Source organism: Festucalex cinctus, chromosome 2 (assembly GCF_051991245.1).
Source record: "Festucalex cinctus isolate MCC-2025b chromosome 2, RoL_Fcin_1.0, whole genome shotgun sequence".
Taxonomy (NCBI): Eukaryota; Metazoa; Chordata; class Actinopteri; order Syngnathiformes; family Syngnathidae; genus Festucalex; species Festucalex cinctus.
This window is the reverse complement of record NC_135412.1, coordinates 28,018,401-28,125,090: the sequence shown is the minus strand read 5'-3', so window position 1 is coordinate 28,125,090 and position 106,690 is coordinate 28,018,401. Positions and strand designations below refer to the sequence as shown.

The 106,690-nt window shown below is 38.6% G+C and overlaps 4 protein-coding genes across 4 annotated transcripts; 1 reads left to right on the top strand and 3 right to left on the bottom strand.

Moving 5' to 3' along the window:
• Window positions 1-2,317: 2,317 nt before the first annotated feature.
• Window positions 2,318-22,982, bottom strand: alx3 (ALX homeobox 3). The gene is made up of 7 exons (XM_077515377.1): window positions 22,831-22,982; window positions 21,898-22,151; window positions 17,510-17,690; window positions 15,565-15,857; window positions 10,161-10,438; window positions 2,915-3,040; window positions 2,318-2,800 (listed from the first exon to the last, which is right to left on the bottom strand). Exons 3-7 carry the CDS (start codon window positions 17,551-17,553, stop codon window positions 2,477-2,479), a joined length of 1,065 nt encoding a protein of 354 aa, XP_077371503.1. The 5' UTR covers window positions 17,554-17,690; window positions 21,898-22,151; window positions 22,831-22,982; the 3' UTR covers window positions 2,318-2,476.
• A 10,691-nt stretch (window positions 22,983-33,673) lies between these two features.
• On the top strand, window positions 33,674-63,588 carry slc6a17 (solute carrier family 6 member 17). Its single transcript, XM_077514181.1, has 12 exons — window positions 33,674-33,968; window positions 41,152-41,559; window positions 41,831-41,988; window positions 43,581-43,707; window positions 44,480-44,655; window positions 48,212-48,322; window positions 50,274-50,515; window positions 50,656-50,848; window positions 52,813-53,005; window positions 53,080-53,239; window positions 55,573-55,735; window positions 55,867-63,588. The coding sequence occupies exons 2-12, from the start codon at window positions 41,259-41,261 to the stop codon at window positions 56,224-56,226; spliced, it is 2,184 nt and encodes a 727-aa protein (XP_077370307.1). The 5' UTR covers window positions 33,674-33,968; window positions 41,152-41,258; the 3' UTR covers window positions 56,227-63,588.
• An 11,698-nt stretch (window positions 63,589-75,286) lies between these two features.
• Window positions 75,287-90,647, bottom strand: kcnc4 (potassium voltage-gated channel, Shaw-related subfamily, member 4). The gene is made up of 4 exons (XM_077514180.1): window positions 89,631-90,647; window positions 84,255-85,179; window positions 81,010-81,186; window positions 75,287-77,478 (listed from the first exon to the last, which is right to left on the bottom strand). The coding sequence occupies exons 1-4, from the start codon at window positions 90,261-90,263 to the stop codon at window positions 77,405-77,407; spliced, it is 1,809 nt and encodes a 602-aa protein (XP_077370306.1). The 5' UTR covers window positions 90,264-90,647; the 3' UTR covers window positions 75,287-77,404.
• A 2,818-nt stretch (window positions 90,648-93,465) lies between these two features.
• Window positions 93,466-102,751, bottom strand: mmp9 (matrix metallopeptidase 9). The gene is made up of 13 exons (XM_077514179.1): window positions 102,091-102,751; window positions 100,117-100,355; window positions 99,834-99,982; window positions 99,496-99,624; window positions 99,246-99,419; window positions 98,961-99,134; window positions 98,565-98,738; window positions 97,309-97,464; window positions 97,037-97,220; window positions 96,823-96,956; window positions 95,796-95,946; window positions 95,610-95,713; window positions 93,466-94,047 (listed from the first exon to the last, which is right to left on the bottom strand). The coding sequence occupies exons 1-13, from the start codon at window positions 102,229-102,231 to the stop codon at window positions 93,938-93,940; spliced, it is 2,019 nt and encodes a 672-aa protein (XP_077370305.1). The 5' UTR covers window positions 102,232-102,751; the 3' UTR covers window positions 93,466-93,937.
• Window positions 102,752-106,690: the final 3,939 nt, after the last annotated feature.

Here is a 106,690-nt window from a genome sequence, read left to right as displayed (position 1 = left end):
CACACTGAGCACAAAGTCAGTTTAATAAACAAACAGCAAAGTCATTTGAAAAGCATGTTTAATACAAGATCAAAACACAACCTAAAAAATAATAGCATGCACAGTAGGCCCAAAATCCACTTAGGAGCACCTAATGGAAAGTCTTAAAAATTCATTTGGAATTATTATTGACAAATTGTATGTGTCACAAGCTAATTGGCTGCATGCTGTGCTCTGCTACACATGATGTTTTCTCAGTTCTTGCTTGTAATCCCGAATGTTTTTTTGAAAGTCTTTATTTAAAAGTTGCATACCGTTTATCTATTGCAACGTTTCCTCAACCCCTTTCCCTGTCACATCCTCAAAAACAGAAATTGCCATTTATATCCAGATGTCTTTTTCCAGTCAGGCAAATACACAAATTATTAAAACACACCACACCACTATAAGGTTAAAGAGTTACTCAGCAGTAGTGGAAATTAAGTTGATCATTTATTGTTATTTAAAAGACACACATCATGCTGGCATTTCCGAGAATCCCATGTAAAAATAAATCTGACTCTAGCCACCACTCACTGTTTCTTCAGCTTTTCCTCAGATGACCATCTCCTCAATCCCTTATCCCTACTGACAAGTCTTCTTATCTCCTGCACTCAATCTGGGATTTAATCAGAAGGGGCTGAGGGGCCGTGGGGGCTAACGTAGCTGCCGTGCCGTCCCCCAGCCAGGGCCCAGCGGCTGCAATTTGAAGCGGCGTGTATGCGGAAGAGCATTTCTATTGGAAACACATGTCTGTGTTGGTGTAACTGGGGAAAGCACTGCTAATGCACCCTGGCATCGCGGCCGCGATCAAGTCTTCACCAGCCAATAACAGCCGTCTAATAAGGAAATACGTGACCGCAAGTTTAGTTTCTAAAGCAGGTTATGCAGAAGTGGTATACAATTAGGGACAGGAAGGCCTTCCCAGCTGGAACTAAACATTATTAGACTGACCTACATTTACAACTTGCATGAAATTCTATTTTATTTCCAACAGTTAATTCATGTCTTGGCTGCTCAACTTGCAGTAGTGTGGACGTTAGATGCTTTTTGTCCAATCAGATTTCAGCTTTTTTGTGTTGCCATGTCAATCTAATATTGCAATCTACCCAGGGGCTTCAGAATCTAGTGTTAGTCCATGGCACATATACACACTATTAGCAAAGGCAGTATAATTTATTAATTTAAGATTCAATCAGATTTCATATTCTTAACTTCTGCCTTTAAGTTTAGAGTGATGTTGTTTTTTTTCCATCCGCTAATTGGTTGAGATAAATTGTCTGAGGACGAAAGTCGGACACTACTTAAAAAAAAATAAAAAAATCTTCAAGGCAGACTTTAAGAAAAACTGCAAACAATGTTGTGGGCTAGCTGGCTTGTTGCAAGTTCAACCTGCAACTAAGGACTTATTAGCATGTCCAGAGTTGCGCATGAGTGCAACAACTAGCTTACTGACTACACAGTTAAGAAAAGAACCATTTGCATGTTGATTACACATATTAAAACAGGCAAAAATAAATTCCATACTGTTAAAACTGCTTTTGACAACTGAAAAATGTTACGACTTGATGACTGTGTCAGTCAAGTTGGAGATGCAGCATGAAAGGGAGGCTAAAAACTCCAAAATTTCAAACTTATCGTGGGCCTCAAGTTACCGCTTAGCAGATTCCATTATTTATGTTCTATTCAACACAAGACAGCTGGTATAGACAGAAAGGCCTTTATTTTGGGTCATGCTATAATGCACCACAGACATCAAACAATGAATAAAACAATAATTAAAGCTCTTGCTACCATGTCATTTGGGCTCATTAAATGTGATAACTGCAAAGAATTTGAAGAATGTTTGCAATTTCTTTTTTTTTTTTTTGGTCTAAGTCCAGTACATACTGCACTTTTCAATTGAGATATTTCCAAGGTGGCTAAGTGAAATGTTCAGAGGAGCACATACATTGGACCTAGCATATTTTCAGTGCATCTTTCATTTTTTTCCCCCTTTGGGACCTTAGTAATGTCTCTTCACTGAAAATGGCCACTAGAATATTTTTGTTTGTGCAAAGCCGTTTAAACTTGGTTCCACACGTGGTATGCAAATTTCCTCTAGTGGCACAAGATGTTGAATTTTTTTTCTAAATTAAATCATGTTTTAATGTAAGATGAGTGGAATGATATAAAAGTGTTTTGGGTTTATATTGATTGACATATATATATATATATATATATATATATATATATATATATATATATATATATATATATATATATATATATATATATATATATATATATATATGCCAATTACTGTTGGTGTTCCACGATTTTCTGGGGGGCTTGGTTCCGACCCTGGCGAATAGTGACGGTTCTCTCTAAACACGGCAGGAATGTAATTATGTTTTGGTTCTGTCAGTGGATGCCGCAGGGAGGACGTGGGGGGAGAAGTTGCCAGACAGCATGGCCGTCATGTCGGCCACGAGAGAATGCTGCCCGGCTCTTTGGCTTTCATCCGCAGCGCCATCAGGCCCGTCGGCTTGTAGTCGTTCTCTGGAGCCTCCACTCCGGGGAAGCTGTGGAGGGAGTACAGGCCATTGATGGCCGGATGGTGCGGCGGGTGGTGGTGGTGGTGGGTGTGGCTGGGGGATGAGGGGATGCCCATGAAGCCCTGCAGATTGCTGTGAGGATGCGTGTAAGCACCCATGCAGGAGGAGGGCAAGGATTCGGGTCCGAGGACACAGCCGGTAGTCGATGCGACTCCTGAAGCCCCCGGCCACAGATTGCCCTGCATCTGGGAGACACACACGCACAAACAACTTCAAGATCATTATTTTCCAACTATATTTTGTTCACGATGGCCTGAAATGGGGCTGCCAAGGTAAGAAACGGATGATTTGAGTTGTACCTGGTAGGTGTCATGGCGAGGAAGGAGGGAAATATCGTAGGTAGTGGTGAAGTGGTTGCGGACCTCCTGGATTTTTCCGTAGCGTTCTCGCTTCCTCCACTTGGCTCTCCGGTTCTGAAACCAAACCTATATGTACAATCAATATTATGAATATTAACAGACATCCTACACTGTTATATAAAATAACAGTGTCCATATTTATACATCTCAATTTGCAGTCATTGTTCAAATTTGTCAAATCCGCAACTATATTATTAGCACAGTTACATTTCAGTCTCTCAATCCCTTTAATTCCTTCAAGTAAATGTGCAATTGAAATCTTATGCATACATATTATACATAAACAGATGCTTTGTATATTGTACATGTTGTGCGCATTGTATTTCATCAATGTATATATCACTGCTAGGGGTGCGAATTGCCTAGTACCTGACGATTCGATTCGTATCCCGATTCACAGGTCACGATTCGATTCGATACCGATTAATCCCGATACGAATTTATAAGTCGATTGTTGCGATTTTTTTTCATTCAAATTTAGAAAATACTAATCAGTAAGCTTGTAGAGTGTAAGATTTATATGAAAATGTATTATTTATTTATCTGAAATTTCAGTCTTATAGAGGTTGTAATCTGTTTCATGTTTGAACAGCATTAAAATAAAATATTAAGGCTTAATGTTCCGTTCATATAACATTCTTCCATGCTCAAGGTGTGAATCCTAAAAAAAAAATAAAATAAAAAAATAAAAATCGATTCTGCCGATTATTGAATCGATTCGAGAATCGCGCGATGTAGTATCGCGATATATCGCCGAATCGATTTTTTTTAACACCCCTAATCACTGCCAATATTATACTGCCCGCTTTGCGTTCATTAAGCAACTACTACAGTAGCATAATTCGACTATATTTATTTCTTAGGCCAATTAAAAAATTGCAGCATTTTATTTTTCTAATCAGAATATATATTTTTTTAATCTAGCTTTCTATCAATCACGTATAGCAGGGCTCCTCAAGTGGGCAAACAGATTACACTTCATGTAATCAAATCATGCTGTCAGTGTTGGGCAATTTACATCCAATATGTAACATATTTCATGTTACTAGTTACTTACATTTGAATGTAATCAGTTTCTTTACAATATTACTATCTGTGTGGAGTAATGAGTTACTCAACTTTAAGTTACATTTAAGTTACTTTACAAAAAAAAAAAATTGATTTAATTATGATTTCTACATTTTAAAGGGAAAATGCAACGCAGATGCTGGCTGGCAAAGTTAACTTGGGTCTTTAAATTGTGTGACGTATAATGTTAAATGTGCCGATTCTATGGTGGGAGATCACTGCCTTTGTTTAATATTTGTATCAGTAACAAGATACACAATCTTTTTTTCCAATATATTGGTACGGGTATTTGATCCAGTAAATTAAAATCTATCCCAGACTGTAGTTAAACCAAATATAAATGTATCAACATACTCAAAATAACATGTTACTATTATCAATAGCACTTTTTTTTTTTTTTTTTGGGGGGGGGGGGGGGGGGTAGTATACTGGATCATTTGTCATACAAATAATAGTGATAGATCAAATATAATTGAAATTGGCTGAACAAAATGGATGGATGGATGGATGGATGGATGGATGGATGGATGGGGAATGTGTAATAACATAAAACATCTATTTATAAATAGCGCTCCTGCCTGAGTATATCTTTTTTTTCCATTCCAAAAAAACATTAAAATTAAAGTTCAGTTAATTGTAATTATCTTTTCTATATGGAGATAAAGGTTCCAGGTGAATTCAACAAACAAATGGAACTAACAAACGAGCATATCACTAATCAGTGATATCCATTTCGAACACTGCAATTGATGGCACATTAATCAAAACCATGTTTAAAAGCACAATGACTCTTCTTCACAATTATAAATGCTGTATTTTACTTAGTTACTGTTTGTACTTTTAACATGTTTGGCATTTTATTTCATGAAACCATGACAGTAACTGGTCTCACAAACAATGACTTCTCAGCCATGGACAACACCGTGTAGAGTTCGGAAGAGTGGGTCGTCCCTACTTCATGTACTAACGTCTGATAAGCAACTTATGTGCACAAGTAGGATTTCTCACTTGTGATGGTTGTTTCAGCTAATAATTTATTTGTATATAATGGAATGTACTGCTTCTCCTTTATGGAACTCAATAAATGTAATCATATATTGGGTAACTGGTTATATTACTACGTTACTGCTTAATTGTAAATTACTGTAAATTGTTACTTTTGTCATGCAATACGCCCAACACTGCATGTTCGCACCTTGAGTTGCATTTTTATGTATGAAAGTATAAAGTTTGAATGATTGATTGCAGTTATTAATGTATGCTTTTACAAAATACAATATTAAATCTGAGTTGCAATATGTGAATTCTGAGTTGTGAGAGTGACCATGGAATTACTCAAAAGTCAAATCCTCATTGTATTACATATTTATTCGATCAATACTTTTTAACTAAGCCAACGGTGACGTAGTGGCATGGAAGACCAAAAGTGTCAAAATTTTATAAATAAAAAGGTCATTTTGAAATAACTATCCTGTCGATAAATAACAATTATGTCATATGGCCATCAAATTTTAAAATGAGGTGTTAGTGTTACTATGAAAAGTGTTATACTATTCTTTAATATGTTACAAATATTTTATTTTGATTAAATATGTCATGATTATTTTAACAACGGCATACTTTTTAAAAATAATGACATTTAATTTATTTTTCAAGGTTTTATAAGATCAGAAAACTTTTTTTTTTTTTACAAAGTCAGATTTTATTTCATAATGTCCTTTTCCACAATGGTCGTCTTTTACATAATGGCGTTTTACAGCCGAATGTCTTGGTCTGTCAATCAAATGACATGAGGCGGAGCCAGTTACGTGATTGGCCGAGTCCCTAAAGACACTAATTCACACCTGCACAAAACCATAATTTGTAGTATGATTGAGTGTTTAAAAGTACTGATTTACTGCACTAAAGGCCATAAAAAGCACAAAAGTTAGATAATTAGGATTCGTCATGGCAATGTGGAGTGCAATGGTCCATTGTTCACTGTTTAGCATTAATTTGCTTTCTTTTTACATTGTAAGTGACTTTGTGACTTTACCATTGACTAGTTTTTCAATGTGCCAAAGTCAGGAACATTCTGGAAACAAAATTCGGCCCAGGATGGGGGTTGCCACCGGCCCGGAAATTTTCTCAGGCAGCCTATGTGTATGGAAGCCCAAAAGTGTCAAAATTCAATAAATAAAAAGGTCATTTTGAAATAACTATCCTGTCGATAAATAACAGACAATTATGTAATATGGCCATTACACTTTAAAATGAGGTGTTAGTATTATTATGAAAAGTGTTATGCTATTCTTTAATATGTAACAAATATTTTATTTTTATTAAATATTTCATAATGATTATTTTAACAACGTCATACTTTTTAAAAATAATGACATTTAATTTATTTTCAAGGTTTCATAAGATAAGAAACTTTTTTTTTTTTTTACAAAGTAAGATTTTATTTCATAATGTCCTTTTCCACAATGGTCTTCTTTTACATAATGGTGTTTTACAGCTGAATGACTTGGTCTGTCAATCAAATGACATGAGGCGGAGCCAGCTACGTGATTGGCTGAGTCCCTTATACAGACATGAGCAGCAGCACTTGCAGTATCGATTCACGCGTGGAGAGTTTAGCGCCTGATGAGGAGCCACGGCGGTCACAGGCTTGCTAAAGCATGGACACGGAAGATAAGTCACTTTCAGAAGTACGCCAAGAAGTAGCAAATCGTTTAGAATCGGATCATAACGTAAAGGCCTTGTTGAACTTCTGCGTCAGGCTACGGGGGGCGTCACGGCGATCTCGGCTCACACAGGTGGTCCCACCCACTGACTTTGTTTGACAGACCAACTCATTCGGCTGTAAAACGCCATTATGTAAAAGAAGACCATTGTAGAAAAGGACATTATGAAATAAAAACTGACTTTGTAAAACAATGTTTACTTATCTTATAAAACCTTGAAAAATACATTAAATGTCATTATTTTTTAAAAAGTATGACGTTGTTAAAATAATCATTATGAAATATTTAATGAAAATAAAATATTAAAGAACAGTATGAACACTTTTCATAATAATACAAATGCCTCATTTGACAATTAATGGCCATATTAAATATTGTTATTTATCAAAAGGATAGTTATTTCAAAAATGCCTTTTTATTTATTGAATTTTGACACTTTTGGGCTTCCATATAGTGGTTCCTTCGATTGACTTTTGGTGTGGGCAGCGAGGATTCAGCTCCCACTCAGTGATGGTGTGAATGGGAGTCTGACTGGTTGTCTGTTTTTATATGAGCCCTGCAACTGACTGACCGACAACCCGTTGAGTCTGTCGTCCGCCTTTTGCCCAAAGTCAGCTGGGTAGGGTCGGGCCCAGCACCACGTGACTACAAACAGGATAAGCGGTGCAGTGAATGGATGAATTACTTTTTCACCAAAGCAAAGCAACATCAGCACATGTGCAAGATGTAAAGAGTTGTAAAGTTACCCATTTTACTAGTTAGCATGTGACCATGTTCAACCATGGTATAAGAGGCTTAGCATATAAATGGCTTAGCATATAAATGGATAAAAAGTTATTTGGATGATAGATATCAGTATGTGCAGTTTAAAAATACAAATTCAAAACAATTGAAGATTATTCATGGAGTTCCTCAGGGGTCTGTGCTGGGCCCTAAATTATTTATATTGTATATGAATGATATCTGTTGTGTCTCGAAAATACTCAAGAGTGTCTTGTTTGCGGATGATACAACTTTCTACTGTTCTGGAGACAACTTGAAGCAGCTTCTGACTACTGTGGAGTATGAATTAAGTACAATAAAAAATTGGTTTGATATGAATAAATTATCATTAAATTTAAATAAAACCAAGTTCATAGTTTTCGGTACTAGACCAATCACTCATCAAGTTAAAATTATGGTGAATTTAATTGAAATAGAAAGGGTGTATGAAAATAAATTCCTTGGAGTAGTTATTGATGATAAATTATGTTGGAAACCACACATAGAAAATGTTAAAAGGAAAATGTCAAAAATCATAGGGATACTCTATAAAACCAAGGAGGTCCTGAACATGAATTCACTATATACATTATATAATACATTATTATTACCATATTTGACCTATTGTGTGGAAATTTGGGGAAACACATATAAAACAAATACCGACACTGTTTTTAAATTGCAAAAAAGAGCCATAAGGATTATTAATAGATCAAAATATACAGAATCAACACATCCACTATTTATTAAATTAAATACAATGAAATTTTATGACTTGGTTGAGTTTAAAATAGCACAAATAATGTATAAAGTATACAATAATCTACTCTGCCACAGTACTCAAAAGTTGTTTGAAATTAGAAACTGTCCTTATGAGATAAGGGGTACAAGTGTCTCCAAAAAAACAAAAACAAAACAAGAACAAATATTAAGCAAAGGTGTGTCTCCGTTAAAGGAGTTAATTTGTGGAATAACTTGGGAACCGACCTGAAAAGATGTAATTCACTTGTTGAATTTAAAAGAATGTTTAAAAGTAAAGTTCAATATTATTATTTAAATCAGATATGAGTTAAGAAGATTGTAGAAATGATTTATTCATTTACTTATTTTTCTTTGATGTATTAATATGAGTGTAATGAAATTTGTATATATGTGTGTTACTATTGTGTATTTTTATTTTTCTATTTATTTTATTTTTTTATACGAGTAGCATTATATTTTCTTTTATTAAAAATGTAATTTATTATAAATAAGTGATAGGATATGAAGAATAAGGGGTAGGACTGGATAAGTTTTCAACTTCTTCCTACTCCCTTGAACATATACATAGATATTTATTGGATGTTTCTTTTATTTTATTTTTTTATTTTTAACTTTATGTGTTTATATAATTATACGTGTATATATGCATATGTTCAATAAACTTCAAACTTCAAACTTCAAACCACAATCCAACATTAAATTTAAGTCAGTGCATAAAATGGCTCTGCGAGAAAAGGGGGACAGACCAAACAATGTGTGTAACCTGACTACTTTATGTAGTCCTGTCATGTGGTTTGCCTATTTCCTGTTTGCTAGGGCTCGGCAACTAATCAATTTGAAAGCCATTATTCCATTATTGCATGTATTAGCACAATTTTCTTTCTTTTTCATAGTTTCTTTATAAAGTGGTTCAAAGTGTGTTTTGCTGACTTTCAGTGGCTTTAATTCCTGCAAAGAACAGACATAATGAGCGGAATCATTTCCACATTGTTTTCTGTAAAGCTAGAAAGGAGCCCAGTGGATGGCAATCAACTATACTGAACATTGTGAAAGATAAAGGTGTTTGTGCTGTCAAGTTGTCATTATGTTGCAAAAGGACTCATTGATCCATGTTAGAAACTTTTCACCCGAGGGTCTGGCGTCACTGACAGAGAAAAGGGGGCGAAGGCGCAATGTTACGCTTGTGCAACAAGTATATTGACCAGCCGAGGCATGCAGTTTGAAGAGTTCATTTAAAATGTTAAATTGTTAAAAATTTTAAAGTTCATTTATTGAGGAATGATAATATTTTAACTCTTTCACTCCCACCCATTTTGACTGAAACAATCGTGGCTGTTTGACTGGATTGGAATTGATTTTGCAAGGCCCACAGAATATTATGTTCTAGTGCTATAAAAACATGGACACCTAGAAAGAAAGATTAGACTCTCTTGTCATCAGGAGAAAAAAAAAAAACACTGGGGAAAAAAAAGCTTGTTGGAACATGGCTGATCTCTTATACTCTTCTGCCACTTGATGGCCGTTTTTTTGTAATACTTCCATTGCTTTAAGCGACTTCTTCAGGTCAGAAGCTATATTAAAGCCTTCTGTTTGCTATAGCATTAAAAAACATTAAAAAAACAACAACAAAAAAACGTATAAATATGTTTTTGGTTGTGAATGAGAAAGTACTGTATTAAAAACGTATTTATACGTTTGAATGAGTTAAAGAGGAAGCACTTATTTACTATTTCTGAAAACAAAAATAATATTTTTGTTTGTTATCAGGAGAAACAAATATCAGAAAAACGTCCCAGGCTATTTTATCGATAAAAATCGAATTACATGTATGAAAAACAAGCCCCCCCCCCCACTAAAATGGTACACACCTGCACTCGGGCCTCTGTGAGTTCAGTCCTCAGCGCCAGCTGCTCGCGAGCGTAGACGTCCGGGTAGTGCGTCTTCTGGAAGACCTTCTCCAGCTCCTCCAGCTGGAATGTGCTGAAGGTGGTGCGATTGCGCCGCTTCTTGTTCTTGCCCGACAGGTCGATGGAGTCGGCGATGGAGTCGCCGCCCGGTAAGTCGCCACTCGCCTCCTTCATCTTGCCGAAGCAGTCGGCGGCCATGCCGGAGTAGCCCAGGCTTTTGAGAGCGCTTTTCTCACGGACTGAGGTGTGCAGAAAAAAACAAAGGCAGCATTGCACAACTTAAATAACATTGTTATGCCAACTATTATCACAATTTGCATTATTTCTTTTAGTAGGGATGTCCGATACCACATTTTTTCAGACCGATACTGATACTCAACTCGAGTAGTCACCAATACCAGTTACCGATAGCACTAGTACATATAATTCTCCCCCCAAAAATGACAGATAAATTTAAAGAAAGACCTATAAATCCAAATGCAGTATTTTTCCTTAAAATTGCCTTACATTAATGGCAATTTTCCAATCCCCAAATTTGTAATTCCTAGTTCCCGATTGTAAAACGGCACTAGAGGGCAGCGTCACGAGTACCAATACCTTAAAACAAGGCTCGTATCGGCCATTCCTATTTTTCAATCATCATTATTATATTCTCAATAGTTATAACATTTCAGAACAAATGTTTCTTAGAACATGATAAAGCTCCGATCCTGTCTCTCGTCTCCCTTGTGATTGACATGATGTCCGATTTTGTAAGCACTGTAACTTTCTCTGTGTAATCAAAATCAATACGTTGTATGCTTCTTCCTCCCACTGCTCGCTGAATGAGTGGAGGCTGGTGTCTGTGGATCTCACTCTGCTTCATCTATCCTTCCCTCCTTTCTCTCTTTAGTTTTTCCTCTGGTCTCTTGGGATCTCCCTAATCTGTTGGAATTAAGAGATTTCTGGGGTTGGTGTAAGATTCTGGTTTTGTAACCATGTGGGTGACAGGTGGTATTTGATTGGTACTGGATTTCACTTTGATTTATATTTCTTTCCTTTGATCTTTCCTCTGGTCTCCTGACCTTCTGAACTTCACGACTCTGGCGAGACTGAAGTATCCGGTTAAGGTGAAGGGTAATGGGATTTTTTTAATTAGGTTTCAGGTGAACTAATGAGCACACGTACACAAATGCGCACATACGCACATTAAAAGAGAGAGAGAGCAATGATTATATGTTGAATCGGCAAGACTGCCGAATGAACAATTCTGTGCTCTAAAACAAAAAAACAAACAAAAAAACACCAAAAAAAAATATACTGTGTTGGGGTGCCTCTGTGTTCAACAAAAACATTCTATCTCATGTTTTTTCTTGAAATAGGCTGTTCTTGTTATGATTTGGGTTTTTGGTCACGTTTTCTTGTGTCTCTTGTTCTGTCAAGTCTTATCATGTCCACCTGTGCTCGTTTTCCTGTTCCCTTGTGTTATCCAATCAGCTCCCCAAGCCACTTGTGTCTTGTCCAGGTGTCTCTCGTTACTATGTGTATTTAGTTCCCTCCTTTCGTTCAGTCCTTGTTGAGTCTTTGTCGTCGCCACACCTTGTTTCCCTGCGCCTCTGAGTCCTGCCTGTTTAGTTTACAATTAGTAAGTTTATTCCCAGCCTTGTTTTGTTTTGCACTTTGTACTTTGTGTCGCACTGTAAGTTAAAATGAAAAACATGTTTAAGAGCACCCCTGCGACGCCTTTCTTTGCCTCCTTCCACTTGGGTCCACAATCCCCCGCAAACCCTAACAGTTCTTGCCACCGAGCTCTCTTCCCATAAGGTTTTGAAAAAGGCATGACTGCGAATAGGTGACAGGATCTTTTCCTCCCACTTGACTGCCATCAGTAATAATGAAAAAGCAAAACGCCCATTTGTACTGTACTGTACATTGAGAAAGTCATCATTCTTCCAAATGTTGGATTGCCAAGGTCGCTTTGCCTCGCCTGTACAACTCGGCATGAGAAAATGCCGTGAAATAGCTGGAGAGGGTGTAGCCATGAAGTTTGACGGCTCATTTTATGATGGTAAAATGTTGAACATTTAAAACGTTTCATTATGAAGGGTCGTCTTTGGAGACATGTTTGGAGAAAAGAGACTTCTTTGAGGAAGCACTTATTTTCACACATCTTTAAAGTAAGAAAAAAAATCCATTTATGTCTGTGGAAATTGACAATAGTTGCTGGGAATGCTGGGGGGAAAGCAAAAATATATTTTTTTGGTCAATTTCTTGTATTATTTCCACATGAAACTGTTGTCCAAATTCATTTCCCTGAGCCGCAGAACAAAACTTGTCTGCATTTATCTGCAGGCTGTCCTCAACTCAAGCTTGTCTCGTAATTCAATTTGGTCGCAGCCTTCATTTCCAACCTCACGTTGCACTTCACGACAAAAATATTCTCCTTTCGTCGAGGTCATGTGTTTTTCCTCAAACATTTAGCTGGGCCCTCCTGTTTTTCTTGAAATAGGCTGTTCGTATCACCAATCTCTCGTCACATGAAGTTTTGAAAAAGACATGACTGCGAATAGGTGGCAGGCTCTTTTCCTTCCACTTGACAGCCATCAGTAATTATGAAAAAACAAAACGCTCCTAGGCAACGTTATGGCAAAAATAAAAAAAAAATAAAAATAGCTATCAAGTAGGGAGCTGCAAAATATCATCACATGGGCTACAAATGGCCCCGGGGGCACAAGTTTGAGACACCTTAATTGACAGTATATCACATTGTATGGCATCGCTATATCACAGGCTGACCACATCATTCCATTTGGCCCGTCAACAAATCGCGTGCATCTACCTCAAGTTTCTTGCTAAAATTTATACCAAAATCGCAAAGCATCTGAGCAAACCATATGGACAATGTGGTGTGTGTGAAACTATTGCTATGTCATTTTTCTGAAACTAAAAAAATGCTTAGAGAGTTTTTTTTTTTTTTTTTTTTAAATGAGATCTCAGGCAACAGCTATAACAATAATTGGACAAATCTTTACTAAACTTCTCAGGAATTACTTTTATTTGGAAGACAAAGTCTGACAATGTATACAAAGCGAAAAAAAAAGGTCATTTTTGGTTGATGCATTAAACTGGAGACATGTAAAAAACAAAAAACCTCTCGTGAAATTAGATTTTCAGTTTTCTTCAATAAGTGGCCAACTGACAGCAGCTAAAATGCTAATAGCAAACTACTGTAATCTAATTCATTAAAAAAAAAGAAAAGTTTTTATCATGGCTAAAGTTAATAACATAGCAGACAAAACAGGAAGACAAATGAACTCTTGTCAAAACAGTGCAGTTCATGCTCTTGTACACATAGAAAGTGCCAACGTCTGGGCAATAAAATCTCATGCCCTCTCTTTTTTTTTTTTTTCCTTCACAAAAATCTGATTCTTGATTTGAATCAATTTCCTCCCTTTACGTATAAAAAAATGACACTAAGGATTTTTTTTGTCTTTTACAGACAATATGAAAATAAGTGTTTTGTTTTTTTTGTCTAAACATGTACAGTATGTAAACACAATCCTAAATAAATAAATACCGGTAACCATGTAAATCGCAAAACATTCAACCTAAAAATGAGCTGTCAAATTTTGTTTCTCGACAGGTCCATATCTTTATCAGCTCACATTCTCATGCGCTACTTTCCTCGTGTATAGGTGAGGCAAGACAAATTTGGCAAAATATTTTCCGCTATGAGCACATACCTCGGGTCAAAAGTTCCTAATGTATTTAAATGACTGTTGTTGCAACGTATAAATGGACAAATACACAATGTCTAAAACACTGCGATAAGACAATTATTTTAACTAAATGCGGGTTGGTGCGGGGTTGTGAGAGGCATTCATGGGCTTTCATTGTCAGTGAATTGGATGACGCTTTTCTGTATATTTATTGTGACCTTAGCACAAACAACAACGCAGGAGAACATCATTTCCTCAGGGCACATCCACTGACTAAATGTTATCAAATTATAGCTGCATTTCCATAAACAAGATGACTTTTTTTTTTTTTTTTTTTTTTAAATTAGGAAGGGGTGGGAGAAAACAGCTTGTACAGTATCAATACACCAGCATCAATTTTTTTTGTAACCGATGTAACAGGGCATGAATGATTTTGTCGTAATTGCAAAAATAAGCAGTTTAATCAATAGAGAAATGTGTATTTTTCTTAAATGTAATATTTATTGTCTTTATTTTGGAGAGGAGGGTGGGTTGGTTTATGCTGCATATTTTAGTTTAGTCCCCCCCACAGTTGCATATCGGGACAACATGGAGATAAGAAGGAAAACAATTAAGTATATATTACGAGAATAGGGGGTCAAAAATAATGGGGGAGTAAAATTTGAAAATTCATATTACAATATTCAAGTTTAAACAAGTAAACAAGAGAAAAATTATCATACTTTTAATTATTTAATTTGCAGAAACATTTTATCCATATTTGCAATGGTTTTGAATTGATACACGTTTTAAAATGTGCATTTTTTACATGATGATAAAACGGTAAAAAACCTCAGTATGTCAAGACATTTTTATCATTTCTGACATGTTGTCTTGTGCCCCCTCAGTTTATTCAATGAAGTGAAATTTGTTCAAAGAAAATTCTTTTATACAAGTTGGCCTGTTCCACTTCCAAAATAATCAGACATAGAATGGATCTCTGTGTGGCTTTAAAAAATTACATTTCTAGTTTTTATTCAATGGAGACGTACAAGTGTCAAGTTGTCAATTTAGATGAATTAATTAATTTGACTTTTGCACAAGTTGTCCTGTTCATCCCCAGTTTTTGCTCAATGAAGACATATTGTGAAATTCCATTTTGTGGCCTTATTGAAATGAATTGTCTTTCATGCAAGTTGTCTTATTCCTCCCCAATCTTTGCTCGATGCAGACACTGAATAAAAGTCTTATTTTGTGTCATTATTAATTTGGTTTCATTTATTTGACTTTTATACATTTTGTCTCGTTCATCCACAATTTGTGCCTGGAGACAGAGAAGTGAAATGTGCCATTTTGCAGCGTTTTTTTTTTTTGTGAAACTTTTGACTTTCACATGCAGGTTGCATCACTTTCTGCTCATAATACAAAATAAGTACAATTTCAGATCCTATTGCCTACTTTATTTAACTTTACCCATGTTCAAAATTCACTACTTAAAAATTTATGCTGCCTCTTGGCCAGGTGATTTTTTTTTTTTTTTTTTTTTTTTAAAGAGATATCTTATCTCAATCTTTTACCTGCATGGTTCAATAATGATTTAAACAAGCGCACAAGCGCCATTTCAAAGATGCGATGACAGTAAAATAACTAACTAACTAAATAAATAAATAAAAAGAAAGCCAACTTACTTTCGTCGTAGAAGGGGGCCTTGCCGCTTCGAACGGCGGCCTTGTGCTCCTGGTTTAAACTCTCCAAGAATTTACTGCTGTGTTTCCCTGACGCTGACTCGGGAGGATCCGACGAGAAGTCCCCGAAGTTGCGGTGCAGTGCGGCGGTGGCGTCGTACGCGTCCCCGCCGCCGCGCATCGCAGCACCGAGGCGGTGCACCGCACCGGCTTTGCGCAACTCGTCGCACGGCAGGAAGGAGCCCGGTGAAGTGGAGCTGCTGGCGGTTGGTGCCACAGAAGTTGGTGGCGTCCGCCTGAAAGACAAACACGGCTCTGTCTCCATCTTGCAACGACTGGTCGCTCGCAGGGAGGCTGAGGACGCCACAGCGAGTTCGTTTTTTTTTTTTTCCTTCCAAAACTTTGAGTGAGTGAGTGGGTGGGTGGGATTTAACTTGATCACACACTAAAAGCCATGAAACTGCTGTGTGTATGTGTGTTGTGTGTATGATATAATCCACCAAATATTCAATCACACGTGCACGCGTCCCTCCAATTTAGCATTTAATTCCCACTTCAGATGACGTTATGGCCTCCAAAATGAAACAGGGCAACATTGCACGGACCGTTTTTGAAACATAGAAAAAAAAAAGAGTTTTATTATTTAATGTTGTGAATGCTGCCAAGCATCACGTTAGCTGCCACCAGAATCTTTTTTGACATTGATCCCTGCAGTGCACGTTTCTTGACCTTTGAAACCACTCAAGATTCACAAAATTTAGGTAATGCAACAACCATTTTCTATAATTCCACATTTCCGCCAAAGCACAATTCAAGTGAACGAGACGTTCAACAAATAAGTTCTTCATCTTTTAGGACATCTCCTCCAACAGACTATTTTTCTTATTCCACATCCCCATATTGCCACATATTTTTATTTTCCACAGCATGTTGCATGCATGACAACATTCCCAAATCACTGCAGACATTTATACACTGACCCCCTCCCTCCAATATTTACAATTCACATCATGACAACTTGTTTACCATGTTGAGAAAACTCCCACATTTCAATAACAGAATTCAAGATACATTTCCAACATTGAACTCCTTCCACAATTCTCAGCTTCAAGTGTTCAACAATTAAAATAATTAATCCAGTCACTACAAAAATTCATGTAGCTTTTCAAGGAACCAATTTAAGATGCTTAAGGTGTGTGCAAGTTATTGTAATGCTTCATGTTGTAGCTGTTTATTTTCATTTCAATAAATCATTGCAGAGTCTTTGCTATAGTGCAAGTGTGCTCGGTTTTGTTTGTCAAAGAACCTGGTAAGTTTAAAACTTACTATATTATTAATATAATTCATTCCCCCTGCATCAGATCAGCATGTTTTAAGCCCATGTCACCAATCACTTATGACACAAAAAGAGGCAACTCTTTTCCCTTACAGTTGAGAAAAAAAAGCATTCCTGAAAACAAAACACAATAAACACTATTTTGGAAATGTACTTAAAAACAAAACCTTTGGACTTTGAGTTAAGGAGAAATGACACTCGAACTAGTTCAAATGATTGTGAATATTAGCAACAATAATGACAACAGTAAAATTCACCTTTTGATCTCCTATAGAAATAACATTTTAAAAAGTTGAAATGCAAAACAACTGAAGGAAACATTTTACAACTAAACATATTTTCTTTTATTTATAAAGTATTCCTGTTCCTGATGGATATTTCTTGGTCCATAAACTTTTGCTCACGTTGAAGATTTCAATTAAGTTAGGAGGCAGTTTTAAATAGTTGACTCTCGTCAAAATAATAATAATAATAATAAAATGAGTTTTATTCCCTTTAGCTTGCATCTCGGGCTGAAAGATGCTCAGCATGCTTCCCACAGAAAAAGCCGATTGATTTCCTGACACATTATCTGCAATCTGGACAAAGTTTGTCCAAACACGGCGCACTTACCGAGCTGGGCCTCGGCGCGGTTGCGCTCGGAGACGTCTCGACATCTCGCCGGATACGTGAGGCGGCACGCCGCCACTCACCTGATGGACAAGTGTGTAAACATTAGGTCCATTTGGTCTGAGAAGTCAAGTAAGCCCCATTTGATTCAATTTGGGAGTCCTTCGGCGTTCATGGCAAAGATCTGCAGGCAAAAGGGCAACAAAGCGATTTGGAGTTAATGAATGCCGGATTCAAATAAGAACCTTAAAAGTAGGACGTAAATATTACAGAACTATTTAAACGTGGTGGCAGTATAGGGCTTTAAAATAACCCCCCCCCCTCCCCCCACAAAAATCCTATTTCAAATTTTAATCATTTTTCCCACTTCCAATGACAATGACATTATTCAAAACAAGTGTTGCTTTGTTTTACTTCTATGATGGAATTTTCTTAAATAATTTAATAGCAAGTTTTTCCCACAAGTTGCATCGAGTAGTGAGTAGAAATAGTAGCGATCATGTGAAAATGAGTGCTTCCTCTTGGAAAAATGTCCTTCAGTCAAAACATGTTACGTAAACATGATCTTTAGTATGTTAATATGTTAAATGTTCAACAAATTACCTGGCTCAGCTGGTCCATATGTCTTACACAACACTTCCCTGCATGACGCCCTTTTCTCATGAGCACTTGTACAGATAGAAATAGGGGGAGATAGAAATACATCTTCAACTGGAATAAAACACTAAACTGGATGCATCTGCCAGCCCCAACTGGTCAACATTCCCTGCGTCCCCCCGTCCTTGCCGTGACCCCGGACAGGAAATCAGTTCAGCCTGTTGAGCGTCCCAGTGTGGACACCCCCCTCACTCTGGGCACAAAGCAGCATGGCTAAAGGTGACCCTCCAGCACCTCACATGCGGACCCTTTTTGACTACATCCTCTACAAGGTCGCCTGTCCATCTGGGGGGCATCCTCTCTTCAAAAACAAGCATTTTCTTATCCGGAATGTAGCAATTACATGAAAGACGAAATATGACTATCAAGATGTATCATAGTTACATTTTACCAGTGTTGCCACAGTTACCTTGAAAAAGTAACTTAGTTACTTTACTGATTACTTGGTTTTAAAAGTAACTAAATTGCGTTACTGATTACTTTATTTTAAAAGTAACTAAGTTAGATTAAAAGTTACTTTTTTAGTTACTTTCAGCAGCTGCCGATAACACCATCTCAACATAAAAATAATGCAGTAGAAACGGAGTTCCAAATACTTTATTGAAAGTGCATTTTTAACATGAAAATAAAGGTTTTTTTATGAAAAACAAAATAGGCAGTCTCTCTTGACTTCTTGTAACGTAAATACTTTTTATAAAACAAAAAATAAAAATCTATCCAGGTTGAAAATGAAAATCCCCTTAATTCCTCTATTGTTTGTTCCGCTATTCCAGTGTGTACACTTGAGTCGACTCGTGCATGCTGAAAACTAGGGGTGGGAATCTCTGAAATGAGGCCGATTCGATATGTATCTCGATACACAGGTTGCGATTCGATTGAAAAACGATTATCTTTCAGAACAGAACGGTTCGATACGGTTCGATTAAGTATGTCTTCTATATTTTTATATTTTGAATCAATTATTTAAATATACCGCAACAAAGGGCTGGGCGATATGACTGAAAAATGTATCACTTTAAATATTTATTAGTAGTTATTGACAGTTATAATTGTTTTTTTTTTTTGTGTTTTTTTTTCTCTTCAAAATAAGGATCAGGAAAACAAAAGGTTGATAATTTAATGTTAAATATAAATATTTAACCTTTAGACAGACACCAACACAATTAAACAGAATATGTGCACATTGTGAAGTATTTCAGAAACATAAATTTAAGACATGAAATAAACCTACCGTCCAGCCAAAAGAAATATGAAGCCACCTTATGGAACAATAAATCTATCAAACACATTTTAACCACTTAATATATGCAAAAATATGTCGCGAGCACGGCGTTGACGGTAGGCTCCCCCCCAAGGTGCGTAACGTCTTTGCATTATGTTTACAACATCCGGGGAATGAAGCGTCTCTGAGCGCTACTTTGCTAGCTCTCTGTAAACACGAAAGTAGCTTGAATAGTGATGCTACTGAAATGTAAACAAAACAAGTAGAGCACGGCGCAGAACTCTTGCTATTGTTATGAAAACCATAAAGCCTCACTCACAACCGATTCACAGCCACGCGATATCCGGTCCACTACTGAAAACGTGACTTGTCTGACGTCACTCCCCCTAGCGAGAGGGCGGAGACGACCTCATCCCATAATGCTTCACGGATCAGGATGGAAATAAATTATTATTTTTTTACCACTTTTATGGTCCATAATGCACACTTTTTTTGTTGTGTTGTGTGCCTGTTGGTTAATAAAACTAGTAGTAAAAGTATCATCACTTTTGTTTTGAATGTGCAAACCATTCATGACCAGACCATGGCTGAATTCAGTGTGGTGATCAATGACTTCCGCCTCATCTTCATAGTTAGCAGCAGTTTGTTACAACAGTGAAATATTTTGCCTTCTTCATGAAAATGTGGAGTAACCATTGAATCTCTGGACAGTAACTTTAATCAGACTACTTTGTAGAATAAAGTAACGCGTTAGACTAATAGTTACTTTGGAAAGCAAATTAATAGTTACTTTGGAAAGCAAATTTTTTGAGTAACGCGACCAGCAACACTGCATTTTAGTATCCTACATCGAGACAGCCACCAACCATTTTCCTATCCTCACTAGGGTCGTGTGTTTGCCTGAGCCAAATACTGTTATCAATATATAGTTACAGTTGTATCTTAAAACATTTGACTTCAATCCCACGTCATTGGGAAAAAGGTACAATCCTGGTGGATTCGTGAGCCTTTTCGAACCTTGTTGTTGCAAGTGAAAGCAACTTTCCATGACTACCATTCTTTTTCGTTGTTGTTTTTAAATGAAGATGAAAAACGTTTCTACTGTTCTTCTTTGTCATCATCTTCTTATTTGTTTTAAAATGAAGATGAGAAATGTTCTACCATCCTTCTCCTTCATCATCATCTTCTTCATTTTAAAATGAAGAAGACAACGAAGAAGAACGGCATAGTCATGGTTAGCTGCCTCCTTGTGGTACGCACAATTCCTGTTGAATTAATGTATAAAATCCTGATGTGCAAATTATTTCACTCTTTATGCTGTATTTAATCACATTATCCCTGTATGTTTTAATAAAGTAGAGTACTGGCAAGTTCTATTTTTCTTATTAAACTAACAGATGAGAAATATGTTTGTTGGTGTATTGAGGGGGGGGGGGGGGGGCATGTCCATTCATTTGAAGGGGACATAGATGGAAAGATGATTTGAGAAACGAGTGTTTTGAGTTTCCTGCGAATGAATTAATCTTGTAAATAAAAGCTCTAGTGTATTTAAAAATCTATATATTTTAGGGCTAAATCGTTTTGAAAAACAATTTGATTGTGATTTTTCCTCTTAATATCGTGGTTGCGATTTAATATTCAATTATTTTTTTCAGGGTCCTCTTTCCATGTATACATATTTTTGCAAACACAAGCAATAAAATAATCTGTATTACAATAAACAATATCATATTGTTTTGGTAAGGTTGGTAAGGCTTATGCTATAAAATAAAGACAAACTACGAATTAATATGGTGGTTATATAATAATAATAATAATAATAATAATAATAATAATATGATGGTTTATTTATCTATTTCAATTAAGAGTTGTTAAATGAATCAACACTTTGACTTGTCTTTTAAGCACTACAACAACTTCAAAAGATATTCCGAAGAAGAATGGCGTAAACATACATTCGTAAGTTATAAGTAATTTTGCAACAATGCAAACAAATCTGTGGCTTTATCACTTTTCACATTTAATAAAACGCGGATATGGTATTCATGCGGACTGCACTTCTTATGAACTCCATGATAAAACCTACCGACCGAAATGAAGCAAAAGTTGTCCCTCCTCCCCGAATTGCAGCCTTTGTAATTTGAAAACTGCGTTCTATGACATCGGAATGTCGATTTGAATTTGATTAATTGTTCAGCCCTAAAATATTGTCACAATTGTACCATGAAAACAATAGTGTACACTAAGAAACAGTGATATGACATGTCCTAATATCCATATCGGCCTATTTTATCTCGAGTTCCTCTGCGATTCCCACCCCAAGCAACAGTGAGTACAACCTGCCAGATAAATGCAGCTGTAAGATAGTATGAACAACATCTCTATACTTGGTACAAGCTGACCCGTCTTTGTCCGGCCAACGTGGCCTGGGGCCTTTCCTTTCACGTATACAGGGTGGCGATTCAACCTGAGGTTTGCATTAGAATAGGAGAAGGATGTCTAATTGAATTACCCGCCATGAATGCACAGAGATGATCCCATACGCAGATGCGGGGGATTCTCTCAAGAGGCTGTCCTCACATCTTCTACGCCGTATCCAGAAGCCGCACAAGCAGCCGAGACGCTGATTGACAGCTGACGACCCCGGGGTTAGCTGGATGGAGGGGTGCATTCTGGGAAGCTTAGGCCTGTTTTCTGGGGGAAGCAGGACGGGCGACTGCCCTCTGTGTCACCTCGCGTGTGAGCAGGCGGGTCCGGGGAACCTGTCTTGACGCAAAGTCAAACTCGCTTAGAATTGGATCAAAATGCCACCTTGCCGTTCCTTTTATACATTAGGACATTGGATCGTCAAACAAAATTACTTTGTTGTGTGGAGATGCAGACTAACAAAATTTTAAATTTGGGGAATGGTTTTCTGGAGCTGTATCAGCTTAGAATACTGTCTACAGATTGACATGGGAAAATTTGTATCAATTTAAAATACTGCAGTAATATTTAAAATAAATTAATTTATAAATGTTTAATACAATTGACAAAATAAATTTAAATGATGATGGTGATAATAATAATAATAATAATAATACATAAATGAACTGATATTTCAGTGAGAAAAATAAAAAAATATAAAGTACTTACAATGAATGAATACATTTTAATCAACCAATTAAAACTAAAATGAATGCAACACATATTGCAGGACTCTTGATAATGTAAAAGCTCTGTGGGCAATAATTTCCCCACCACTGCCCTAAACTTTCATTATTCCGTTTTGACCATAATAATTTGACCTAGTTTTACATGAACCTTTTATGTGTCTGAACAGACATTAATGATGAAAATAAGCAGAGGTACATTGTGATGTATAAAGGCAACAAGTGTGCTGATAGGGAAGCCGTTTTAAATCGATTCCCGGGACATGATCGCAGGAGCTCTGGTCGATTAGTACCTGCAGAGACGTTAACAGCGGCTAGAACGGTACGCCGTCTTAACGAATGAAGTTCACGTGCCCGCAGTTGCTCTTCTTCGGCAGCCTCGCTGCCTCGCTCCTGAAGCGCGCCGGAAACTGGAACCCTGCATCTCAATTGTTCGCTTTGGAAGCCCAGCAGCGGGCACGCGCCGGATTTCAAAACAAACAAAACCAAGCGGCGCAAAGTGGTCCTACTTGATGGAATATAGTTGACCAAAAATAGCCTGTTTATTTCGTCAAATTTAAGTTTTGGTTTCATGTCAAATATTTTATTTGTTTCCATATCAAAGGCAAATTCGGGTTATATAAAACACTGTCAATCACTCTGGGATAATTTTGGTCATGGTAGAATATTGCCTTGAAGAAATAAATTAGCTGGCATGTAGTCGGGTCGACTAAAATTAACTAAATTACGCGAACTATTTGTAGATAAATCGTTTCCTTTAGGTTCAAATTAACTACCATTGCAAGAACAAATTTGTCATTAAATTGTATTTCCTGTTGTTAAAAGCACACATACCAACTGTTTGTTCACTAGTTTAGGAAATTAAAACGAGTGTTGATACATTTAATTTCCAAATTCTCAGTAACATTTATCAAAACCATGACTACTACAAACAAATTGTATTTAAACTGTATGGTGTAAATACATTTGAAACACATAGGCTATCCCTGACAAAAGAAGCATGAAATAAATAATATCAATAAATTAGTTGTGTCTAAACTTGGTCATTCGTTTTCACTTAGGTTTTTATATCAGAGCAAGGCCGTATTATTGGGATAAATTAGTTTGGTTGTATATTTTGCAGTAATGAAATGGAAGGACAGTTCAATGTTTTCAAATTATTTAATGAAATTATTTATTTTGGTGCCCATGGAGGACAAGGGCCATAGCGATGGGACACTGATAGATAGATAGATAGATAGATAGATAGATAGATAGATAGATAGATAGACAGACAGACAGACAGACAGACAGACAGACAGACAGACAGCAGTGCAGAAATGTGTAACGCTCCATGTGATACAGCTGTGCAAGCCGAAACCCATGGGAGGTAGATATCTGGGGTCATCCTCCCAACGGATGCTCAAGCTCATCCTGCTACTGGTGGGTGCCCCGAGGGCCCGGGCATGCATCATGTGACCCCAGTTCGCCTCCCAACAGCCACCCAGACATTGGTCATAATGTCTCCGTTCACCCAGAGTGAGAGTGAATGACACACAGTGGATCTTTTCCAGTTCATAATGCCGGACGGATGACTGTGACTTATTTGTTTTATTCGTCTGTCACTTGAAGTCACTTCCACATGCTTGAAGCCGGTCACCTAACTCCTTAACACATTTGAGTGCGAGTGACATGCCTCCGCCGGGGACTAACAGAGCAGCATAACGAATTAGACGGTGTGCAGTTCCACCAAAAAAGAACATATGAGAATTGCGGCTGTTTATAAAGAGGAAAAAGCAAACGACCTTGGGGCTAAAGTGGATGGATAGAAAATAAACTGTTTGGAAGGACTCTGCACATTGAGCAATAAAAAGCAGCTGCGGAAATGTGAATGTACTTTGTTGGTTTCTTGAGAAAAACTTCCATCAGACACATCGGTCTTATACTTTACTGCTAACTTTTTAAAAGGCTCGCAGTTTTGAGGTATACAGTTCTACTTTTTGGTCCTGACCTTCTTGGGTGGAGTTTGCATGTTCTCTCTGTTTGCTTGGGTTGTGTAGATACAGAATGCTGCAGTTATAATTTACATTTCAACGGGTTTGTTGAGTTGAGTGTGCTTCAATCACCCTGATTTTAATGGGAATGAGGGGAGCCTCTTCCTCTGTCTGGAAGTCGACTGCATTCCATCCCACAACAGTGTATAATATGCAAAACACCCTATTCGATCTGATCTTGTCAAGCAAAATAACAAAAGAAAGAAAACTCCATCTAGGCACATTTAAAATGTGCTTTGCGCTAAACTTGTGCTGTCCCAAAACTTTGTGTCATTGTGTACAGATGTACAAGATATTGTGCAGAAAAGAAAAGATAGCCTTGCATAAGAAAACAAACAAACAAACAAACAAACAAACAAACAAACAAACAAACAAACAAACAAACAAACAAACAAACAAACAAACATACATACAAACCAACCAACCAACCAACTAACCAACCAACCAAACAAACAAACAAACAAGTAGTCGGAATGTGAACATGGGACAATCTCCTTAGGAAAAACTGTACATATTTCAGATTCGGAATTACAGTACAGTCTTCCTACTTCCTTTGGGCGACAAATTCCCATCCACATTACAACAATTATCTTCACTTGCTATGAGCTATTTAGAAAACTGGTTGGCCATTGGTTGCACATTTCCCTTCATTAGAACAAGTCAAGATACGCCTGGGGAAATAAGTCTAATGGAAATGTCTCGATGCTTGACATATTATGACAACTTGTTCAACCAAAATACTTACATGAAGTGATGCCAACATTTTGTGGGGTGTGAAACAATTCAACAGAGACCCATTCTAATACATTTTGATCGATATGACACAAGCAATTGACAATGTCGGAAGGAGCCGAGAATTGTACATAATCACTTACATTGGTGTTGCCAATGCTTTTCTAGGTTGTTCAAATAAATTATTATTATTATTATTTTTATGTGCACAAGTGGAACTTATTATGTGACTATTGAACAAGTAGTTTTGAGAGTATCAATTCTGATCTGAGAAATGCGCCAAACTGAGAAAAACTGTAATGATATAATAATAACATAATAATCTGTGAAGACACTGATCATGTTAATTATTGATTTATCAATAAAGATTTTACAAGGGGAGGGCACGGTGGGTGACTGGTTAGCACATTCGCCTCCCAGTGCTGAGGACGCAAGATCGAGTCCAGGCTCCGGCCTTCCTGGGTGGAGGTTTGCATGTTCTCCCCGTGCCCGCGTGGGTCTTCTCCGGGTACTCCGGTCTCCTCCCACATTCCAAAGACATGCATGGAAGGTTAATTGGGCGCTCTGGATTGTCCCTAGGTGCGCTTGTGAGTGTGGATGGTTGTTCGTCTCTATGTGGCCTGCGATTGGCTGGCAACCAGTTCAGGGTGTATCCCGCCTGAAGCCAGCTGGGTTAGGCTCCAGAAACCCCGCGACCCTTATGAGGAAAAGCGACTCAGAAAATTGATGGATTGATGGATTTTACAAGGTAGGAAACATATCAATATGCGACATTTAATGACTGTCTGAACATGTTTCCATCTTCAAATAATTAACAAACATTAGAAAAAAAACATTTGAGGCTCAGTATTATTATTTTGATTGTTGTTTTCTTGAGATGTCAGATGACAGTACTCTACACAGTTCACACCATATGAAATAGATGCATTGTGCAGGCAATCCACTAGGCGGCAGTATTTCCTTCACCAGACGGCCTCTGTTCTTTATTTTATTTTTCAGAAGCACCAACAAAGAATCCAGTTTTAAAGATTTAAAATTTTATGTCAATTATTTAATGTTTCAGACTGCAGACTAGGGATGAAGCCAACAGAAATAGATGCATACACATATTAATTTTTAAATCCATCTTAAATCCATTTTAAATCCATTCAAGTCATCTTATAACGCTATTGTGCACATGGAAAGGTAATTGTCAATGCTGCTTTGTTGGGTGGAAGTGACCAACTTGCCCTTGATTTCAAGACCTGACAGTGAACTCTTGAAGGCAAACTAGCTCCACCCCCACCCATAGACAGGCACCATTATCCAGCCATAGCCTGAGGACCAATCACCCCAGTTGCCCTCACCGTCTCTCCTTTTCCTTTCCTCCTTGGCTTTCCCCCGTCTGCCTCCTCCGAGCATCACATTCGGGTTCTCTTCTCCGGGCCTTCTTGTGGACTTGATGCTTTAAAGCTCTCCCTGTGTCACCAGACTGATTAAAACAAATACCCGGCCTATTTGGATATCTAATTCAATTGTGCTCTTTTTCTTCTCGCTAGCCCTGGAGCGCGCAGAGTATTAGGTGTCCTGGGAGACACTGCTACATCCCCAGACCCCACAGATTTTCTTCTTCTTCTTCATGTCCTCCAGGTCATATTTAGTTTGAGTCAAATGGGCTTGCGCACATTGAAAACGACAGCACATGAGTGCCACCATGGCGTTACTGTACATGGGCTCTGGGTGGTGGAATGGTTCCTGCCGCTTGCCTCTGATGCAGGACGTGTGGGTTCGCTTCCCCACTTGGGAAATCGTGTTTCTATGTGTGAGTGAATGCACTTTTAAAACAAATGTACTGTATCTGTAATTAAAGGCTGTACCATACTGTTGGGCTTTGAGTGAGTGTTTACAATTTGGAAGTTTGAAGGTCAACACTGGTTTCAGAAAGCAGTCTTTGATATGATATTGATTAATTACAGCTTTAGATTGTGTATGCCTGTTACCAATGTGTTTGTCCGGCTCATTTGCTTGTTAGAATATCTGTTTTGTTGTTGTTGTCTGACATCTTTTGAAAGACTGACCATATTATAAATGGGATGTTCTGCCATCTCCATCATCTTCTTTTTCTTCTTCTCTCTCCATCCTCACCTCATCTCTAGTTGATATGTTGCATATTTTAAGATGTTTTAATATATATATATATATATATATATATATATATATATATATATATATATATATATATATATATATATATATATATATATATATATACACACAAACATACAGTCTGAGTGTACTCTGTTGGCCAAGTGTCTTTGTAGCTTTGAGATGGGCAATACATTATCTATCTATCTATCTATCTATCTATCTATCTATCTATCTATCTATCTATCTATCTATCTATCTAGCCAGCTAGCTAGCTAGCTATCCATCTATCTATCTATCTATCTATCTATCTATCTATCTATCTATCTATCTATCTATCTATCTATCTATCTATCTATCTAGCCAGCTAGCTAGCTAGCTATCCATCTATCTATCTATCTATCTATCTATCTATCTATCTATCTATCTATCTATCTATCTATCTATCTATCTATCTATCTATCTATCTATCTATCCATCCATCCATCCAACTTTTAATATATTTTATTATTTATTTATTTTTTGTCAAGTAAACAAAGCCGGCTCAGTGGACTAGTGGTAGAGTGTCCACCCTGTGCCAGGAAGATTGTGGGTTCAATCCCTTCCTTGGTCATACTGAAAGACTTTAAAAATGGAACCTGTTTGCCTCCCTGCTTGACACAATGAGTTACGGGTTGGAATTGGAGGGTTAAATGACCAAATGTTCCCTGAGTAACTGCTGCTGCTCACTGACAATCAGTGGCTCATTATAAAATGCAGGATGTCAAACTGAATATGTTAATTCAGTTAAAACTAAATGAATTAATTAAAATGTTAAGAAAATATTTTGGATCAAGGCAAAAAAAACTAAGGTTGGTTCAAGTGAAGAATTATTGTTTACATCAACATGAAATAATCAGGTCATACGAAGTCACTTAATGTAGTTTCTGTGAAGTCAAATATTTTAGATGTGATATCTGGACATCATTTTTTTTTTGGTTATGGGGAGGGATTTACAGGTTGGATATCTTGTTGTGCTGTGGTAACTCCAAGATGGGCTGCAATTGTCCTAAATTGGATTTCATAATAAAACTTTTCATTCACTGTAACAGACAATGTTAACTTAACTAACTAACTTAACTATTACTCTTGATTTTATGCGTCCTAGTTTAGTATGGGGGCGGGAATTTATAAGCTTTATGCTTCTTCCTGCCAGCCCTTTTTTTTTTTTTTTTTTTCGGTTATCATATGTTAAAATTGTATGTTGAAATGTTTGTTTGTTTGTCACAATGCTGTCCGAAAGGAAAAATGAACAAATAAATCAAATCAAATCAAATCAAATGTTAGCAGAGAGGCAAACTTTGTGGAGGCTAAACTGCTAACCACTCAGCTGCTATGACGCTAAGGGAAAAAATATGCCTATAAAATAAAAAATAAAAAAGTAAAACTTTGATATCAAAATTACTGATAATGTGAATGTTTATTTATTCTTTGGTTAACTAGTTAAAGCAATTGAGAACATTTGCTCACTTACAATGCCGAACCGGAGGAAACTTTACGCAGGGATCAATTTAATTGCTTAACTGGAGTTCAAACCGACGACCCAACAGGGTTGAACGCGTCTGAAAACATAAAAATATGAGAAATCAAAGAAGGCCGACTCACTGTGAGGGACATTGATGATGTCATTTCTGCGGAGTGATGTGGCTCACTTGTTTTTCTCTTCCTCTAGTCTAGACGATTAAAAGGTTTTAGTAACATGTGCATGTAAACAACTTGAGATCAAAATGACTGCAATTTTTACTACAATTTAAATTTTTTTTGTGATAAAACAAAAAACAATTCCAAGAAAGACCAAAACAAAATCATACCAAGAAATGCTGATGAAAGACTCATTTATTCTGTTAACGTATTGGTCATAAAGGGTTAGGGACAAGAGAATAAAAAAATAAATAAAATAAATCTTAAGGGGTTCTTAAAAGATATTTGGCATTTTACAAAATAAGCACGGATTATGTTTTCTACAGTATGTCACAAGATAAGTCTCCCCGACTGCCTGAAGGCCCCACAGCCTACTAATGTTTTTAAACGGGCTCTTAATACTTTTCTTTTTGCAAAAGCATTTTGCTAGGTTTTTTACGTTTTACTTTGTAGCACTTTGAGATTGCTGAAATACAGTGCATTACAAAATGAATGTATTATTATTATTATTATTATTATTATTATTATTATTATTATTATTATTATTATTATTATTATTATTATTATTATACTTTATGGCCATCTTGACTGGAAAGCCATCTGATGAACGATTTACTGCTCCCTGGTGGAATTTCCACACAATGCATGTCTTTCACCACAGTATTAATCTGGATTTCAGAAAAAAATCACACTTATCAACAGCAGAAAAATACATGTCAAGAAATGGTGAGTCCAAGGCGATCTATGGTGGAGGTGCAATAACAACGCGCACAGAAAGTGGCACCACGCTTGCATCACAGCAGCTGACAACTAACAAGTGAGGTGATAATAATCTGATTCCTGCCGACAGGACATATTGTCTAATCTATTTCAAGCAGGCTCCCCAGACTCCACATGCAGCTTACATGCAGTAGTTGTTTACATGTAGTTTACCATAAACAAATTCAGCGAAAAAAATTCTTTCCGTGAAAGCTGATCCTTGGCTATTTGATGAAAATCTCACCTACTTGCGCCGGTCCGCATATTTTTTTGTTCTTTCTGTAAAGCCCCAGGATGCTACAAGATGCCACAAAACCACCCTGACAGTGTTATGTAAAAATATGCAACCTGCGGCTGTGGAGCCACATTTCGTGCCTCTCCTGTGGCCCCCTGTGGATCTCTGACAAATTAGTTGAAATTAGAATTTTTTACATATTTATTTATTTACTTTTTGATAAAATATTCTTTGAATGAATTAAGGATTTAGATTAAAAAAAAAAAAAGATCAATTACATATTTAAACTATATCATAGTCCAAATTTGTAAGTTATCAGAAAAAGAGATAAAAGGTAGATGAAAAGTTTTTAAAAATACCTAAAAATGCCCCACAAGTGACCATAAAATGTCCAAAAAGATCCAAAAAGAGCAGAAAATTACCATATAATGTGCACAAAATTGCAAAAAAAAAAAAAAACCTCAGAAAATTCTTTTTAAAAAAGGCAGCAAAGAAAACATTCAAATGTAACCATAAAATGTCCAAAACAAAAGAAGAAAAGCCACAAATGATCACAAAATGTCTTTGAAATTTCAAAAATGTCAGAAAAATCACTATAAAACAGGCAGAAAAAAAATATTCAAAAAGTAGCTATAAAATGCCAAAAACAAAAGAAAAAAAATCCTGAAAATTATCTTATACACAAAATTGCCAGAAAAGTCAGAAATTTCATTTTCAAAAAGTCAGAAAAAAAGTTTTAAAAGTAACTATAAAATGTCCAAAAACAAAAGAAGAAATCCCCCCCAAAAAATCATAAAATGGTCACAAAATTGCCAGAAATATCAGAAAATTGATAGTAAAAAAAAGGCAGAAAAATTAGCCATAAAATTAGCCATAAAATGTCTAATAAAGGAAGAAGAAAAGCAATCCTCCGCCAAAAACATATGTCCATACTGTTTTGTTCATTTAATGTTTAAAGGTTTTTTATTGTCAAGGGGTGACTAAAATCTTGGTATGTCAGGGAGGGAGGAGCTAATTTTAGCCTGTGCTGTGAGTTGAAGTTATGGATTGTTCACCACATGCACTTACGGTGCTAAAAAAAAAAAAAGGGGAAAATCTGCTGTAAGCCATTTATTTTTTAAGGCTAATCTGGTAAAATGGGTTTGAAATTCTATGAATGTTTTTTGTGATCACGTTCTGTAATGAGAAGATGAGGCCCAGACGCGCTCAGCTGCATTCAGACGCCCCTCAGGAAGTGGATCGGTTTTTGGCCCGCCGGTGCTCATCAGCTTGCTTAATTTATGACCTGACAACCTGTCTATGCAGAGGGAGACTGTACGCCATCATGAGAGTAGAGAAAACACAGCACACATATTAGTGGAAACAATGGAGTATAAAATTACAATGTTTCGTTGTTGTACTTAACAAGATTTTTCAAGTATGTTTGAGTTATATGAGTATTTTTCTGATAACATTTTTGCCACGGAAAACTCAGGCATCTGTACTTTTTATTCCCTAGTTTGTCAAAATACACTCATTCTTTTTTTTCCAACCACCACTAATAATGACAATCAGGACACAATTTTAAAAAGACAGAGAGAATTGAGGTCTCCCAATTGACTGCAATCTTGGGGTCTTATTAGGTGGGGGGTGGGCAAGCACAGAAGATCCTGAGAGGCAAGATACTCCATCGCCTTATTTCAAAAATTGCTTAATTAAAAAATTCTCTGTCTTCGAATAAACACATTTTTTTTCCAATTAGTTATCATGAGCCTAATTTAATATTTTTTAATTGTGTTATTTTGTTTTGCTCATGCAAGACCTTTAACTGTATCCATCTACATTATCTGCCCGTCTGTCTGTTTGGCTAGCTAGCTAGCTACTCTATGTACAGTGCTGTAAAACATAATAAAAAAAACAAAAAAAAACAAAAAACGCTGGACTTCTTTGGTATTTTAACAATTTTTCATTTGTACATTGTTGTCGTTTATAGAAAACAGGGGAAAAAAAGTTGGTCACAAAGTCCGCTGTACTGTACATTGGTACAGCTTAGCTGTGCTGTGCTGTTTCTTGCTGAAGATCATTTGATACAACCTGACATTTTGATTGGCCGTAACGTCTCCGTGGCCATACATGGCGTGCAGCTTATTTTATTGTTGATTGCATCATCAGAAACAAGAAAATAAAAAAAATTCAGAAAATGACCTGGTAAACCGACCCATTCACAACCATGAGGTGTGAGTGTGAGAGGGGGGGGGGGCTGAACAATAAGAAGCGCACACATACACATACAAAGGGCAAATAACCATCATATGATCTGTGGTTGCCATGGAAACTGATCCCAGCAGTCAGCCCTTGGAAAGTGAGTCACATGAGTGGATTGAAGGAGACAGGAACCACACTGCGCATACTTGTTGTAGGATGACGCAGTACGCCGTGCGTGTGCGTGTGAAAGCAAATGTAACACAATGTCCTTGCTATTTGCTTGATGGAATTTGAGCTCATGTCACTGAAAACCAGAAAAAAACCCCAAATAAATCAAGATTGTAGATGGACGTCATCTTTGACAAGCAGCAAATGTGCATCTTTAAATGCTCCAATTATGCCGTCAATGCAAATAATTACACCTTCAGAGTTTCTACTACTGCAACAAGTCTTGTAATAGACCTGATTTCAGCCAGCATCAAAGGATTAATGTCTGATGTTTGCGTTAAGCGAGAAGCATGAATAGACTCTTTGTTACAGTTAAAAGTCTTTGATCATTTTTAACTGCTTGATTGTACACTTTTACATGGAGGACAAGTAATAATGTTAAATTGTCACATAAAGCAGGTAGTCAAGGTGAAATGTTGCCTATTTTATTGCCATCACAATTGTAGCGCAACCGTGCAACGTTTCATTTGCTATTTTCACAGATACGCGCTAGTAGAAATTTGTGTTTGCACCATTGTGGGTGTGAACATAGATTCCATTTTGATTTGAAACAGTTATTCTGGGTGCTTGCGATACTGTAGATTGACTGACTCTAAATTGTCCATAAATGTGAACGAGGTGTAAGAATCCAGCATAGTGATTCATATTTCCTCAGGTGACAGGTGAGCTGGAGCCTATCCCAGCTGATTTTGGGTGAAAAGAAGGCAATGCAAGGCAAGTTTATTTGTATAGCACATTTCATACACAAGGCAACTCAATGTGCTTTACACAAGGAAAGACAACACATAAGCATCAAGAAACGTTACTGAACATTCAGAGGAAGAAAAATAAATGAAAATAGGTTACAAAATTTACTACTGGAGTATAAAATTACAATGTTTCATTAGTAGGGTACACCTTGAATTTTTTTTGCGAATGCAGGGCATGTAGACAAACCGACCATTCACACTTGAGTCTTCAGTGAACCCAGGAAAACATGTTTTGAAAAAGTGGAAGGAAGATAGAGTGCCCGTCTATCTATCTATCTATCTATCTATCTATCTATCTATCTATCTATCTATCTATCATGCTCATGTTTACCTGCAACCTTTTTTTGAGTGTGTATTTGTTGTGCACTTCGCCTGCTGACGCGAGCACACTGGCGGATGAGTCAAACCTGCGTCACACATGGTCGTGACTTGCCATAGTAATGTTTCGCCCCCTTTTCTTCTTCTGGGTGCATCCTTCGGATGAGCGTTGCGCACCATCCCAAGCACGTGGAAAAGCAAAGAGCTCGGCAGCAGCCACCGCGTCGCAACTCCTCCTCTTCGATGTTCTTGTAGATGATCCACGCGCACTTTTCGAGTGTCGCGCGCCCACCCGTGAGCGTGGCCGGGATGCTGCACACGGACGCCGCCGCGCCTCATCCATGAAGAGCCTCCGCGTCGCTTCGTAACACCCCTAAAACCCGCCCGAGGTACGTGCGTCACCCTTACCTTCCATTTTTATGTGCTCGTCGTCGTCGTGTGGCGCACCACGCTCTTCCTCCCCCCCACCTTCACACCTGGCGCGCGTCTCGAAACGTCATCTGGGATTGCTTCAATGTCTCTTCCTTGCCGGGGAAAATGGAGCACCTTTTGATGAACCTTTTGATTACTCGTGCATGCATGTGACCTTGACACGTTAGTAGAGGTCATATTGACAAGAGATGGCCATGCGTGTATGTTGAGGTTGTCTCTCGTTAGATGCTGCGCTGTGCGTGTCTTTTTACGTCCAAGCTGTCATCAATCAATCAATCAATCAATCAATCAATCAATCAATCAATCAATCAATCAATCAATCAATCAATCAATCAATCAATCAATCAATCAATCAATCAAGCTCCTATTAATATTAAAATAAATTATAATTCCATAAATCTGTTCTAAACACTTAAAACTACCAGAATCATTTTGGTGAGCATATGTATCTCACAGTAAGGTTCAGGGGTCAAATCTTTGCTCTGCTCATGTGGAGTTTGTAGGCTTGATTTTCGTAGACAGGTGCGCATGCCCTCGATGTAAAGCGGATCTCAATTTTCTTGCTGAGGAAAGTATTCTGGCCTATTTGGGGCCGTGTTGCGCCTGTGTGGGGGTTCTGGTGGATGCAGCTGCCAAGCCCCCCTGCGCATCGCTAATTATTTGGTCACATGAAGTCAATAAGATTTTAGACTCGGTAAAACCTGGTCTAACTAGTAGCGCAAATTGCATAACCCAATTTTTGGTTGATTGAGGTGCAGGCATTCGGCGCTCCGCCAGATGTGCATGGAGGATTTTAGTATGACAGTAGTGTGGGACAGCATGAGATAATGCAGAGATGCATTCTTTGTGGATCAGTGGTAGTGCGGTTGTTCCGCAAACCTAGAGGTTGTAGATACGATCCCATGCCATTGTGACTAAGTCAGAGTATCTTTGAGCAAAATACTGAACCCCCAATTGCTCCTCATGCTGTGTCAGAGTAGTCAACTGTAAAGTGCTTTGAGGGTCTTGTAAGGTAGAAAAGTGCTATATAAATGAAGTGAATTACTGTATATCGGCTTGCAAAGTAAATATTCACATTTGCATTCATTTTCACTATATTATCCTACAGATATGGGTACAGAGTGTGGTACAGAGGTACATCCGCAATAAATATTTACCAATATAATAATAAAAAATGCAAATAAAAATGAGTGGAGTGGACACTATTTTCTGTCTGTTAAATCTGGAGTCAGCTGGTTCTTGGTAAGTTAATTTGAGTTTCTACTCGATATATTCTGACCTTTACGGGTCACCAGGCCGTTGTTTGTCAATATGTGCCATGACTAGGAGTGTCAGGTGATTCAAATTTTTAATTGTAATTAATCGCATGATAGTTAACTCACGATTTAAATGTACAATCAAATGTACAATGAAATTATTAGTTTCTAAGTTTATTATTATTTTTATTGTTAACAAGTGCAAAAAAAGTTAAACTAATAGAAATAAGGCTGCATCTTTTAGTCATTGATACAATGATTTAACCATTCATAAAATTGAATTCAAATTTAAAAGATGTACTGTACTGTAAAAAAAAAAAAGAAAAAAAAAGAGTGTGCTATTGATTTTTGTCAATGTAATTTTCTGCCACTAGATGGCATAATTTCATTTGCAAGTCAGCGACAGCGCAGTGCATTTTTCTAATCGTATTAAGAGCTATCTAATCTTTAACTTGAAGTCATTTGTGAAATTCTGCACATTTTTTAAAATTGTAAAATACAACTGGACCCCAGTTTCCACAAATATAGGCATTATTATTACATTTATTACTGCTTAATTTTGACGTGGCTGTGTCTGCTGCATTGCGACTGGAATTCTCCCAGTACAGGCTTTCCAAGTCAGGAGCGGTCATTTAATTGTGCGTAAAAAAATAAAAAATAAAATAAAAAATAGTGGCATTAAATGAACTTTAAATGAACTCAAAATTAATGCACTAATTTTGACACCCCTAGCCATGACATCGACTAGCGACCACTCTGTTTTTGTGTCTATATGCCAAGCCATGAGAGAAGTTGAGTGAGCCTCAATCTTACATTTAGCTGTAAAACAATTAATTCAGTTGTAAACTCTTCATTCCTGTTCAAAATGGTAAAACATATAGCAAGCCTGCCAAAACCGGAAGAGTCTGCTTTAAAAGAGACATTTATATTGTACTGTACTGAAAAATCAGAGTAGGTGAGTTTGACTGCGTTTGCGAAACCAGCAGAGCATCCCTTGAAATGTGACCCAAGGGAATGTGTCACTTTCCCTTTGCTGGCCGCTTTGCACGAGTGTCATCACGGCATGCAGGCAGCACAACAATCACCTCCGCCTCTGCCACAGAGCGCGCCCTCCCCCCGGCCAGATTTGCGGCCATCCCCTCAAGTGGATGTCTTGTCTGTTTGCGATGGCGAGAGGAGAAACAGGCGACCGGTGAGGCTGCTTCTCCATTTTGCAAGATGAGCCATTGCCTAGCAACCGCACTAAAAGAAAGTCTAGCAGATACGGACTGTGAGAGAAACATGTGAACCTGTGCTCTGTTGCTTATGGAGGACGCAGTTGCTATGCCGTTTTCATGTTATATGTTCCTCTGCGGTCGTGCGGTTGAACATTTTTTTTTAAACCATATGACAGCATTTTTAAGATCGTTTTAATTATGCCAAAGCCATTCTGTGTTAGCGCACCCTTGAAAACCTGTGGGTGCTTTTGTCACATGGTTTTATGATACAAAATAAATAACTACACAAATGCTTTATGCTTTATGTTAACAAAATATTCAGTGTGTCCCTACAAATTTAACATCAGAATATCACATGTATGTGGCAAGTGTGATTAATTAAGGAAGATTTAAGTTCAAATGTGAACACATTCAAACAAAGCTCGACAAAAAAACTAATCTCTCATCGCAAGATTCAGTGCATGTATTATGCAAATTGGACTTTTAATATTTACATACAAAATGTTGTGTCTGCCCACCTATCATGTGTGAAATTAAACAACCAAGTCAGTCTTTAGTCATAAGACTTTTTTTGTGTCTGTAAGGGAGCCCTGCTGTTTCCAAAATGTAGGGCAGTTATCATAGTTAACACTCAGCCAATGACTTGGCAGCGAGGCTAGAGTGAAAGGATGGCTTTGGCTGAAGCACCATCATGTTCAAGACAAACAAAGAAAAGCTGCACTGATAGCACCTATTAGCATTAGCTAACCAGAATATTTTTAGAATTATTTAGAATTATTCTACCCATAATACCATTGATTTATCGGATACAAATTCATTAATAAACAATCAAACTTTGGACATTATCTCTCTTTTATGTACCATTTCCTCCTGGCTCATTGTCTATCATTATGCTGACTTATTTTTACAGCGCATGGCTTTAAAAATTGTGGTAGCTTTGGGCTAGCACATTGCATAAGACCGATCCACCACTAAAACGAGCCATTATAAAACAAATAAAAAAAAAAAAAAAAATAGGATATTTTAACCAAAGATCAAAACAGACATATTAGTGAGACACATAGAAACGCTTCCAAATTCTCTACTTTCTTTTATAAAAGCATGCCTTTCATTCATGTCCATCTGTTCGTCAGCTCAGTCTTCTATGGAGCTACTTTAGTTTGGAGCATTGCGCATTGGCAGCCGTCTGTCTGTGATTACTCGTCCCCAATCAAGTTGCATTATGCATTGTGACTTGTGATATTTATCGGAGCCTTTTGCACAGTAGATTCATTGTCTCACAATGTTTTCATGTATGTTTAAGCAGCACATTGATAGCAGCCATGCTGAGTGTTTCTGATGACTCAAATCCTTTCATGGCGACTTTTAGGTGGCAACAATGAGGAGCCACTAGTTCAATAACAGATTTTTTTTTCTTCCTTTTTTAATACCACTTACCCTTCGTATCATATTGGATGCCATTTCAACCAATATCAAAGGATTTACTCTATTGTGTGCATTACCCCTCTTTTTTAAGAGAAGAACAATATCCAAGAAGTTAGAAAGTAGAAAGGATTGTAATACTGTCCAAATATATATATATATATATATATATATATATATATATATATATATATATATATATATATATATATATATATATATATATATATATATAATTTTTTTTTTACTGTTACGCCAGTTGGAGATGATGGCCAGTTTTATTTGTTTGCTTACCATGAAGAAAAGGTTGTAATTTTTGCTTGAAAGTGATTTTTTTTTCCCCTAGACAAAAATGACCATAAATTTCCTTTTAATTCCCATTAATTGCAATAATTGTCATGTATTGTTTCCAATTTGAGGTATTTCCAAACTTCCCACTGCTAGGTTAGTTGCAGATTGCCACTTATGATGAAAATATTTAATGTTTTATGCGTGCAATTGGTTTACATTGTTCTGTTGCAGTTGGCTTGATGTGGCTCTCATTCAGCAGGCATATGGAGCAGGTTTTTGTGAACAAAGGACTTTTGTTTGGATCGTCAGACAAGCAGTGCAGACACATTGACTCTGTTAGCCTCTCAAGCTAGCCACCAACTGGCTAGCTGCAGTGTGCTTGTTTTGTTTTTTGTTTTTTGTTTTAAAACCAAAACATTAACATGACAATAGTGGTTGTCTGGTTGATTGAATTTCATACTTATGTAACCATGTGTCATTCAATTAGGTGGTATAGTCTTCATTTGGGGGGAGGATTACGTAATGTTGAAGTTTCACAAAATTGTGACATTGTTTATGAAATAAGAGCAAATATAATAGCAGCATAAAGTCTTCTGATAGGTGTTTGTGTTACTCAATGAGGTGGTCCTGTTCATTTTGGGGGCTTATTTTATGGTGGTTCTGAGTGTTTGAGAGATGACGGCTGCTTGACGTGGGGAACTGAGCTGGCTAAGGTCAAAAATCTCTTATCTCAGCAGCACTTCGAAATGGTAATCCATGTCTTTGTTACATCTCGGCTGGATTACTGTAATGCACTTTATTTTGGATCAGCCAGTCCTTTCTGCAGCATCTCCAGCTTGTCCAAAATGCTGCTTCTCGTCTCCTTACTGGTGCCCGTAAGAGGGAACACATAAACCCTATTCTGGCCTCTCTTCACTGGCTGCCAGTGAAATTTAGAATCCACTTTGAGATTCTTCTATTTGTTTTCAAATCTCTCAATGGTCTTGCCCCACCTTATCTCGCTGGGCTCTTGCACCCCTACACACCTGCCCGGTGCCTCTGGTCAGCAGACCAGACTCAACTGGAGGTACCGAGGGCTAAGCGGAGACTTAGAGGGAATCGTGCATTTGCTGTTGCCAGTCCCTCCCTTTGGAACGACTTTCCACTAAATATTAGGCAATCCCCCTCTTTATCCTTTTAAAACACGTCTTAAAACACATCTGTATTCTTTGGCTTTGGTGCACCATGAGACTTGATCCTGGTGTTTTGTGGTGTGTGTGGTATGAGTTTTAGTCTACCTATTTATTTATTTATTTATTTATTTATTTACTCACTTGCCGTATTTATTTACTGATGTAAAATGCAAATGTAAAATTTACCGTATTTTCCGCACTATAAGGCGCACCGCATTATAAGGCGCACCTTCAATGAATGACATATTTTAAAACCTTTTCCATATATAAGGCGCTACAGTAGAGGCTGGGGTTACGTTATGCATCCATTAGATGGTGCTGCGCTAAAGGGAATGTCAACAAAACAGTCAGATAGGTCAGTCAAACTTTATTAATAGATTACAAACCAGTTTTCTGACAACTCCATTCACTCCCAAAATGAATAAATAGCCGTTTTATTATTTTCTCTGACGTAAAGTATTAGTATTAGCTAGTGAACCAAGATGGCGGGATCTTCTGCGCATGCGCGTCACCGATCGTGCAGGGTCACCGATAGCGTCTTGACAGCGAGACCTGCTGCGGCTCAATATTGATCCATATATAAGGCGCACTGGATTATAAGGCGCGTGGTCAGCTTTTGAAAAAATTGAAGGCTTTTAGGTGCGCCTTATAGTGCGGAAAATACGGTACTTGAAAAAAAAAAACTTGTATTGCACTTCAAAATGTTTGCTTTGTTCTTGCTTACTGCAAAACTGATATTTATGTTTATGTACAGCACTTTATATACAGCAAAGTCTGCTCTTAAAGCGCTTTATAAATAAAGTTGAGTTGAGTTCATAGGTTTACTATCTGTTTTTGTTTTCATATCTCTTGGCTTGATTGTACTCGCATTACTTTTGTATCATGTCTGACTACTATGTGGTGCATTTGAGTTAGTTTGTGATGACAAAAACGAGTCAACATGTATTAGCTTCTTGCGTTAGCATCACTTTTGATGCAAATGTAGAGTGTTTCATGATTATGTTTAATGGTTTTCGTAACTTTAGGGATTGATTTAATGTTACACTTACACTGCTCAAAAAGTTGCATTCAGGTTTGGAGAAAGTGTAAGCCATTCCATTTGAGGTCCACCACCACCAGTCTCCAACAGCCGTTCCCTGATGATGCCACCTCCATGAGCTGAAGCATTGTCGTTTGTGAATTTTGCTGTTACGCTCCAGTTTTTGTTAGAGAACAGCAACTTGTGCAAAAAGTACTGAAACATTTAACAGTTGGACATGTGCATTCAAAAGCTTAAAGGAGGTCACATTAAGTTCACCTGTAAAGCTTGGAATTAATTTTAGATTCGTCCTGAAATTTCACCTTGAAAGCTAATAAAAACTTTAAAGTTACATTTTTTTTTTGCAGGATATGTAGCAGCTCCTAGAATTAGTTTGATCCCGTCTTCACATTCCAACATTAGTTTTCTCGGACGGGTCGACACACAAATTAAATGCTGTCCTGCTGCCCATGATTATCACATGACACAACTTTGCAGTAAAAACCTCCAGTAAGGAGGGAATTTGCTGCTGTAATGAATTGGATTAGTGATTGGATTAGCTTCACTTAGAGCTGCAGTGGTACTACTGTTTTTGTTTTGCATGATAGAGGACAACACTGGCATTTCCATCCTTTTAGATTGGAAAAAAGTATGTAAAAGTTCACAGACACCATGATTTTCTCTCATGATATAAAATTCAATAATATATATTTTTTGCTCATGTTTTTTTTTTTGTTTGCTCTCCAACCATTTTGTCTTTGCAGAAGCACAACTTACTTCCACCGCCTGTGACTCTCCCAATCCAAAACTTCCCTGCCTCCTCCGCTTGCTTCACCCTTCTTGGCTCGAGCTCCCACGCGTGTGCCCAGCCATGCCAAACAACACGCGAGTAACCCAGCTGGAGCACAGCAGTGAGCCGGTCACCGAGTCGGTGGCCGACCTGCTGTCTCTGGAACACGCCATGGACTACAAGAGCAGTCAGATGAGTATGGGGCTCAGTCCGGGCTCCACCGCCCCAGTAAGAGCCCTGCTGCCCTCCCCGGACCCCGACGCTGAGGATGGGAGGCCGGCTTGGAACAATAAGCTGGAGTACATCCTGGCTCAGGTGGGCTTCTCGGTGGGCCTGGGGAACGTGTGGAGGTTTCCATACCTGTGCCAAAAGAACGGTGGAGGTAGGTGAACCCATTGAATGGGATTTTGCTGAATATTCTGTAGTCCAACTCCCATTTGGTAGACTTTCAAAACATAATTTTCCCATTTGTTTTAATTTGTTCCAGTCTAGTGTCATCACTGAGTAAAAGCACACTGTCGTTGGTGCACAATTAACTCATTCACTGCCAGCCCAGTAAAAATGAATCTTTGACGTCTAGAACCGTCTATGGCAGTGAATGTGTTAAACAGGGAATGAAAGTAAACCACCCTACATACTTCTTTGTTTCATAGGTGCCTACCTGGTGCCCTACTTCATCCTCCTCCTCCTCATCGGCATCCCACTGTTCTTCCTGGAGCTGGCGGTGGGTCAGAGGATCCGACGCGGCAGTATTGGCGTGTGGAATTATGTGTACCCACGGCTGGGAGGCATTGGAGTTTCTAGTCTGATGGTAACTGTGACTTTGTCCATTGAATGTAGTAGCGGTACAATTATTGTGTCTTAATATTTCCAAGTAATATTAATGCTATTCGAAATAATTCACCCAGAACGTGTTTTAGGCAACTAGACTCTTGGTTGTTGAAGACATTTCACCTTTAATCCAAATGGCTTCTTCAGGTCTATATGTTCGCAGTGGGGTATCCAAATGTATGTTTCTCGTTGTGTAAGGCAAAAATCTCAATATTGAGGTCTTTCAGAAAACTTCTTAGATTACATGAGAATTGTTTTCAAATCCAATATTAGTGCAGTTGCCTAGACCTGGATGATGACGACACAGTCATGTGGGCAAGATGTGGCACTTTCTTGTGATGGTAGTGGTACCACATGTAAACAAACTGTTATTAGCTGACCAAAATAGATTGATTGAGAAAAGAGGGTAAATGGCTTGAATGATGACGCCTGGTTTGACTATATGAATTACCAGTCGGAAAGATGTGAAACATAAGCCAAATTCCTTGGAATTTCAGCTGGTATTTATATTTCAGATTGCTAAATGCATAGTGAAAATTCAAAAATAGTTGTGAGTCTGAAGTCCCACATTGTGGAGTTAATAAGGAAGGAAATAATTGGCCTCCTCTCATTGGTCATCATTTTTGACTTCCTGCTGGGCTCTCAGTTGGAGTTGGACAATCACGAGGATCTCATGAATGAAGTCGGTTGCCTTGGTGAGAAGTAAAAGTTGCAGCCTGCGGCATTAACACGTCCAGTGGCTTCCTCGCAGCTCCATTGTTCCCTTTGCTTCCTCTCTGATATTAACAGTTTTGTTTTAGACATGAAATCATGCTTATCTCATTAGTCTGTCCAATTTCTCTCTCTCTCTCTCTCTCTCTCTCTCTCTCTCTCTCTCTCTCTCTCTCTCTCTCTCTCTCTCTCTCTCTCTCTCTCTCTCTCTCTCTCTGTATGTGCCCCTAATAACTCTCACACATCAAAATCCTCACACTCACAACAAAAAAAACCTATCATGTGTATAAAGAAAATCTTGTTCCACAAAATGTCTCATAATGGCAAGAAAGACCTAACAGTAAAATCAAGGTTGCTTGTTTTCCATGTATGATTTATTTATTTTTTATTAATAACATTCTTTTGTTGTTGTTTTTGCATGAGGTTTTTCAATTCATGTCAACTTTTTCAAGTTGTGCCCATTGCGACGAGAGACTCCATCTATCTTGGCTATCAGAGAGGAGACAGAGCTGACAGCGGTGGGGGGCTGAGGGGGGCGCACGTGTGTCGTTGGGCAGCTATAAATAGCGCCTCATGCAGGACTGCTGAGAGCATACAGCTCAATAATTCATTGGCGCTCAGAGTTAATCTGACGTAGGCTCAGCAACTTCTGCCCCTGGAGATTTACAGTAATTGGACATGTCTGACGAAGCTAACTGGACAAAACGCACACACCTTCCCACTCACGTACATGCTGTAACACATGTGCCTATTTTTGTTTCTTCTTTTGCTCACTTTCATTTTGTATCTACGCTGTATGGAGGAGTGCGTGTGTGCTGCACTACACTTGATACAAGCACGCTGCTGTTTCCTTCACGGCAGGTTTGTGGCTTTGTGGGGCTTTACTACAACGTGATCATCGGATGGAGCATCTTCTACTTCTTCCAGTCCTTCCAGTACCCGCTCCCATGGGCCGAATGCCCGGTCAACATCAACGGAACCCAAGCCGGTAAGTGCACAAAAACATGTTTTAGTTTGAATGCATTTAAAGCACGAATAGGCATTTACAATGAACCCCATTTTATACTGTGAAATACCAGACCCACCCACGATGTATAAATTCATGATAGAGAGATACCACATATTTTTTTTTTTTGTACGATGCTCTTTAACTCATTAGCTCCCCAAAACATATAAATACGTCATATTTTAAATGTTTTAAGTGTCCCAAAGACGTATTTATACGTTTTTTGTTTTGTTTTTTTATGCCAGAGCATAGAGAAGGCTTTGATGCAGTCTCTCTACTGCAGAAAACGGTTGAGTGGCAGCAGAGTATAAGAGATCAACCAGGCCATGTTAAAACAAGCTGATTTCCCCACAGTTCTAAGCAGAATTGTGAAACGATGAAACTTAGCTATGTTCTATTGCTAATTGCTGCACAGCGGAAACAGATAGGAATATACTTTTTTTTTCCCTGATAAAAGAAGAGACTCTAATCTCTCTTTTGGTTTGTTCCATATTTTTATAGCAATAGAACATCATATTTCGCGGGCCTTGAAAAATCAGTCAAAATCCAGGAAAATACTTAAGTGAAAATGGTTGGGAGTGAATGAGTTAAAGATATGTTTAAGCTAATAAAAATGTGCTTTTTAAGTATTGCCTAGCAGTTGTTCTCACAGCCGAAATGGCTCTTCAGGTTGCTGATTCCTGCCCTAGACAAATGGCGAATATATCGACACAAGTCACTCATAGCCATGTTTGTTTGGTCGTTGCTGTCGTAGAGCCAGAGTGCGAGAAGAGTTCGGCCACGACTTACTTTTGGTACCGTCAGACGCTCAACATCACCAGCAGCATCGATGACACGGGAGGCCTGAACTGGAAGATGACGCTCTCCCTGCTGGTGGCTTGGATTTTGGTGTGCTTGGCTGTCATCAAGGGCATCCAATCATCCGGCAAGGTGTCGTACTTCTCACTTTCTTCTGTCTTTTGGTTGGCTCGTATGGCACTTTTGCACAGGAATTATTTTTAATTACTTTTGGATGAGGTGGTTTGTTTAAGTTGAGTGTCTAAGTTGGATATCTTAGTCGCATGCTCCCATCATGCTTTCCCATCACATTTCACAAAAAGGCAAAAAATAAAAACAAAACAATCCTGCAGCATGACTACCGGTACTTGAATGCGTACTCTCTCATTTTAGCTTTTAACGTTTTATAATTTTACAAAGGAATGAGCAAATGCAACGTGAATGAATCGTTTTATTCACAAGCTTAAGCCAGCTCACTGGATTTATAAGAATTTTTTATGTCAAAATCTTACTCTAAATGTTCTGAACGCTTGCTTCCGTTTGTTGGTTGTATGATGGTAATTATTCACACATGCACTTATCAATCAGTTTGGTTATTTCAAGTGTGTGTGTGTGTGTGTGTGTGTGTGTGTGTGTGTGTGTGTGTGTGTGTGTGTGTGTATAGGTGTGTGTGTGTGTGTGTATTTATATTAAAGCAAAACGGAATCAAGCAAATGCAAATTGATGACATGGAGGGAAAATGCGACTATGTGGTCATGTCCATCCAGGGAGCGAATCATCCACCTCAGTCCAGCATCCAGAGAGCCCATTATAAATGTCATAAACACGCTTGAAAAACCACAATCTAATAATCCCCTGAAGACAGGAGGCATGTTTGACTAATGTCTTCCAACCGTCAACCGCACTTCCTCTATGACGAGGATGGGCAAAATTTTGTGTTCATGTGGTCACATTTGACTTTGAAAACCTAATGGGCCAGCTCATTTGGGGAAAAAAAGGTGAACAAAATAATGGTAAAAATGTGGATGTGAATATGTGAAATAATTTTATTTTAATAATAAAATAATAATTAATGCTAATTTGTATGACTATTTATGCTGCATTTAAGTATAAAGGATTAGACAATTATTTAATGAAATAAAATAAAATTTTAATCAAATATTTTTTCATGCTTGACTTTTATTATTTCTAAACACAAAATACAATAAAAAAATAATTGTAAATTGCTTAATTAGTAATTTTTTGTCATCACCACAACATTCACAGAAAAGGAGAATTTTACAAATAAATTGGTTGCCTCCTCCAGTGGTATGCAAAAAAAAAAAAAAGTCATTGAATTAAATGTTGACACACTAGGTAGTGAATTTTTTTTCCCCGGCCATACAGATGGTACATTTGTATGATTCAGTTCAGTTGTATTTAACTTTTAAATACAATGCATTTGCATTGAAAGCTACTGAACGCAGAAAATTGAATTTCGAATCGCTACTGCCACCCGTGGCCGGAAAAATGAAACAGTCTGTTCCCTTCTTCACGAACACAATGCGCACATGTCGCCATATCCATAGACAGAGGTCAGAAAATTCGACCCCAAATCCAGTCTGATACTATTGGTCAGAGGCCTGCAGAAGTTCCCATTATGAAGAGTTAAAGTGTTCATCTACTAATTAAAACATATATCCGTCATAAATGGTCAAATAAAAAGGCTATTGTAAAGATATTTTTGGAAAAATTATTACAAAGTGCAGCTTTAAACTAACTTTAAAGGCAGGGTCTTCCGTTTTCACTCAGGAAATGCACTTCATAAATACAGGATGTATAGCCATGAATTTTTTCTCAATCGACACCTCTGGGCTTCTGTTAATGTGTGGTGGTGATTTTTTTTCCTAAACCCCCACCCCCCAGCCTGTATTTTGCCATTTTGTGTTTGTTTTGTCAACAGCGGGACGTTTCTGTGGACAGAAAGTTGTTTACCCCTTCAGCCAATCGCAGAGCAGGGGATGGCGGGGGGCGTGTCACTCACTGTCGCCAGACAGGGCCAGGCGAATTTGTCAGCTGCATGACATCACTCCCGCGGCAACTTAACAGCACGTACTGGTTCTTTTTTTCTTTTTTGTTTCACTCACACACTCACTCACTCACTCACTCACTCACTCACTCACTCACTCACTCACTCACTCACTCACTCACTCACTCACTCACTCACTCACTCACTCACTCACTCACACAAGCTTGAGTGCGTGCGTGCTGTCAAGTTGCCGCAGGAGTGACGTCATGCAGCCGACAAATTCGGCCGGCCCTATCGCCCGACAGTGAGTGACACAACACCCGCTCTGGGATTGGCTGGAGGGGTGTAAACTGTCTTTCCACAGAAACGTCCCGCTGTTGACAAAACAAATACAAAATGGCAAAATACAGGCTGGGAGGGTGGGGGTTTCGGAAAAAATCACCACCACACATTAACAGAAGCCCAGAGGTGTCGATTGAGAAGGAATTCATGGGTATACATCCTGTATTTATAAAGTTAATTTTCCCAAGTGAAAACGGAAGACCCTGCCTTTAATAATTGTTTGTTTTCAAACATTTATTTAGATACAATTTTCTATTTATCTTTGAAGTGCACTAGATTTTAAATGACTGTCTAATTAGTTTTTTTATTTTTTATTTTTTATTTTTTATTTTTTATTTTTTATTTTTTATTTTTTATTTTTTATTTTTTAATTAATTGTGAATTTTATTAAAGGCCCTGTCTGCCGGTTTCACTCTGGAAAAGGCACTTTTTAAATACAGGATTTAAACAAACAAACTACTTCTCAATTTACAGTTCAGGGCTTGTCTTAATTTCTGGTGGTGATTTTGTCCTAAACCCGCACCCCCCCAGCCTGTATTCACACATGTAAGCGTCCGTGAGTGAGTGAGTGAGTGAGTGAGTGAGTGAGTGAGTGAGTGAGTGAGTGAGTGAGTGAGTGAGTGAGTGAGTGAAAAAAAAAAAAAAATCCGTGCGTGCTTTCAAATTGGAGTGACGTCACGCAGCCGGCAAATTCGCCCGGCCCCGTTTGCGACACGCCACCCCCCGCTCTGCGATTGGCTGGAGGGGTGGAAACACTGTCTTTCCACAGAAAGGGCCCGCTGTTTACAAAACAAACACAAAATGGCAAAATACAGGCTGGGGGGGTTAGGACAAAATCACCACCAGAAATGAAGACAAGGCCTGAACTGTAAATTGAGAACTAGTTTGTTTGTTTAAATCCTGTATTTAAAAAGCGCCTTTTCCAGAGTGAAACCGGCAGACAGGGCCTTTAATGTTGAAACTATACATATTATTATGGTTGCTTAAAATAACATTAAAATGCTTTTTAGGAATTAAACCTCATCCAAGTTTTTGATGAATACTTTGGCTCCCTGCTACTGTATTTAAAGTATCTCAGTATTGTGCTAACTTCGACAGCCCGAGCACTTGATGTCTAAATAAATGCAACAAATGAAAAAAATAAATAAACAGAAAATTGAATGAATCTTGGTCTTGATAATGCAAATGTTTCTTGGGCTGGATTCCACAAAGGAGTGGGCCTATGTGGTGCGTGTCATGCTTTCTCAACCCTGATTCATGACAACATTCAGTCAATGTGTGTGTATTTGTGTGTGTGTGCGGGCCTTGTGCATCCATAGCAACACGTACCATGCAATATGACCTCTGTGTCTCCTTCAGGTAATGTACTTCAGCTCGCTCTTCCCTTACGTGGTGCTCTTCTGCTTCCTGGTGAGAGGTTTGCTGCTGAGGGGCGCGGTGGACGGCATCGCACACATGTTCACGCCAAAGGTGAGGTGCCACCGTGGGCCAGTAAAAGTCAATCAATCCGTCAAAATAACGCAGCATGTTTCTTGCCATGGTAAAATTGGCTTGTTTTAGGAGCGGATTTCTGTCATGTCATGTCATCAGCCTCCACACCCACGTTGATTTAGCTGAAAATGATCACAACATTACTAGCAGAAGCTAATGCTGTAACACTATTAAGCTAACTATAATGTTTGCTATTGCTAGAAGCAATAGCAAGCTTTTCGCTTTGACATGATGGCTTTGGACAGCGTAGCTGAATGTGTCAGATAACTAAAGATTGACTTGGTTGTTTCATTTCCTACTTGATTGGAGGGGCAGGCACTCTAGACACGTTTGTATGCAACATCTTGAAAAGTCAATTTTACGTAATATGTAACCATTAGGCAACGTGACGTTCCAATGATTAGCGCTTACTGCTTTGCATTTGTGTTTGCATAGAGGCTTCCTTCCTCATTCCGAAAACATGATGTTGATTGAGGAGTCAAAAATATCCTTTAGTGTAAATATCACCGTGAATGATTGTTTGGCGACCAGTCCATTGTTTGTCCTTATGTGTACATTAACTGGAGACTAGACCGATTACCGGCCAAGGTTTCAAAAGCTGCACAGAGATCGCATAAAAAGCCGCCTCTTTGAAGTTCATGATGATAGGCTAGCATCTTTTTTTGTTTCCTTCTAGCTTGATCAGGAATGGAAGGGATGAGCAGTTACACACACAGGAAGCACAGGGAAAGACAAGAGAATGTCAATAATGTGTATGGTCTGGTGAACTCCACAAGTACAGTCTTCCTAAGAACAAACTTGAGAACGTATTCAACAAAATATTTGCTAAGAATGATAATTTCTTTGGAATTGGGGCGGCTGTGTACTTGTAAAGTCCCCCCAGCTCCGATGTATATACGTAAAATAATAACATAGGGAAAATAACAACTTACAGAAGTGAGTCCTCACCTTGGCTACCTTTAGTAGCAGCATAAAATGCATGTTGGGATATTTTCCCAACCAATACTTCATAAGTCACCAACCGATGCATCCTTGGTTTAAGCTAGCAGACAAGAACAACAACCGGATAGTCAATGCGTTCTTGGTTTACGCGTACTTTAAATTGGTACAGTACTTGGGTCATGACTGATGACATCTCACGAGATCACAAGAACGGACAAGAACGTGAACTTAGAAACAGCTAGCAACTTCACTAGCTCCAGAAGCTTACACGGATGCCTTTCTGCTCTGTCGAGTAATGCGTTATCTTGTCCTTAAAAAAATTAAAATAAACATGGTGCCAGCAGGTGGTCTTCCTCGGGTACTCCGGTCACCTCCCACATTCCAAAGACATGCATGGCAGGTTAATTGGGCACTCCGAATTGTCCCTAGGTGTGCTTATGAGTGTGGATGGTTGTTGGTCTCTGTGTGCCCTGCGATTGGCTGGCAACCAGTTTAGGGTGTACCCCTCCTACTGCCTGAAGCCAGCTAGGATAGGCTCCACCACCCCCGTGACCCTTGTGAGAAGCAAGCGGTTAAGAAAATGGATGGAAGGTGCCAGCAGGTCCGAGTTAGCCTCAAGTACAACATGAGTAGCCTCCAGGGCTGTTCTAAAACTAGCTGACCAGTGATGAGACTGACTAAGAAGAATGAAAACAATTACATTTATTATTTATTTTAACTTACCATAGAACATGTTACTTAATGTGCCAAATATACTGTATTTTGTTTAAAACTAAAACATTTTGTGTTTAATGGGGAAAAAAATGCAGTGTTTATTTATAATTTAGAGCTGTGTTTTTACTACCATGATATGTCGGTCATCATAGAAAATGAATGAAGGTCCCCCTTCATGTAGCACTGCAATTTTGTAAGGGTTTCATATAGTCTGAACTGATGTGGAGGTTGAATGCTGTGAAACAATGTCACAAATATGGCGTGTGATCGTCAGCTGGAGAAGATGCTGGAGCCGCAGGTGTGGCGGGAGGCGGCCACGCAGGTGTTTTTCGCGCTGGGTCTCGGCTTCGGCGGCGTTATCGCCTTCTCCAGCTACAACAAGCGGGACAACAACTGCCACTTTGACGCCGCGCTGGTCTCCATCATCAACTTCATCACATCTATCCTGGCCACGCTGGTGGTGTTTGCCGTCCTGGGCTTCAAGGCCAACATCATGAACGAGAAGTGTGTCGTGGAGTGAGTATGTCGGACCCAGTTTTGTTAAGTTTCACTTTCAGCCTTTATTTTCACACAGACATTCATGCGCAGCATATTCTTTATGGACTTATACATGTTTGGACATGGTATTAAAACTCCAAACTCATATAATTGTGCAGGAATGCGGAGAAGATCTTGGGGTACCTCAACACTAGCGTACTGAGCAAAGAGCTCATCCCTCCTCACATCAACTTCTCGCACATGACCACGGAAGACTACGCGGAAATGTACGGTGTCATTAAGACGGTCAAGGAAGACAACTTTGCCCAGCTCGGTCTCGATCCTTGTGTGCTAGAGGACGAACTCAACAAGGTGAGTGGCGTTTCTGTTGAAGGGGACACTCATCCCACCATCTTTGAGAGCAGGGGTCTACAACCTGTGGCTCTGGAGCCACATGCCCTCTCCTGTGGCTCTCTATGGATCTAACAAAAGAAGAAAGGCAGAAAATGACCTCAAAATGTCACTGGAATTGGCAGAAAAGAAAACATTCAACAAAATGTCTAAATTACCATAAAATGTCTACAAACTGTCAAAAATGTAATAAAACTGATAGCACAAAAGGCAGACAAAATGTAAAAAAAATAAAAAATAAATAAAAAATAAAAAATAAAAAAATAGCCATAAAATTTCAAAAAAGGAAGGAGAGGAAGAAAATGATTACCCACTGCGCAAAGAAACGTTGACAGGACGTCTTTTTAAGGTAATTCTTGTACGTCCAATCTCGGTCCGCTGAAGGTGCAGACTGGGACGCCAGATGACGTCTTTTTTTCAACGTCTTCTGGACGTTCCGTATTTACGTCTTCTGGACCATCCGTATTTACGTTTTCAGGACATCCAAATGAGGGCTAATGCAAGTCCAAGTTAGATCATTAAAATACACTAAATTAAAAATAATTTTAGACTGTTCTTGAAGGCTCATTTATTGCATGGCTTTATGTGTGTGACACAAACATCATCTCCTTAACGGGGAAGCGAACCCACACCACCTGCATTGAAGGCAAGTGACGTAACCACTCCACCACCCGGAAGCACCTAAAGCTAAAAAAATAAATAATACATTAGTTTTATCACAGAAAAAATAATACTAACTTGATTAAATAATATTGATAACAATAACATTGATATTTAAATCCCTGTGACGTCCCAAAAAAGTCACGTACAACATGGTCCAAATGGGGTCATAATTAGACGTCCAAATAATGGACTTAATTTGCACGTCGCTTAGTAGTCCAGCACTGGTCTTCGACCAACCGACGTAATACAGACATGATCTGCACGTCCACAGGACGTCCAATGTTTAGTGGGTATGTTTATAAAATTGCCAAAAATGTCAGCGAACTGAGTGAAAAGGCAAGAAAAAAAAAATTCCAAACGTAACCAGAAAATGTCCAAAAACAAAAGAAGAAAGGCAGAAAATGACCTGAAAATGTCATTGGAATTGCAAAAAAAAGGCAGAAAAGAAAACATTCAAAAGTATTTATAAAATGTCTAAATTACCGTAAAATGTCCACAAACTGTCAAAAATGTAATAAAACTGATAGCACAAAAGGCAGAAAAATGTAAAAAAATAAAATAAAATAGCCATAAAATGTCAAAAAAGGAAGGAGAGGCAGAAAATGATTATGTTTATAAAATTACCAAAAATGTCTGAAATTTGATAGAAAAGCAGAAAAGTCTAAAAATGTATGTAAAAAAAAAAAATATATATAAAATACCATTCAGTAAATTTGTATGAAAATGTATTATTTATTGATCTGAAACTTCAGTTTTATAACTGTGAGCCTCTGTATTTAACAAACAGGTTGTAACCTTTTTCATGTTAGAACAGCATTGAAATAAAATATTAAGGCTTAATGTTCCATTAATATAACATTCTTCCATGCTTAAGGTGTGAAAGTTAGACGTTTCGTTGAATATTTTTTCATCAAAAATGGATGTTAAAAAATCGATTCGGCTGCCTATTGAATCGATTCGAGAATTGCGTGCTGTAGTATCGCGATATATTGCCGAATCGATTTTTTTTAACACCCCTAGTGAATCCACACAGATTTTCTGTTATCTATTAGCTTGAAATGGCTCTTTTGACAAGTGAATGTTGCTGACCCCTGCATTCGAGTATTTTCCCCCATTTGGGTCACAGGTTTGCTGAAATCCATCTCAGCTGAACTACAACGAATTATACAGTATAATAATCTTAAAAAAGTAATATAGTCCTTGAACACAAATACATAAGAGTAGTAGAAGTTGACAACTTGATTGCCATCGTCACCATGCAGGCGGTGCAGGGGACCGGTCTGGCCTTCATCGCCTTCACAGAAGCCATGACGCACTTCCCGGCAAGTCCCATCTGGTCGGTCATGTTTTTCTTCATGCTCATTAATTTGGGCCTGGGAAGCATGATCGGGACCATGACGGGCATCACCACGCCCATCCTTGATGCCTTCAAGATACGCAAAGAGATCCTGTGCGGTGAGCTTTTTCTGCTGATCCCTTTAACAACTGGAAGTTGCTCAAAGTTCTGACCGCACGATTGTGTCCCCCAGTGGTTTGCTGTATCATTGCCTTCCTGTTGGGTCTGCTGTTTGTGCAGCGCTCAGGGAATTACTTTGTCACCATGTTTGACGACTACTCGGCGGGCTTGCCGCTCACGGTGGTGGTGATCCTGGAGAACATCTCTGTGGCCTGGATATACGGAACCAAAAGGTGCCGTTGAAAAAACAGTCAACCAGTTTTGGATAAAATACTTGAAAGCAGTAGCAAACATACAAGTATCTTAACAGAAAATGATTTTGGCAGATGTTAAAGTCACCTTTTTGAATATTACTTGAGTAAAAGTCTCAAAATTATCTGACATTTGCTGCACTTAGGTATCAAAAGTAATTTTCCGATATTAAATCTACTTAAATCTAGGAAGTATTTTTTGTTTGTTTGTTTGTTTGTTTGTTTTTTTTAAAGAAGTGAGCGGACCAACAGAATGAAAATGCTTCACATAATCCAAACGGGATTTCATTGGGCATCAGAGGGTTGGTGAATTCCTTTTGCTAATCCAAACAAACATTTTGTACTGCAAGCAGTTGAATCAAAATAGCTCAGCTGTGTCCCCTGTCCAGTCTGCGCATGCGTTCTCTTGACGTAATGTGTAGTGACGTTGTAATTTACGCCACTAAAAATGACACAGATCTCGTCTGCAATGGAAACATTTGTTTGAAACTACTTGTCGCTTTCAGCCTTTTTTTCAGCCATTTGTAAATCTATTTTTTTTAATCCCTGCTACTTTTTTTTTTTAATTCATCCAGTTCACATCATTTCAATTTCTATATATTACAAAAATTCACACCATGGGGGCTTCAATTTTTTTTATTCAAAAAATTCGCAGTTTTTGTAAGTTCACAAACTCCCAAGAATACATCTTGCACCGAGCCGTTCATTTCCACCAATCCGAACCACTAACATGGACGAATGGATGCTGCAATTAATTCTGTTCTCGCAGAATTACTCACCGTTTCCTTTTTGAATGTTGAACAGCGAGAGGCGCTTCCTGTATTTTTACCAGATAAAGATGTCCGTGCTTTCTCTCCCCCTTCAACACGAACAAAGATGACATTTTCATCCGTGGCCGTGATTGGTCAAAACAAACGCGCACGATGCCACATCGTCCAATCATCTTGAAGTATTGTACAGAATGTCCCGCCTTTCCCGAGCAAATCTCTGTCCAGATAGAGCAGTTCCCGATTAGAATTCCCTTGAGTGAATCACAATATCAATCTGGCTATTTTCAGGTTCGTAAAAATGACTTTCATTCTAGTTGGGGGCCCAACTTCAACCATTACTAATTTGCCATTAATTTGCATTGGTGCATTAAAGTAAGAGATTCAGATAGTTTCCATTTGAAATTCAAATCATTCTGTGCATTCAATTCACCTTGTAAAAGATTTTATACATGCCCAGATGTTACACAAGCCAAAAATTCCCATTTTTTAGCCATACAATTCCCATAGAACATATTCTACATAATTCACTCCTCCCTCAATATTACTTGACCGATTCAAACAATTCCAACTTTAACATGTGCAGATAAGCACAAGCCATCCTATTCATTACTCCCATTCACTAAATTTCTTAAGGTCCAAATTCTAAAAATTTCCAGTTTTCACGTATATTGACTGATTAAAACCATTTCAACTTCAACATATTCATCTTATCCCCGATCAGTCAGCATCATTCCATGCCATTTAATCCATCAAATGCTTCAATTATGTTTTTATTCAGCCTTCACATGGAATTGCTCCAGTAATTGCAAATATGTCTCGTTTTTATGAAGCTGTTGCTTTAACTCATTTACTCCCAATAACGTATAAATACGTTTTTTTAATGCTCTAAGTGTCCCAAAGACGTATTTATAGTTTTATTGATTTATTTATTTATTTTTTTATGCTAGAGCATACAGAAGGCTTTGATGCAGCCTCTCAACTGCAAAGAACGGTTGCAGAAATGGTAGTTATTACACAAACGGCCTTCAGGTGGCAGCAGAGCAAAGGAGATCAGCTCAATTACTTACAATTTTAAATAGATTTGCGAAAACTGATGAAACTTAGCTCTCTTCTAATGCTAATTGCTGCAAAATGGAAACAGATAGAAACATACTTTTTTTTTTTTCCTGATGGAAGAAGAGACTTTAATCTTTCTTTTGATAGGTTCCATGCTTCTATAGCAATAGAACACAATATTCTGTGGGCCTTGCAAAATCAGTCAAAATCCAGTAAAACAGCCGGGAGCGAACGGGACTGCTTCTGTGAAAATGGCTGGGAGGAAGTAAATACAAAAAGTAAATACAAAAAGTAAAAAAAACAAAAAACAAAACAAAACAACAACAACAAAAAACTAAGTAAATAAGTAAATAAAAAAAGTTAAAATAAAAACTGTTCTAAATAGATGAATGAACGCCATCTTGATCAATCACATGATCTGCTTTAAAACATCTCTTCTGATGAATTGCTGCCTACAACTTTCCTCCCATCGACTGCTTCTTGTTGCAGGTTTATGCAGGACCTGGAGGACATGCTGGGCTTCCGGCCATACGCCTTCTATTACTACATGTGGATGTACGTGTCGCCGGCTGTTCTGGTGCTGCTCATCGTGGCTACTGTCATCGAGATGGTCATCAGCCCGGCGGGCTACAACGCCTGGGTGGAGTCTGAGGTGTGTGCTTGAATAGTTCAGGTACAAGAATAATGGGATATCCATCCAACAGGAAGTGAAATGTAAATTGACATGCGACTTCCTTTTTCTCTTGCTCACCACCTCATCTGTTTTTTTCTCCACCTGTTAAGGGCTCCGAGCGTTTCCACAGCTACCCTCCCTGGGCTTCGGCCATGGCCTACTCCCTCATCGTGGTGGCCATGTTGCCCCTGCCCGTGGTCTTCGTAGCCCGTCACTTCAACCTGCTGTCGGACGGTTCCAACAAGCTGTCCGTTTCCTACCGCAAAGGCATGATGAAGGACGTGTCCAACCTGGAGGAGCAGGATGAGCAGCGCTTCATCCTTGGGAAGACTCCCCAGGCGCCCTCGCCCGCTCCCTCGCCCCGCGCCTACCTGGGCCCCGGCGGAACGCAGGAGATGACCAACACCAACTACGGCACCAGCACCAAGACGGGCTACCAGAACATCGGCTCGCCCGAGTCGGAGCTATAATGCGCCGAGCTACTTGCGGGTCTGTTTTTGTGTTGTTGTTTTCATCCCGCCATTACACTTCTGGTGGATCAGGTCCAGGTATGTCCAGTGTTCATTTTACGTTTTCAATACAAATAAGAAGTGAATGAAGGGATCCCTTGTCAAGGCAAATCCTCCGAATGATCATCAAACTTTGATTTCGCTTAGTTGGTCTTGGGCCAAAAATGTTGGCAATTTAGTGTCTCCAATTTGTTTCAGTTGGGTTCAATTAACCTGGGAGGAGTTTGTCAAACTACAAGCCTTGGAATCTGCTCAAAAAGGTTGCTTCAAAGCAAAATGGCCGCCTTCCTGTTCAGTTCCGGGTACGGGTCATTCAGGCTTTATGCTACGTCACTCAATTTTGTGTCCGTAGGTGAAACTGGTGTTATTTTTTTCCCAGGTGAAGCTACTGAGTTTTGGGGGATTGTGTTGGGGACCCCTAAAATGATGAAAAGGATGCACACGCTTACAACTATTAATATTTCATTCATCAGCAGAATAACATCATATCAATATCAATACTTGTATGTGGTCCAACAGGGCCAGAACCAATAGTAATACCTAACAATAATGTGGAAAAGAGCACAATCTTAGTCACAATCTTTTAGATTTAAAAGATTATTGAAACAGACTGGCCAATAACGGCATAGCACAGAACGGCGGTCCGACACTTGATCATTTAGAGATAGAGTTTACTTTGTTTTGTTTTTTCTTGGACATATTTTATGCTGTGCATGGTAACATTTGAATCACTTTCTAGGCCCAATTTAAAAACAACCGCAGCTGAGGTACATAAATAAAAAAATGAGCATAATACATCAGACATTTAAACACAACATAATTTAAAAACATAAAACATGTTGTGTGAAATGCCAAGGAATAAAAACGGGTTTTACAAGGTCATTCTAGACCTGTGGTGTCCAAACTACGGCCTGGGGGCCATTTGTGGCCCGCCGTCTATTTTTCAGTGGCCCGCGACATATGCTAAAAATGGCATTTGACTCAGTTCAAATAAAATAAACAAAACAAAAATGTTTGGAGACGGTCAAAGTAAGAAGGGAGGATATCGAAAAACAGGTGCCATTAAAGGTTATTTTAGTTAACTAAAATTAATGAAAAAACTGAAACTAAAATTCAAAAAACAATATTGTTACCGAAATAAAATAAAAACAAAAATGCTTTTTAAAAAACGAAGACTAACTGAAACTACATTTTATCTTTACAAAACTAACTGAAACTAACAATAATTATAGCAAACATGACCTTCGTTTTAGTCTTTGGTAATTAATTGAATGCATGAGCCTTTGAGGATGATTTTAAATGTGATTTTTAGTAGATTTATTTTGATATAAACCGGAAAAATGACGTTTGAAAGTATGTCACACAGAAGTGACGTCATCTAGCAGCAGCCAATAGAAAAGCACCTTCAGGTGACGTTGCGCCAATGGTGTTTTTTAAATATTGCGCACAAGCAATACACATAAAAAAAAAACACACACACACACACAAAAAACTAATACTAATACTGAAACTAACAAACTAAACTAAAACTAAGCTCTTTTTTTTATAGAACTAAACTAATAAGAACTAACAGAACCACTCTCAAAACTAATAAAAACTAACTGAAATGAAAAATTCCAAAACTATAAACCCTACTGCCATATTACAAATAAATTGGTTTATATACTGTAGCATTTTTCTAAATATGCAAAAGCACAAATAAATTATTTGTACAATTTTTAAGACTAAACACAATTTCTCTTCCTAACATTATGTGGCCCTTGCGTCCTTCTCATTTTCTGTATGTGGCCCTCAAATGAAAGCATTTGGACACCCCAGGTTCTAGACCTTCCAGCACCGAGCAGTGTAGGAAAGGAGTAAGGCAGAGTGATAACGTTTTCACATTTGACAATGTGCTCCCAGTTAAAAGGTGAGTGACGGAATTATAAACCAACTGCTGGATGAGAATCTGTCCAAACAACCTTCAGTGTAATTATTACAATAAAGTGTGAGATTATTATCATTTTTTTTACATTTGTCTGCTCTAAGATAGGCCATGTGTATTATAAATTAAATAATTCTATGCTATTGTTAACTTGCTATTGTTAAAGTGTTATGTTGCGCTACCAATGTACTAGATTATTTTCCTGCAACATTTTTTAAATTCCTAACAAAAAATACCAGTAATATTTTGACCGTCCTCGCTTATCTTCATGAAGTTTACCAAAATATTAAGAACAGCACAGCAAACCATAAAACAAGCTGACAAAAAATAGATTAAATGCAGGTACTCTAACGCACAAATATTTGTATACAAGTCATTCAAAATGGAATTTTCCATCACAAGTCCCCTTTAAAACAGTCACATTTTTCTTTTACAACACTATACAGTTGATGAGCGCCTCCCATCCATTTCATGAAACGCGAAGGTTTGTGTTTGAATGGCTCGGTGGGGGAATTAGAGGTGTGACTTTAGTCTTTTGTGTGAGAGAAGCCCCAGTGAACCCTCGTCGTGTAAAAATAGAAAAATGGAGCCGTGTTGCCTAGGGCGCCGCTTTGGCAACGCACCTTAGATACCGTGAACATCAGAAGTGTGTTGCCACCTGCACACCTCTTTGCTCAGCAATACATGAGACGCTTTGCTGTTTAGTTGAACCATTCAGCAATACTGACATCTTGATGTTGATAATAATAATAATAATAATAATAATTATTATTATTATTATTATTATAGCTTAGATGTTTACAGCAAGTTTCAAATGATTTTTTTGTGTCATGTCACAGATTTTAGTACAGAAAGTGATCCAGAAGAAGAATCTGGACTTCACAGTCTTGTAAAAAAAAAAAAAAAAAAAAAAAAAAAACAGAACCTCCTTGATCAGCACTAGAACCTTCCATAGTAATTATAGACTTTTAGAGCCTCTAGAACCTTATTAGAGCCCCACGTTGACTTCCTTTTAGTAGAGTACCAGGACCTTTTTGATCACCACTAAAACCTTCTATATAAGATCTAGACTTTTAGGACCTCTAGAACTTTGTTCATAGCTACATTCACAACCTTTTACGGACAATCAGAATCTATTTTATAACCTCTAGAACATTTTGTAAAACACCCAGACAGGTACAACCTTCTCAAAGCACACATTTACTTCCTTGTAGTGGACTACCAGAACCTTCTTAAACGCCACAAGAACCTTTTGTAAAGCATCTACACCTGTGAAACCTCTAGATTCTATTTACTATTAATTATTAGAATTTTGAAGGGACAGAACTTCCTGGGGAGCCTGTGAAGCTGCTTGAGACTGGGGGTGATGTAGTCTTTGTCCAGGACTTGATTGGAGTTGTCCACACCAGAAGTAAATAGGGAATTGTTTCAAGTCTTGGCGGCAGATTCAGTGAATCAATGAGTTAGATTTATTATTATTATTATTTATGAAGGTGGAAGAAGGCTGGCTAAGGTGATTTGATGATTTGATTAAGATTTGATGTATAGAATAGGAAGAATAGAAAGAATTACAGTAGATTAGAATACTCACAAAAGGGTCGAGATAATTAGTTTTCAGTTTTGGTTTGTGACTTTTTACAGGTGAACTTAATTTAATTATCCCTGAGCTTTTGAATGCACAAAATCAACAATTCAAATACTACTTCAGTACAGCACAATTTGGCAAGCTTATTATTATTATTATTATTATTATTATTATTATTATTATTATTATTATTATTATTATTATCCATCCATTTTCTTGACCGCTTATCCTCCGAAGGGTCGTGGGGGGTGCTGGAGCCTATCTCAGCTGGCTCTGGGCAGTAGGCGGGGGACACCCTGGACTGGTTGCCAGCCAATCACAGGGCACACAGAGACAAACAACCATCCACACTCTCACAAGCACTATTATTATTATTATTATTATTATTATTATTATTATTATTATTATTATTATTATTATTATACAATTGTAAGGATATCCGCTTGTATGCCTTTCTGTGACTCTTCCAGTCTATCACCCCTGTTGTGAACTTTTGCCAGTCATCTGTCTGAGAGAGCAGAAGTTGTGCTAAAGATACGGAACGATTGGAAAGTTGCATGTGCATTCAAAAGTCGATCTGTAAAGTTTTGAGTGCATTGTAGGTTCAAACTTAAATTTCATGTGAAAACTAAATAATTAGAAGTTTTTGGGAGTACAATAGTGTCCAATATTTTGGACATGAATGCATGTACTGCTTGTTACAATACACAGTTGTAACCACTAGATGTCACTGCTGGCCAGCAAAGCAGCCTCGCCGTTGAGGCCTCTCCCGAGTTGCAAAGTTTGAGAGTGATCAGATTCCTGCTTGCCTTACGCTCGCTCCTTCTGATGAGGATCATGATGATATACTTCACTTTTCCGTCTAACGACTCAATTCATGTTTGTCAATTTTGCAGGTCCGTTTTTTTCCCCCTCATATAACATAGAGGTCCGTTTGCAAATTTAAGAGACACTTGTTACATGCATTTTTTCCTGTTTTGTCCACTTTAAATGTCAAATAATGCTATTATAGTTAGTTGTGATAATTGCTACCTTGCACAATAGAAATGAAAGTTGCAGTAATGCTGCTCTGTACAGTAAATTAGTGTCACAACAAGCCTAGGAGACATAGTATGTATATTATTTTTTTACAATTTTAAAAACTTTCTCTTGTGTCTTACTGTCAAGTCTATGACACGCTTTTGTCAAACACCCCAATTATCAACAACTATTGCATAGTTTACACTCCTACTTTTTTGTCTTGCTGAAATTAGACTGTTTTGAGAGGGTGGCCCTGTGTCATGCAACTGAGACACTGCTCACACCTGGAGAGCACTGCAACTAAGATATTCATCCTCAAGCTGCTCAGCGTCTGTTGCTATAAATTCTTTATTTGTATTTTCACTAGTGAAGGCAGAACTTCATCACTATTCAAAGTTAACACTGTTAGTGAATCCTAATATGTGCTAACACTGCAGTTGTTTATTAATTGGCCAACATGATAGAACTTGTGTGTGGTGTCTGCCACTTTAAAATGTCCGGTTTTGGCCTAGTTGGCTAAGTCATAGTCAAGTACATCCAACATTAAAATAACGTAGTGTGGTTGGCCTAAGTGTTCCTTAAAAAATAAGCAAAGGTTTTATTGTGAAAAATATATTCAATATTATTTTAAGTCACTTAAAATTATGCACAGTTTTAGCATGAATAGTGCATTTAAATATTAGAAAAACGTTTACAATTAAATTGTAATGCACATAAAAATGAAATCAAATTTTTACCATAATTCATTTTTAAAAATAAACCGTTTGTATAGATTAAATGCGAATGCATTGAACTTAAACATGAAATGCAACTGACCTGCAATTAGGCGATGATTTTACAAACCACTAGAGAGGTATCAAACTTTGAGATTGACCTCTATAAGTAAAAGTTGAACATGACGTCATCTTGTCTTCTTTATGGCTCGAGAACTAGCACATTTTAGTAAAGCACATTTGTGGAAGCACAAAGCAGCAGCTGAAGTCTGGCTGCCGAGCGATGAGCTCCAGCAGCCGGTGAGCTAAAAATATGACCGACCAAACGGCCAACCAGCCAGTCAGATTGAATTAGGTAAAGAAATATATAGATCACGTCAGCTGTTCGTCTTGGCCCGAGGAACAAAGCTGAAAGCACACTGACGGCACTAAAATGCTATCATTGGTCTGCTCGGCACAATGATCTGCCTATCATTCGTTCTTTCCATTTTAATTGGTGTTGAAAAATCAAAAAACGAATACGTAGATGATTTATGGCTCAGATAAAAAATAATAGAGACACCTATTATTTTTTTGGCTTTTGATTGCCAATTGAAAAAGGGAAAAAAAAGACGAAAAAAAAAGAACAAATGTTAAACAGATCCCCGATACATATCTGCTTAAATACTTGTATCCACCAAATTCGAGTATTTTACGACTATTTTGTACAGTTTCCACTTGTGGCATATTATATAGCGGAAAAGGCAACAGTGTCCACACTTGATTGAATGATTGTTTGAATATGGACCTGTCTCAATACTTTTGTCCATACTTATGAGTACAGTTCTAACTCCAGGGTTTGTTCGTCTTGTCTGTTGTGTTGTTTGTGATCAATTGCGTTTTGAGCCATAGTTTCAGTTGAGCTTTCGCTAAGCCACATCATCAAAGGACAGAGTGAACTGAAAGTCTGACACTTTACTGGTGGCATGCCACTGAATTTGGTGACATATGATACAGTATGTATTTTTTTCAAACTGTAAGGCAGGCTTTGGATAAAGCTAACATTATCATTTGAATCTCTCAAAAATCTAAACGCATCCCCTTTTTCTCCTCCAAAGTGCACAACGTACTTTATTGTAAAAGAAACTATGCTATCTGCCAGCCTTTTAACCAACACGCTAACTTTAGGCACCTAATGTGAGGCCCCATCTTTGCTAGCTGTGCCGCTAAGCTACCGGGGCTAGCTATGGGCTCATAGTTGCTTGTTCGACAACAATAAGTCAGTCGGGTGAATCCTTTTACCATTCACGTTCAACTACTGACCTCTCCGCATATTTTTGTGTTCTTTCTGGAATTCCACCAAAAAGTCCCGACTCCTGCTCCTTCCAAGGCCACATGCTAGCGAAGGAGCAGCTAACAATAGCCACCGGCTGTCCACGAACAGCAACGAGATGCAAGATTTCAGTAGAGATCCTAAAAGGTCATAAAATGGCTGGTTGGAAAGTAGTAATTGGTAGTTTTACTGTTTGTGAAGCAGCAACAAAGTGTTGTGGAATTATTATTGTCTTCACTAATCGCAGCAGGGCTCAGTCCCGAATCCCCACAAATAGTGGGGTTTCTCTGTGCTTGTGGTGCGGCTCTTAGCAAAAGTGAAAATGAATCGACTGGACAGTTCAGTCTTGATGTGAGCAAAGCATAGTTCTCCTATTTATTGTATTTAAGCTGTAAATCTCGATGTACATTCCGATCAATGCGTATCAGTGTATACTTGAGCTGTAAATAATAATTGTATATTTTCAACTATTTTTTTTGATGTACAGTAGCTTATTTACTGTCGCTTCGCTGCCTGTCTGAGTCTGTGTGCGTGTGCGCGTGTGCGTGCGTGTGTGTGCTCAGTACAGTGTGTCAAATTTGTGTAGGTTTTTGTGCTGTTGAAGTGTCGTGTGTTCATCACGGGATGTACACTCGTGGTGTGTAAGCGATCAACGTGTTTGTGTTTCACACTGGCAACAATAAGAAACTATCAGTGACATAGATGGTTTAGATTTTCTCCTCTTTTTGGCGGGAGCAACTGAAGATGAAAAATAAAAGGATCGCTTTGATTAAGAAGTTATTGTTGTGGTCTTTCTTTTGTCGTGTTCATGTTTCAGCAGTCAGAACAATATTTGTGAATGTGACCATGTAAAGATGTTTGCTTTACAAGCATTCCATTTTATGGCTGATTTTTTTTTTTATTTTGGGGTGTTTTCAATTGATTTAATAATGTTTGTTTCATTACTTTTATGTCATTTTTTTTATGATTTCAAAAATGTATTATGTTGTATTTTTTAAATTTAATGTAAGATGTTTTTTCTATATTATTTTTTTATTGATTAAATGATTTTTAAAATATAATGTCATATCAACTATATTAATTTAATGACCTTTTTAGTTATTTTATGAAATATAGTCATGTTTTTTTTTTTTAATTATAATGCACTTCAATACCTTTATTTTTATATCATTTCCAATGTTTGAAATCCCAATTCTCTTTTCACTCCCGTATGTACAAATATTTGGTCTTTAGTCCAAAAAACATTTATGGAAATGAAACAGTATTTGACATTTTAGTGTTTATTTTATAACAAATACGTAAAAGTGTGAAAAATCCGAACAGCAAGTAGGTGTCCCGGCTGGTCCACCATTAATACAGAGCACAAAAGTATTCGAGCTCAGGTCACCATGGCAACAGGAGTGATGTCATTCTCTCCGTACTACCTGCCAGTGTGCCATTAAAAATGGTTATGAAACTGTTAGACAAGAGTTTAAGGTTTAATATTACATATTGCTTTGGTCATCTTTAAAAAAAACAAAAACATTATAGGCTGAATGTGGTGGCATTAGTAAAAGGAAACGGAAACCAGATGCCACCAGGCCTTTGGCCAAAATTAGATACACATTTGGCAACCATTTATCAAATCGCAAATGAACAGTGGCACTCCCATTGTCTTCTACATCTTTCATTTACATCTATGTGAATCATAAAGCGAACATGTATGGCATAACACACTCGTGTAGTCAATTTAGTCAAAGCAATTGCTTGCAAAGCTTTGCGCCATAACAATCACACGTTTGTGTTGTCAAAATAGTTGCTTGCAAATATATGTGTGCATAGCAATCAAACGCATCTTGTAATTAAATTAATTCCACCCAAACTATGTGTGCCACAACAATCACATGCTCTAATAATCAAAACTGTTACTTGGAAAGGTGTGCAAAACAATCACACACTTGTGTAATCAAAACAGTCTCTCACAAAGTCATATGTGCATAACAATCACATACTTGCATAGTCACAATTTCTCTCCAAGGTATTTATGACATAACAATCACACACTTGTGTCGTCAAAACAATTTCCCTCAAAGCTATAATTGCCATAACAATCATACTCTTGTTTATGTGACCTTGTCTTCCTCAAGGTTGGAACATCGCCAAATTCAAAGAGGAAATCATTGCAATTAATAGAATAATAAATGAGGTGAATCTAATGAATCTGTAAATAATCCAATTCCCTTTATTGCATTCTCCTTTCAAGTTCTTGCAGTACTCCTCTCACAACGAAAGCTTGCAACTTCCCGGTTGGTCATCTTATGGCCATATGGAGGCTACCACCTTTTATTAAATGCTATAAATCCTCCTGCAGTTCATCAAAAAAAAAAAAAAAATTGTTTATATTGGAGTAACTCCATTATCAACCATGTTGAGTCGACTTATTTAACCAGGCAGAAGAAGTTTGATGCTGTAAATTGATTTTTTTAATGGGTCAATTTGACCTTCAACATAACAAAGGGATCAAAAGCAATAATTGACTTATTATGGCCTGTCGACAGCTGGGATATGGGCATGGGTGTGTATTTACACAAGGTCAGCACTGACAAGACTGAACTGAACCTTGTCTCATTATCAGGTACACGGCTTTTGCAATCTCACTTCTGCTGAGGAGTGGATTGAATCCGATGTTCCATTCCTCTAGGCTGTCCTCAAATCAATGTGTCCACTTGCTTTAATTGATATTGGATGACAGCGACGTGAGCTGCAGGTTGTGTATGCAAAGGTTAGGGTTGCAATTCAAAATGGTCACACTTCATGATTCTCTTTCTTCCTCTGCTCTGCGTTTGTCCCGCTTCCCCACAAGCAACAAGACTGAATGGGAATCCCACCTGCATATTTTTTTTGAAAGTATTTTTCCAAGAGCCAGCTTCCCATTTTGCCAAAACTCAGCCATCTGATCCAGGAAAAGACCGGTGGACATTTTTTCACACGTCCAGCCTGATTTTCCTGGCAACGGCGGCGCGGGGGCAGAGAGACATCAGTCGTATTCTCACGCGGCTCTCTCAGCTGCCGTCAGCCTTTGCAGATGGTCCTGCGACCCGACAGACAGCCAGGACGGGACCACTCGTTATTATTCGTGACAATTTATCAGTGCGGGAAATAATTTCTGTCTGCATGATATCAAAACCTTTAGATAAAGTAGAATACTGTAAAGTAATAATGTTACTGTAAGGCAAGTTAACACAGTGCAAGGCAATGCAACTGAACATGACACATTTTTACTGATCCCACTGGGGGGTTATCTTACTGTAAAAAATACATTACACAATAAATATTTAAAAAAAAAAATCAATACAAATAAAAACAGTAATGCAATAAAATAGACACAACACATAGCACAGCACATTGGCAAGCAAGCTTAAGTACATTGGAATGTATTTGAACACAATAAATGTTTAATTCGATACAATATGAAGCACCAAACTAGGGTAAAGGTTTCAAATTAGGGCTTCAAACTAGGGCTGGGATTTGAAATTAGGGTTTCAAACGAGTCTAAGGTTTTAGAATTAGTGTTTCAAAACCGGATTGTGGTTTCAAATTAGGGTTTCAAATAAGGGCAGTTTTAAATTGGGGTTTCAAACCGGGGTTAGGGTTTCAAATTATGGTTTCAAACCAGGGTTAGGGTTTGAAATTAGTGTTTAATACAGGATTAGGGTTTCAACTGTGTGTTTAAAACCAGGTTTAGTGTAAGTAGGGTTTCAAAACAAGGCTAGGGTTTAAATAGGAGTTTTAAACTAGGAATAGGGTTTCAAGTTAGGGTTTCAAACAAGGCTTGGGGTCTCAAATTAGGGTTTCAAACCAGGCTTGGGTCTCAAACAAGAGTTTTAAAGTAAGATTAGAGTTTCACATTTGGGTTTCAAACCATACTGGGGTTAAAAGCTGGCCCGGAACCACCGGGAGGCTTTGCAGTTTCCGGGAAGTCAGTCATGGGAGACTGAGCCAGCCAGATCTGTCGGTGTGCCTGGGTGAGCAAAGACATACAAATACTTTCTAGTTAGGGTTTCAAACCAGGCTTAGGGTTTCGAATTAGGGTTTCAATCATGTGTTGTTGGGCAAAGCTGTGGGAAGACGGTTAGTCGGTACAATGACAGTATAAAATGCTGTCGCATTTTTCAGTTATTGAGATGACGCAAAGTGAAAAAAAAAAAAACAATTTCAAATGTTTGAAGCCACACCCACGAGCAGATGGAGGGATGAGAGCAGCTGCACCGCGTCTCATTCTCCAATATGATGTTTGCATTTCCACACTTCTGTTTGCGTTTAGTTTCACAAATTTGTCATGTCTCCCACTTCATGTCCTGTCAGACATTTGGGTCATTTTCATCATTTGAGCACCACAATCAAGACTAAAATGATCAAAACATCCATAATAGAATTTTTTTTTCTTCTTTTTTTTTGTGACAGTCATACAAATGAGAGGCACGTGACTTATGTCACTTCACTTCAGACTGTCACAAACGCTGACTACCCCAACACTCTCCACCAGCCTTGAGAGCAGCAGCACCCTTGGTTGCATCGATCTCACTAATCAGGCTCGTGACCTGGAAATAGAATGCTGTTATCCCTCACAAAGTGTGACAGGCCTCACATTTCCTTTCCTTGAGAAGCCTCTGGTGGAAAGACTTCATAAGCTTTGTGCTGCAGCACATTACTGTGCCATGAGAGATCATCACTTGTCTCCAATTTCACTTAATTGGTCTGAAAGTTTTTACTATGTGACTCCTCATGTGTCTTTGTTCATCTAACCTGTGCCAGTGACTGAGTGCGAGGCAGGACAATTAAATGCTCTTCTACTGAATGCCAGAGATTTTTCTGTCAATGACTGGCCAGCAGTTTGGATTTCTCTAGATTGTAAATGTTCGTTGATTGGCTGGTCACCACCCCTTAAGACTTTGCAGGGTTACAGTGGAACCATTTTTCGGAATCAACCTCCTCTGAGGCGGTTCTAAAACGCAGGCTGACCGACATCACTGTTCTGATTGGCTGACAGATTTCGGCATTTCTTAATTAAATGATGTGGCAATGAACTGCACACGACCGTTTCCATTTAAAGTCAGTGAAACAGACAAAGACAGACATTGTCGTCTCCAAGTCATAAAAATACAGTACATATCAGTACTGTATTTTTGTATTTTCCAACAATACTTAACCATTTGCAATTTCCAATCTACTCATGGATGAAATAATGACGCTTGGGGTAAACATATTTACAAGCGCGTACACCACTTGCCTGTCCCATTCGGTTGAATGAGAAGTCTCCAGCCACAGCCTGGTTCAGCACCACCTCAGGGGTGGCGGCTATGGGGGGCTTGGGGCGGTGGAGAGTAATGACCACGAGCTGGTGACTTGCTGAGGCAGTCAAATGAATGAGACTGAGCTCATTCAATATGAATGAGCGGTGCCGCTCGCAAAATCGCCTTCACACTATTTTTCATTCATGTCACATATAAAATCAGGAATATGGTTCAGAATGGTTGTAAAACACAATATTTGTAGTGTAGCCTATTCTGTATTTTTGTCTTGATGTCAGGCGGCTGCGTCTAAATGGTTGAAATACGGGAATTGATTTTTCATCTATATGAGAAAGGGCAAGGTTTTATGCATTAATTTCATGAAACTGTAACTGGTGTGGTGAACAACTTCTCGCCCTGACAACCTCTGACTTGTGGGGATATACAGACATAATAATTGCAATATATTTGTAGTCCAAACATAACTGTAATATCATATTGCACTGTATAATTTATGTCAAAACGCTTTTAAAGTTATCCAAAAGGTGCAAGTATGGGATCACAGTGGTTAGTGGATTGTGCTGCATTTAGGAGGCCGTATTAAATATTTAACAAGAACGTGGTCTTGATAGAGCGGCTGAAGGTAGGACAGTACATCATTCCTTGACGAACAGCGTTGGCTTGGCGCCTGACTGATTTCCCACCCACCTGTGGTAAAATGTGGTTGGGATGGCAATGGGTGAGTGGGTGTTGGCGGGCGGGGGTCTCATTATTAATGCATTAGCAGTTTAATGGCTCCAGTCCAAAGATGATTGCACCCATGGAACTGAGGTAACATAACGACAGCTCCAGCGCAAGAAGCAGTCATGGAGTCTTCCCCTACGTCTACATTATTGTGACTGGACTTCATTATCAAGGTTGTGCAAGTTACTTTCACAATGTAATACATTCCTCATTAAAATAAGGATGTGACTTACAAGTCGTTCTGAGTGGGTTTGGTGAGTTTTCCGGCATGTTGAAGCCACATAAAATGCAATGTGTTGGAAGCATCACTCAGTGCTTGAGTTGGAATCATCTATCAAAGTTAGCGATACATTCATTCTGTAAGCATGCTTGTAAGTCAAAATACCCGCGTAAAATCATCTTTCCGAGTGCAAATAAAATGTGTCTATTCCAGGGATGTAATGTAACAATAAAGGCAATATCGTGACATTACGATATTAAAACTGCCACAATATCATCGTCGTCATGTCACAATATTAAAAGCAGCACATCTATTAAAAGTTAGGTTGATTTTTCCATTTGTGCAGTTATAGCTAGGGGTGTGCCAAAAAATCGATTCATAAAAGAATCGAGATTCTCATTTATTAATCGAATCGAATCGATATTAATATCCAAAAATCGATTTGTCATTTTGTCTTGAAAAGCAGACTGGAGTACATCATGACAATGTTGTGCATATCTGTAAATTGAAGCAGAAATAATTTGTCAATCAAATAATTTTGAATCGAAAATCGTTTGAATCGAGAATCGAGAATCGAAAATCGATTCTGAGTCGAATCGGAGACCCAAAAATCGTAATTGAATCGAATCGTGAGACAGTCAAAGATTCTCAGCCCTAGTTATAGCACACTCTGGTGGCTATTTATTTATTTTTTTATTGCAGTTTAATTTTCACAAGGCATGTTTTGGCCCTTCTATGTTTAAAATCCACGCTAATGGTCAGAAGAAGGGGAACGCTTGTGAAGCAGGTCAATATGTGGAGGAACTCAATGTGTTCTTGTATTAGCAAGTAAGTGCCACAATATTATGTGTTATTGGAGATTGTAGGTTTTTATATGCATTGTTGTAATGTACAAAAGCACAGTCATTTGTGTGTGTTTTTTTCTTTTTTTAGTATGTATGAGCTCTTTTTTTTTTTTTTTTAAACAATATTGTGACCGTTTTTTGTATCGTCGACCCCACAATATCGTAATAATTATCATATTGTGACCGCCATTTCGTGATAATATCGTATCGTTACATCCCTTCTGTCTATTAATCAGTTATGGGAATTTTATTCTGCCAAATGCTACAACTGGCCTAAAAAAATCCATATGTCAGGCTCTAATAATCCCATAATTTAAAAAAAATCAAGAATGAAACAGTTTTTCAGACAAATGAAGTGTCACTCAAATACTGTACGTGGCTCAATAATCTGCAGTAATATCAGTCATTTTTCACAGAGGATAAAGAATATATGCTTGTGAGTATTGTTATATTGTCTGTAAATATGTTGATGCACAATTTGTGCTCAAACATTAATTCCTTAAAAGGTTACGTACAACGCTGTGACATCAATGCTAGCATTAAGTTAGCTGCCAAATTATTACTTGTTGTGATGTGCGTTGAGTTCACTGTCAACATACAGAGCTCATACCACTGTATTTGGTTTTATAGCTACAGAAGCACCAGTTACGGTAGCCATTACCTAACTGCCGTCACTCTTCATTCTGATGGACTGTGCAAGAGTTACGGTGAAGAGAAGGTCCAGTTTTTCGTGTTTTCTGCAGATCAAGAGGAGTTCTTGACAGAAGCCAAATGGAGGTGATTAATATTTATGAGCTGTTCACGTCTATTATCCATTTTTAATTGATTCCTTTCAACGTGTCAGGAAGTGAGCATCCAAATGGACGAGGCACTATTTCAGGGACTTCAGAGGCAGAGGAAAATGTACATGCTAATGGTCGGTTTATCTGCCGGCTGACTCGTAATGGCTGAACTCTCTCTCTCTCTCTCTCTCTCTCTCTCTCTCTCTCTCTCTCTCTCTCTCTCTCTCTCTCTCTCTCTCTCTCTCTCATCAGAAGGCCATCTTGGGGCTCGCTAATAAGACTTCGCTAAACGGCAGCCTCAGCAGAGGCTTTCAGGTAGTCAAGGCTCACTTGAAAGCTTTGGCCACTTTCCACGTTAGTTGTAAGTTAGTTGTTAGTTGCAAAACTACATTTTTTTTCCCCAATTCTGGAATGAAACATAATTAATAGTAAATGACAGTGTTAGCATTTAGTACAGCCATATACATATGTAGGTATGGTTTAGCTTGTTTTACAAACAAGAGGGAAAAAATGCAGGATAAGAGCAGTGTGATGACTCATTGAAGCATAATTACAGAAAACATTTAGCAATTTGTGCGTCAACTGCATTTTATTCAAAGTGCTTCTTTCATTTTTGATCTGTATTTTTCCATTTGTACCATTACAAATGGGCTTTGGAAAACATGCAAGTGCATCAGGCAAAATTCCACATCCCATAATCCAGATGTGCATACTTTCCAAATGATTCCAGAATGAAGACCTTGTCATTTCTTCTCCTTTTGTCCGATAAAACACAGACAGACAGACAGACAGACAGACAGACAGACAGATAGATAGATAGATAGATAGATAGATAGATAGATAGATAGATAGATAGATAGATAGATAGATAGATAGATAGACAAATGTCCCTACTCCCTATAACAGGAACCCCCCCACGCCCCCACACAATAGAAGGGTAGTGCTAAATGCCGATGCTAAATCCATCATGGAATAAGGGGACATGCACACACACACACACACGCGCGCGCGCACGCGCGAAGAGAGTGGCGTCCATTAGCCTGCTACAGAGCATATGATGCTTTTGTGGTGGGGGTGGTGATGGTGGTGGGTGCTCGCTTTAGGTTAAACGTCCAGTGAGGAATAATTCCTGTGCTCTTCACAAATCGTTACATCTCCATTACCACTCACAGAGCCCCATTGATTTCTTTCCTTTTTTGATTTTTGTTGCAGTTATTGTGGTTAGCAGGCTTTTGAACTCATGGTGAAGTACTCTGGCAGGATGCTTGCAGCCTGTTGTAAACTATGTCGATGTTGTGTGCCCAGCTGGTATTAAACAAGTGTTTGATTACAGATTAAAGTGGAGCAGTATTTCGTTGGTGGGAAAGTTATCCCTAACTTGCACCTTCAATAAACCACAAGCTGCTTGAACGAATGTAACAGAAGCCGTAAAGTTAGACATGAAGAGTCATCCTTCTAATAGCTCTTAGAAATACTGTGTACAGCTCACTTTTGATTGACATTGGCAAATACTTAGGCATAAATATAAAACCATCTTTTATGTTATTAATATTGATATCAATTGGCAACCAATAGGCGACCAGTGTTTTGACCGTCTATGTGTGTCCTGAGATTGACTGGGAACCTGTCAATTATTTCTTTTTTTTAACATGTGACATAACAATGACTGGAAACCAGTCCATTGTTTGTCCATGTATGCTATTTTAATGCTTTAAAATGTATAGATGGATGTTGTTATCACGGTCTGAGAACAGCTGAAGAATCCATAAGGTTAAAAAAAATAAAAAATAAAATATTCCACAAGAAGTCAACAGTCCTTTTTTCACATGCGGCGTCACACCGACACAGCGAACGGCGCCGCGGCTCGGGCTAAGCCCCTCACCATGGAAACTGTGTTCCCTATCGTCATGACAACCGTCAAAAGGGAAGAAGAGCACAAAGCCGTGAAAAGAGGGGAAAACAATAAAGGAGCGTAATCAAGGTTGACAGTTCTCTTCCTCTCACGTTCCTCCTCCTCATCCTCCTCGTCCTCCTGAGCTCATCTGATTTGAAGAATCAGCTCAGTCAAAAGGATGCAAAACTCCCAGATACCTCTCTGGGAGCAGCTGCTTTCTATCATAATTTAGATATAGTATTAACATGATCCTCATCATGCTATGTACTACATTCAAGTAATGAAGTTCCGACAGGCCAATCACAGGCCAGCGAGAGACAGAGGTGCACCATGACACATAGTGCATTTAGTTTGGATTTTTTTTTTTTTGTTCACTTTCCAAAAACCAAAATAGACACAGATGAACGCAAGCGCTGGATAAAGTTATGTGGTCAGACGTATAATGAGTTAATGTCCTTAATCTATCTTGGATGGATGCATGGATGGATGGATGGATGGATGGATGGATGGATGGATGGATGGATGGATGGATGGATGGATGGATGGATGGACGGACTTGGTTAAGATAATTTCTGGATGGATGCGAAATGCCTTGATAGCCCTGAAATGGATCCCAGAAGGCAAGGGAAAGCTGGGATGGCCCAAGACAGGGGTGTCCAAACTACGGCCCGGGGGCCATTTGCGGCCTGCCGTCCATTTTTTAGTGGCCCGCGACATATGCTAAATAATGGCATTTGATTCAGTTCAAATAAAATTTATTTTGATATAAACTGGTAAAATGATGCCGCGACCATGGTGTTTTTTAAATGTTGCGCACAAGTAATACACATTTAAAATAAATAAATAAATCTAAAACTAACACTGACACTAACTAACCTAAAACTAAGCATTTATTAAAGAACTAAAACTAATTAAAAAAAAACTATCAGAACCACCCTGAAAACTAATTAAAACTAACTACATTTAAAAAAACAAAACTCAAATCAAAATAAAAACTAAAATGAAAAATTGCAAAACTATAATAACCCTACTGTCATATTACAAATAAATTAGTTTATATACTGTAGCATTTTTCAAATTGGATGGATGGGTTGGTGGATGGAGGGATGGATGGATGGATGGATGGATGGGTTGATAGTCGGATGGATGATGGATGGGTGGATGGTTGGATGGATAGTTGGATGTATATATATATATATATATATATATATATATATATATATATATATATATATATATATATATATATATATATATATATATATATATATATATATATAGATATATATATATATATATATATATATATATATATATATATATATAGATATATAGATATAGATATATATATAGTTGGATAGATGACGGATAGATGATGGATAGATGATTTGATGAATGGATAGTTGGAAAGATAAATAGATAATGCAGATGATAGATAGATAGATAGATAGATAGATAGATAGATAGATAGATAGATAGATAGATAGATAGATAGATAGATGATTAAATAAACTGAAGTAAAAATAAAAAAAACCCTGGTAACTGTGCATGCAGCATGTTAACGCGGTCTCAGCTTCTATTCGAAACTCGATCAGCAGCAGCACAACACAAAAGCCACACGTTTCTCTCCCTGCGCTCTGCAAACGGCGAATGCCATTCGTCTCCATTGCATTCTTTGTATTGTATTGTACTGAAGTGTGTGTACGCACACACACACATACGGAGACTTGCCTTAATTATACCGCTGCATGTCGGAAAGAAAACAGATTAGCCGTCCTTTAATTTCATTTCATGACATTATTAAATTAATTGAGAGGAAACCAATTTATTGCTGCTTTGTGGATTCAGGTTTGAAATGAGACCAATATTTCTGTGTGTGTATGTGAGCAGTAATTAGTGTTGCCTGCCATTTCAAATCTCCATGGCGATGTCCTCTGTACACCTTCCACACCTTCACGACACAATCCTGCATGCGCAACAACTGCAGGTCACACAATCCAGTACTGATACATCCGCATATCAATAGTGTCCATCACTGGTCACATATAGACAAACAATCGACTGGTCATCAGTCTGTCATTGCACATATGACAAAACAATATACTGGTTTCCAGTCAATAGCAGGACACATAAGGACAAATTACAGACTGGTTGCTATTATTTTTTTCCACTATTTTCCTCTTAAGCATCGATTTCCGTCCAATATGTCATTATCATATAAATTCTGTACTGTGGTTTAATCATTTTCCAAATACAGTGGTGCTTTGAGATAAGACTGCCTTCACTAAAGAATTTTCCCAGATTCAATTTTTTTTTTTGTCTTGCGATACAAGCAAAATTCAGAATTAAGCGTGCACTTCTGACCCTCACCACTAGATGGCAGCAGCAAACTTCACAACACCCGACTACCATCAATTCATCTTAGTTCCGTTGCAGTGGAAGGACAAAATCAGTTGGTGGCGGTAATGAGCCATTAAGATGGTTTACCAACCACCAATAAAAGAAGAGCAAAGGAGGATAATACATTATGTACGTTTTTTTTTTTTTTGTGCTCATGTTTTCCTCATTTGCAGGTTATATGTTATACATTACAATACGGTTAAGTACAAAATTGAATGAAAACAACAACATGCGTTTGATTCCATGTATGGAAAGAACACATTCTTTTTTATTTTCAAATGCGACACAGCGCTTAAAGGGGAGTCTATTTAATTCATATGTGCATAGAGACACAAGACTACATTATACGCACGCACGCACACGCGGCATACAACAACTGATGTGCTTCTTTGTCATTATCAAAATAAAACATTCTTCATTCATGGTACATACATGTGACATAAATATATACAGGATATGAGTTGGAAAAACAAAACAAGATAAACAATACGGGACTGTGCTACATACTGTACAAACAGTACAACTGTGCTTATGATAAACAACGTCTACACATGGATCTGAATGAACTTGTAATAAACATAAGGCCACTATGGTCGACTGTGAGGAGGACTACTGTATACAATGTGTAATGAAATTGCCAACAACAGCTGGTTTGGACACAGCAAGTAATCCGATTACATTACAGCACATAGTCCAGCTGCATTACTCGACATGAGGCCTCAATGAGACGAGCGCACGAATGGACGCAAGGGCTGGATTCACACCAAACTGCTTCTATGCATATTTTCATCTTTTTTAATGTACAGTATATAGAGCTTGAATGTGGCACATTTACTGTAAATCGTTTAGTGGATATGAAAGTGTACACACCCTTGTTAAAATGCCAGATTTTCTGATATAAAAAAAAGTGACAGCTCACCCTCGTACAACAAATGTGTCGAGAATTAACCAATCACCTTCAATGGGAGTCAGCACACACCTGCCACCATTTCAAGTGGCTGTGATTAACTCCAAATAAAGTTTAGATGTTCTCGTAGGCTTTTCCTGATTTTCTTTTCTTTTTTCTCTTGCCTCTAATCAGTTGCCTGAAGCTTTTGTGACAACTCCGTCGGCTATTTTGAACTGTTTACAATTCCTTCCACGCTGACTAATGCCCTATTTCCAGTGGAAGAAAAACAGCCCCAAGCACAAGCAAGCTTCACTGTACTGTAAGTATGGTGGTGCTTTTGTGGTGATGAGCAGTGTTGCGTTTGCACCAAACATACCTTTTGGAATTATCAGAAGTTTAACCTTGGTTTCAGTGGATGCTAACACATTTTCTCACATAAAAAAATTTAAAAAATGGACTTGTACAGGTTATAGGTCACATTAATGGTGGGAAAAAGTTTTGAGATGATTTATCTTGGCCTCATTTTTTATTATCACAAAATCCTGGCATTTCAACAGGGGTGTGTTGACTTTTTACACCAACTATATCTATTCCAGACCAGATTTAATTGTCCGTGCTTTTGCTATATTCTAGATTTATAGTGGGTGTTTGTTTTTATGTGTCACAATCATATTATTCAAACTGAAGATGCTTGATTCTGATCTGAAGGTATCCATTTTTTCCCTCTTTTTACGCCGCCATGACGCATATCGCAATGGTGCCACTTGAACTTGGAGCACGCGGTGTGAATCCAGCCTTGGGGCTTTCTACTGTGTGAGTGCACATTTGGTCCTGACTCAACCAGCGTTACAGCGAATGTCATAAGCAGACAATATTGCACCATAATAATTCTTTTCTTGAGTCAAATCAAAATGTAGAAAGGGGATGACTTTACAAAAGCTGCATTGTGCGTGATGAAGATAATATTCACGAAACCCTAACTAAACTAACTAAACACTTCAACCCTAAAAATAAAACATTTTTTCATCATTTTGCATCTAAACCTAGTTCACAGTTACCGTTACGCTGTACAAAAATGCCCACTGGCCAATCACAACACAGCGCTGAGCAGCGGCACTATGTTGAGTTCAGGACAGTATTGCATTTGATTTATTTATTGTTTGTGTTTTGTGTTGTTGGAGTTGTAGTCGTAGCTAAAGGTCAATTCATTGTTGAAATCCAAATGGGGAAAATAGCTGCATAGTTAAAAAAATAAAAAAATAAAAGACTAAATCAGAGGTAGACAAACATAAAGGTAACATGTAATATTAAATGCAAATGTTGCTACATTACTAAAATAATGACCAGCTCATATAACACTAAATCATGCAATACATGCTTTAAAACATGTGCTATTTACATGGTAAAATATGCAACTCATTCACCTTAGTATATGTATGAAGGGGAACAAAAACCTGAAGAACTGAGTCTCGAATCCTTCATGAAAGGGGGGGAAAAAATAGTCGAGTTCATGCTTTTTATCCTTCCCTTATCCGAGAGAATCAGCATCCGGTGAGTGAAGTGACATCTGGCTTAGTGTAGTTTGCAGGGGCTGACATCTTGTCTTTACAAGTCTCTGTTAGGACACACAAAGACAATTTTTGGGCAACATAGCTCACAAACGCTAGGCAAATATAGCAATATAGCAACATAAAGAAATGCACCTGCTTATGTAGACTGAAAAGGATTTTAGATAATACAGTATTTCAAACAAAATTGAATGTAGATAGCAACCTGACAACATACAGTGCCACGACAGTTTGATTTTACATCATGCAGTGTAGTCAGTGTAGTCACTGTATTTTAAAAAGATACTTGATAAAATGGTAGGCTATGCTAGGTTCCGAAGAATGCAACGGCCTCGGTCAGGACATCTTCTTTGATGGTAGTCAATCAAATGCTAACATGCTAAGAAATGGTACACAAGCATGTATGAATTATGGCAACATGAGGACAAGAAAATGTTGAGTGGTACTTGAGAATATTCTATCCTGCTACGAAATGGTACGCTAACATAGTAAGATGGCAACATGAGGGCAACAAAAAAAAAAAAAAAAAGTTCGGTGTTAGGCTACTTGTGAAAATACTATCCTAAATGGTATGCTAACATATTAGTAAGATACTTGACTGTCTGACCATGCGCACCAAATAAACGGGTATCTGCCTGATTTTTTTTTTTTTTTTTTTTAATACTCAATGGTACTTCATAAAATGCTAACCTGCTAACAAATTGTATGCTAACATATAGCATAGCAGTACAAAAAGTGCCCCAGCAGATGTCCTATTTTAAATGGTAAGTCAACATGCATGCTAAGAAATTTTAAGATAACACACGGCAAGATAGTAACATGAGGACAAAAATTGTGGTTAATGCCAGCCTAATTGATAAAATACTGATGAATAGTATTCTAATATGTAGTAAGATAGGGCCTATACACGTGGACAAAAACATGGTTAATATAAGCTGTCATAAGGATAACATGCTAACAAATGTATGCTAATGTGTAGCAAGATAAACAAAAAGGCAAGTTGATAAGGATTTTGCATTTTAGTCTGTACAGGCCTAGCAGTGTAAAAATGATGAAATGAATGTAAAAGGTGGTGCTTCTGTTCCGCTTCCATTTCCACTCTCCGGCAAGAGGAGGCACCCACTCTGGCTGTCTCTTCTGTTAATGGAGACCTTTTAGTTGCAATCATACGAGCGCAGTCGCTTGGGGATATGGAAAGTCGTTGACGTTCATGCGGCTCTTAGCAACATTCGAGAGTTCGGCCGGCCTTGATGTCGTTTGTGAGGAAACAAGCTGGTCGGTTGTCCCGTCACACAATAACAAAGCGAGGGTTCTCTGTTTATGTGCGTTTACACAATTCCAGGAATGGTTTAAAGCAGGTGTGGCAAAGTTATGGCACGCAGACCAACTGGTTAGTTAATTCAACAATAATAATAAAACATTAATAAAATCGACAAATCTAGGTATAAATTCAACATGGTGTTTATTTTATTAAATAATTTATGAATTAGTAATTCTATTCCAATTTAAAAATATATTTTAATTAGTATGTTGTTTTTACATTTGGTATTTTATTAATATCATTATTTATCACGCCCCAAATGGGGACAAAAAAAAGAAAAAAAAAGAAAAAAAAAGTTGGACGCCGTAGATTGTGTTATTTTTGTTGCGCTTTACTCTCAACACTGACTATAATGGGGCTCATGGACGGCGTGCACATGGTTCCGAATTGAATTACCCCATCCTCCCTTTCTCTAAGATTGAGTTTTGAGATGTTGTGATTTTCCTCTGCTTTCTATGGCTTTTTGCTTGTGAGCCTGTTATTTGAAAAATACATCCGACATGTCCACAGAGGTCCTTTTTCATTTCTGCAACAGCTGTGGAACCTACGTGACACTCAACACATGTTGGGGCTTTTAGGAAGCATTTGCTAAGTTGTAATAGGTGCTATAAGGGTTTAAAAACAACATTTAGCAGTCGTCTCACCGGAGGCAAACTACAGTAAGTGGCCCATTTGTGTGCTGTTGTTTTTCCTTGACGTTCGAATGAGCTTCGCGAGGAAAATTATCTGGACAAAGTGCAGTTTTGCAGACTTGGCAGATGTTGAGTGGTCCGACTGGCTGGGAAAGTCTGGATTGGTTGCCAAATATAGAACTTCTCCACACAAGCTTTTTTGAGGAGGGGGAGTGTGGTAAGCATTATACAGTACAGTGGCACCTCTACTTACGAAATTAATTGGTTCTGGAAAAAAGTTCTTAAGTAGAAAATTTTGTAAGTAGAGACGCATTTTCCATGTAAATGCCCTAATCCGTTCCAAGCCTCCCAAAATTCAGACATAAATGTTTTATAAAGCATAAAAATGCATCAAAACATGTAACAAATACATGTTACAATTACATTATTGCACAATAAATGAGTTGTGCATAATGTAAAAAACAAAGAATAGAGTCAGGAATAAAAATGATGGTCATTTACCTGTTTAACTGTTAACTGCTGTCCTCATCGTTTTTTGCTCTCTTTGTTCTTTCTCCTCTCTCAGAAGTGTTTTTTTTTTTTTTTTTGCCTGGTGTTTTGTAAAGAACTGATCCATGGATGTTTGCTTTTTTTTAATTTTTATTTTTATTTTTTAAAACAATCCTTTGGAAATGTCCAAGGCAAACATCATCTTAGTGAGCAAACGCCCGACCGACTGGTGAACACTTTTTTTTGGGCGATTCTTTTAAACAAATTCTGAAACTTCATGGAAACTTCCGGTATGGCGAGGCATCTTTTTCAAAAAAAAAAAAAAAAAAAAAGAAGGCCCATCTCGTCGCAATTAAAAACTTACTGTGCCTTCATCAATCACCAATTGTTTGAATTTTTGCACAAATTCGTTGGCCGTTTGTTCATACATTTAACGAACACCTCATGGGCCGCGGGATGAATGATGAGGACACTGTATAGACACCAATCTAGTATTTACGCTCATAGGTACCTATGGTAGGAAATAGCCATACCCGAAAGTATGCTGCGTTCGGTAATGTATTTTTACCTTTCGTATCTAGAAATTTCTTTCGTAACAAGAGGCAATATTTTCCCTTTGAGGAGTTTCGTAACTCGAAAATTTCGTATGAAGAGACGTTCGTAAGTAGAGGTTCCACTGTAGTGACTTTTTATTGGCTTGTCAACACAATTCTTTTGATGGTCTGTGCACCTCTAATGTACAAGATTTAAGCTTTATTTAATGACCAGTCCACCTCTAGTGTAAAATAATTTGACCATATGTAATAGTCTTATGCACCTCCACTCTAACATTTCAGACTATAGCACATAGTGTCACACTGAGGGACAATTTAGTGGTAGAAATTTGATCTAAACCTGCCCGTTCGGACCAAATCAAACACCAGCGCAGTTCCGTTGCCATGCAAAATTACCAACATTGGGTCGAACCTGCCTCCACGGAAATACACCGTGAAGGATTTACGCCTGTCATTAAAATAGAGCCCTACGTGTCGTGATCGATGCGCCTCTCGTGTGCCATAACGACAGTTTGATGTAAAATAGGAAGGTGATTATTATATCATCTCCCAGGTTTCATGCTGTGTGGTGCAGCAAGTCACCATAGTGGACGCTGGGCTCTCCAGGGGTGAGCAGGAAGCAGGTGGCTTCTTTCTTGGTGCGATCTCTCCCCCGGGGGCAGCGCAGGGACCATTTTTCACTGGGGGACAACGGCTGGGTCAGGCTGCAGCCTTCCTCCTCAGAAAGGGCCACGTTCGCGTCGCCGTTCTGTTTGGAATCTGACAGCACCACAGAGGAAAAAAAAAAAAAAAAAGACGTCAGATAAATGCCAACGCTTTTAGCCATTGCTCCCACAGGGCCTGACAACAAGTGATTACTGCATGAGACCTGCCTGAGAGTATAGCTCCTTTCTGCAACATATTCAGAACAGTTCTTATGTAGCATATTGGTGTCATTTAATAACTATAACATATTTTCTGCTCAGGGCGGCACACTGGATAACTGGTTAGCACGTCCACCTCCCAGTACTGGGGACTCGGGTTCGAGTCCAGGCTCCGGCCTTCCTGGGTGGAGTTTGCATGTTCTCCCCGTGCCTGCGTGGGTCTTCTCCGGGTCCTCCGGTCTCTTCCCACATTCCAAAGAAATGCATGGCAGGTTAATTGGGCGCTCCGAATTGTCCCTAGGTGTGCTTGTGAGTGTGGATGGTTGTTTGTCTCTGTGTGCCCTGTAATTGGCTGGCAACCAGTCCAGGGTGTCCCCCGCCTACTGCCCAGAGCCCGCTGGGATAGGCTCCAGCACCCCCTGCGACCCTTGTGAGGAATAAGCGGTCAAGAAGATGGATGGATGGATGGATGGATGGATGGATGGATGGATGGATGGATGGATGGATGGATGGATTATATATAATACATGGACGTACCTCAATAATTGACAACATTACAGCGGTTTTAATGTAGGAAGTTCGAAATCCCAAGTGCTGAGAAAAATGGCTTTAAAGTTTTAGTCCATGCATCTTTCAAATGTCCATAGCATCCAAGTACCTTAGGAAAAAGATATGAACCTGAAATTTTCAGGAACTGTTAAAATATGAGTGGAAAGTCAATTCCAATAGCATCGTCCGAGATTTTAACCCTTGAATTGTTTTGGAAGTTTGACCTCTCAAGAGATGAAATCTCAACTTTGAAGATCACATTCAGCTTACAATAAATCTTCTGTGGTATCAGCCAAAGTTTGGTTATTTTATTATTGCTCCTTGTGGTGTTTTCTTGCGTAAATGAGGTCACATTACTGCAGTGGGAAATTTGAATTCATAATTTTGTGTGAACTAAAAGATTATTTACCATTTGGTGTAAAATGGCATGCGCTTCTACTGTACAACAAGGCAGGATGTCGTGTTATGTTGTGTGTCTCCTGTTACTTTGGTGCTGAATGGTCACATGATGGTGTATTACGACTTTTATTGGTTGCTTTGTCCATTTATATCAATCATTTGTAAAGTGACGTTCGAGGCAAGGACCTCAGGTTTATTTTGAGGCATGTTTCCAAAACGCGTTGCTAGCCAAAGTCAGCTAAAAAACATGTTACTACTACACTTTTAACATTTGTGCTACTGGGAAATGAAAACAGACACGTCAAGGAGGCTATTTTTGAAGAAACCTCAAAATCGACACATTTGTACAAACAATCTATTTTTGTGATTTATACAAGACAAATCTCCCCGACATGTGGACTCTTTTGCCGGAGCGGGTCACATAAAATAATATCTGTTCTAACACTTTTGCTCACTTGAAAAGTGGGTGTCTTCAAATGGAAGTTGTTTAACATATCTAGATGTAAATATCATGAAATAAAAGCTGGAATTCTCAACTTTTGGTTCATATTCATCATTTGATCCGAAAGCCAAATGTCTTCAGAATGCAGGAATTGACCGTGCCATTCTAATACTTTAGTAGGGAATTGTATAATAAACCTGATAGTTTATTGCAATACAGATTAATTTGTTGTTTATGTCTGTTAAACAATACATGTGGAAAATTAATTACGTAAAGAAAATCTTCAGCCTTACTACTGTCACGCCGCCACCGGCGTGACGGCCCATGCTTTTATTTTGTGTCCATGTTTCCTGTTCTGTTGAAAATCCTAACTCTCCTCTCACCCCAGGTCACTTGCCCTTCCTGCCGCTCCCTAATTACCGGTCCCCGCCCATGATTACCACCACCTGCCACCAATCACCTACAGCAATAAAAGCCACCTGCATTCTCCCCTCAGTGCTGAAGTGTCATAGTCAGTGCATGGAAGCGTCCCACAGTCCTTATGTCCTCGTTCATGTTGCCAAGTGTTTTTGCCTTGTTTTTGTGCCTTTTCCTCCCCAGTGGAGCGCCTTTAGTTACCCCTTTTGCCTTGTGCCCTTTTTCCTCCCTAGCGGAGCGCTTTTCGTTGTCCCCAGTACCTTTTGCCTGTTTTTTCCTCCTTAGTGGAGCGCTTTTTGTTCTCCACTTTTTTGCTTCCCTGTTCTCCTCTCAGCTTGAGAGGAGACGCTTGTTGGCCGGAAATAAACCTGCTGCCTTGGTGGCTTACCTTACGCCTGCGTCTGAGTCCTACCTTACCTCGTCGTGTCAACTACCTGTATACTGCAACCTGCGTACTGTATTTAGAAGTACCGTACTTTAAATGGTCTGTGCACCTCAAATGTAAAAATGAAAATTTAGTAACATAACATATTGTTATCCTATTTAACGATGTGCCTCTAATAATGTATCATATGTATTTACATTGCATGATATGGTCTCTACACCTTCACTGTCTCATATTGCTGACGTCATATGTCACAATTTGGTAAATTTAATGTATTTTCAAAAATCTATATTATTTGTCAGTCCACACATGTGTTATTTTACAAATTATTGACAAATCTAAATTGTTGAAAAGGATAAAAATATATTTTTACAAGAATATGTTCTAAAGCCTCACTTGTTTGACCACAGTATTCTGCTTAATAGTGCATTTGTGGAATATAATATTTTGCCACTTGCTGACTGACTGAAAATTGCTCAGGACTCACTTAACGACCGATCATGGCTCGGCTTGCGAATGTCACATGACCACACCCAGAATACAGGTAAGCGGTGATTGGTTGTTACCTGAGCCTTTGAGCACTGATATCATTTTCAATCGACAGCAAAAGGCAAAATGGCCGCCTCCTGAGATGGATGAATTATTCATGGCTAAATAAAATATAAAGCAAATTTTTGACTTGACTTTTTTGTGGTTTCCTGAGTGATTATTTTGGAGGATTCTGCCGGATGCCAGCGAAATACGGTATATAATGTTGGAATGGCGGTCTGACCTGCTCGGCTGTCGTCGGCCGCCAGCGGACACGTGTCGCTCTGCGTGCTTTCCCTGCACGAGTTGCTGTCCGACTTCCCGAAGGACGCCGTGTCGGTCTGAGCCTCGGGATTGGGGTTATGCTTGTTTTTCTTCTTGGGCAGCTTCTGCTTGGCCATGGCCAGCGAGTAGTACATCCCAAAGTTGTTGACGATGACCGGCACGGGCATGGCGATGGTCAGCACCCCGGCCAGGGCGCACAAGGCCCCCACCATCATGCCCAGCCACGTCTGCGGGTACATGTCGCCGTAGCCTAGCGTGGTCATGGTGACCACCGCCCACCAGAAGCTGATGGGGATGTTCTTGAAGTGCGTGTGGGTGGCGCCGGTGGGGTCGTGCGGGCTGGCTCCGATCCGCTCGGCGTAGTAAATCATGGTGGCGAAGATAAGAACTCCCAAAGCCAAGAAGATGATGAGCAGCAGGAACTCGTTGATGCTCGCCCTCAGCGTGTGCCCGAGCACGCGCAGACCCACAAAGTGTCGGGTCAGCTTGAAGATCCGAAGGATGCGCACGAAGCGGACCACCCGCAGGAAACCCAGCACGTCGTTGGCCGCCTTGGACGACAGGCCGCTCAGGCCCATCTCCAAGTAGAAGGGCAGGATGGCCACGAAGTCGATGATGTTGAGCGAGTTCTTGACGAAGAGCAGCTTGTCCGGGCAGCACGCGATCCGCACCAGGAACTCAAACGTGAACCACAGCACGCACACGCCCTCCACCAAGGTGAGGACGGGCTTGGTCACCATCTCCAAGCGCTCCTCGGTTCGCGTCTCGTTGCCCACCTGCACCTGCTCCGTGCGGTTCTGGAGCTCATTGAAGGCCTCGTGGGTCTCCAGGCAGAAGGTGGTGATGGACACCAGGATGAAGAAGAGGGACGCCAGCGCCACTCCCTGGTGACAAAAACATCGGATGAGAGTTCATCAGCGTTGTCAGATGGTTTGGAAACACGAATACTCCAGGACAGGGTTAAAATAGTTTTGGATTTTTCATTATTGTTAGTTTTGATAACTTTTGTTGTTTAAATTCAATTAGTTTTCTTCTTTTTTTCGAGCATTTTTTAAAATTAGTTTTGTTTTTTTTAATGCTTCATTATGGTTCTTTTTTGGGGGGATTTAGTATTCGTTTTAGGTTGTTTTAAATAAAATAAACTTAAAATGAACTTTTTGATTGTTTTACTATGCTTCTGCTGTATGGATATGCAACAATATCGAAATAAATATTGCACATGTCAATTGAACCTTGAAAGCTGATATTACTGACCAAGATTAAAAAGAAGGACATTTTTCACTGTACTTCCAGCTAGTTCTACAAAAATAAAATTTACTTTCAGTTAGTTTACATTTTTAAGCACTTTTTTTTTTTCTTAATTTCGCTAACAAAAATGTATTTTCAATCTTAGTTTTATTTAACTTGATTGTTAAATAAAATAACATTACAAGCAGCATTTCTTCCTCTAGTTGTATAGCAAAGAATCACTGAATTAAAGATTTAAACTGCAAACGTTAAAATAATAATAATAATAATAAGAAGAAGAAGAAAATGTAATTTATAAGAGTAGAGATTTGTAGAGTTCAGTTATATTTATCATTTAATACAGTGTATTTGCATTTTATCTTTTAGAATTGTTTGATTTGAAACATTTACTAAGGTCCTATATAAATTAAAGGTGGGCAATCAATCAATACTGTATTTATCAGGTCCCACTATATTAGTTAGCCACAGGGCTGGACTGGCACCAAAAAGTGGCCCTGCACGTAGGCCTTGCTCATGACCACCCCTGACTACCACATAGCTCTGCCACTGATGTTGATTGGTTCATTTTGTTGTGTATATTTTAAATGGATAAACGGGCTACTCCTTCTAAATTGTGGGCCGGTGTCTTGGGGGGAAATGGAGAAAAATATAAATTAAATAACACCACTTCGGCCCCAAAGGACACCGGCCCACCGGGTATTTGCCAGATGGCCAGTACAGCCAAGGAGAGCGCTCACACAGTGAGCATAATGAACATGTGTAAGATCATGCAAACAATGAGAAACAAAGAGTTCGTCATAGCGACCCTTTTTCAATGAACAATAAGAAGTTTGAATGGACGCGTCTGCCTTGATATCGTAAGCAGCCCGCGTCTTGATTGTTTACTAAAAGCCTGAACAAATTGTATCGCCCTCGCTAAATAAATAATCCCGCAGCTGGATAAATAAGACTGCTGTGTGTGTGCGGGTGTGTGTGCGTGTATTCCATGAATGTGTTTAGACGTTGTGAGCAACTCATCTCCCTTTTAGGATGAAACTCTATCACCGCTTTCAAGTCAAGTTAGGTTACACGTGAATGCGTGTGTGTTTGTGCGTATGCATATGCAAGCAGAGAGCAGCAAAGACATTAAAAACATGTAAACAATCATTTACCATTAAACATTTGGCCATTAAGAACATTATTTCCAGCGGAAAATTGAGAGATTATATTCCTTTTTTTTTTTTTTATTTACTAAAAATTATGTTTTATTGAAATATGTTTATATTTGAACATATTTTATTATAATGTTATAATATTTGAAATTCACACCATTCAACAAAACAATAATTAAAAGTACTATCAACCAAGTGTGTTTTGTTACGTTCCTGTAAAAATCCTCAATTTATTCTTTTAGCTTTAAAATTCCGTGGCTGGGTGGACTTTCGTTTATTTTTGGTATTTTACTACACGAGCACAGACAGAAGAGGACACATGCACCGTTGTGGGAGGGAACACAGCCGACTCCCAGCCAATTTAAGCAGCTGCCCTTGTTAATGCATTTAAAGGGATACTTGACTCATTGAGCCATTTTCAGCAGTAAAAAGTTCATATTTTGTCTATACTTCATGTGGTAACGTCACTATTTTTCATGTACTGTACTATTAATACCTTTAATAGGTAATTTTTCTACTTTCGGTCGACTGATGATGACATCACCGGTGCTGAGGAAGTCGATAACGACCAATCATGGCTCAGTTTGCTGACCAACCCCAGAAAAAAGGTGAGTCATGATTGGTCGTTACCTACTTCCTCAGCACAGGTGATGTCATCATCAGTCGACAGAAAGTAGAAAAATTACTTTTCAAAGGGATTAATTGTACATGAAAAATAGTGACGTTACCACATGAAGTATAGACAAAATATGAACTTTTTACTGCTGAAAATGGCTCAATCCCTTTGAATTCATTGCAGAGAGAGGCACACTGTCTACAATACATGGTGGAAAGACTCGCTGGAGTCCAAGCCGGAGATCGGCGTGCGCAAAGTACATTTACAGTAAAAGGAACTGCAAGAAGCTCTCCACTTGCAGATGATGTAAAAACCAGCTTCCACCTCCAATCGTGCGGCGAGGCCCGCCTCTCCCGACCGCACGTCTGGTGTGTGTGCATGGGTGAGAGAAGCAGAGAGTCCTCACACTTCACCGGTGGAAACTTTAAACATGTTGAAGAGATTTATTAGGATGACCACGTGTTACCACCACATACACACAAACACGCAAGCACGCGCACAAAGAGCTCTTTCCATTTGTCCACCGGGCTCGTGAATCTGACGCCGACGTGCTTCATCATTACACTTGCTGTGTTCCACTGACAGATACAGAAACGGCAAATGTGTGGCCACCATATTTAATGGTCTGTGTACGCTTCAAAATAACATGTTTACATCATTATTAATGATCCATGCACTGCTAACATACCGTATTCACAACACGGCAACTTTTGAACGACACATATTTGACAGCTAGCCTGAAAAGCTAATGTAGCAGTCTACATGTGATCTTTTTATCAAAAGTACGCCACACCAGTCATAATATAATGTGCATATTTATATGGTAACCTACATTAGAGGTGCACAAGCCACTAAATAAGATGGAAATATAATACACAATAGGTGTACGGACTACTGATTGAACATGTAGATTGCTAAATTAGCTTCTTGCTAGCTGACATACAGTATTCTTGTGTTTTAGGTAGAATTTAAAATGTTCATTTTTAAAAGATCTTTTTTTTTTTAGTTATGTAATCAAACTTGTTCTTATTTCTGTATCATTGGGCTAAAAGGCGACGCTTCGTCTGAAATGTGAGCAAGTATGAGTTTGCTGACAAGGAAGAAGTCCGCTAAAAGCTCGCTATTAGCTCTTCTGCATTAGCGTGTACATTAAATGCTTACACATGAATGTATCCACCATAAAAGTGCTACACAAACTCGGGCCTTTTCTCTGCACACTAAAACGCTGTTTCCTTTTTGCTGATTCCGCTACTAAAAATGATGACAGATGAAACTCAGCTCAAGCTAGCTGCAAAGGTGACATGTTGTGCATTCTATTTCACAATTTAAAAAAAAAAAAAAGCTACATGTGTTTGTGAGGGACACCCTGGACTAATCACCAGTCAATGTCAGAACACAGAAACCCAAACAACAGGCTGGTCACTGGTCAATAACAACGCACACATTAAGTGGACATGTAGACAATCACCCACACACATGCACAGTGACTACAAGAAACAAACTTGTAACAAAATGTAAAAGTGAAGCAGAAGCAAACAAACAAACAAACAAACAAACAAACAAACAAAAACTGTTAAAAACAGTTTTCCGGCATTCAGAGGCTCATAATGGGGTTAATAATGAGACCAACGTTAGTTGTGATTATTACTTCCTATATTGTTTGAAACTTTTGTTTTTTCCACATACCTCGGGTCAAATTAACCATGAGACATTATTGCTGTTCCTGTAAAACAAAAGCTACCTGCTGCACCTGTTGATTAAGCAACGTGTCCCCCCTTAAAGGAGACGATAACTAAAATTATAATTATGCTTATGGAGGGACGGGCAATTAAAAATACCCATACCAGGTATCAGTATCGGGTCTTATTTCAAGGTATCTGTACTTGTGATGGAAACTGATAGTTTTTTTTTATGATCAGAAACTAGAAATGAGAAAAATAGAAAACTGCCATTAATTTAATGCAATTCTAAGGAAAAGTGATACTGCATAGTTTTAAAATTGTCTGCCATTGCTTTTTGGTTGAATTTGTATATGTATCAAAAGTACTAGCGTTATCGGTACTTGGTATCGGTATCAGTGAAAACTCAAAAGTTGGGTACTACTGGTATCGTTCTTTGGATTTAGCATCCCATATGAGATCATGCCTGAAGTTTAATCAACCCCTTTAAATGTGCTACGGATGTAATACATTAAGAAAAGAAAAAACTATAACTGTAATCCTTGTGGAAAATATAGAGATATAATGCTCCTTATCTTGCTGATCCTGAGAACCAAAAGCTACCTGTTGTTCAGCAACATGTGTCTTCCCCCCAAACTCACCCTGGCCGCTTTGGACGAGTAGGGGTCGTCAAAAAGGGCCCAGATCTTGGGCTGCCAAACTTCGCAGCATCCCCTGGACCTGTCCGGGCACTCCTCGATGCCGAAGCGTCGCGGCGCGTCGCCCTCGTCGTCGGCGTTGTCTTCCGGCTCGGGCGGCTCGAAGGTCTCCAGGGCCTCCTCGGCGTCGCGGTGCTGCCGGTAAGTCATCCAGCAGCACGGCTCCACGTCCGTCTCGTCGATGCCCCAGAAGGCCAGCTCCTCCTCGAAGAGCGGCCCGCACACGTCGGCCGGGCAGTGCAGCTTGCCCGTGCGGTAGTAGTTGAGCACGTAGGCGAAGATGCCCGGGTGGCGGTCAAAGAACAACTCCCCGCCGACGCTGCTGCTCGGCGGCGGCGAGTTGCACGACTCCTCCGAGCCCACCTGCGGCTCCGGGTGGGCCAGCCACGCCAGGCGGGTGCCCGGCAAGGTGCGCAGGGTGCTCTTGTAGGTCTCGTGCCGGGTGCCGCCCACGTTGATGATGATCTTATCCGAGTCTTCGCCTCTGGACAGGTCCTCCTTCAGGCACGTTTTGGACGGAGGCTTGTTGCCGGACTTGCGTCCTCGGTAAGACGAAACGCACACGGAGCTGAGCATCGTCAGACCGGGCGCGCTGGGTGATGACTGGCCGCTCCTTGTGTCAAAACATCAAGCGCGCCCTCATCGCAGCTCCGGAGCTCAGCGGAACCACTTGTTTGCCAAACACGCGTGGATTTATCTCACTTTATCGGCCGATAGTCCTGCGCACCGATCACACCTGGAGCGTGCTCGGCGCTCCTCACGAGCCCTCGGATCCCGTGCCTTTCTTTTCCTCACTTCCAAACCTCCGGATTGTGCAACTTTTCCGGAACTCGACCTCCCACGGGAGACATTCAACAGTTGGAGCAGATGTGCGCCACTTTCCCGGCGGCGACTCGCTGTTGATGCGATGCGCCTCTTGCTCCCCCAGCGACGCGACTCCGTACGCTGCTCGACAACAGGCAGCGCTTAACTCTTTGACTGCTGCTGGCTCATCACCCAACCACTCCCTCGCTACAATGTAACGTGTCACGTTATTCTACCTTTATTTTTATTGGGTCACTTTCTTGAGCACGAGTTAAGTCAAAAGTGTAAAAATTATGCAAATAAATGCATGCAATTAAAATCAAACTAAACGCAAATATTTTGGATTTAAAAATTCAAGTAAACAGTACTGTATTTAAAAAACGTACTGAATTTAATGCCCCCCCAAGAATAAAAATTTTAAACCACGTTAACATTGGTACATTATGTTTAAACATAACATTTAGAACAGTGAACTTTGTTGATTCTACTGCATGTAAAGTTATATTAAAATTGTACCGTCCTATAAAAATGTAAAAAAAAAAAAAAGACCAAATGCAAACACATTTTTATGTAATAGTTAAGTAAAACTTAAAGGGATACTTTACTTATTTAGCCATTTTTGGCAGTCAAACATTAATATTTTGCTTATAATAAATGTGATATTTTCATTACTTTTTGTACAATTAGTACCTTTAAAAACACATTTTGCAACTTGCTGTCAACTGAAAATGACGTCACAAGGGCTCAGGTAACCAATCACAGCTCACCTGTTTTCTCGGTTCGGTCATGTGACATTCACAAGCTGAGCTGTGATTGGTTACCTGAGCCCTTGTGATGTCATTTTCAGTTGACAGCAAGTTGCAAAATATGTTTTTAAAGGTACTAATTGTATGTGAAAAATAATGAAAGTATCAAATTTATTACAGACAAAATATTAACCTTTTATTGCGAAAATGGGCTAAATAAGTGAAGTATCCCTTTAACTTCAAAAATGTACCGTACTCTTGAAGCAAAAAAAGAATTAAGAAAAAAATACTGCACATGAAAAGTAAAAAAGAGAATAAAAAAATTCGCTGCTATAGTAGCTATGACATGGAACACTGCATTTAAATTTTGAAAAATAGATTAAAAATAATAGCACAAAGGTCAATAGTTTTGCCAAATAGTTTAAAAAAAATCAAGCAGTTCTTTAAAATGACATCCAAATGGAAGGTAATTTCAAGATAAACACAACAAATATTTGACCGCCATCTTTCTGCTATCGATAATGGCCTGTCACGTGACCGAAGACCGTGTGAGCGCCAATGTCACATGATGAAAACATCCAGAAACATTTGTGAGATCACGTCACAACAGGGGTCAACAATCTTTTTGAAACCGAGATAGCTACTGTATTTCCGATTCATGGAGAGGCCAATCAGCACTTTTGCTGAAATGGGGAACTAAACACAAAAACATTTGTTGGAAGAAAATGCCCGCACTAGTCCAAGCATTGTATTAATATGATTATGATATGATATGATTAATATGGCGTTCATGGAATAAGAATTAAACAGATGAATTCCTCCATACCAGGGGGCCGCCATTTTGGCCGATACGCCGCCGTCGGCTAACGTCCAAGAGCCGTCGGGCTTGCTTGCCAATGTCAAGTGACCCAACGCAGGAAACAGGTGAGCCATGCATGATGCTCGCAACGCGACCCTGAGGGCACTTTGACGTCAGTTCCTGTGGAGAGCAGGGTCGCCCCTAAAATGGCAGCCTCCTGAGATGGATAAAATGGATGCATAATTCTGCTTGATTCTTATTCCATGAACGCAACATTTATCTGAAAACTTGTTTAGGCTCGCGGGGTCACATAAAATACATTATTGCAATTTGAAAACATTTTTGTTTTGTTTTATTTAGTTCCTTTTTAATTATGTTAATGATGTTCATTCAATTTATCAAAATATGTAGAGTGATTTAACAATTTGGGAAGCAAATCGATAAGAATCACTTTATTCCCACGAGTTTTTGCAAGTGTTTATCATTTAACAATACTCCGAGGAACTTAATATCCCATCACTTGTTGTTTTTAGAACAGGCTGGGGCCACTTGGTGACTCCTGCGTCTCTGCGTCAAAACTTCCCTCCCATGCATTTAAGTACATTTTATTTACAGAGCAACTCATTAAGTGCTTCGTTAAAATAAAGTCATACATTTACAAAATACAGAGACAATTAATGAATAATCAATCAAGGAATCAAGGAATCAATCAATTAATCCATCCATCCATCCATCAAACTTAACAATTAGGCCAACTTTATTCTATTTTCTTCTAATAGGCGACGACTTGCTGCTGTTTGTTCTGCTTTAGCGGCGTTGAATTTGAAACATCTTAAAAATGCAATGCCACCACCTAGAGGACAGATTATGTAAAAGATTGTGTCAGATTGTTTGTCAAGAGACACTTAAATACAATACGTATATCTATTAGTTCATAAAATGAAATTGCACTCATTTTCTGCTGTTGTTGACAATATTTCTTTTTTGTCTGTCGCAATAATGCAAATTTATGTTCACATTGAGCGTCAAAAGTGTAAATTTAAAGCATTTGTTGTTGTTTATCCAATGTCTTCAAGTGCAGGAAGAGATTATGCCACAAGATGGCAGTGCAGCACAGCTGAACACATGAACAAAGATTTAAAGGCCTGCTTGAATGAATGAATGAGGTTATTGAATTCTATTCAGGACAAATTCAGACAAAGAGATTAAAACCAGTTTCAAAGCAGCTCAAGACAGGTTTAAAAGTTGATTGAAACTACTAGTTTAATTTCTTAAAAAAATATGCATTCAGGACTTTTTGATTCATTAATTGAGGTTTTTATTTTGAAAATAGAGTCCAAAAAAATCCCTAAGAAGTGAAAAATCGACAATAGAAATACTGTATCCGCTACTGAAACTGTTTAGAAAGAAATGATGAGTAACATCACAATTGTTGTCGAGCTGAATTTTTATTGCATTGAAAGTTAAGAAAATACAAAAATAATTTAAAGTGAAAGAGCCATGCATTGTAATTCAGTGCAAGTTCTGGCTTTAAAGCCATAAAAAAAAGAAAGACAACTCTTAAAAACACAAAATATGATAATACTACAGTTGGCAAAACAATCAAATACTGTTAAAAAGTCTGCACCTGTCAGACACTTGTATAAATTATTCAAACAACCTGGAATTGGACCCATGTAGGATCTTGAATGATTGGCCTGCCCTCCAATGTTGGCCATTATTATGCTATCACATCAAGGGCTGTACTGTTTACATGTTTAAGGGCCAATGCAAAAAAATGTGTCACACCAGCGACATACAGCCTACGAATAACCCAGGAAGTCATCAACCACTGCACGTAAACGCTGATTTTCACTCTCCCTGATTTCTAGCGCGTTCCGATCCCATCACGAGCGAGCGCTTCAAGAATCCGTGCATGCCAGCAGGTCGTATTTGACGTAGCCCACGCGGTCAACCTGTTTGCTCGACGTCATGCGCCAGTAGAAGCGGTCCCAGTAGAAGTAGGTGTGACCTAAAGCAGACAGGTTTCAATTTGATCAATACAATGTAAATTGGAATTTTTTTAATCACTAGCATACTGTGGGAAATGTACAGTAAAACATTAAAGAAATCAGATACAGGATTAAAACCAGTTTGAGAATACATTAGAAAACATTTAATTGGATTAAAGTAAAATAGCATTTTTAAAACAAGTTTTAAAATAGATCACGGCAAATGTTTAGTGAAGCCAGTTTAAAAAGGACTGAAACTATCTTAAACCGTTTGAAAGTAGGTTACAAGTAGTATTGAATAAAGAAAACAAGTTCTACACTAGATTCGAATCAGTTTCAGAGTAGACTAAATCTCGTTTCAACGTGGTTTAAGACTTGTTTGAAAGTAGATTATACCGATTTTGTAGCAGATTTAAAACAAGTTCCATTGGATAAAAAGCAATTTTAAAAGTAGATTAAAAAAATTAAAAAACAATGAAGACCCGTTTGAAATTACATTAAAACTAATTTCAATGTAGTTTAAGATTAAAAGTAGATTTAAACACTATCTTGACTCTAGATTAAAGAGTTTGAAATGAGATTTTTTAAAAAAGCAGTTTGAAAGTAATCTAGAGTGTATTAAGACTATGTATTAAAATAAATGAAAACCAGTTTGAGAATATTTTTAATTGAATTGTAGATTTGATTGAAATGTAGATTATCAGCTACAGTACAAAAAAATTCATTTTAGTTTTAAACCCATTTTAAAACCTGTTTTAGTATGTTAAACGCTAGTTTGGGAGTAGATTAAGGCATATTTGAAAACAAATTCAAACTAATTTGGATTAAGTTTATAGGGTTTGAAAATACAAGTTGATTGAAACCAGTGTGAATCTAGTTAACAAATTAAGAAATGGATTTCAAACTCAGTTCGAGAATACATTAATACATACAAAAAAGATTAAATTTGTTTAAATTAGAGTGAGTTGATTATAATTCGTTTGAAAGTAGATTAAGACAAATTTGAAAGTGTATTAAACACTAGATAGAGAGTAGATTAAGACTAGTTCAGATATCTTAAAACTATCTTGACAGTACATTTAAAAATCTGTTTGGTAATAGATTAAAACCAGTTTAGGAGTAGATCAATATTTATTTTCTATGTAGGTCAAGATAAATAAATAAAAAAAAAAATAATGTTTGAAACTAGATAAACACTAGTTTGAAAATAATTTAAAAAAAGTTTGAAAATATATTTGCCTGTAAATCAACTGAAACCAATTTGAGTAAAGTTTGAATTAGTTTAAATTACAGTGGTAATTTGAGAGCATAGTACATTTACCGTAAACAAATTTGAAAGTAGATTACAATCAATTTGAGAGTACCGTGTGCATGTGATGCTTTTTTTTTTTTTTTTTTTTTTTTTTTTTTTTTTTTTTTTTACATGGTCCTAAAATTGAATGTTTCTGTTTGTAACAGTGTGGCCCATGTTCATACAATTACTCCCTCAACGGCCAAAGAGTTAGTCGTGACTAACAAAGTGCAACATTGACTTTGATGCTCTGATACCAAACCAACACTTTTTAGTGAGCATGGCACTTACCATTGAACTGGAAGACATCATTGGGCTCGCTGGGCACGCCACCAAAGGCATTGTATGTGAATCGCGGGTAGCCCCTTTCAACCTTCTGCATCTTCACATCGAGCCTGTAGTCACATACAACAACAATAAATTATTAAAGCGGGGTCAACTTTATGACTCCATGAGTTTTTATCAATTTGAACTCACCTCCAGTATTTATCCCCACTGAAAAGCAGAACTTTGGATTTTCCCTTCTGCAGCGCTCCTTCCACCGTCCTCACGCTGGCAGGGAGGCCGAGCTTCTCGATGCTACGTGGGCCCAGAACGCTTTGTCCCGTGTACACCCAGAACTGGCGCCCTAGAAACACCAGACATTGTATTATATTATATTATATATATTTATTAATAGTTATTATTATTATTATTATTATTATTATTATTATTATTATTATTATTATTATATAGATAATGACAGGTAGAGCAATTACACGCTCTTCCATGAGATGGCAGCAGATGCAATGAATCTGTGTACAGGACTGTCTCAGACAACAAGAATATTGTGATAAAGTCCATTATTTTCTGTAATGCAATTAAATAAGCAAAAATGTCATACATTCTGGATTCATTTCAAATCAACTGAAATATTGCAAGCCTTTCATTTTTTTTTAATATTGATAATGGCTTCGAGCTTAAGAAAACTCAAATATCCTATCTCAAATATTAGAATATTTCCTCAGAACAAAGTCAAGAAAAATGCCATAATCAGCAATATTAAAACAATAAAAGGCTTGCAATATTTCAGTTGATTTGTAATGAATCTAGAATGTATGGCATTTGTGCTTATTTAATTGCATTACAGAAAATATTGGACTTTATCACAATATTCTAATTTTCTGAGACAGTCCTGTATATACGTGTTACGCTTATGCACGCCCATATTTTATACTGACTGAGTAAATTTGTGAGTAAACTGAGACATGATCATTATTTCAGTAAAATCTTTGGTTTGATGATGTGGTCAACAAAGGGTGCCTGTACACAATTATTGTCTTTGAAATGTATATATATATAATCTATCCACTGATAAAAAAGGATATTCTCATCAGATACTAAGCTGTTAGAAAACAAGTAATCGCTCGCCTAGTCGAAACGCCCTAGCTCATTATAGTGATGAAATCAGCACGTTTATTTCGGGCTTTTGCACATGTGTGTCCAATTCATGAAGCGGACATACCAGAGAAGAAGTAGAGTTTCCCGGTGAGAAGGTCTTCAAAGGCGGCATCGATGACTGTCGGAAGTGCCGGCCAACGCTCGGAGACTCGATATGGACCTTTGAGCTCGCCTCTGCTGGATTTCTTCCAGTAATATCTAATGAGCAAAACACATGAAAACATGAGCTGATGTGGCTGTCGCTTGACTCGAATGTGACACCAGCTTCTTTTCTTTACCCGCCACTGAAGAAATGTAAACTGTTTTGAAAGACGGTGATGGTGTCAAATTTGTTGACTTTGCAGACGTCTTTGGTTGTGGGATCCACAGGTTTTGCGGTGGTGGTAGTTGGCACAGTGACCACTGGGGTGGTTGTGGTGGTGGTGGGTCGAGGTGGGGTGGGATCGGGGCCTTGCCTGCGGCCTGAAAACAACAGCATTTATTTCAATCAAGAGATAAAACACCGTTTTGAACACTAAACAGTTTTGGATCATGATATCGCTTGTCTTACCGTAGAGGTACTGAATGCCTGCAATGTCGTCTTTGTGTAGAGAGAAGTTCTCCACGAAGGTGTACGTGGGGTACATGAGCGCCTGTCGAATGTTGGAGTGATCAAGACCGAGCGCATGTCCAAACTCGTGGGCGGCCACCAGGAAGAGGCTGTAACCTGTAAGGGTTGTGAAGGAAACAGATAAAGGATCATGAAATATGTTGTATATAATATAGTTCTATGTCTGGAAACTCTGCACAACCATCACGTGTGAAGATAAACAACAAAGTCAATCTTTTGGCAGTTGATTGCTTCCTGAAAAAGGCTGTAAGTGAGTTGAACTGTGATGAAGTGCTGCATTTGCCAGTGAAAATATAAGTGATGATTGTATCTGGTCTCAATGGGCGGTAAGCTTTTCTCTTCAGGTTCTGGGCTTCTGTAGAACAAGCAGGCACTCGCCTAGTTGCAACGCCCTAGTTTTGCCTCGGTTGCCACGGTAACAAAAGCCCATTTGACTTGTAGCACAAGGAAGTGAGGGGAGCAGTGGCTCATTTGCATGTGAAAGAACCTGGCTTCTGATGGCTGGCACATACTTGAATGTTCAGACAAGTTAAAGACGTGGGTGGCAGTATTTGTGTTCTTCAAAAGGAAGAGTACAAGGATACGGTGATGAAGTGCTGCCATCAACAGCGAAAATACAATGATGCTTTTACTTGGTATTCATGTGCTTGCTTTTCTCTTCAGACACTGAGCTGCTTGAGAACCTGTAGGCACTCATGTTGGAACATTCTAGCTCTGTCCCAGGGGGGCGGGGTTATAGCAATGGCTCATTTGCATGACAGAGAACCGCCCACAATTCCAAATTGAGAGATTTCAACCAGAGGAGAAATTGGAGTTTGATGTTGCTGATGATTTGCTGTCTTTTAATTGAATTAACTTGAACAATTTGGGCTTTGGAGAGCCTTTACATGTTGTTACATTTAAATAAACATGACAAAAACTACCGCTGTACCATATCAAATTAAATCATAAATCCAATGACTCGAATCAAATCCTCATACGATTCTTGAATAATACTGTATTTCATGTATCGAGATTGAATCCTTTTTTATTGGAGATGCGCACACCTAGTACAAGTAGATATATTAAGTGTGCTGTAGTTCTTTATTCTTGAGATTGAAATTCGAACCACAAATCTAAAAAACGTGCTGGCATGATTACACCATGCTGCCCTAGGTCAAATATTAAATTGTGAAAAAAACAATTTAATTTCTCACCTCTATCAGGGCAGAAGCCCCATTTTTTGTCGCTGTCGAAGCTGGCGGTGGTGGCGCACCACAGCTTGCCGTCACCGCGGCCCTCGCTGGTGCATGCGTCGTACTGGCGGCCCTGGAAGGTGAACGGGAAGTGGCACGACTCCCCCTCGGCGTTGCCGCCGGATACGGCAGAGTCTGAGGTGGATCAGTAAGAAGTGGCGTCAGGTTTGGTGAAATATATTTTTCACACACACAAACAAAATATTTTTTATTTAATATAAATATAATACTATATTATAAAAAAATATATAATATTATTTAATTATAAATTAATTTGAGTTATTCATTTGATACTAAAAGTGCTTTATAAATAAAGTTGAGTTGAGTTGAGTTGAGATTGCTGAATTGGACACACACCTCTATTGGGACAGAATCCGTATTTCTTGTCCTGGTCAAAATTGGCTGTGGTGGCACACCAGCGGTACTGGTCTTGGCGACCCTCCTTGGTGCAGCTGTTGTACTCCTTCCCCTGGAACACGAACGGGAAGACGCAGGGGGCGGCGTCGGCGTTCCCATCAAAAGTATACAGAACTGTCGGTTCGGCAGGAACAAAGTGGGTTAGCGCATGTGCTTGACATCACCTTCACTAGTTGTTTATATAACAACTGGCGAACAATCTTGCTATCAGATTGTCGGACTCACGTTCACTCGGACAGAAGCCGTATTTTTTGTCTCGGGCAAAGTTAGAGGTCGTGGCACACCAAGGCAGGTTGTCCGTGCGGCCGTCGGTGGTGCACGTCGAGTACGATTTGCCCTCAAAAGTGAAGGGGAAGCGGCAAAAGGCCCCCTCGGCATTTCCATAGCGAGTTTTCACCACTATTTGGAGACAGGAGGGTCCAATTCAACACGCGAGAGCAGCAGAGTGAGGCCGCCACGGGAAGACGTCAACTACCTGCTCCTTTTCCCAGCGTCCAGTATTCATCGTCATCGAAGTGGGCGTCTCCCTGGAGTCCCTGGCCGGGGGGGTACGCGTGTGCCAGGAGTCCATCCTTGCCGTCGAAGGGATATGGGTCGCCGTGGTCTGGAACCATCAAAAATGACACATTTCTGCTTAGCTTGTGGTCAAAATTTGGTGGCAAGCAGGACGTCCTTATATTGAGTTGCTGGTTATGACAATATTCTGTGGGCCGGGTGAAGAACAGATTGGGTCCAAATGTAGCCCACAGGCCATACTTTACTTTGCTTTACTTTCACAACATGTGATCAGTAATGCCACTATGTGTCACATACCGCCTTTTCCAAACGAAACCATGATGTCGGCCGTCCCTGAATAGAGGCGAGTGAACGTCAACGGGGTCACGTCACTCCAAACCTTGAACGCTCTGGCAAAGGCGTCATCAGTCACGGACATGTCCAGGTCTGGAGAGTAGTTCACGATCCTGTGAGGGGGGGCAGAGGACCACATTTACCTCAATGGATTCAACAAATGTGCTTTTATATGTCGTGGTCATAATTTAGAAAAAGAAAGTCAGCACCGCCACCTCAAAAGTCACAATCCGTTCCCTCGACTCACCTGTAAGTGACATCATTGTGGTCCCATTTGAGGTCTCCGTCGAATGTTTTGTAGTTGGCCACGTCGGGGAGGCCACAGCGCGGCTGCTTCATGGCCTCCAGCGTGGCCGAGTCCAGCTGACCCGTTTCCTCCAGTCCCATATGCTGCTGCATCTTCTTCAAGGCCGTGGTGGTGGACATCATGGACTGGAAGCCGCTGCGCTGCAGGTTCTCCATGTAGCCAAACTTGGTCAGGTAACTCTGAGGAATGAGTTCAGGTGATGAGAGAACATATAGGGCAGCAGTAAAGCCAACAAGCACGAATGGGCTGGGTGATTCATTCAATTAATCCCTTTTTTTTTTTTTTTTTTTTTTGTCTACAGAATTCTCTTTTTAACCACAGACAACAAATTAAAAAAAGTACAACATTGACATTTTATACAGTACTTCCTTGGACTGTTATAACAAAAACCAAAATTATTATTATTTTTTTTTCATTTAAAATATGACCCTGGATTAAAACGTAAAATTGAGAGCGTCATTGCTCAATTCTAATCTTTCCCCATTGAAATGAATGGAGTATTGTTATTAGTGTTGTTCCGATACCGATACTACTATCGGCAGATACTAGATACTGCATTAAAACAGTGGTATCGGTATCGGTGAGTACTCACAAGTAACATGCCGATACCATTAATTCCAACGCTAATATAGGACTTTGGATGCAGCATCTTGTGTCTTGCTGGTGCACAACATTCACTGATATGTGACATGTTCACTGCATGCCGATCTAAGATATCCTATTGGCCCTTGAATGCTCTGAACCAATGGCAGGACAGCTTTTTAATGTTGAGGGGAAAAAAAACAACAACTTAAGTATCGGTATGGTATCGGCATTGGCCGATACTGAAAAGTTGGGTATGGGAATCGGTATCGGGGGCCAAAAACCGGTATCGGAACAACACTAATTGTTATATAAACTCATATCGTGAAAAAAACAAACAAACAAACAACAACTTATAAGTCAGGTCACTTTTATCTCAAGGCATCACTGTAGTAGCAAAAACAAAAAGAAAAGTTACATAAAAAAATACAGCTAAAAGGTTTGGGGATGTTAGATGCCTGTTCTCCATATTTTTTTTATGGTTTTGTGTTATTTTATTTTATTTTATTATTATGTTTTTTTTTCTTAATCTAACTTCTGTAGTTCAAAGGGCATCTGAAGTGATGTGCACCGTTTAGACAAGCAACATGACTGCAAACAGAGAGGAACTAGTTGACAAAAGCATAGTCAGTATTGACGACTCAGTGAAAAAAATGAGACCAGAATAAGTTTAATTCTGCTAATTAACAAACATTAGTCGAATCATTTTCAACCAAATGAAACTGCTGGAAGACAATCACAGAATCAACATTAATAAAGACATGGTGACAATTTTAAAAGCAATTTCCATCAGCTGGCTGTCATTTGGTGACTTGAAATGTGTTTTGTCATTGTAAAGTTTTTTTTCATTACCTCTATAAAGGACCATATATTGACATTGTTGATATAAAAATAAATTTGCCGTGCTTTGTCTTCCAAGCAGCAAATATTTTGCGATGGGTGTTTTGCCTCACCGGTGCAACTTAAATGAGAAGAGCTTGAGAGAGCTGGAGGGGGTGCAGACCAGCTGAGTCATGCAGTTTTTATGGCTCATTTTAAATTTTAAATTGTTGAATATCTACATTTTTAATTTGTTTTGTTGTAATGCAAATACAAGCAAAAAAACGTTTTTTTGTCTGAAAGGGGAAACAAATAGATTAATCTCAGAAATCAGATTTTGTATAATACATAAATACATAAATAAAAAAAGATTAAAATGTGATATTTAATTTTCAGGCCAGATTGCCCAGTCCTAGCGCCAGGTGATTATTTTCCACTTCCACTTCGCTGCACAGCTTGCGCAGCTTTGTGAAAACACTCTTATCTCGACAACACGCGCCATCTGCTACTCACTTGTGCCAGCTCCATATCAGTCATGTTTTTGATGATGTCTCCTGGAAAAGTGACTTGGACCGACTTGAGGGGAAGGCTCCATCCTTCCCGCGTGGTGCTGAAGCCCCAGAGCAGACACACGAGTAATGCGCAGGATCTCATGTCTGTGTAGGGGGAAAAAAAACGCCAAGTTGAATCCGCCGTGTGTCTTCTTCTTGGCGTCTCGCCGCTTTTGTGTCCCTGTTTAGATTTGCGGGGCTTTTTATGCAACTTTGCTTCTTAGTCACTTCACCTCATTCTCCACCCTCCAGCAACCTCAACCCTCCCACTCCAAACACTGAACGCAAGCTATCGGTTCAATGGCCTCCAGAGGGAATTTCCAAAATTTTCACATTGGACTTTGCAATAAAAACAACAGATGAGGATGGCACTTGCGAGGAGGAGTGAGTGGGCCCTTGTGGAAAACTACACTGAAAAAAGTCATTTGAATGCGGTTGACTGAATTTGAATATATACATTGGTTACACGTGATTAAAATGTGGTAAAGTGATATAAATGTCTCCACTTATCCAGTAGTGGATGTTGGAGGAGGCCAGGAGGGGTCAGCGGCCACTTAATTCCATGCTTGGACCCCCCCTTAAATTTCATGTACATAAATCGACAGTGTTGCCTTCAAAACCCATTAACAATGTATACTGACACCTTTACAAACTTTTTCCCCAAAAGTGGTTAATTAAGTATTTAATTAAATATATGTATTAATAAAAAATAAAAAATTACAATTAATTTACTGTATATATCCTTTCATTTCACAGAAACATTTTTTGTCCGATTGTTGGAGGATACTCATCATGCCACACGGATGGATCACAAGTCTTTTTTTTTATTTTTTTTTTTTACTTTTTCATAAATAGAAAGGAATATCCTGCTCAGCTAAAGTTGGGTATGGAAAAGAAATATGTCAAAATTAGAATAAATGACAATTGAATGACAAAATATTCCACACTTTGTTTACATGAGCTAAAGCTTTGCTTCCCGTTCTACGCATATCGCGTGTGATAATCCTCCCTCTTTCTTCACAATTCATTTGTAATGATAAGCTTCATCATTATGTTGATGCAACATGTCACCTAGCTGACTTCATCACCAAAGTGACACAAGCCACCATTGCCTCATTTGGTCAAAAGGTTTGACAAGACTTATGGGAATATTTCGATACAACGGGGCAACATGGTACGGTAGTTGTTTGCATGTGTCTTGATCAGAGTTAAGAGATTCTGCGTTCGAACCTGGAATCGGGCCCTCCTGTATGGACTTTGCATAAAGAAATTGACAAACTGAAGAAATGAATGGTGGATTTTTCTAGGTTTTTATGTGTCCTGGCATTAACTTGTGACCAGTCCAAGCGCCACTGTTTTCACAGTCAAACTAATGTTGTGTTCATGTCGAAGCGTGTGTATGAAAGTATGACTCACCAAAGCTGCAGATTAGATTTTCTCATTGAGTGCACTGCTGACATCTTTGATCTCTCCGTCTATCCATTGTTCTGCGATGCTGCTCCAACATCAAAACACTGACATGAATTATTTTTGAAACTGGAAAAGTGAATGCTGAAGAGCTGACACAAAACTAAAATGATTTAGAATAGAACTTTGTTGTCATTGTCAGCGGAACAATGAAAAACTGTTTGTTATCTTGCATTTTGCAGTTGAGATAAAAATATATGCAAGAAATTGTCCAAAAAACAACAACAACATACTTTTTACGGGACATAAGCTTATTCACATTTATGGGAGACTAATATCCATATTTTATTATGGTAGTTTACAGTTGGGTATTGTACAGATTTTTCATCATACAATAATACACACATCTTGTTCATTATTTTCCATTTATGTGTAAAGGGGTGCCTAGTGCTTATTTTGGGGGGCAGATGCATTTCAGGTAGGTGAAGCTGTTTGCTTTTGCTGTTTGCAAAAGTGAGACTGGGGGGGTGTTTTTTTTCAGCATATACCTTCACCCTCACTATAGCATGCATATTTTAAGTAATAGCGGTTTTATGTTTCATAGTAAACTTCATCAGGGAGCAACAAAATTCTTTAAGCAAGCACGGTTTGCATCTTGAGAGCTGCATGTGAGTGAGACCAGACAAGATGCTCAGGAATCGTTTTTATAGTATGTGGGAGGGACAAAAACTATTATATAAATGCCTTTTTGTATTGCATATTTTTAGTTAAAAAAACAAAAACAAAACACAAAAAACAGGGTTCTCTATTATGAAAATTACTAATAGCTAAAAATGCTAACAGTTGGTTTGCTAACAAATAGCATATTCCAGATAGATATGGTTATTGATAATGGTTCCATATTTGATAACCCCCACATACCCCACACCCTGTTAAGTAACTTGTTCCAATAAAATAAATGTTAGCATTGTTATGCTAACATAGCATGATAGCATCCGAAATAATAAACTGCTTTAACCAACTGATAATTGTTTTACATTTTGCCTTTTGTCAATTTACTTGTTTTAATGGGAATTGCTGAAAAGCGAAAATACTTGCAGTTGGCATGAGAAGAAGAACATATAGCACAATACAATAGCAACCTAACTAGCAAAGGCGCTACTGTTGATTTATGGTGTGACATCATAGCCTGTATTCAAACCCTAATTCGAATGAAAATCATTGAGAAGCTAATAGTTGGGTCTGCTAACATTGCACAAAATAAAAATCAAAGAAGACAATAAAAATAGCAAGCTAAATTGAGAAAGTGCAACAGAACGTTGATCATGATTTTTCTTCTTTGGGGCATATTTTTCACAGAGATTTTGTTGGCACTCCAAATTGTACTTTAACAAGTTGTGGCCTTATATGGTAAAAGTAAGCGTACCTGCAATGTCCTGTGACATAGGAGTGTTGTGAATGTGGTTGGCTGAGTGCGATAATATCCTTCCTCATGTTTCAATTTCCTGACGTGGTTGATGTATCACTCATTTTAACACATTGCTTGGGCGTCATTTATCAGCCCTCACTAAATGATTGTTTACACATCTGAGAAATGTTCACCACTTCTCCATTGCGATTGTGCACTCGAATAACAACATTGATGATGAAATCTTGTGTTGTGATTTGCTTGCATTCACTCGAGATATGATTCATTCCTGGGCCAAACTTTGAGTTGAAGTCATGCTTTTATATCATATGTTGTGAGTCTAGCTGGAAATGACGCAAATAGAAAAAGATGAGAAGAAGCTGAAAATTATTCAGCATTTTCATTGAGGAAATACAATATCAGTACTGTATGTAACACCAGTCTAACCGTCTCTTTTCTTTCACAAAATGGATTTTGTTGTTTGGGAAGAGGAGTGTTCTTGGGTCATTTCCAGAAAAAAAAAAAAAAAAGATTTTACTTGAACATCATAATGTGTCAAGGCTTGAATCATAACAGTCTGAGCTGTATGTAATGAACACTTTTTGGCTCCGTGAACTCGTTGCCATTTACTAGTTCCACTTCCGCAGAGACAATTTGAGTTTATATGCGGCCCGTGCAGCATCCACGCAAGGCAGGCCCTGCTTTTAAAAACATCTGCCTCTAATTTGACACGGCGTCAAAGCCTTAATGAATGCGGCTCCATGTCAACAAAGGCATCTGGATTTTGGCTGTTTTGTTCCCCAAAATACATCTCAAAAAAGATACTTTTTTTTTTTTTTTTGTGGTGCATTGTTCCTAAAATTGGCTTCAGTCATAACACACGCATACACATAGTGGTAGACGTCCGCCAACGTCATAACAGAGCTGGATAGTGTCATGGCAGTGGGGTCAGTTCCTCAAAAAGCTTGTGGGCAGATTTCATGCAAAGAAGTTGTGAAATACAGCTGATAATATGGCCTTGAAATAAATACCCGATTTCAGATTTTAGTAGATTTTTTTTCACCCTTCACGTTATTCAGTGCTTAATAATAAATGTTATATTTTGTCCGTTTCATGGCAGTAACTAATGTCGCTAGCTGCAAAGTGAGCGTGACTTGCTCCAATGATTTAAAATTGCTCTGCTTTGTTTCTATTAAGTACTGAAAAAAGGCCAAAGTCACTTCCTGTCTGCAAACATCCTTCCTCAGCAATGCTTTTTGAATCATGTTGAATTTGTGGTGGGACAGAGGGACAAACATACACGTACACGCACGCCAGCATGACTGTGTTTGATGTTGAGCCAATATTAGCCCATTCGGTATTTCGCATGCTGACTTTGTGTTCTGGGAAATATTTCATTGCTTGCTGCTTTCCGGTACATTGGGGCTTTGCTTGCTAATAGGCTTTTGTTTTGACAAGCAATTAACTACTGTACTTAGTCGACTTGTCGACTTCACTTAAAAAAAAGAAAGAAAAAAAAAGAAGAATGACGTCGGCAATGAATTGATTTGGCTTCAGCTTTCATTACATTATAGTTGACTACGAAATTTGTTTAGTCAAGCAACACCTAGATTTTTATTTATTTATTTTTATTTTTTGATGTGGGTGTCCCGAGTCATGAAAATGACACTGAACAATTGACTATTATCTACTTATAAGCTCTACTTACCATTTGGCTTCATGAGAGGAGCAGGTGTGTTAAATTTAG

Coding starts and splice junctions, on each gene's coding strand:
- alx3 (XM_077515377.1), bottom strand. CDS start 17,553: ATGTCGAGACGTCTCCGAGCGCAACCGCGCCGAGGCCCAGCTCG. Junction 3,041..10,160: donor TCACAGAGGCCCGAGTGCAG/GTGTGTACCATT, acceptor TTGTACATATAG/GTTTGGTTTCAGAACCGGAG. Junction 2,801..2,914: donor CTCGCCATGACACCTACCAG/GTACAACTCAAA, acceptor TGTGTCTCCCAG/ATGCAGGGCAATCTGTGGCC.
- slc6a17 (XM_077514181.1), top strand. CDS start 41,259: ATGCCAAACAACACGCGAGTAACCCAGCTGGAGCACAGCAGTGAGCCG. Junction 41,560..41,830: donor GTGCCAAAAGAACGGTGGAG/GTAGGTGAACCC, acceptor TTTGTTTCATAG/GTGCCTACCTGGTGCCCTAC. Junction 50,849..52,812: donor TAGAGGACGAACTCAACAAG/GTGAGTGGCGTT, acceptor GTCACCATGCAG/GCGGTGCAGGGGACCGGTCT.
- kcnc4 (XM_077514180.1), bottom strand. CDS start 90,263: ATGCTCAGCTCCGTGTGCGTTTCGTCTTACCGAGGACGCAAGTCCGGC. Junction 85,180..89,630: donor ACTCGTCCAAAGCGGCCAGG/GTGAGTTTGGGG, acceptor TTTTGTCACCAG/GGAGTGGCGCTGGCGTCCCT. Junction 81,187..84,254: donor GGCCGACGACAGCCGAGCAG/GTCAGACCGCCA, acceptor TGGTGCTGTCAG/ATTCCAAACAGAACGGCGAC.
- mmp9 (XM_077514179.1), bottom strand. CDS start 102,231: ATGAGATCCTGCGCATTACTCGTGTGTCTGCTCTGGGGCTTCAGCACC. Junction 99,625..99,833: donor GGTTTCGTTTGGAAAAGGCG/GTATGTGACACA, acceptor TGATGGTTCCAG/ACCACGGCGACCCATATCCC. Junction 97,465..98,564: donor GGGCTTCTGCCCTGATAGAG/GTGAGAAATTAA, acceptor CAACCCTTACAG/GTTACAGCCTCTTCCTGGTG.